Source organism: Seriola aureovittata, chromosome 7 (genome assembly GCF_021018895.1).
Source record: "Seriola aureovittata isolate HTS-2021-v1 ecotype China chromosome 7, ASM2101889v1, whole genome shotgun sequence".
Lineage (NCBI taxonomy): Eukaryota > Metazoa > Chordata > Actinopteri > Carangiformes > Carangidae > Seriola > Seriola aureovittata.
The window spans coordinates 15348973-15470868 of record NC_079370.1 but is presented as its reverse complement, the minus strand read 5'-3'; the positions used below and the strand labels follow the sequence as shown (position 1 = coordinate 15470868).

The window sequence follows — 121896 nt, the reverse complement described above, 5'->3', positions numbered from 1 at the left end:
CCAAGCAACCCGCAAAATTTCTGGGAGACGGAGCTCTTCTACATCTCTGCTGTGAAGCCATGGCCACCACAGGTTTGATTGATCTTTCCTTTTTTGTAGGCTTTTAAAGGGTGTAACATACAGAACATTAAATAGTTAAGCTATACAGATCGTCTGAGCTTGTTTGGTTAATATATGTGTCATAATTTAATTTAGATTAATTGAATGAATCGTTTTATTTCCATATTGTCTTTATGTAGTTAATTACACTGCAGTATTGTTGCTATTGTGCCAATAAGCCAATTTACTGCTGATGCATGCATCAATGTTAAAACAAAGGGAGTTCAGGAAACTCTTCCCTGGAATGAACAAATGAACAGTATTAAAGATATTTAAGTCTTGTTTCTGTGAAATGAAGCAATCATTGTTGCAGAGGGAAAACTGAGGAAAGAAATAAAAACTGCCAGCTCAGCCACTTGGGATTGAGGGTTCAGCAACATGCAAGCCGCATTATTGACATCCAGATATTCTAACAGTTTGGCACAGGCCGTAGTTGGCAACACACTTATATTTGGTAAATAAATTGGTATATTGTCTTAGTGTAGAAATCTTTAATAAAAGTGTTATCTTGCATTAAAAATTGATTAAACACAGCTGTCATTTCAGGTGACACTTTAAACTCTAACATCACCCTTCACCCTTTTTTTTTTTTTACTGTTTATGCTCCCTCCTTTACTGCTGTGAAGAGATCCCTGTATCCTGCTGCTGCTGGCTTGTAACCCACTTTTCTTGGTGCATCTTTTTCTGCTGAGCAAAGATGCTGCATTGAGCGCCTCGCAGTGGGGGGGAAAAAAATACTCCTGAGGAGTTGTGGAGCCAAGCCTGCAGATCTAGAGCGCTGCAAAGCTTGTCGTCAATTGTGCTGCAATATAAACACACCCTTCAAGTTAATCGCTGTCCTTTGTGCTGAACTGAACATCTTTATTTCTATTTGCTCTATAACTGATCAGACTCTTTTCTTTTGCAGAATCAATGTTTCCGGACCGAAGTGATTTTGATTATGGTAAGATTTACACCATTTACTAATCCCATTTATCAATGTTTAACATATTGCATATCGGTCTTTTGATTACAGCATGTTTAGCTTCTGTGGGCTTGTGTGGTAAAGTCCCATATGGTTTTGTCTTATTTAGATTATGACACATTGCGGACCACAGGGGTTATCCTTGCTGTTATTATGTTTGTCTCTGGCATTTTAATAGCCCTGAGTGAGTATAGACTTTCTTTTGAATATCCCTTCAATACAGAGGCTTTATCAAGTATACATAAGCAATTCTACCTTTCTAACTCATCTATCATTCCTCAAACAGGTAAAAAATTCACAAAATGTGTAAAATCCTCGTCCAAGTAAGACTTGTGCAAGGCTCAGTGGATGACCCGCCTGTGCATGCTGAATGAACTTGACTTGAAGGAGAAACCCAACCAGTGTGGAAAAATATCTTTTTTTCAGTATTGTTCTTTGACTAAAAACGAGTTTCCCACAGCTTTTCCTATCCCTGTCCTGGATGCCTCTTCTCTTAAACCCCCCTTCCCCCCCCTCCCTTTTCTGCATACACAACCCCAAACACACTTCCAACACATAAAAGAGTTTACACAGAACCATGCGTGACTAATCACATGTGGGTAGTGCTTTGATATTTTCTTAAACTCCGTGCTTGTTCTTGAAATGTATGCGTCACACTCCTCATGTGTTGGTAGTGAGTGGGCAGTGTATATTCTCAGCTAATCGCATGCCGCTTGTATGGCCAGACAAGAAGAAAGACAAGAGCTGCTGTTTGAACAGGACAAAAAAAAGTCTGCATATTGGTCTACAGTTATTTCTCAATTCACTCAGAACTCTGTGGCCTCAACTGTTTTTGAATCTTGAAATCCTGATAATGGATACACTTGATTAAATTCAACCCCAAGTAGAAGTTGTGGCCACAGTTTTCAAACTGCACAATCAGTAGTTGATAATCAGTCATCTTGATGAATTAAAATATATATATATATCTACTAATTTCCTTCCTCTATTTCTGTTTGCAGTTCCAGCTCATCTGGTACCCAAATACCAAAAACAGAGGGTAAGTTCACTTGACTGGAGGGAATTGTTTCAGGTCATTATTTTCTTAAAATGCAGTATTGTCATTTTTCTTTCTCTGATTCATGTCTTTTTCTTTTGCAGTTCCTCCTCAAACTGTATAGAAAATATAGTATATACTTGAAAGAGAGAGAGGAAGTCATCACGGGAGCCACGCCAACAAACACACACACGGACACACACCGGTTGTTTATGGCCATTCCTCTTATGGATAATATACCTCTGTTGGCTGGATGATCAATAAACAGGGTTTTCCATCACACCCTAACCTGGTTTTATTGAGTCTCCCACTGAATTCTGTAGAAAGTCCTTAGTGTGAAAAACATCTATCTTTAGATTCTCAGTATTGTGTGAGACAAAATAATAATTAAAGACATACATATAAAATAAATACTCCAACCATGAGACTTGATTAGGCACATTTAATAAGACAAATACAACAGTGGCTGTCTCTCTTCTTTACATTGTACTCTCGTAAAACAATAAAATGAAGAGCATGATTACATATAGACTTGACCATTTTGTATCAATCAACTGCATGCATTAATAAATTGTAACACTTGTCTTTTACCATTTTTTTTTTATTTCTGTTGGTATTTGCTTTATTGCCTTTTAAAGAAAAAAAAGCAATAAAAATCAGCATGACAACTTAACAAAGGAACCAATGGATAGAATTGACCGAACAGAATATCCTATAAAATAAAAATGCTAAAATGATGCAGCCACCATAATATCTTAATGAAAACAAGAAGACAATGTTAAGTAATATATCGCACTTTGAAAATGCTTCTACAAGTATGATGGATAAATCATTGTGTATTGAAGTGTGTTATATTATTAGCAGTTTGTGCTATTTTAAGTTAAGGCAAAGGTATTAAAAATGAAATGATCACCTGTAAAACCGAAACAATGAGGCCACTGTTTCAAATAAAGGTCTTGTCTATTCAACATGATTTTATTGCTTGAAATTATTCTTAAGTGGGTGACATGTAGAAGATATCATAATATTGTTTACTCATGAGACTGATTTCTTTTCTGCTTTACAGGAATTCACAAAATGTCCAATAACAGACATGACACAGATGTGAAAGACAATTCTAACCTTATTTATCATTCAAACTACAGTCAAAGGTAAACCTCATTTCACCTATGACTAAGGTTCATTGTCATGGCAGTAAAGGTTGGTGGTAATGGAGCATGAAAAATAAATACTCCTTCAGTGTGAGGGTACATAACTGCTGTAGAAATGGCAGGCTGGTGTATTTTCCATCCTGCTAATTTCTGTAGCCAGGTGTACTTGGGACTGTTCAGAAGGTGCCCTGAACATTAAAAACAATCAGATGGAACTTTAAATAAAGTGTTATTGTACTTTTGTACTTCATGACTCATGATTAAAATGTACAGTTAGTCAGACGATTTGTCAGCACACTTACTCATGTAATGTCTTTGTGATAAGAAAGCACATTCTTTGTTCATTCGGTTTCAAATACATAACAGTTTTACACAGTAAAGTTTCTTTTTCCATAAAGAAAATAGATACCAAAGGTTAAACACGTAAGTATGATGCATACAGACAGACAGTTAAATTATATGATTGATTATCCTTTGCGTTTTTTTTAACACACGCATTCTTAACATAAGCACACATGCTGACTGAAATCAAAACCATCACTCGGTGTATCAATATGATAACTTATCATGATGGGGGGTTTTGACAAGAGAGTCAGGGGGGTTTCAGGGACATTGTCCTGAGGTCCATACTGACGATTTCATAGAAATCAACATAAAACTGGGAGTGTAGCCTCAACAGAAAATTAATATTACTCCACCTTCCACAGCACCGCTTATACATTCTACTCTTTGAAGAGAACTAATGCTCTTCAATTATGTCCATTTATAAGATTTCATTTCAAAATGTTAAATACCCCATTTTGACAAAAATAAATACATAAATTAAAATTTTAACACTGTCTTTCAACAACAGCAGGAGCAATTTGTGCGAAGGCTCGATGGAGGATATCACATTTTGGAATTAAATGTTTCCCCTCCACATGAATACTTGAGCTCGAACGTAGAAAAATAAATAAAGCAGTTGATTTCTACAGACATGAAATCACAACTAATTTAAGCTTTACGCATTGAAGCATCATTTGTCTAATCCAATGTGAATTATATCTAGAGATTAATTTGCCAAACTAGTTTGTTAACAATATATAGGCCAGAGACTCCCAGAACCTGATAAGAATAAACTGGATATTCCCCTTCTCAACAGAGGAAACGTCTTAAAGACTCATTCCCTCCAAATGGGGATTACAAGTGATTTAATTCATTCCTGGTCCTGCAAGGACATGTTACGTCGTCGAGAGGAAGCGTTTCGTTTCTTCAGCATCAGCTTGAGCTAGAAATGGAAAGATGAATTAAGATGATAATGAATTAGTCTTGATAAAAACTGAAACAACAGGACTACACAGTGCGAAAGTGGCTGGCTGTTAAAATGATGGGCAGCTCACCTGCTCTCCCTGGAGACCGCTTTGCAGCAGGTGAGCTGGCTGGTCGTTCTCCAGGTTGCGGATACTGGGATCAGCACCCCTGCTCAGCAGCAGCCGCAGGATCTCCTCCTGGTGGGGGTTGCCATGGAGACCGGCTGCCATGTGTAAAGCTGTGTGGCCATGAGCCTATAGCAAAAGTTGGAAAATGCAGCATGACTCAGACTGTTTACAGTCATGTATGTATCCAGTATTTATTGGCACATACACATAAACACACAAACACATGCAGATATAAAATCCAGTTCTGAGTTTCATGTCAGTGTGGAACTCACTTTCATGTTGACAAAGTCTTTCATGTTGGGCAGGGGAATCCTCAGCAGATAACGCACCAGATCAATGTTCCCCTCCTTTACAGCCAAGTGCAGCACAGTCTTGTTACTTTTGATTTCCTGGAATAGGAGAATTGGAAGTGATAAAACATAACATAATGAAACCACAAGTCAAACCGAGATATAGTGTCAAAAAAGAAAGACAAGACAAAAGAGAGAGTGCAGGCTGTGGGGCGGGTTGAGGGCGGCTCCCACTATGACCTCATCATGGTTAGATAAAAACCTGGGCACTTCCCCTGTGACCTGTATATTCATTAAAAAGGTCAGTGTTTAGCATATTGGACTTTGATGCTTCTGTGATCTGCCCATCCTTTCATCTGTTCCTCTCTATGACGGCGAGACAACTCATGTGACATTCAGAAAAGGGAGAGTTGTGCCGTACCTGGCTGAGCAGGGTTGCCCCGGCATTGAGCAGCATATGCACACAGGAGAGCTTCTCTGCTGCTTTGGTTTGAAGGCTAACATCTGCCATCCCACTGGAAAGCAAAGCCTTCATGGTCACGCTGTGAGAAATGGCCGCACAGTGCAAAGGAGTCATACCTGAGGCAAAGAAGAAGAGGCATTTAACATTTCCAGCTATGTTAACACAACTTACCTGTTGGTTAACCATTAGTAACTAGTAAACCATCAAATTACCTTCAAAGTTGCGGGCCTCCAGGTTGACAGCAGGTCTGTTAGACAGAATTGCCTACAAAAAAAAAAGAACAAAAAGAAGTGTGTTGTTAAGGTCTGCACAATATAACTAAGTTTTCTAAGCTGCTGTGATGGTCATGTCAAAGTAAGTCAGTCCTACTGATACTTTACCTGCAGAACCCCAGGGAAGCCATAGTGGGCAGCCAGATGAAGGGCAGTTTGTCCTTTAACATCACAAGCATTGATGTCTGTTCCTAACGACAGCAGATCTTGTACAATCTCCGGCTGGTTTGCCGTCACTGCCACCAGCAAAGCAGTCTGCAAAAGCACATTTGTTATACAATTTTGTCCATCTGTGATAAATTAAAATAGATATAGACTTTTGCCAAAAAGAGCAATTTGCACACTTTGGAAGATGTGTGTTTTTTTTTCATACCTTTCCCTTGTGCTCTTTGGCATCAAGCCTCCCTAAACCCCTCAGTGTCTCTGCAGCAGCAAAGGCACATTCCCTGAGTCCCTTGGCAGTGTAGATGTGCAGGATGCTGACAGGACAAGAGCACATAATGAATTAGTTATAAATGAGGCTGGAAAATCGCAGTAATCCCCACAACCAATTTCACACTCGTCCCTACCACAGTTGAATTTGTTTCTTTTCCATTTTATCTGAGGTTCTAATCATCGAGCATGAGTGGCTGACTCATTGTCATTTACAAAAAAAAATCTTTCTAGGATAACCACACTGCGCATGTGGCTCTCACTTTTAGCTTACGACTGAAAATGAAACTCATACGGAAGTAAATAAATTGTGCGCTTACATAGGCGCATTCACACAACACAGTAATATCAGTGGTGGAGAAAATGTGTATTGTTCTGACTCCTCTTTCACAAAATATGCTGAATAGCTAAAGGTTCACAGTAGTGTGCGGTGTGTGTGTGTGTGTGTGTCTGTGCACTATCATTGTAATCTTTCAATCTATGATCTCAAAGAAGAATGAGAAGGCCCATAGTTGCCTTATTGTTCTTGTGTCTCACCAACAGATGCACTTAAACCCACATACTCACACACATGCATTCACTTGTAAGCACTCACGTGTCTCCGTCTTCATCCTGCCCGGTGGCTCTGGTGTAATCCATCCCGCTGAGCAGCATCCTGGCCTCTTCCAGTTTGTTGGCATCCATCGACGAACCAAAACTCAGCTGTGTGGCCTGACTGGGACCCAGAAGTGGCCAAGGTGAAGCCATACTTGGATCTGCGACTGTCATCGGGCACTCCTGCTAAAAAAAAAAAGGATGGAGGATATGATTTAGCCAACAACTCTAAAGTGCGATTATGCACTTACAGAAAGGTAAAAAATGTCCGTTGAAAGTCTGTAACAAAGGGAGTTCTCTTACATATGTCTGAGACAATGCATCTCCAAATACTGGGACCTGCTGCTGTGTGCCATATTCAGATGGCACTGGGAGGCTGTAAGCTGCATAGCTGGATCCTGGATGGCCGGTGTAGTAACTGAGCGTAGGCTCTGGTGCTGGGGTCCACTGCTCATAGCTCACTGCCATGTCTGAGTAGCTGCTTGATGCACCTAGGAGAGAGCAAACTGTTACTCATCACTGATGACTCATGCAGTAGTATTTATACTCTGTTCAGAATTATCTTATGATCAAGATCAAATAATTACAAGGACGAAGCTGGAGTTTCTGTTCTATATATAGCCATTTTAACACATAGTGCCTATAAGTTCTAGGTTTTTTTGAAAGTAATTGGACACTTGGCTGCTAAATGTTTCTTGGGCAGCTGTTCAAGCACAAAGTCAGTGTCTCAGAGTTGACTGAGAGTTGAGAACTGCCATTTAGAGTATGAGGTGGAGTTGTCTGTCAATATGCAAGTGTAGTGAAGAAGACAATAATGAGGCTCAAAAATCCATCAGGGAGAAGTTAACGTTAGTTGGTTTTCTAAAAATCAGCAGTTGGAGACCTGCTTCTAAAAAAGCAGGTTGTCCCAGGAAAACTAGAAAATGGCAAACGAGCTGGTGGACTGAAGCACAGGTCTTGTGAATGACCAGAAACATTTACATGGTACAGAAAAACGCCTTTATGACTGTACATTAAGTCAAGAGATCTGTACAGGATGTAGGTGGACATGTTTCTTAGAGAAGACTTCATGACCAGAGCCTCAGAGAGCATCACCACAAGATGCAAACCCCTCGCCTCCAAAACAGAAAGGTCAGACTGCAGTTCACAAAAACATACATAAAGAAGAAAAGAAAGAGTTCTGGAGCAAATGTCTATGGACAGAAAAAAACTAAAATCAACTTCTATCTAAATGGATGGATGTGATGGAGGAGAAAGAAACAGCTAATGACCAAAGCGACCACTTCATCTGTCAAACATGGTGCTGGTTCTGTGATGAATTCACTGCTGACAAAGCAGCAGAAGCAACAGGATGAATGAAAAGTATACAGAAGCATTCTGTGCCCAGAATCAGTCATCAATGCGTCAGAACTCAGTGAATCACATTTCATTACTCAGCAGGACAATGATCCTAAACATACGGCCAAAGCAACCGCATCTTTTCAGTGTGAAGAGGTGGAATATCTTCGAATGAGCAAGTCAGTCATCTGATCTCAACCTAACTGAGCTGCAGTCTACTTGCTGAAGACTGGACTAAAGACAGAGAGAGCCCGCAACAAGCAAGAGCTGAAGGCGGCTGCAGTGAAGCTCTGAGAGAGCATCTTCAGGGACGATACAAAGAGAATGACGACATCTATTGTTTGAAGACTTCAGGATTTTCCATAAAATATTAACAGTGATACTTTTGGTTTTCTTCACAGTTCTTTATATACTGATGTAGACCTATTCAAATCAAGACCATGAGATATTAATGTAATGTCTGTTATTTTATTTCAAACTAAATGTGCTGAAGCTCAGAGTCTGGTGGACATAAAATGTGTATCTCTGCAAATTCTTATAGAATTCTCACTACACATGTTGAGATAAATTTGTTGTTAGTTTTGGTCTTTTTATGTGAATTGTTCACAGTAAAAAAAAAAAAAAAAAAAAAATAGAATTTCACTAGACATATCCTTTAAGTGTTGTGCAAAAGCTGCCCAGGTCTTACCTGAACAGGTAAACAGTTCTGATGAGGACAACTGCTGGGGAAAAGAAACCAGAAGAAATCATAAACAATCACATCTTTATGATATAATATTTAGTAAGATACTGAGCCCCTCCGTGTGGTGGCTTACTGTAACGGTATTCGGAGGAACAGGACTTGTGCTCGCTGTAGAGGACGTCTCACGCCTTCGCTTCTCCTCCAAGAGTTTCTTCACTGTGGGCAGAGTGCAACACGGCTTCTCCTTTGGCGCTGAAAGAATGACATTTGGTCATGTATCTTGTTTGTATTTGATCAATATCTGTGATTATACATGAAACAATTGGGGCCTTTTTTTTATTATCCATTTATCTGCTGTACGTAAGAAAATAGACAGAAATGCTCATCACAATTTCCAAGAGCCCAAAGTGATGTCTTTAGATATCTTACATTTGAGAAGCTGGAACTAGAGAAAGTTTGGTGTTTTTGATTGAAAAACGAATAATCTATTTTACAAAAGTTGCTGATTCTTTTTCAGTTCAGTCATTCAGTTAATCTGTGAAAAGACTAATTGTTTCAGCTCCCTCATCCCATAACAAAATCACAAATTTGTTTGTCCAGTCAGAACAATAAAGCTATTCCCCAGAAAACTGATTATATGAAAAGACAAAAGCTTTTAATGATTTGTAGACAGGCTTGGAGCTTTCACAGCTCAGTGAGCTCTCTCTGTAGTACCATCATTTAGATTATGAATAGCCTCTTTGTGTCTCTGAGATTCTTATTTACTTTCACTGATATATGTATTTTCATCTCATCAAGAGGGGCTTTAAATGCTAGACTGCAAATGTTGGCTGAAAAGTGTGAGACCATAGCAACACAAAATATAAATCATGCTGCAAACTTCAAATCAAAATCAAAAGATTGATTTCATGTAATGCAGGTCTGAACTAATCCTTTTATTGTGATAGTAACACTACAGTTGCTATCAACTTGATGTTGCTGCCTGCTCAGTTTCTCCATGGTGGCATTTTTCTGCTCATCTTCAAACATCAATATCGAATCCATTATACTATGAGTTCACCCCCCCCCCCCACCCCTCATATGAAAGTATCATTTCCATTGAATAGGTAAAGGAAATGAGAAAAATAGGAAAAAAATATTACAAAACAGAATTCTGATGTTTCCAGTTGACATGATGTGACCACACAGGGCTGTTTCCTCAAAAACTTCACCCCACAGGTGAAAGATAAAGTGATATTTCCACCCTGTCTGTGGAACCGTAGTACAAAGATAAAGCTCTGACAACAACCTCCTCCATTAGGAACACAGATCTTGCATGTGGCAATGCAAACCAGACAGATTCATCAGAAAACCTTTAGCATGGGATTACCACTGCTTATTTTCTGTGACATCTTCCTGTCTCGCTCCGTTACGCTGACAGAAACGAAAACCACATCCTCCTGCCTCTGGTGTTTCATAGGCACGTCACACCAACACGTGTATTTGCCTTGTGCTTTCTATTGCACCTACATGTCTGGGAGGCAGAGCAGAAGAAGAGTGACATGTTCTCTTGTCACTTCTCTCTTTCGTTTTACTCTGTGAATGTTGAAAGGTGTGGTAAGCCACACAGGGACAATACAGCTCTGTTCACCAGAGCAAATACAAAGAGGGCGTAATTCTGAAAGAAAAAAAAAAATACAAATTCGAACAGTGAGAGAAAAATATGAGTTCATGGATGTGCCTGTTTAGATTTCTGGTGGTTAGTCTCTCTTCTCAAAAGCAATGATCTTACTCTCAGCTGAAAACCCTTGTGCCCCCACCACACAATAAATGTCAATTTGTCAGAGTAAATGACATCAGTGAGAACATTTACTGCCAGCAAGTTTCATTTTCAACTTGCTAAGGTGTTACTATATGTTACTCAATCCTGACTCATTTGATCTTTATGAAAAAGAAAAGCCACCTTTGGCCTTTTCGCAGATGATCTAATTCCGCAACATGTTACTTCACAATTGATATCAGACAGTAGCTGAGTAAATTGCCCGATGATAGAAGTTGCTCAACACTTTAACAGCTTGATCTGACACATCAGCTGAGCAAAATAGAGATCAGGAAATAGCTTTTAATCACTTGTCCAAGAGTAAGAGGACAACCCAGCCCACATGCACATAAATTATGGGTTTACACTAGCTGTCCCCACACTGCCTTGGGCTATTCTGTGCCATATTCAAATAGGGGTTGTGGAAACCCCTGGACATTGAGTCATGTGCGTGGGAGGCTGGGGATTCCGACAACCTTTCTCTTTTGGCTCAGTCCTCAGAGAAAGAAAGAAGCAGTGGAGAACCAGCTTCCTCATTTTGTGGTTTAACAGACCCAGCGCACACAACAGAATATGTAATAACTTGGGCCTGTGTCAAAGGAGGCATGAACAAAGAAAGTTAAGCGAAGCAAGTTGAGGTGTCACGTCACACAGCTTGCTTGTCTGGCATTATTCAAAAGGGGAAATGAAAACAAGCCTGAAGGGGTGGGGGTGTATCAGGGTTTCCCCAAGTGATATGTGACTCTTGGATTCACCCGAATTGTGCTTTCATTCAGTGAAAACCGAGAGAAGTACATGAACGCATCAGTAAAATGACTGAGTGGATAGTTCTTACACACTATCAGTGGAGCGGTTTTTAATCCAAGATATACAAGATATATACATGTGTTATGTGAAATAAATTATTTAAAACACATGAGGGAATTTCAGTCAGATTTAGGATCCAAAGTTCCAAACAAAGTCAAAATAAAAAATATTAAAAAATCAAATATGTTTCACATGAAGAAATGGGAGTGTAATGTAAATAAAATCTAAATCCAGGTTTTCATTATAATGCTGCCACTAAGATAAGTACCCATCAATGAATACAAGTTGAAAACAAGTACAGCTCTCTATATTGTCTTTAACTGCAGTACCTTAAAAAAGTATTAGTTTGAGCTGTCATCATTACCTTACTGTCACACCATTTAACATTAGACTATAAAGCTGGGCTCAATGAAAACATAAGATACCAGCGATAAGGCTTGTCTTCTGCCATAATTAACAAAATAAAAGCACACATACTCACATTTATCAAAGTGCATGTCAGAACCGGTTTTTGCTTTGAAGTCTTCAACAGGTCGTCCTCTGAGTCTCTAATCTGGTCAAAACGGGATAAACTGATTCACACAGCCGGAGGGATCAGTGGTGTTCTGTGACGTTCTGGTTGCTCGGAGTCTGTCTGGCTTGTTGTCTTACTTCTGCTGCTTGTACACACAGAGCACACGTTGTTCCTCATCACCGCCCCCAGCTGTGGTCCACGCCCTCAAGCAGAGGGGAAGCACACATCATGTCAAAGCAGGGTAATAGAATTAAACAGAATTGAACAGAAGGTGAGGAAGAAGAGAGATAAACAGCTATTAGAAAACAATTATTACAAGTATACAAATAAACACAGAAGCACACTGTGATTAGGGGCAGTGGAGGAAGAGGTATTCAGACAGTTTTAGTAAAAGTAGAAACACCACAATATAAAAATGTGTAATCACAAATAAAAGCCCTGCATTCTAAGTGTTATCCAATTAGAAGTAGAAAAACGTATTTAACCACTAAACATAAGTAAAAGTGCCTATTATGCAGACTTCTACTATAACATTGGATATTTCACTAATGCTGGTTGAAGTTGAAGTAATTATAACAAATTTCAATTAATTAATTGTTTGGTAGTTTAATATCAAGTAATGTAAATTTGATTGGATGATCTTGTGTTTTATGTGTTAAATATCATGTGAAGTATCATCATTTTAAACTTAATTGTACTTAAGTACATTGAGCTTCAGTGAGTCAGCATGCCATAAATGCTTTCAGTGGGTTGTAATATTAAGTGACATTAAATTAATTAATCTATTCAATACAGTTTCATATATCAGTATAGGTAATACAAAACAACAGTGGGGATAAGACTAAAACAACAACAGAATGATAAACATTGCAGCGTTAAAATAAAGTTAAAAACATTCGAAGGGCATTTACTTTATATTTATTTATTTACATATTTTCATTGAAAACTTTGATGTTAGCATTTTAGACTTATTAACTAATCATAATATTTTACATCATGCAAATCCTGTAGAAAACTTGAGGAGAGATACATGACTTGTTATTCCATAAATAACAATCAATATGAGAGTAAGAGCAAGTTCAGCTCCTGTGTTTTGATTTTTCTTTTTCTTTTTGTCTTTGTCTTTGTCTCTTTTGTCCTGTAGATTGTTTGTTTAATAAAGTGTAATTTCTTTTTAGTACCCAGTGTAGACAGTGCCTTACAGGAACGTATGTGTCATCTCAAAAACACCAAGACATCATATTGGAAGGAACACAGTGATAACTCTCTTTTTACCAAATGACTAACATTTTTGTGTGTCTTTGTTCCATAAACACTTTTTTTCATAAAACAGTATGGAGAGATGAAGAACAAAAGGGGGAGAATAATAGGCTAATGGCATAAAAAAACAGCTTTAAAGAACCAAAGACTAATGAATTAAAGGGTAAATGAAAGAACATTTGATCACCAAAAAAGAAATTACACTAAATATTACAGTATGTGAAAGGTGAAATAGTGTGATCTAAGATTTAATTATTCATTTATTTTGGTGAAAACCTTGACTCTGCTGGTCTCAGGTTCTCAGTTTCTTTTAAAGATGAAAACATAGACACTCAAAGCTGCTTGCTTGTTGGTCTTAGACCTGAACAAACAGCTGATAAATGGCAAGAGGACCATGGAAATCTAAAGAAAACAACTTAAGAGCATGACTAACATATACACATAAGTTGAATTTTAAATAACCAAATCTTTAAATCTTAAACCTCCTTTCTTTATAGAAGTTTTTTTGTATTCGCTGAAAGAAAAAGAAACAAATAAACTAGATAAAATAAAGTAATAAAGAAACAAAAGAAGAATCAAAGTGTCTGTGTGTCACAGTATGGGGATCAGGTTATGTACTGCATATGTATTGTATAGGACAAAACTGAACTATAGGATACTTGCTAGTTTCTATTCGTCCAAACCCATATATAGTTAAAGGTAAGAAATGGCTGCTTTTTAAAGAACTGAGATAGTTTCACTCTTGCTTTGAACTAGGGTTGTCACTATGTACCGGTGTTGACAACAACTGTGATATTTAAAAAATGAAATATTGATATTGTGTTAATAATAAATACATGATAATATCATGATGCCAGATGTTAACCCTTGTGGATGTTTTGTTAATCAGTTCATCTGGTTGCCCTTTCACTTTCCATGAAGTAGAATTGTTCTGTTTGTTTTGTGTTATGGTTACAAACCCTCCACCTCCCTACGCTCATATTTCAGCTTAATTCATTTGCCAAAAAAAAGAGACAAAACACGCAAATCAAAGATTAATTTGAGTAATGACATTATGATGATGATGATGATGATTATTATTACTAGTAGTAGTATTAGTAGTAGTTTATATACATGTCTATAATCTTGTTATTGTGAATTCTTGACCAGGATAATCATGAAGTGAAAATCTGATATAGGCCTTAACCCCTACTTTGAACACAAAACTCTCACTGAATACTTTGGTGAATTTATTCATTTATGTCGTGTGAACTAAGCGCAATTGGGACGGCGGAAATAACAGTATTCATTAAGCCTAATTTAATCAACACATGGCAGCATGTCACCTTCAACTACAAATATCTGATTGTTTGCCCAATGTGTAGCAGTTTAAATGGCTGCATGAGTTATGATAGGAGAATAAATAATATGAAATTCAACGTGTGTTATCAGTATCATTAAGGAGAAGTAGGCTTATGTATTTCCTATGGATGTTTTTATGTTTGTCTCTGCGTGGATGTTGAAGTGTTGAGGTTCTAAGGCATGGCCAATGCATGATTATGGTATCTATCTGTTATTAAAGACTATCTGACTATCTGTTAAAGTTGTCCCCAGTCTAGTCTGCATTATTTTGAATGAGACAGGACCTTGATGCCTTTTTGTCTGTAGGAAGTCAGTTTCATCCCGTAGAAAGAAGTGAACTTTGAAAAAGCAGGAATATTACAAGGAGCAATAGTTTGTGAATCCTGCATACTATTAAGAGATTTTCAGTTTCAAAGGAATCAGTTTGTGCTGTTGAATTGTGTCCGTAAAGAAGTGTCACAGCTCCCTCTGCTGTTGCAAAGAGTCAAAATCAATCTAAGTCAAAGGCAAGCCACTGCTGACCTAAAATGAAACTGCAGACAAACCACACTGATAATGTAAACTGTACAGTCTCTAAGTTAAACTCTGCAACTACCAGATAAATCATAAATACACAGGCTTGAGGACTCTCATGCTGTAAATTGGACAAGAAGACTGGCTAGTAGAGGGAATTCTGAGGACGAGCAATTATGAGCCAAAATGGTTGGTTGAAACTTTGTCCAATAAAAGCACAAATCCTTGTATGTCATTATGAGTGTATCTGTGTATCAAGTAGAACAGAAGTTTGCCGTTGATGGTACTTGGCCACTAAGAGTCAGCAGAGTCACAGTATTAGCAGGAGGGTAGCATTTCAACAACCCACACACTTTCTCACACATCTCTGACTGTAGGAGACTGTAGATGATCCATGAACCCTGTCTCAGTAAACAGGCCCTGAAGAAGATGCAGCTCATGTTCTCCACTGTGAGTTTCAACTTCGATATAAAGTTACTTGAGTTAGAGAACAAAGCCAGATATTTTTTGTACCTAGATGTGTTGGTATTTTAAACATATAGAAGTAAGTGGTTTATATATGTGTGGTTGTGTGCAGTGCTGAATATATGTATGTAACATTTTTTTCCATTGTCTTTTTCTAATGTTGTATGCCTGTGAATTGTATTATCTTTTTGTTATTTTGAAACTGCAGTGAAAAGTCCAAAACAAACTTCTTCACTTGGACATTAAAAGTGTATTCTTCTCTTTTGTACTATAATGTGTAACTTCTCTGTCACAGTTAAACCATCAGCAATCAGGCAGATAAACTCTGTGGTCACGAAATTGCCAACCCGTGTGGAGTTTGTACAAAAACAAATAGGTAGTGATTCATCTCATCAGAGGACGGAAGAAAATTTGACGTCAGCCCTCAAAAGTGAAAACTAATGGGAAACTAGAGTCACATCATCGTTTGGATTCCAGACAGCAGATCAGTCCGTGCAGAGCAGGTATGAGGATCTTAACTCTTAACTTTTAACCATTTAATGTCTGTAGTTTTAGATTGATTGATATATGGAAGATATACAACCAGAATAGGTTAGTATGACTGGGATTACAGAATTTGTCACATGAAATGCAGATGATTTATAACAAAGTTTTAATGTTTTAAGAGAAATCCTTCAACAATTTATTTTCTCTTTTCATCTTTTTGTCAAATGCCCACTCAGTAACTTGTTACTCATTGTGACACCAAAGTTGTGTATTCATTGCTGCAGATAAAAAAACATTGTCAGCCTTAACTGTCTCGAACTGACTCAGACTTTTCCCAGATAACTATCACAACGAAATCAAATATAATGAAATCTGAAGGATACGAGAGTCTAACATGTTGAGTGAATGCATTTCAACACTTTTGAAGGCTGTGAAACAAGACAAAGTTTGATCTTTTTTTGTCTTGCAGAAAGGACATAACTAAGTTAACAAACATGGCGCACAACAAGTTCTTTCTCTTTGTCCTATTTTTTCTTTGCAGTAAGTGTGATTTTAAAGCTTTCTTCACTTCTTTTTCAACACACACACAATAAGGTGGTCTTACACAGGAAAATGAAACCACAAACATTTTGCATGGCGGAAACTTAACTGACAGAGGTGTTGCTGCATGATATCAATAGCAAGTTTGAGCTGTGATGGAATCTTGTTTGTTTCTTTTCTTTTTCTATAAGATTTGACTGGGGCGCTCACAGGTATGCACAACAAAAAGAAGATGCACACACTCATAACTGTGAAATTCTGTTTTAATGAATGTTCTCATTTAGACAAAAAAAGCAACTTAAATACAAATCTATGGCCTACAACCACATCTGATCAGTCATTTTTTCCACTTGTGTCTTAGTTCACATCCTCTGTCTCTTTCATCCCACTCTTTTTTTTCTGTTTGACTGTTCGTTCACTGTCTTTCTGTGTGTGCCAGACACCAGTCCATCTTGCTACAGGATTGAGCCCGGGACAATAGCAGGCATCATCTGTGCAGATGTGTTGTTGACGCTGATCATTGTTATTGTCACTTATCGTTGTGCCAGCTTTCGGCGTCAAAAGATAGACAATGGTAAGACGGTGAGGCTGAAATGAGTCATGTTATTATAGTCTTCATATCTGAAAAGTAAATGCAGTAAAAATGCATTGGAGTTCATAAAACTTTATCAGGGTTCCTTGCCCGGTCTCCCAACGGTCTTTCAGACTTGCTCATGCCTTTCCTTCTCCTGTCTTATCATGATGTACAGCTTATATTTTGGAAGCTGTTGCTTCTTATGTTGATTGTGGTCTATATATGACTCTGCTGATCTCAACATTCTTTGTACATTTAGTGACTGTCTGTGTCTTTTCTCTTCTCTTCACAGCTCACAAAGTGTACATGAACGTCCGGGCTAACTGCAAGAGCTAATCTAACAATGGTGCAGTACATTGTGACATTGTGTCACATTTTTAGATCCTGCTCCAACATATATTACAAAATGCTGCAGAGTACTAATTGTTTTTATTCTGTTTTTATATATAAATGCAAGTGATGACCTTTAAATATGAATTTGCTTAGTTTATTACACATACAATAAACACATAATGCTTAATTTTACACTTATTAGACTATTACTACACTTTATTATATAGATGGCAATGGAGCTACAATAGTGTCCTGTAACTCTGTAAAGAATCTTTTACATTCAATCACAATGTGTACTTGTGCTCTTCGGCTATCTGCTAAAAAACAGATTTTATTATGATATTTAAGATAAACAATAATTATAATTAATTAAAAAACGTATCACACTGTTCAGTAGAAACATAACATGCGTGTGAATCAAATCCACCGTCCTTGTTACAAAAACAAACTGAATACTATTCATGTTGCCCTGTAACTAAACCACACAGCATCGACTGCAGTTTACTTTTGGTAGCAAAGTAAACTGCAGCAGGCCCTGAAGAATGTGTATATATATATATATATATATATATACTATAAAAAGCTTTATAGATATGAGTGATTTAAAAAAAATAGATAAATGAATAAAAGACAGAACTTTATGCTGTACTCAAGTGACATTTGTGCAGCGTGACTAACACAGGCAACCTGATTAGATTGAAGGCAGATGGTGTTAAGTCCCACTGTGTGTTGAGGTTATAGTGTGGTTAAACTGCTGTCTGCTCTTTCAGTCACAAACAACGAAAGCTAATTCAGTATCTCTGTATGATCTATCTGGTCTACATACTCTATTGGTGCAGGGTAGTCTGTCTACGCAGTGGAAACACCTGTAGAGATAACTACTGCAGAGTTTTTCAATAGGCCAATCATGGGGTTAATAGCTAAACTGTCCTTCCTACTCTCACAAAAATTTGGGACATTGCTGCAGAGAGATTGTGTATACAGAATTTCCCTTGAGTTCATAAATGCTTAGAGGTGTTTTAGAGAGACTGAGAGAGGTAGCTTTTGACATCACCATGGCATACTGTAAGTATACACCAGCATTTAGTTGAGACAGGTTTTATTCTTTTGTGAAAAGATTTTGTTTGTTTTTCAAAATTCTTCCTCTTCAGCTCCTATAATATGTGGACTTTCTTTGATGCACAGTGAAATTCAGCAACTGCACCTCACCTCACCAACCTTTTGCTAATTGATAGTAAGCAATTTATTTTTTCAACAGAACTGTCGCCTGGTGGCCTGTGTGTTTCAGACTCTGCTGTATGCTTGCAAGGTCCCTGCTTCAAGCCAAGCTAATTCTTTGTATATCAATTGTAAGGTATTTTTAAGAAGAACTTTTGAGGGACAAGGTTATGAAAAATGTGGCTGGCGAGTCAGTAATTAAGTTATTAATAAAAAAAAGTCAAAAGATAATAAATTTAAATAAGTCATTAACAAAAAATGTTTTGGTCACTCTTTATGATACAGCCCATGATGAACAGTGTAATGCTGTTGAAAGAATCACCTTACAGGTTCCTGATGATATCCATGTACAGCAGATGAAAACAAGACTATAGGGAGCAAGCGAGTAACCACTGGGCAGGAAAATAGAATTATTCTATATATTATTCTATATATTATTCTTATTCTTATTCTTATTCTTATTCTTATTCTTATTCTTATTCAGCATTTTGTAAATATAGACTCCCTAAAAGGTACAGAAGTGGGAAACAAAACTAAAATTTGGTGTTAACAGCATTTTTCTTATTATGTAATTAAGTGAGGGGAAGGGGCCACGCACTATATTACAGCTCACATACCTTATTCTTACTGTGTAATTAAAAGGATTAAAAAATGATAATTACTAGGTACTAGGTTCATTATCAAACATTCAGTATTAGCTATGTTTGACCTTGGTATGATTTATTTCTCATTTTCTCTAATATACCCAGTTGTCACTTCCTCATTTCCTGTGGTCTTATTATTTACCTACATTTAAATATCAGTCAAAACCAGTGAGCATTTCATTCATAAAACAAATTGACATTGTCAATCGCAGGCTGTATTGTGAAGTGTTATCATGTGTTCATTATAACTGTTATGAATGTGGACAATGGATTTTGAAGCCCAGCTCTTTTCCAGAAGGTCAGAGGTCAAACAACCTATTAAAGGAAAATTCCTAATGAATTAACAACAGAAAAAAGAAATACTAAGCATTCTGCTTAATTTTATAAACACCAGCTGAAGGGATTTTTCACAACCTGGTAACCCAGAAGTTGTTCTTATTCATGGTTTATAACCAATCTGTGAAGAACGAGGAAATATTTAATTGACCAATAATAAAGCCATTACTTACAACTCACACAGATTAATAGGCAATTTTTTAAATTATCATTGTTATTATGATTATGATTATGATTATGATTATGATTATGATTATGATTATGATTGTGATTGTGATTATGATTATAATGATGATGATTATTATTATTAATATTATTTAATATTATTGTGGCTGTTATATATTCATATATGGTTCTGTTTAATTAATGTATGTAATGTATTGGTTTACTTGGTATTTTCTATAAAATTTGTTTGCTTGTTTTCCCTTTGCTATATTAATAAACATTATTATTATCATTGCCATTTTTGTTGTTGTGTTTGAACATAATGAAACATGAAAGTCTCCAATGAAGGTGTGTTTTCATTTTGCTGACAGTACAGCATTATTATAGATAAACCTGTGGTTTACCAGTTGCTCAGAGACTAGGTAGCAGCGACAATGGCCAAAAGCTTGCACTACACCACAGGTCATGAGGAAATGCACTATCTGGAGTATGATCACTTGTGTTTCAGCAGAAACTGCAGTTGTAATGAAACTGACCTCACACAGCTCCTTATCTTGGCATCACTTGGACTAGTTCATTTGAAGTATCAGTACACTGTTTAAAAGTCAAAAAAGAAGCCCCGAATCTTAATGATCAAAAGTGACAAGCGTGGAAATTTTTCTGTTTGTATGTGACCAGCAACCCTCACATGAATGTGACATTACAGAGCAGAAACAAAAACAGCAGCTTCCTCTTCTCTCAGTGGACTCCCTCTTCCTCCTCCGAGTGCAGTCACAAGCTTACAAACCGTCACACCCCTGACCGTGCTGGTGGCGGATCATCTTGTTTATGTGCAGCGACACAGCCATTTGGAAAAAGATCAGAAGGACAGTGGCCATCAGCCTCTCTCTCACATTTCCTCCTCGACCTGAAACCAACATACAGAAGATGTCTGACGCTCTTTGTGTTGTGGGTTCGTTGTTTGGTGAGTGATGTGCTATATGTGATGTGGTGGTCTTTTGTGCTGGTCTTTTACCAGTGTACTAATTGATTGCACAATAGTAAATTATCGTAGGCACTCTCTCAGCTGTTTTTGTTATCATCTGAGGTTTTATCAACTCTTTGTCTTTCAGGATCTGCAGATGGACAGCAAGGTATCTAACTTTTCTAATTAAATCTCTCCAAGCTGTCTTTTGGTTTTGTGTTTCAATCCTATTTCTCCATTCTTTCACAGAGTGTGGTTCCTGTTACCTGATAAACATGGAGTCTGTAATCGCCATTATTGCTTCTGACATTATTTTGACCATCTTCATCACTATTTCTGTGTTCTGCTTTGCCACTCAACACAAGAGAAGGAAAGAATGGGATTCTCATGATGGTGACCACTCAAAATATCAGCATCCCTGCTTATTTGTGAGTATGCTGGGTGGTGATACAACACTAACTTGACATGTAAATGTTTTTATCAGGTAGAAGAAACTTGCCATCATCAGTATCAAAGAAAATGCCAACAGAGGTCACAGAATCTCCCTACCAGGTAAAGTAAAACTACATTATCAATGAAGCCTCAAAGACACTAAATGTGGAGATCACATTGTTTAGGGTGTTAATTATATATTATTTGTTTTTCCATGATGAATTGCTTTTACTGTTTTATAGGAGTTACATGGAGTCCAATCAGATGTGTACAGTGAGCTTCAGCACTTTAGGAAATGAAACAACTAAAGCTATAAAAATCCCAACAACGTCTCATCTGTATTTTCACAACACTCACACACTCCTCTATGCACATCTTGTTTTGCCACTTATACTTATGTGGAATTATAGGTAACAAGATGCTTTATAAATGTGTCTTTTACATGTAATATGTATATTTTATTCACTGAGTACTGTGTTATGCTGAATGTGATGTTCGCTGCATCACAATCTTGTTTTTTGTAAATCTTAAACTGTCTTAAAATGTGTATTTGTATTTATCTTATTATTATTAAACTACATTTTTTCAAAGCAAGGAAATGAAAAATATGCAGTTTTTACATTTTATTTTATTTTGTAGTTATATTTCAGAGGATTACTTATACATTTTCACATTACAATTAACATACAAAGACTTTCAGTACTAGATAAAAGCAACACATTTCTGTCCAGTCATCAAAAGTTGTTTGTGCCCATTTCTAATTTTATTTTTTTCACATTTCTCATACTACAGCTTTTGTACCAAACATCACGCAGTAGAGACTTATGCTATTTAATACAAAATTGTTGAAACCGCTTTGTTTCTCAAATCTCTCCACATGATCGCATAACTAAAATGACTATCTAAATAATCTAATCTAAATTTGGATCAAAAAGTCCCAGAAGCAGCGTTATGTGGAAGCAGTCTGTCTGCTTCCTATGAGTCAACAGATGCCAGCCCTTGACTCATTATGAGGAAGAAATGGAATCTAAAAAAAATGGCAGGAAAAACAATTATTCAATTATTATTCAACATTACATGCATAACATTTGAATAACAAAGCAAGATCTAGGAAGCAGTCTCGTCTTGTAATTAGACTAGGATGAAATGTAAGGAATTTAAATGTGGTAACAATATGTCATGGAGTTGTTTTCTAAATTGGGTTAGGTGGATAAAAATCCAAGCAGAAATCATTTGTCTAAATAAAATGCAGAGACCTTTATATGATCACCAGGAGGCTCGGCTCCTGGCTGGAACAGACAAGCTACTGGGGCTGTGTTCTGGGGGGGGCTAAAGCACATAAGAGAAAGTGGATCACAAAAAATGACAGGGCTTTCAGGAAAGTAATCAAACAATGTATTTACAATATTGACTAATGGAAGAAAAAAATATTCTACCGATTGGATAAGTTTCAGAGCTGATATACTCTCTGGTTTCTGTGGGAATATTAAGATCAATTGTTCAGCCTTTGATCGCTCTGGGTATAATTCTTGGAACAATGTATATTGTTTTGTATAATGTAGAATCTGGTCTTACCATCTGTATCTCTGGTGTTTCCTACTGCAGGCAGTCTGCCATTGTTGTCCTCCGCACTGTCCCAGTCTTGCATTTCTCTGCTTTGGCCTGGGGCCAACACACCAATCAACCCATTAACTCTCCTCACCTTTCCTTGGAGATTGGCACCTTGACTGGCACTGTCAATCACTTTGTCTCCGCTTAAACGGATAACTTGTTTTCCTGACAAATTTCCATCCTCCTGAGCAACCACCGTCATTCCTTCCTCACTGTCAAGATCAGTCGGTTCTCTGCTCCCGAGGTCCTGAACCAGTCTTCTGCTCACATCCACTGGCCCCACACTGTCTTTGCCCACTCCTTTTTTCCTCCCTGATGGTGTGTTATCATTCACCATAACTTCGGGAATCCAGATCTCATGACTTTCAAGGCCTTTGTCTGTATATGGGAAGAATAAAAGGCATAACATCTGCATCAATATATTGTCTGCATTGTTACAGACATTAACATCACTACGAGTTATAGCTCAGATTTAAGGTACTGCACCTCTGCATACACCACTATTTTTTATCAGATACTTCAGGTTCTGAAATATTAACAAAACTTTTAGTTCTATTTATAAGAAAATTAAGATTTTTTTTCTACATTTGCATGTAAAATAAAGCCCACACACCTGTAAACCCAATGGTGTCAAAACTCTCTGCAGACTTTGCATCTGACATATCTGTGAAAGAGTTTGCTGCTATTTAAAATGAAATCCCACTGATGAAAAACACATACATTGTATGTTTGAGATGCTTAAATGTATATATAACCAGTCCACTACTGTGCACTACCTTACACATTTCTTTCAACAGTATGAAAAAGTATGAAAATGTACCTTCAGAGTCTTTATCTGTCACAGGTTTACTTGTAGGGTTTCTATTTGCTGCAGACATGAGAAAATATGTGTTGATAATCACTGAGGTAGTTCTACATGGTCACAATCAGATACTGTCAAAAATGCTTGCTTCAGTTCACCCTGAAGATTAAGCTAGAAAATAAAGCAACACAAACACACACATACAATGTCTCAGTTCTGTTTTGTGACCTCACATCTCCATTCTTGGGGAACTAAAAGTAATTTGAGGATCTGGTGAGATAAGTTGTCACCTGTCACTGAACCAAATGTATCTCACTATGTTTGACTGATCCATTCTGAATCACAGACCTGTTGCATATGCAGGTGTGGTCATTGCGCCAAGTGCATCTATAACAGTAATGAAAAAAATATGAGATAAAGGTTCACAGTAATGATTTAAACAGTCATTTGTCAGATTTCAAACACCATCACAAGCACTATTTTGCATGTAAGAAAACATTAATTGACATTTAAAAATGACATAAATAATCTCACCATTCAGGAAGCTTATGAAATTTTCTCTTCGATCTTGAAAAGACAGAAAGACAGAAAAGGTGTGATTGCTACTGTCCTATTTAATAAATATTAAACATATACTATAAAAGCCGAGTAAGCTCAAAACAACATTTGATAATTTTTTCTTTCTGCAGATGGGTTTACCTCTGACTGGGGCTGTCAACACCACAGTTGCAAATGGAAGAAGCAGGAGACACCACACGATGCTGAAACAAATAAAATCACAATTCACTCAAGGTTTTGGTGAGAAATTCATGTTCATATCAAATTTATGGCGTTATGACATTTATAGCTCAGAAATAAAATATATTTCAATGACAGGTGATTGAAAAGACAAATATTTATATGACAAAATATTAAAACTTACAGCTTCATTGTTGACTGCAGGCTCCAGCGGTGTCTGCTGTTTGACAGCAAGAGAGCTGTTTGGCTTTTAAGTACTTCCACTTTATCCTGCTTTTTAACCTTGAATAGGTCTTGCCCTGGTTAATTACAGATTCTGACACTGTGTATCAAATTGAGATTTCATCAAAGGCTATTTCTGTGTGTTCAACAGTCTGTGTCTTGTAGGCAGAGGAGCAACAATTAGGCTAAAGGTCCTAATTAGTTTACAAAGATCTATTCATTATATCACTACAAGATGAAACTAAAATCTCTAAACGTTCAAACGCACAAAAAGAATTACGGTAGTCTGTCTCTCTACTATGTGCTGATTATAGGTGAGCGGTTACTTCAGGAAAATGCCTCTGGCTTTTTTTTCTGACTGAGGTAGCTTTTTAAATGATGCCACAGACCATGTATTGTTTTCTGTCACTATTACACCATTGTCCATTTAACCAGTGTGGCTCTATATTTTGCCTAAACAAAGACCTTTTAAAAAAACAGGCCCCACTGAACATCAGTGTATAGAAATGTCTCTGGGTAGAAATATCCTGAAATGAAGAGCACAACAATTTGAATTGCAGTCTCATGCGTGTCTCTGTAGAGTGAAAGGTCGGGCTGGGGACTGTTATTTTAGGTTAGCAGAGGAATTAATATGTTAAACCCTGACTCTTATAACTGATGTACTCCTACTATTAAAATTGAAATGATGTAGTCCTACTTATCATAAACATACTAAATCATATCCGGTGTCTGCAGGGCCTGTGATGGTCAAAAGAGCATGTTGCATGTAGAAATTAGCCGTGTGTTTGGGTTAGGATAATACAACGTTATCACACAAAACAGCTGTCTGAGCATACAGACAGATACAGACTGAAGTTTCTGTTTCAATCAGACCTGTTGGTGGCAGAGAGCGCTACGATCTCCCCTCCATGAAAAAGAAAAGGGAGAGCGCCCTCTGCGGGAAAGGCTGTTCGCACTAAGCTCTTGATCCCAAGCATCGCCATATTGACGTCCCAACAGCGCCGAGAGGTAATCGTGTTATTTAACCGTAAATCGTCGTAGGTTTGGAACAGCCGTTTAGTGTTTTACCTGTCAGGGAAAGCTGGGAACAAGTATCACAACAGCCGTGCCGTTCTGCTGCTCGACCACGGTGTTTGTAGGATGTTTTTTCAAGGCGTTGTCAGCCAGTTGCCTCGCCAGCCAGCAGCTATTCACTCCCCTAGCCTGTTAGCTTAGCACTTTTTTAGCTTTAGGAAATATATTTTTCGAAGATAGTTGTTTAGCTCTACGTTAGTAATGGTCGCTGGAATGGTGATTTGACTATTTTTACGCGGACTGTTCGTTTATTTCCGTTACAGGCCCATACTGTGGTCGAGAGCTAGTTGTGACTTTCCAACCGGCTTTTCCCTCTGCTGTTGCCGAGCTAATGCTAACTAGCTAGCAGCCAGCTGCCCGGTTCGCCTCATAGCTAGCTGTTAGCTCCACTGCACTTGTACAGGCCTTGGGCCACAGAAGGTTTCTGCGTACAGTCTTCTTTTCATTAAAGTATTAAGCGGGCAAATTGGGCATAACTGAACGAGTATCTTGTATCAGAGAGACCATTTGTCGATTAAATGCTTCTCATAAATGCAGTAATTTAATGCAGCCTTATTAGCTGTATTGGTTAGCGTACGTTGGCTCACATAGTTCACTCATGTTTGCTTAATTGAGAGCATTGATTTAATCAACCTACTTTCTGTCTCTTTTCAACAGGAGATACTGCCTTGGTGTAGCCCCCAGTGATGACTGTATTGAACCCTGTACCTCCTGATTAGACTGGTTGGATGCCCCCATTTAACATTCAGGTTTCTCCATTTCACAAGCCACCATATTTAGACACGCTAGCCACCAATAATTTAATTTTGTTTGAATTGTTTTTCGTTTAGTTATTATCTGTATTCACATATGCTGTTGTTTTACTTTTTACCGTACTGTTGCCGCCTTCTCGTAGCACGTGAGAAACATTTGCATTTTCTTTTGAAACACTCATATTCAGATGAACATCCTGAGAAAGAGTGGGAAAAACATTTTCAAGTGAAAACTTGTCTAAAGCTATGATTTTCATTTTTCGGTTTTACATATGGCGTTGAAACAATTTTAATGGATGGTCAGTAATTCGCTCTAAGTGTCTTTTTATTTTTGTGTGCCCATGTAGCTTTCTTACCATAAAGGCATCTCAACCACTCCTGTTCCAATTCATCTATCACCAACATCCTGGAGGGATACTCCCAGGTATTGTGTTATCTTATACCTGATTATATACACTATATCACCTATGGTTACCATAAGGATGCTCTGAAACATGATTAATTAGAATATAAAATACTTAAGTACTTATTAATATTTGTAATATCTTTGTCTTCTACTGTGAAATTAAGCTGCTGAAATTTCACTTTTCTCTTTGTTGTTTTTCTTGTCCTGTTATGTTTATAGGAGATTTAGAGAAGATCTTGTGTAGAATATGTCTGGCCCTGTTCCAAGCCGTTCTCGAGTTTACCCTGATGTAAACACACAGAGACCTCGGGAATACTGGGACTATGAGTCCCATGTTGTTGAATGGGGGTAAGGCAAAGGGGAATTGTTGGGGCTTTAGTTGTATTTGTTTTATTTTGCTTTGTTGGGTAAACCATGTCAGGATTGTTAACTGTTTTAATTTTTCCCTTTTTTTTTAGAAACCAAGATGACTATCAGCTAGTCAGAAAACTAGGGAGAGGAAAATATAGCGAAGTGTTTGAAGCCATAAACATCACAAACAATGAAAAGGTGGTCGTCAAAATACTGAAGGTATGGCGATAATCATTTGATTAGCCAGATAATTTGTGTTTTGCCAATGTTTTTTGGTAAAACTCAGTCTATTATTATACTATATTTTGTCACTACAATGGAGATTTTACGTACCTCACAAGACTGTCATTGTTCACAGCCGGTCAAGAAAAAGAAAATCAAGAGAGAAATAAAGATCTTGGAGAATCTGCGGGGTGGCCCAAATATCATCTCACTGTTAGATATCGTCAAGGATCCTGTGGTAATTTTGTTCTCCTTATTGCATTTTAACAATTCAGGACTTGTGTATAAATGCATAAACACGTACATTGTTTTTCTCTCTCTATCTTTTTAGTCACGAACCCCTGCTCTGGTCTTTGAACATGTGAACAACACAGACTTCAAGGTAAAGATCAGGGTTCTTTTGACTTGTAATTTAAGAGAAGCTAATACAAAGTTATTTTTATTCTGATGGCCCATACGTTCTTTGTTTTTACAGCAATTGTACCAAACCCTATCTGACTTTGACATACGGTTCTACATGTACGAAATCTTGAAGGTAAGAAACAGTTTTTGATACTTACACTTGATATTTACACTTTATTTTATAGTCCACATTGTTTCTTTTAATATTTGTCAGAGACATTATATCAAACTGTATTTAAATCAGTTGAACAGTCAGAGAATACTTTTAACATATATTTTCCTGGTATCCTGGTAGGCTCTGGATTACTGCCACAGTATGGGGATAATGCACAGAGATGTCAAGCCACACAATGTAATGATTGACCATGAACACAGGAAGGTATGATCTCAATTGGTGAAATTTTCTTCATGTCTTGTCTTTTCCCTTTGACAACAGGTAATTACATTTTCTAATATGTATTCACCTTTTTTTAACTTCCAGCTCCGTCTAATTGATTGGGGTTTGGCAGAATTCTACCACCCAAACCAAGAATACAACGTGAGAGTGGCATCCAGGTACTTCAAAGGACCTGAACTGCTGGTAGACTACCAGGTGAGGCTCTTTTATCCCTACATGTCTAGTCATGCCAGGGTTTTTACAGTCATGAAGTTAGTTAAAACCTTTTCACCTCTCTGTATTATTTGTAGATGTATGACTACAGCTTGGACATGTGGAGTTTGGGTTGCATGCTCGCCAGCATGATCTTCAGAAAGGAACCTTTCTTTCATGGTCATGACAACTACGATCAGGTATGCAGACTTTTTTTTAACACCTTGTACTACATAGTATTGTTGTTTTTACACAGTCAAACCACATTCTTCTGACACTAGACATTAGCAACACAGCAACTCTGCTAGGCCTCATGTGATATGTCTTTCTCAAAGTTGTCTCAACAGTTGTTGTGTGAGGGTAGGCATTTATTAACTTTTTGGCAGTTTAGTGTACTGAATGGAAAAGAAAATGAGTAAAAAAACAAATGTGAGACTGTAGTAGTGGACACAGTCATAACACATTTTACTCCCACGTTCCCTGCCTACACTAGGACATTGACCATACAGCATTCCAGTTGTTTCCATGGCTCATTTGGGCCTATGCAACAGTACTGTTGAATGGTTTCCATTGGTACACAATAACAGATGTTGATTTATTTTTCAGAAAATCATCCTGTACAACTTTCACACTGTGCTGAGTGATTGAACTCATAATTATTTCTATAGAAGTTAGAGATAGTTGTAGTTTATTACTGGTTTACACTGGATATAAAATTGTTTTGCTTCTTAAATGAAGGAAAGTTTACTGTAATCAGAACATCAAAATGAAACAAAATTGAGCTTTATCTTATGATGGATTTATAATGTTTATTTTGCAAAATAGTATAGGTCATTAAATGTGAGTTAACAGTTACAGAGCGAACCTCATTGGTTCAGTTAGCTTTGATTATTTAAAAAAAAAAAAAAAAAAAAACGTTTGCAAACTGTAAATGTACTATACAGATATTTAATGAAACATGCACACTGTTCATATCTGTTTTTAAACACAATAACCACTTTATTGACATCATGTATACATGTCATAAAAAATCCACTACCTAATTGATTATAAATATACTGCAATGGAATCCAGTCCACATTCCTCAGTATGCTTCACAGCCTTTAACAAATGCCTAACTCTATCTTTTAATTGTTGAATTATGTTTCTTCTACCTTGCAGCTTGTGCGGATTGCAAAAGTACTTGGCACCGAGGACCTGTACGACTACATTGACAAGTACAACATTGAATTGGATCCACGGTTCAATGACATTCTGGGAAGGTAAAACATTGCGGCTGTTTGACCTCAATACAGTATTAATATTTTTTCCTAATGAATACACTCAACACTTAATCCCTGGTTTGTTCTCTAGACACTCCCGCAAAAGGTGGGAGAGGTTTGTGCACAGTGAGAACCAGCACCTGGTCAGCACCGAGGCTCTAGACTTCTTGGACAAACTGCTGCGCTATGACCATCAAGCCCGCCTCACGGCCAGAGAGGCCATGGATCATCCCTACTTCTGTAAGATTGCATTTTTTTTTTTCTTCAAAAAAGCAGAATTTGTGCGCGCTACTTGTGGTGGCTTAATTTTGTCAACACATGTATTTGGTTTATGAGGTGCTCAAATCTGTCCGCAGATCCCATCGTTAAAGATCAGGGAAGGGGGGCCACTCCTGGGGGGATGGCTGCCAGCTCTACACCAGTCAGCTCCTCAAGTATGATGGCCGGTGAGTAATACTTCTTGGAATGAACAACCCTAATCAAAGAAATAGTCTATATTTGCAGATGCCATTTGTTTGGCTGCATATTAGAGGCATAACTTTCTTTGGAGCCAACAAATAGGCAGATTGCAACAGGGGCATCGGCAAATGGCAGCAAAGAAAGTTATATCTCTAAATTTAGATTGTGGTGACATGTAAATATGAGCATTTCCAAATGATAAATGAGCTCCCTGTCTCTTCTAGGCATCACCTCAATGTCCTCCTCACAGCCACTGGCTAACATTGCTGGATCACCTGTCATCTCTGCCCCCAACACTCTGGCCACACAAGTCCCTGCAGCCACTGGGGCCCAACCCTGAAGCCACTTCCTCACCTGTGTTTATGTGTGCTCATGGCCATGTCCTGCCTAGCTCTCACTGCGGCCCAGGGCCATGGCTCCCCTTTTTATGTTAAAAATAACAAAAGAAGAAGATTTAAATTGCTTTTCACATTCAGTTATATTTTGACACCTGGACTTGACAGAAATGTATTGTTGCACCTGTCAGGATTATTAGAATTAATTTGGGTGTGTTATTTGACAATGCCATTGTCTAGAAATTCTAATAAGATGTAGACATGAAGAGAATGGATAATAAAATTTATTTTGTATGTTCCAAATATACAGTCTTGCTTGAAACTGTTTGATGGGGATCCTGCTGTATTACACTGTGAACCTTACACGACTTCACAAAACAGAGTCAGGAGTCTGGTGTGCCCCAACTAACAGTGCTCGCTGGTTGCACACGATGTAATGTGCAGGAGTTGTTGGTGTTTTGAAGTTGTTAGATGCTATCATTCTTTAATTGGACTTTTGTAGATATTCTACAGTTACTGTCAGGTTGCATGCACCCAATGCTGAATATCACAGGGTCAATAGTTTGCCAATTTTATGTTACTTTCACTTCTGTATGTGTATGTATGTGTTCATGTTTGTTTTTTATGAAGTCTCTTACACATGATTTTGATTACATAGACAATTTTGTAACTTTTTGTTTTATGTTGGGAGGAGTCATCACCTACAAAAAACAACTTCAAAAATAAACAATTTAAACAGGGCTTTGCAGGCACTACATGTTATTGAGTATACCATCTGTTGACTGGTTGCATTGGCAGTTTATAAGTGAATTTAAAACAGAACAGCATAGTCAGATAATCCCACAGGATCATTTTCCTTTGATAAAATGAATGAATTTTGGCACCAAATGACTTACGGTGTGTTTAGAACAAAGTGGATTCCCCAAGTTTGTGTTCATACATTCACAGCCCTATTATTCTGGTCAGCTTGAACAAAGTGAATGTGTGACTAATATGTTTTTTTTCACTATTTGTACAGATGTGTGTAAGGGAGCATGTGGATGAAAATGCATATATCCTTAATCATTTTGGAGGCAAAAAGTGTAAATGTACATATTTCTAGATAGCTTGAAAAAAAAAAAATAAAAGCTGATTGTGTGAATGAGAAATGAACCACATTCAGAGCACACGTTTCTGTCAGTGTTGGTCAAAATGGGGGTAGCACATGTAGCCTGCACCCCAGGTCATTTCAGGTTCCAGTTAATTACAGTAAAATAAAAGGTGAGTTCATCACTCACATGTATGTGCTCTTTTGAAAATATGAAGGCCAATGCAAGGCAGGCAGTGTTCCCACTTGTAGTGGTTTGACAGAGGTTCAAACTATACACAAAAACGACTCCTGCCATTACATGTGCAAAGGGACCCACGGTGAAGATGTCAATCGTCAATTATGGTACAACCACTCACAGCATCTGATACACACTCATTCACAAGGACGGAACTGCTTGTACAGCTACTAGCCGACAACGACTGAACCTGCAGTGCAATAGAAAAACATCCATCCAACAACCCTCTGCTCACTACCGAGATCAGAATAAATCCATAACTTCCGTGCAGACAATTTAATTTGTGGCATTTCAGCTGTAACTTTTTTCCAGTTAGAGCGGCTCCAACCAATCGGGATCATGCTACATTCGGGTGCTTCTCAAATGTCGGAAATCAAAAACACGAAAAACTTGTCTCGCTTGTACGTGCGTTTAATAGGCCTATGAAATTAAATGTGCTTTGTTTTATCTTATTAATCAAGAGATGAGTAAACAAAGGCGTATATTGTCCTAGAGCTCCAAGAAGAAGAGGTTGAAATCAATCAAGTCCACTGCCGATGTTTACATTGCAAGATGTCGTTGTTCGTAATTAAAGTATTTGTATAAAGATACTAAGACTAGTCTTTTTGTTAATCAACAAAACAAACTTAAGTTGACATAATGTCCGATAGTCTTGAAGGCAGCATTAGTTGCGCCTGCTGTGGCACGCCTCAGCTGCAGGGCTCAGCCGGTTGTGCTGTTTGTAAAGTTTGCCATTTTCGCTTTCCAAATGGGAAAGTTAGGCTTCATCTCACTTGTAATAGCTGCCTTTTCGGCGCTGTTAGGAGAGAGGATTGTCAACTTAAGGTAGTACAGAAAGCAACGCCGTTTGTGTTTAAACAACGAGGCTATGTTTCAGCTTCTGTTTCCTCGTTTTTCTTTAGGAAAAATAAAAGTTCTGTTGTGGCCACCTGCCTCTAAGTGACTTCTGTGTTGAAAACGTTGCAGGAAAAGGACTCTCGCCTCTCGGGAGCTGGTCCAGAATCACCTCCCTAACTGTGTTGCACTTAAAAATTTGGGTGAGTAACGCCAAAACAAAATAAAACTGAAAAATGAACACGAGAGGACATTAGGATTAACTTCGCAACTGTGTGCTTGCAGATTATGGCTCGGAGGATATAACGATCCTTGGAGATGGACTTGCTTTCATCAGCGCTGTGAGTATTTGAGTTGAAGAGCTGCCAAACCTATGCTTCTAAGGTTAAACAAACTTGTAACAACGGTGCAACTAAGAATAAAAGTCCTGTCAATAAAACGTGTCCAGCTTGTCCAACTTGTTTTATGTTTCAGTCAGGGATTTTAATCAGTGGCTAACGCTGTTGTCATGTGAGAAAGAAAACTAACTCAACTCCAAATGAATCCCTCTGGTGGTCTTCAAAGATAAAAATAAATCCGTCTTGATCCTACTTAAAACCATGAACGTTCCATAAAGGTCAATAGCTTATGTGCTTTTCTCTTAAAATGGACTTGACCAGCTTGTCTTAAAATGCAGAAAAGATGTTATTTAGCTACTCTAGAGAAGAAAAACCCTCTTATACAAAGCTTATATGTATCCAATTCTGGGCTATGTACTGGTCCTTTACAATCCACTCTCCCTGATAATTTTTACTTAATGTATGGTGTCATTTTTTTTTGTGCAATATTTTTTATAGTCTGTTAATCTATTTCTAATATCTCAAGGGTCTCAAGTATCCTGGAATGCCATCCTCAGATGTGACGGGGAAGATCTTCTCCATTGATCTACAAGATTCTCGGATAAAACCAGTGGAGCTGCGCATGCCAAGAAACTTTGATCTGGAGTCATTCAACCCTCATGGCATCAGTGTATACACTGATCCAAGTGGTAAAAGCACTTATCACTTAAGTCACACAAGTCTGCCTGAAAGGGCAAAAACCCTAGTCTAGTGACTTTACTGTTTTCTCAATTTGATCCAGATTTAACATTTCTATTTCTCAACCGATCTGCATTGATAGCACAAAATAAAGTACATTTTGTGATGGAAAAATCAAATCTGACTGTATAACTGCTGAAGATGGTTTATATTTGGTGCTCAGTGTGTGTGTGTGTGTGTGTGTGTGTGTGTGTGTTTGTGTGTGTGTGTGTGTGTGTAGAGTATCTGGACATTTCCCTTTTTAATATGTCAGTGTTAAAAAAGCGAGTAGTGTTTACTTATTTTTTTACAATGCTTTCCTTGTTTCTCATCAGATGACACAATATATCTGTTTGTTGTCAATCATCCTCAACACAAAAGCCAAGTAGAGGTCTTCAGATTTGTTGAGGACGACCACTCCCTGGTGTATCTGAAAACTATAAAGCACGAACTTCTCTACAGGTAGTGTATGGTGACAAATTTAAACTGTACCTACTGTGAACTGCATTTGAGATTTACTGAGTACGGAGCTGTAGTCAGTCTGATAAAGTGTTTGCAAAACTATCCCATGTCCTAAGTTAACATGTTTATGCAAAACATATATATTGTAGTCAATAATAATTATTTTATGTCATTAAAATAATTTGTCATTTGTGGTTTTTCTTTCCAGTGTAAACGATATTGTCGCCGTGGGTGTGGATAGCTTCTATGCAACCAATGATCACTATTTTACCCATGAGATCGTTAAAAGTTTGGTGGAGCCTCTTCTCGCTCAGCCTTGGACTAATGTTGTGTACTACAGTCCCAAGGACGTGAAAATAGTCTCTGAGGGTTACTACTTTGCAAATGGCATCAATATCTCACCAGATAAAAGGTAGGAAGGATCAGCAGGGACATGCATAAGGTCATTCATGCTTCACATGTCTGAATTTCTTCATTGTACCATTGTCTTTCATTTACAGACATATATATGTGGCAGACCTATTTGACCACAATGTGCACGTGTTGGAGCGGAAAGAGGACAATACACTGGCCACTGTGAAGGTGAATGCAACAACATTTCAGTAATATTTTTATATAGAATTTGTTTTTCCATTGATCACTCAGTATGCTTCAACATCAATAATTAAACATATAACTTCTGGAATTATCCTATAACTATTATTTTTGAAGGGAAAAATCTTTATATTTCTAAAATTGTTCATAATTGTAACTTAGATTATGATATTTTTAAGACAATTTACATATAAATGCAGGTGATTCCAAAGGGTTTACTTACTTTTTCTTGCCACCGTAACTACAAAAACAGGTCATGCAAAAATTGCAGTTCAGGGTAATCAAGACACCATGATGACTGTATTATCATAACCTTGTCTATGACGTCTCACCAGTCTGTGGCTGTGGGTTCCCTCTGTGACAACATTGAAGTTGACCCTGAAACAGGTGACCTGTGGCTTGGCTGTCACCCTAATGGATGGAAAGCTTTCATGTTTGACCCCAAAGACCCACCTGGATCAGAGGTTTGTCCATTCACTTTTACCAGATAGTAAATTGTGAGAACCTTGACAAACATCACAAAAACAGACATAAAATATATTATGCTTTATGTGTTGGAATTTTCACACCAATATTGTCTTTACCCAAACACATGAGCTATCGTTTTAGACTTATTCATTTTGTTATAATTGTCTCTGTCTTGCGATTATGTTTTCTCCAGGTCATCCGCATCCAGAAGATTCATTCTGATCAGCCAGTGGTGACTCAGGTGTACGCGGACGACGGTCATGTGATCATGGGTTCCTCTGTAGCAGCTACCTATGGGGGGAAGTTGCTCATTGGCTCCGTGTTCCATAAAGCCTTGGTCTGTGATCTGAAGTAGGCAATGACTTTGTAAACTATGATTCTCAGTGAGCAGAAAAAAATAATGTTCAATAAAGAAAAAAGAAATCAAGATTTTGCTCTTTGTAAGGGTCTCAATCAGGCACGGCAATGGTGATTTGAACGATGATATACATAGATCTTGCAGCACTTGTGGCCTATGTGAAAAAGTGCAGTTTACCCCATTGAACTAAACAGGATGTGGTAATAGACCCTCAAGTCTCTCAGGTGGTGTAAGAGTATCCCTCAGGAGCTGGAGGAAGATAGATGCATAGTGTTAACTTGAATTCATAGGAATGAGTAATGAGCACCTTTGAAACTGGTTTAAGACATTGAATTGACTAGATACATGAACCACTGTGAAATAAATGCTTGAATAACTATATTTTCAATCAAACATAAATAGTTCATGTAGTTGCTTTGCTGTGTATCACAAAAAGAATATTTTTCACTGGTCACCTGAAAATGTGAACTTTTAGATTTTACATGTTCCATTTGCTATTTAAAAAAATGTCACATTTCTCTCTTGTATTTGAAAGGAATAAAACAGAGTCACGCTACAACTCTAGCTTGTCTTGTGCTGTGTTGGTGACAGCATACAAAATGACTGAATATGAGTGAGGATTTTTTATATGCAGCTTGACAAACAGTATACCAATACTTCCTCCAGTATTTCTTACATAACTCAAGTTACACAAGTCTTATCTTGTTTTTTTTATCAGAAACTCTGGACAGACAGAACTGTCTGTCCAGCCTCCTCCTTATTATTGTGTACCCACTATATTGTGTGGGTACACTGTATTCATATTGCACATAATGTCATATCTGACTTTTTGTACTTATATTTATATGTCAGTTGCTTTTAATGTTTTGTTCTTCTATAGCCCCAATTTTTTTTCCAAGGTGTGTTGACACAATCGCATGAGTGTGATTAAGATCCCTAAATAAATACTGACTTGACTTCTTAAAAAAGTAACCAAAAGAAAGATGCCCCACATCAGTTGCTGGGTGAGAGTTTTTCTTTGGGGTATTTATGATGTCAATCAGGAATAACACATCCAGATTTCCTGAAGTAATGAGGGTAAATCTAATTCTGCTCCTTGGTATAAACACTTTAGCTCCATCTTTGGTGCAGCTATGTAAATGCACTCTGAAAGAGTTCCTGTGTAACCTTTGACTTCTGAACATGGCTGCCATGAGGAAAGTGCTGCTTGCTGCTCTTGTTGCTGCTTTTGCTGCTTTCATTGGACACAGATTTCTTAAACTAAAGTAAGTATTTATTATTCTTAGAGATAAGATAGAGACCATATTTGGATGTAGAGGTTTAGTAAAACAGCTCCTCAATGTTCACATGTGCTGTTTTCTACACTAAGATCAGTACAGTAAAAGATCAAGTCTCAGCATGCATTAAGGCAATAATTTACAAGTTTACAAATATCCAAACACTGCAAATGATATAGCTATAAAATATGGTATAGCTTCTTGCGTTTTGTTTTCTTGTTAAATGTTTACTTTGCTCTGTAGGGAAATGACCCTTGCCTCCAGAGAAGTGGAAGTGAAACACCTCAAATGTCATTATTTAAATAATATTGGTAAGCATTCTTGGATTTATGTTCATGTCACGGTCTTCATTTAGGCATTTACATGGTCAATCATGTTCTGGAGAGTAAACATCTTTTTACACTGATGTCAATTATGTGTAAAGTGTGATCATAACTGAAGAGTTTGAAATCCAGGCAACTGACAGTAGGTCAAGTGTCATCAAATATTTGTCTTGCAATGTTAAGGTGGTAAGATTAAAGAACCAAAAAGGAGTTTCATTCTGTTTTGTTTTGTACAGAATATGGGGCAGAGGATATCACAATACTTAAAGATGGACTGGCCTTCTTGAGCACAGTATGTTATTAATATGACTGCATAGCCACAAATTGCATGAATCTGAATTAATGCATCAGTGTAATTTCATTTATGAATCCTCTATATTAGTTTTAAATTAGTTGTGATTACCAATTAGCTAACTTAAGTGTTTCTGTAATGATCTCAAGTCAAAATCACAGCTCTGTACCAGTGTCTTACTTTCAATGTTTTCCACTCAGGGGCTGAAGTATCCTGGATTGCCTTCATTCTCTGATGATCCAGGGAAAATGTACATTTTAGATCTGCTGCATCCAAAGCCTACTCCAGTGCAGCTACAAATCAAAGGAGAGCTGGACCTCAGCTCTTTCAACCCACATGGCATTAGCGTATACACTGATGAAACAGGTGACCTTCAAATCAGGTTCAACATCTCAACTATAGAAAAAAGAAAAAAAGGCTCTGTGCATAAAATGATTGCAATTATTGTGAAAATATAAAATACTAAAAGTACTAGACACCTTTCATTGGGCCTCGTGAATTGTAATGAATTTAATAAAGTGACAGCTACAGGTACAGCTAAATACTAAAACAACCAATTAAAAATAAGGCATAAACAAATAGAAGTGTAAGGAATGAACAATTATATATGATATAATAATAATAATAATAATAATAATATATGCAAAATATTCTGTTGCTTCATATAAAAATTCTGGACAAACAAACTGGCTTTTATTGCCTCCGGAAACAATGTATTTGTCACAGAGATTAAACCTGATCTCAAACGTAAAACCTCCCAAAACATCAAAAACCATCATTTTCTTTGACCTGTCATGTTAAACCATACATGCTGGTAACCAAGAGTGATGCCAAAATGACTGAAAAGATTAATGATTACAACTTTTAGCAACATGAAAATTTGCAACGGTGTGACAGTGAGACCAGAACATGGGTCAAACACAGACAGAAACTTTTTCATTTTAAGTTCTACCACGCTGTGAGGTGAGAAGGATGACAACGCACGTCACGTTACTCTTTCTTTGCAGATGGCTCTGTATACCTGTTTGTTGTCAATCACCCTCAGCACAAAAGCCAGGTTGAGATCTTCCGTTTTGTTACCGAGGACACACTTGTGTACCTAAAAACTATTACCCACCATCTACTCCACAGGTATGTCCTGTCCAATAAACCCTTAACAGTATTACAGAGTTTACATTTGACAACTTACATATGCTTTTTTAAAAATGATTATTCATCATGTCTTTCAGCGTGAATGACATTGTTGCAGTCGGAGTCGAGAGCTTCTATGCCACTAATGATCACTACTTTATCAATACTGCACTTAACTCTCTGACCGCCATCCTGGGTATGCCCTTGTGCAACGTGGTGTACTACAGTCCAGAGGAAGTTAGGGTGGCAGCCGATGGTATTATGTCCTCAAACGGCATCAACATATCACCTGACAAACGGTTACTATGAGTTCATTTCAACATTCACTAATGGTGTACATGTGCATATTTTTTAAACTGAATACTTCCACAGCGCTGTGTGTTCTAATGCACCAGAACTGCTTTTTTTCCCCTTACAGGTACATTTATGTTTCAGACATCATAGACCATGAGATAAATGTTTTTGAAAGGCAAGAAGGGGAACAACTAGTGTATATTAAGGTATTACTGTGTTTTCTTATTTTCTATCCTCAGAAAAAAAAAATTAAATTAAACAACTAGTTCAGCATTTTGGGAGGTAAGTCTTCTTGCAGAGCTAGATGCAAGATGTGCGCCACTCTCACATCCATTTATCACGCTATTTATCTTAGCTTAGTATAAAGACTTGAAACTAACCGGCACTTGCTTTAGCTTCATATTTTACATACTGATGCGAACATCAGTCTGAGCATCTAACTATTGGCAAGAAAGCAAATAAGTGTATACATCAAAATGCTGAACTACTACAACTTAATCCTAGACACAATATTTATACATGCTTTACCCTCATTTTGACAGAAACCGATTATCAAGCTTCATTTACTGTGTTCAATGTTTCCAACCAGTCTGTAGCTGTTGGGTCACTTTGTGATAACATCGAAGTGGACCACAAGACAGGTGACATCTGGCTGGGCTGTCATCCAAATGCCATGAAGCTGTCAACATTTGACCTCAAAGATCCACCTGGCTCTGAGGTTTGTGTTCATTATTTTAAAATTATAAAGCTTCATTATTGTTTGAATTTGCCTGACAATTTGCCTTGTCTTTTTGTCTCCCCCAGGTCATCCAGATCAAGAACATTCACTCAGAGCAGCCAGTGGTGAGCCGGGAGTACGTTGATAATGGCCATGTATTAATGGCCTCCAGTGTAGCAGCTCCCTATGAGGGAAAGTTGCTTATTGGCTCTGTTTTCCATAAAGCCCTGTGCTGCGATTTGAAATAATCTATGTATTCTATGTCTATGAGTGCTACTGTTATAGACTAGAAATGTTGTACCAAAAGATCTGGATGCATATGATTATCAAAAAAATAAATAAAATATTTTACCTGATATATACACTGGGTCATTTTGTGCAGCTCATAATTTAAAAGTTGCATAAAATAATAGAACGTTTAATAGTGCAGCCTTAATTTGCATAGTAGTAGTAGTATTTCCATGAAATGCAGTTTGTTCCCTTGATACAGAACAGTATTTAGGATGTTTTAATAGCCTACAAAACTCTAACACAGTCTGACTGGTTCCACTATTTTGGTTAAGGTGAGAGAAGTTTTAGAAAGGATGCTTTACCCATTTTCATCGTACTCCATTAAGAAATCTTCATTTACTTTGGATATTTTAAACCTAGTCCCCCCACCATCAGGATGCTTTGCACTTTGTTCCTCTGTAACATCTTTGGCAGGTGCAGTGAAGATGATACCATCTTTTTCTAAATCTAATGCATTACTGTCCTTGTTCTCTACATTTCCTGTCCTCGCACATTCTGCAGGTTCAAGGCCTCCTTTGCTTTCTTGTATTACAGAGCTCTCCTCCTCTTGATCACCTTTGTCCATGTCAGCCTTTGCAGTCATGAACACTTCGCTAATACTCATCATGCGTCTGTGACGTGGCGAGTGATCCAGGGTCAAGATGTCGCTACAACTCTTAGAGCGATTTATGTTGTCTGCAGGTTTTGTTTCTCTTGCTGTGATTCCAATCTCCTTGATGACAGTGCTGTAGTCTTCCTCCTTCTCAGACAGGAAGTTGAAGATGTTGATGACTGACTGCTTCACGTCTGGGTTGGACTTGTCTTCTACAGACGGGGGTTCCTCATCATGTCTGTGCCTGTGTCTCCTTTTCTTTAGCACCTTGTGAGCTGCCACTACCATGTGGACGTTCCAGCTGAAGAACAGAGACAGCCAGGCCAGGCCCATGTAGATCCATAACTCTGCAAATACTCTGTACAGTCTGGGGTATTCTATGTTTGGATTTACACCTGAAATGGGAGTAGATACACGCGCATGACTTTTATAACAAAGGACTTAACCAAACAAAAAATTCAGATGCACAAATAACCTCAGAAAAACATTAACCTTCGATTAACTGACTTACATTGTATGAATTAAACCTACCTGCCACATAATCTCCAAAACCAACCGTTGTAAGTGTGATGAAAGAGAAATAGATCCCTTCCAGGTAGCTCCATCCTTCGAGCGACATGAAGACAAATGGAGGGATCAGTAGGTGCAAGAACAGCCCCCATAACAGGAATAAGGCTGTACAGGTTAACTGCACCTTTTTCTGACAGAAGGGAGAAGAGAAACATACACAATAAAATCTTCATGTGATATTACAACTTCATGGAGCTGCCTTACAGTATTCAGATAAATACTAACTCCGCCGTTCAGTCATTTCTTACCACTGAAACACCTTTACGGATCAGAACCTGGGACAGTCGTTTGGCTCTGTCTCCAAAGAATGAACCCAGTTCGCTTATCCATACCAGACACAGGGGGATCCCACACAGACCATACAAGATGCAGAACACACGACCACCTATGGTCTTGGGAGCAACATTGCCATAACCTGTAGACGACAACAATATTTTCATAAACTTTTGTACAAAGTTAACCAATACGAATCAAATCTGGGTTGCCAGGTTGAAAGTAAAAACACTTTACATACAGGGGTATCATTCTCAAGTATTACACATTTTGTCTTTTTAACTTGCTTGGATATTCATTTTGCAAGACATCCAATGCACAGTTAATTTGCTTGCAAAGAATCTAGTTACAAATATAATAATTAGAAATTAACATTCACTGCACATTTGATGAGTTACCATTATAATCTATCAAGTGTGCAGTTATAGATGTTAAAGATGTTAGTATTTCATCATTCGAGATCATGGTTTTCTCAATTTCTATAGTACGATAACAATCATAATTATAATTAAAATGATTACATAAATCATAGATTACACATGATTACAAGACATTTGTTATTGTGAGACCTATAAGATTAAAAACAATGTAAATCATGTTGATTGAGTGTTATGTTTTATACTGATGTAAATTTAATCCATTATTAAACTCATCTGAAAATATTTCATTAGTGCAGAACTCATACAAACCTATAGTGGTGACAATGGTGGCAGCAAAGATGACAGAGTTCCCCCAGTCCCACGAGTTGCGATGTTTGTCCCCAGTGATGGTCACACCTTGACCTGCAGCCTCTGACACTATCTGTGGAAGACCATTTTAGCAGATAACATCTTAGAGACTTCATTTTTCATGTTAGTATGTTAGCAGAGTTTAAAATTAAGGCTCCTAAATGTGCCATTTAAGAAAATAAATACTTTTTTTCTAGCTATGAAACCAAAAATCGCACGCCACATCACATAGATGGGCATGGCAAGCAACAGGAAGTTGACCCTGTAAGGCATGAATTGAAGGACATGACACTGTAGCTAGTTTTCACCCATAGGTCATAAAATTGTCCTCAAGCATTTTTGTTTTACCTCAAATGTGTCCAATGAATCTTGGACTTCAACCATTTTTTAACCTCAATTTAATGTGTTCATCATTGTGGCAACTGTAACACTGTATGAATTGTGGATGGATTTTTAAACCTCAAGTATAGTATTGTATAGTAGGCCTATAGTATAGTAACAGAAATGAAAAAAAGTCAGGTCTGGACCTTACCCTGTAAAGTGCCATGAGATAATGATTTGGCGCTATACAAATAGCCTAAAATTGAACTGAATTGAACTGAACTGAATATAACTTAAACCATGCAATAGATATGCCTGCTGCTCCAATCTCCCAAATCTTACAAAAAAAAAAAAAGTTTTTGGGTGAGTTTAGGGTAGGCAAGTCTAAATCCACCTTGAAACCTTCTTCCCTCCTCAAATGGATAGGCAACATCTTACCTCATTTAGGCAATGTATGATGTGTATGACTGATATTTTCTTTTTGTTTTTTGTTTTTTTAAGACAAGAAATCTTACAGGGCGGAAATTCAAAAACTGTCCCCAATCACCCTTAACTCGTTCTACTTTTTCGTAACGATACTGATAGCAAACATATTGAATATAAATGATTTATTCTTCTATAAAAACCTCGTGCAGCCATTTAACCGTAACACACCTTATGCAAACGGTCGAATATTTGTGGTTAAGGTGACATGCACCTTCATGTAGGCTACAGCTCACCGCCATGTGTGGATTCAATCATGAATGCTTGAACTTTCTTGTGTTAGATAACAGATGCAGGCATCATATTTAAACAAATTAACATTTTAGTAGCTTAGCTTCACAGCGACCGGGGCCGCCTCAGATAGTTTCAATGGGTATTTTCTGTTCCTGACCAGGAAAAACAAGTTCTGAGGTGTCCTGGCGTTTAGCCCACAGGCGGGGAACTTCTCATCAACTCTCTCTCTCACTATATATGTGGCTCTAATATAGATCTGTGGTTAGACTGTAGTAATACAGTTTAATACAAAGCAACATCTGAACCGTTATTGAATTAATTACTTTTGATTTTATGAGAGTTTATGGGAGCACTTCGGTTGATCCATCTTAAGAGTTACACAGCAGGTTAATGAAAGTTTCCTCCTGTAGGATACACGGAAAACTCTCACAGCCATGGCGTTTGTCTCCCATACTATTAACATTAAGGGCAGATGGGTTCATACCTTCAGAATGTCATCCAGACCCTCTTTTGTTAAGCAGGTATACTTCTTCAAAACGATTTCCTTCTCTAGAATATATTGGTCTTTGGCGTTCATCCAGTTTGGCTCCTCAAGAATCTGGAATATTGCGGCCCCAATCGAGAGGTAGAAAATAATACATGAAGTTAAAAACGGACCTTTATCAGCCATATTAAAGTCATAACTTCAGACTTCAGCCTTAGGACGCAGAGTGGTTCATATTCCCTCAGAGGACTGGCGTTATTCTACCCGCTCTGCTTTCTTCCTGGTAAAACATATAAGTTGCCTCACTGCTCTCTGTGGGGACTGATAGGTACTAACTCATCTCTATTCATTACATGAGTCGCTGTAAAACTTCTTTTTTTTTTTTTTTTAAACCTTGCATCCTTTAATTACGTCGGTATTTAAACCAACGTTACATTTTGGATTAAACTATTAACATAAATTATGCCTTTATTATGATAAATACCAGTGGAAATAAAACAAAAACACTGCAGTTTCACAAAATTCGGTGGTAGAGTAACACTAATATCTTTAACTTAAATTAAACTACCAAACTAAAAGCACTCATTATGCAGAATGGCCCATTTGTTGTCAACGTTGAAGGATGTTTATTATTGGATTTTAATTATTGATGCATTAATGTGTACATCACTTTAACTTTGCAGCCAGACATCTTATGACTTTCTCCCTGGGGATCAATAAACCTATTAACCTATAACAATAGATCATGATATAAACGTTGATTATATTTTGTACTTAAGTTATCAAATAAAAGAAGTGGAGTTGAAAGAACAATATTTACCTGGAAGGTAGAGGAGTATCTATCTATCTATCTATCTATCTATCTATCTATCTATCTATCTATCTATCTATCTATCTATCTATCTATCTATCTATCCTCTCCATTTCTCTCATGATTGCAGAATAACTGTGTGACGCAGTAAGGGAAACATTCAATAGGGGGCAACAGTATAACTATTCGTGTACATTTGTGAACTGGTGTTTGTTGGTGATGACAGTTACTCTTATCTCTATGTGCGGACATCCAGAGGGTTGGAGTTAAGTGTGTAAAGTTAATCACACTGGGTGGATCCTGGCTGTTCTGCGTGATAATGGATGAGAGGGGTTGTCCACAGTGTGAGAATATTGTACATATGAAAACTGAATGGAAGTCTATCTATCTATCTATCTATCTATCTATCTATCTATCTATCTATCTATCTATCTATCTATCTATCTATCTATCTATCTATCTAACTATAATCAGCCTGTGAAAGATGTTATTGAATTGGAAAGTGTATGGGAGCTTGACCCAATACTACGGCTACTCTGCTGCTTCAGGTTTGAAAGTGCAATACTAAATTGCTGAAGTACACCTTTAAGGCCAGATATATTTGACTAACCTACTGGGACAGTGCCAACACTGGCCATTGGGTTTTAGGTAATACTGAAACAGATGTTCCAGCTGTAGCAGCTGCTGCTAGATTGAAGTCTACGGCACCCTCTGAGATTTCCCTCTTCTTTTTAAGGAGATATTGAAGGTCATCAAATGGAGCCATAGCAAGTACATTTGTGTGTGTCTTATACACTTGGAGCACTACTTTATTGAGGAGACACTAATGGGAAGTGATGGTAAGGTCATTGTGGATTTATAATGCATTCTACCACTTTTGTTGAGGGGACACAAAAATAAAGAGTGATGTGTTTAAAAGGAAGTAATAATTTGTCACATGGTTGCGTGACATCCCTTTTATTTCTAACCAACTAGGAACATGAAGTGACTGATCAGATATAGAGAGCAATTAGTATCAATTATTAATCCTTGGTTCATGTTCAGGTTCAGGAAGTAGTTGTTGCAGTAACAACTGTAAGAAATTAGTTTCTCTCTAGGGTTGCCCATGATCACAGAAATGCGTGTACTTTGATGCACATTGTTTCCTTAAAATAATAGACAGCAACCTCACACACAGCAGCGCCTCTTAGTGGATCCACCAGTGAAGACGTGTGCAGACCACACATGGCTATACATACAGGGGAGGTGGGATGGCTGTGTGACTTTGCTGATATCAGACTTGTTCGTAATGGCTCATGTGAAACTGGCAGAAAAGGTGGAAGCAGTTGAACTGAAGCTTAATGTTTGACCATACATTCCTCTAATGCCCAGGTCCTGATACTGACACGACTCATGTAAATATAGAGCCATGCAGCAGGAAAGCTGCACCTGTTTTGCATTGGGCACTATTCTCTTAACTTCTCCTTAGTCCCTGTCTGTTTTCAGGCAGTTTGGATTCTCCCACTAACGACCACTGCGCTGCAGGAAGTATACTGCACCTGATTCCCCTGTAATGGCAAACAGAAATGCCTTGCTTTGGTGCATCTTGCTTCCTCGGGGGACTACCAGTATCGTTACTTAAATAAAAGAAAGAGTAATCCATGTGATTTTGAAGTAATGCTCCCACCTCTGATCTCCACCCATCACTACTTAGTGCTTCGTCATTGTAGCTGCGTCACCGCCTCCCTCTCCCTCTGTGTGTGGAAACCTGATCGATAGTCTCCAAGTTGCTCTGAAGGGAAACACCGGAACTATGGCATCAAACTAAAGGTGGAGGAAACACACAGAGGAGACATCTGTCTGCTCAGGTATGACTCGCTTACTCTGACACTGTCATTGTCTTTATATCACACACCTTTTTTCCAGCGAGTTTTTTTCTTTCATTTCCCGTTTACACACGGCAGCAGTTCGTTTACAGTTCACTGCGCCGTATTTAGAGGGATTATGTCAAATACGACGAGGTCAGGGATGTTTGTGCTGTTAGCCTACATTGGAAATAAAAGACAGGACTCCTAACCTTCTGCAGTTTTTCGAGTACATGATAAAAACGGTCAGAAATGTCTGCAGAAGGTTTGTTGTAAGGTTGTTTTCTTCAGCACAGAGACTCTGGGCCCCAAACACTTCATAAACCAGATATACCTATGTAGGCAAATTACCCAAAACAAGACTTTCAAAGCCAAACAGCAGTCCTATATGAATTATGTTAGTTGTATAGCTCTGTTTATTATGCAGGTAACGAGTTAGAGCTCTAAAAGAAAACCAGTGGTAATATTAATTGACTTTACTGATTTGGGTCAACTATAACCTTGTTCCATTGTTTTCCCTTTTGCTTTTCTGTTCTCAAAAACATGCTAGCACCATATGCTATACTCTAACATAACTATTCATGTTAACGTTATGTGATTAATTAGTAGTTGTGTATGTGCTCAGGCCACCTTTTCATGACATACAGTGCAGCATAAGTAATTTGTTAATTTGTAATTTGTATGCCAAATAGCCAAATGTTCACCTGAATTCTGTTCATCTCCTTGAGTCCGTGTGCTGTCACCTGCTCAATTGAACTCTCTATTGTGTGTCTTGTTACATAGATAAAATAAGTATTTTACTGCACTGACACACTCTCTTTCTGTCTCTCTGTTTTCCTCTGACCTGGTCACACTGTCCGGGACTGACCATGCATTGTACAATGACCTTCTACATGCACATGACGTGAGTATCAAATACCATTTAAGCTGTATTAAAAAAAGCATTTGCGCTATTGTTGCAGTAATGATCCCACTGAACTGTTGCATTGCAAGGATTGTTTTGAGGGCATTGCACAGAGTGACAATTCTTCTTTTGTGCAAACTGGGCCCCTCTTCTTTGTAGACTCCATCTGTATCTTCTTCATGCATGTATTCAATGTAGTTGTGCCTGGTTAAAAAGTGTCTTCTATGATAATCCTTCATTTAACTGTGTGAAAAGATGACTGACATCCTTTTGAATGTTCGGGGTCAAACAGATTCAAAAAAGACATTGTGAAGGAATCCCAATGAGAGCTTGTAGCTGAATTTATGGTACACTGTTTTTTTTTTTTGACCTGCTGGTGCCCACATCAGACTAGTTTTGGGAGGGGTAATGTGACCGTGTCACCCTCAGGCATCTGGACGCAAACACATCTTTATCTCTCGTGAACACATGCTCCCAGCGTGCATTACAGCTCTATGTTAAGTTAGAGTAGGATTGGTGGGGATTCTGTCTCTCACGACAGATAATAAGCTTTCACCATGGAGTTTTTTTTTAAATTACATATATTTATATCCAGACTGGACTGTGTAATTGAAAAGTGTCAGTGTAGAGGAAACATTAAAAGTGTAATTGTGGTGCAGTCTTAAACATTTGTAAAGTATAGATATATAACCAGTTTTTACCTCAGTCCCACCACAGTGACTTTAGCTGTATGTGAAAAGTTAATTCTTCACCATCTCTCCACCAGGTGGCAGTGTAAACTAATAAAACGTGGCCTTTTACAGTAGCATCAGCTGATAAACCACAGTGCAGCATGTATTTAGGTGGCCTAGAATGTCGGCTACAATTTATTCAATGTGCTGTGAGCTCCAGGGCTTGGTTCAAAGTCTTTTCAAAAGTGCTTTAAGTCTCAGAAGAGATCCCAGTGTTTGCATATTCATGTAAGCATTCCATTTCCAATCTGTGTGACCACTTTGCATTGTTTGTGGATGCAAATGTTTATGACAGTTTTACTAGCTGCAAAAAAATATGAGGATTTTTTTAGGAAAATTGTCCCGTCCTATTCTTTTTGTAGCACAGGATGCATTTAATCTATGAAACATAATGTCCAGACTTTTCCCTTTATAAACATCATTCGTTGTAAATTAAAATCTCTAAGGTGTGAGAGAATTCAAACTTGGCCTAAAACCAGAAGTAGGGGCAGCATGTCTGCTGGCAGAAAAGGGCGGAAACATGGAACATTCCTGGTTCATAAATTCTTAATAACATAATGGTGCATTATGAATATTGATGCCCTGCTACCATCTATCCCATCAGTGGTCTTGAGAGCTCCAATTCTGAGCACAAATAAAAACCACTGCAACCATGCTGCCATTAATGCACTCAAAATTCATATTCAAAGCATTTTCAAAGCTGCACATGTTGTTTTATGTTAAGGAAAGGCGGCACGGTGTGTGTAATGCGTACCCAGATGCAGCACTGAAAGTCAAAGAGAGATGAATTTGATGGAAGTGGTATGGGACATTATGTAATCATTCAGCGATGGAGCCAGAGAGGATAAAAATGTTCCAAACAAACATAACCCCCATGCACTCATCTGGAGTAATGCACTGCACCATCGCATGTGCGTGTCTGCCCATGCTTTTGAACAAATGTGAAAGAGTGGCAGGGGAAACAGAAACTGTGCATCAGTGTTTTGGGCGTGTCTGCTGTGTGAGTGGGTCGTCTCAGAGTCTGTGGTTCCAGTCTGTCGCTGTCTCGAGGGACTGTGGGTCTGTGAGTGCCGCTCCTCTTCTCCTCCCCTCTCTTTTCTGTCTCTCCTCCCTCTCCTGGGTCCAGCTCAACACCTGCTCCTTGCAGTAGGCACAGGGCAGGGCAGGGGTTCCTAAGCAACTGGAGGCAACGCGAGTAGTTACATATAGTCTTTGTTTCTCTCCCTCGCTCTGCCTATGTCTTTTTGACTCTCTCAATCCATCTGAAAGTAAAAAGTCGGATTCTTCCTTTAAATGTGTTATGTTTCAGTCAATGTTTAACACCACCAGGCTGAGCAATGTTGTGCTGCTGATATGTCGTCACTTTGCTCTGCAGGTCAAAGTCTAAAGCAGAAAAAAGGCCATTATGAACTCTTACCATGTTTGAGAGATATTTTCTGTTTCCCTCTCATTTCATGTGGTGTCTCTCATTTTTATTGTTAACTGCTTTGGACTTTATAACAATCTAGATCATCGGATTTGTGGAGTAACCTTTATACTGGTAAGACTGCCTGACAAGAATAGCAGATAAATTGCCAAGAAATGACATGTGACACTGCTGTGCATGCCACATGAACTTGTCTCTGTGAGACAAAGGTGATGGTGCCTTACCCCGTGTGGTTTAGAGAATAATGAACCCCCTTTTACCCCCCCCCCCCCCCCCCCCCCCCCCCGTCTGTGAGCCGTATGGCCCTAATGGGGTCAGGCAGATGGGTGGGGACCATGCCTGGGTCCATAAAGACAGCTTGTATGTGTGTGTGTATGTGCACGTGATCATATGCACATGTGAATCTTTGAATTTCTAGAGTTCAATTAAGGTGGTCTGCTGTTGGACATGCCATTTTCAGCTGGTACTTGTGTCCTCGTGAATTTAAAACTGTGCCTCTGTCAGTATGCCGCCAATTGGCTCAGGGTTGTAGTCCTGACACCCTCATACTGTGCAGATGAATGCACCGCGTTGGTGCTTGAAAAGACTGGGCAAGACTCTCAAGAGTATTCCTGTTGCCTCTCTGTCTCCCGCCTCTTTCTGGACATTGTACTGTGTTAATGACTGTACTCTTTGGCATGCCTTCCTCCACGCCTGTTGGGAATTTTTGTAATGAGGCTTTGTGTATTGTTCCAACATAGTGATGAGTTGTGAATTAATGTAATATTTTCCTTGTCAGTAGAAGAAAATATACACAGATGTTGGTCAGAAGTCAGTAATTTATCTGCAGATTTTGACAGTTAATGGGATACTCCTGTGTTTTTCAGTCTTACATTACTGCTGCACTTTCATCTTAAATACATATTTCTATAACACAGAATTATATTTATAGGCGTGAACAGTTCTGATCAGCATTACATGAAGGCTGTGCCCTTCCCATCCACCTGGGCATGCGGTTGTGAGACATGCTGGTAGGTTCTCAGTTGGTCAACTCAAGTCCAAGCCTCAGTGTGAGACTCCACCCCTTTACGAGCATCGGACACGTTCAGCACAACAAAGCATGTGTGTCTCCGCAACATTGTTTCTCCTCTGAACGTGCGGAATATAAGATTTTGTCGGATTTTGGGCTGTTTGCTTTCCCATTGATGCTAATCCTAGAGTAGGTAAGCCAAATTTAAGATTTCTGTTCCTTGCGCGAAGGGGATGAGTTAGTGTTTATTTGTTTTGTTGTTCATTCGGCGCCATTTTCATACACAGATTGTTTAAATACCCTGGCACGTTGGTCCGATACAGCCCAATACTCTTTAACGGTTTAATTGAAAAAAAAAAAAAAGTTTGGAATTGAAGTCGTATTACGCTCTGTTACCATGCGACAGTTAAACAATGATTTGTTAAAGCAAAATTAAAATTGTATAGCCTATGTATTTCCCAATATAAAATAGCGGAGTAGCAGTATAACAACATCCCCGTGAATCAAAAGTGGCCCGTGTTAGCGGAGGCAGCGATGTGTTTTCGTCATGTGTTTCAGTTGTTTTTGTGAAAATGAATGGGCAGGCAAGTTATCACGCTGCTAAAAGAGGGTGCACAGTTTACACATATTGTATGTAAAAGTCACTTTTACAAAATAGTTTGTTTTTGTATCAAGAGTACACAGAGTAAGCGGTATTATTATTATTATTATTAATAATGATAATGATAATTGTTATTATTATGCAATGTCTAATAAAGTAAGGTAAAGATGATGACTATATGGGGAAAAAGTACATTTTTTCTCTTCAGCCTCAGTGCTTTCTGTCCAGCAATGGCTTATCTTCACATAAAGTACAGTATAGCTAACATTCAGTACAACAAAAAAAATCCTAAATTGAAATTATGAACTGTCAGGAGGTGATACTATTGTCATATTTCATTATCCTAAATCATACATATTGTTCCAGATGATGCATGTGTGTTTCCTTGTGTCAGCATGATATTCCCCGCTATTTCCAAGAATGTGTCAGCTGAGATTCACACATGTTTGTTGCTTTTTTTTTTGTGCAGTTTCAGAGATAGCTCTGCGTTTGGGTTTAATTTTCTGCTTGACATGACTTGCTTTTACCCCAAGAGGAGTGAATGGGTTAAAAATATCCATCTTTGCTGGAGGGCGACATATGTGAATATGTGTCTGTTCCTATGCGCGCACATGCCTGTACTACCCGTAACGCACTTAGGAGAAACTCATCCAATAAGCCTCATATCCATTGATGATACTAATGGATATTTATAGTCAGATAATCTTTTATGAAGCGCTGCAGATATGACGTAGGAAGGATGAGACAGAAGCGGCATTAATGCAGTTGGACTGGCAAGTGCTTGCACGAGCAACAGAAGTAAACATAGAGGTTAAAAAATGGCAGAGATAAGACCTGGGTGCTCTCCTGTACTGCTGAATCAGCAGTGTTGTGAACACAGAGCTGCTGAAGTGATGTTGAAGGGTGTTTTTGGCTCCGCTGTGTGAGAGTGAGGTCACCAAGGTCCCAGAAGAGCTTGCTGGTGTTAATCCTCTTTTGGGAGTTATGATGCATTCGAGCAGTTAGACTACTACTCTGTTGTGTGAGCATTACTAAATAGGCAACGGACTCCACAACAGATTCCTATGCTCTTTTCTTCATGAATGAGAGAATCTGTGAATTTGAATAATTTTAAGACTCAGCCAAAGAAATCAAACTTCCTATTCACACACATAATTCTGAGATCCAATTGCAGAATTATTTTAATTTCTATATCATAAATTGAGTAACAATATAGTACTCCACTTAGAACCTGAAGGAATAAATGAATGAGATCTGGATTTTGTGTGCATCCAACATAAGAAAAGGACACTTTTTTCATAATGTGCACTGGTGTACAGATAAGGGCTGTGGCTGAGGTGATGTTGGAAGTGGATTCAGAATTGCTTTCAGGGCCATCACAGTAAATCAATGAAGCTACTTCATTCTTTTCCCATGTTGGTTCATGTTACAGCATCAGGCTCAGAGACCATCTGTGTGTATTGATTATTTTAGCATTGGGTTTGGTATAGATTTACACAGAGAACGAGACTCAAATAAACCTAATGCTTTCTGGTTGAGTATCCCCCAGTTCACACAAGAGAGTTGGTGCCACGGATTATAGTGTTTCATTCAAAGTTTGATCACTTTTTTAATTCCATATACACATGTTTCTATAATCTTGAAAGGATGCAGTGGTATTTTAGAACATACGATCATTTAAAAAGAAGCGTGTGCTATAATGACTTCAGTGTTTGCCCATTTTGTATGTGTTTGTGATGTTGCTAGGCAGGTTTGTGTGTGTTAACTGAAAATATGAACAGCCACACATGTGTTAGTGTGTATGTTGGCATGTGTGTCTGTGTTTACTTAGAGAGGTTAATAGGAGCCACCATGTGGCCAGAGGACTGATATCTTGGCCTTCAGTTCATTTCTGTTGATTTTCAGCCAGGTAGGCGGGGCCCGCATAAAACCATGAATCAGCACAGCTGATTGCCTCTGTCCTTCTGCCAGCTCTTCTCCCTCTCCCACACACAGAGATGCACACAGACTGAGAGACATAGAGAGAGACAGAGAACCAGAGTGGAGGAGACAGTGAGATGGATAGTGTAGGCAGGTAGATAGATGGAGATAATCTTATTTGGTCACTTGGGGGCTGATTAACTCTAAACTCCTTCTAATTCCTTAAGCCTTCTCTCAGTACCCAGGAAACATGCTTTCTTTATGTCCTAGTATTCCTACAAGGTAAACTTATTGTCAAACTCGTGTTACTCATCAGTCAGTCACCAATATTAATTAGGAAGGGGCAGTGAATGGTCTCAAAATAAATGAAATCATTCTCTGTTGTCTTAAAAGCTAGCTTGTAAATGTAGTACTGTGTGTGTTTGTAGCCGTGCACACATGTTTGCACATGTGCATATGCATGTCGCGTGTAGTACACTGTGAACAGAAATAGATATGAGCTTGTCTGTACAGGATAACTAATGAGTCCCTGCATCCTGAGCACATGTAGCTATTTATATACTATAACCTCCTCCTTCTCCTCCTCCTCCTCTGCAAGCTCTTCCCCATTCAGCTCTCTTGTCTCATTTCATTACACACATATACACACACCAACACTCGCACAGCAGCACTGCAGCATCACTGGCAAGCCTTTGGTATCCAGACAAATTCCTGAAAATATCTTTTTAACCCCGATTACTTGGGGTAGTGAGGAGCTCCAATGAGTTTTGGTGTTAGTATTAATTAAGACAATGGGTTAGTTAATCAGTTCAAACGTTTTTTTAATGATTTTAATGAACACTATTAATAAATGCAGCTTCGACTGTTAGTGTTCCTTAAATTTAAGCAATAAAATATTAAATTTAATCAAAATGCAAGTCACTTAGTCCCTCTGAAGTCAATTTAAATGTGTTCTCATCCTCTTTCCCTTGAGTGAAATTCACCGAGTCAAATCAAAGCTCTTCAAATTTCAAATGATCTTCCTGTGGGAACATTAGATTCAATTAAAAGTCTTATAAATAAACTTTAAATCAGATCCTGATTCCACCCCAGCCCCAGCGTTTGCACCTGATCCAGCAGCTCTTCAGGAGCTCACTCTTGCTAGAGGGTGGCCTCCTTCATCTATAATTTAGCTCATTAGAGACACTAATTATGGAGTATTGGGGGCAGATTTTTAACAGTACAGCAATATTTCATCTAATTACCTCCACAGTGAAAAAGAAATATGCTTAGTATTATGAGAGATTGATGTTATATTGAGAGATCCTGTGGTGTAGCTGCCGCTGTCTCAATCAGTCATGATGCAGGATGGTCCTGCTCAGCTGGCTGATAGCAGAGATGTTAGATAGGCAACACAAAATGGAGTAGGCAGCAGACACAAGCTCAGCTGGTCCATTAGGAGCATGTCTGTTTCCTGACAATCAGAATTGAGATGACAGAGCATTAAAAGACCCAGAGGAGCCCGTGAGCATCGATGCATACCGGTGTGTGCATATGTGTGTGTGTGGTGACCTAGGGAACAGGCCTATGGGGGGTCTTGTGGGGGGAAGGGTAGGCAGGATTAGTAATAGTGTGCAGCACAGTTATTGGTCACTGGACACAAACAATGGGAGGGCTAAAGAGGATTTGGTCTGTGTGTGTACCCCCTCCTCCTCTCCTGCTGTCCTGCAGTGCCACCGGGAAGTGTATGGTATAGAGAGCCAGGCTGCACCCTTTTGGGCGGCCCTGTACATCTGGAAGATTGGCCTGCCTGTCTGTCTACCACATCCCCTCCCCCACTCTTTACAAGGCAGAGTAGGACTTGAACTACATATGGAAGAGAAAAGCACAGCGACATTAGTCACCAATTAGACGAGGCCTAGTCCAGACAGGATGCGTGTCCGTCTCATTAAAGTTAAGAAACCATTGTTATGTGAGCCACTGGAACTGATAAATCTCACTTGGGAGAGGTGTGTGTGTGTGTGTGATTGCATAATACCTGCACTGTCAGTTGTGTGATTTGTTCAGCTGGTTAGAAGTTTCTAAATATACCAGATTAGTCTTCTCACTGCCACACCATTGACTTAAAGTCGTGTTCCTCAAGCTCAGAGGCCCTTGTAGTGTGACTTTAAAGGCAGATACTGATATCGATATATGCAAGCTTGAAAAAAAAAAAAACATTAACAATATATCGGATGATTTTCATTTTCTAACAAATACACACCACACCAACAAACATTTTTCAAATCCAACATTACTAACGTGTAAATTAAAAGCAGCAATTCTGTTCTGCAATTCCTTCTTACTGATTTGCCAACATATGTGTCGAAATTGGTATATCAAAGTGAATGATATACTGGCCTAGATTATTAATCAGTCAGGCTCTATTTTCTAATTTTAAATATTGTAAATCATCTGGAAAATCTGTTGCATGCATAAAATAAGCAGGCAGGAAGTTTTGAAATTTTGACTAATCCAACAAGTTACATACACAACGAATTAAGATTCTTCACATCTATGCAAAAATTATTCCTATCATGCAATAAAGCAGTCCCGCTGATTGGTTTTCATCACTGCCCACAATGGCCAAATCCACCCAGAAATATTAATGACGAAGCTACATCCCTATAAACAGTATTGAGAAATCTCTGAGAGTTGACGCTTTATATCTTCTCACCCAGTCCTAGTTCTGTGTGTATGTAGATGCCTGAGATGACAAGGCATGCTTGGCGAGGACGATGCGGGCGGTGCTAATAGGCAGCTCCAGAGCAAAATGCCTCCTTTGTGTCAGTGAGATTTAATGAGTCTGTGATAGGCAGTGTTGTGAGCTTGCCCTCAGAACTCCATGTAGACACAGACACTCTTAAACAAGGAAGGCTATTGTGTGGTTAAGTGATGTCTGTGTATGTGTGAGTAAGTGTGTGTGTGTTTGAATTGGAATATAATCTGTCAGTGGCAGTTGGCTTCATGTTTTATGGAATGAGTCTCAGAGCAGGAGGCTAACAATACATTTAAACAGCAATGTAAATTACTTATTGTAGGAACTGCTTAAGGTAAATTGCTCTTGATTAGCGCATCAGCGGAAATGATAAAATACTAAGTGAGAATGATGAAGCAGATGACCCTGTTTGCATGATAAAAGATGATAGCTTCTATTGCATCATTGCTATGTATTGAGAAAAGTGATCAAAAAAGAGTTGTAACTAACTTATTTTCAGTATCAATTAATCTGATTAATCTGATATTGTTTTAATTAATAGATTTATTCTTTGAACTATAAAGTTGTAAAAGAAAATGCCTATCACAGTCCTCAAAATGCTTCTTTTGTCCAGCCAAAAGTCACAAAGTAAAAGAAAGTAATTTACACAATGATATTAAAGAGAAAAGGCAGGAAATTTAATGATATAGAACCAGTACGTTTTTGTTTTTGAACATGAACATTAGTGATTTAGTGACATTATAGTACATTTACCTGCCATTTCCTAAACACAGGCTGATAGTCCACTGCACCTAATCTTGTTTGTTGTGTTCCAAGTATAGCTGTGCTGTCACATTCTGTGAAGCACCGTGACCTTTCTCCATCTCTGACTCCCTTCTGTTCTCCTTCCCAGTGGCTACCATGACAACAGAGGCAAGTGCAGTGAGTGAGGCAGACACTGAGGGCAAGCAGAAGGCCAGCGGCGCCGAGCCCGAACCAGAACCAGAGAACAAACAGAAGCCAGAGGCGGCAGCGTCTGAGCCGGAGGGGGAGCAGTCGAGCAAGAGGGCCCAGGGGCAGGCCTCTGAGCCTGGGCCAGCTGACATAACTACCTCCCCTGAGGAGGAGCAGCTGAAGCCTCGTACCCGGACCTCTGCTGGCAAAGGCCTGTCTCGCCTCTTCTCATCTTTCCTCAAACGCCGCTCACAGTGCTCCGAGGGAGAGGGGTTTGAGGCAGAGAAAGCTAGGGAGGAAAAGGCAGACAAAGAGGAAAAATCTGACAAGGCGGAAGAGGAGATAGTGGAGGTGGTGAAAAGTGAAGAGAAGGAGGCTAAAGCGGAGGAGGAAAAACCTGAGGTGAAAGAAGTGCAAAAGAAAGAAGAAAAAGTAGAACAAAAGGAGGATAAAAAGAAAGAGGAAGAAAAAGTTGAGAAGAAGGGCAGTAAAAAGAAAAAGAAAGATGCCAAGAAGAAAGTAGAGGAGAAGAATGAGGACAAAGTGAAAAAGGACGAGGAAAAAAAGGAAGAGGAAAAAGTGAAAAAGAAAGAGGAGAAGAAAGAGGAGCAAAAAGAGGAGGAGAAAACACAGCATACTGTAGAAAAGAAGGAGGAAACATTGGAGAAGAAGAAAGAAGAGGAAGAAAAGAAGGAGACCACTGAGGTTAAAGAAAAGGGGGCAGAGGCTGGAAAGAAAGAGGAGGAAAAAGTAGATAAGAAGGTGGCAAAGAAAAAAGAAAAAGAAGAAAAGGTAAAGAAGAAGGAAGAGGAAAAAGCAAAGAGGAAAGCAGAGGAAGAAGAAAGGGCAAAGAAGAGAGAGGAGGAGAAAACAAAGAAGAAAGAAGAAGAAAAAGCTAAAGAGGCGGAAAAAGCAAAGAAGAAAGAGGAGGAGAAGGGCAAAAAGAAAGAGGAGGAGAAACCGAAAGAGGAGTCAATAAAGAAAGAAGACGAGAAGGTGAAAGAAGAGGCAAAGAAGAAAGAGAAGGAAAAGGAGGAAGAAAAGACAGAGGAAAAGCAAAAGAAGGAAGAGGAAAAGGGGAAGAAAAAAGAGAAGGGGAAGAACAAAGGAAAGAAGGAGGTGAAAGGGTCAAGTGAGGAGCAGGTGAAAGCACCGATCGCTGCTCCAGAGCCTGAGCTCAAAACTGAGCCAGATACTGAACAGGCTCCTGATCAGCACTCAATAAGCAGCTCAGAGACACAGGTGAGTGACTGACAAAAATTAGCCTTCACTGAATAGATCGGGATTTTGGAAAATATGATTATTTGCTTTCTTGCTGAGAGGTAAATGAGAGGGTTGAGACCACCCTAATGTAAACCTAAATTATTGTCAGATACTGCAGATACACATGAAAAATAGAGCTCTCCTGCATACAGATTCACACGGCAGATTGAATTGTAGTAGAGGAGCATGTGTTTTTCTTTTCTTTGTAATGAATTTTTAATGTTGTGGACAGCTTGCTCAGCGAAAGTAACTATGCTGGGTCGAGCTGAAAGCTTGGTCTCAAGCCAAAATGATCCATGCTGAGCTATTATCAACAGTAGTATAAATACTGTTTACTTAAGATCTGTAGTTGTTTTAATTATAGTGCTGTCATCATTTAAAACAAAAGTACATTGTGTCCTCCCACATTCTTCTCATCTGTATTTGACATACTTTGCAAATGTCTTGTGTTGACTCTACCAGCCAGCACAGGAGGAACACAAGGAAGAAGCTGCGATAAAGGAGGAGCCTGAAGTAGTGGAAGAAGTAAAGAAGGAGGACACAGAGGAAAAGGAGGAAGAACCAGCAGAAGAGGAGAAAGAAGTCAAAGGAGAGGAAAAGGCAGAGGAGGAGGTGAAGAAGGAGAAGCCTTCTAAAGAAAAGAAGACAGAGAAGAAGACAGAAGAGGCTAAAGGCTCCAAACGTCAGAAAACCATGCAATGCAAAGTTACCTTACTGGATGACACTCAGTTTGAGTGTGAGCTTGATGTAAGTGACAAATTACAGTATGTTCTCCTGTGTTTGCGTAATGGCTGCCTCTCCAGTTAATCATTAAATTGTTGAGGACTGAATAATACTGAATAATACATCTCACCCACTGTGTGGCTTTCTGCTTGTTGTGTCTCTCTTCATCATTTAGAAACATGCTAAAGGCCAGGAACTATTGACAAAGGTATTGGACCATGTCAACCTGCTGGAGAAAGATTACTTTGGCCTCGCTAACTGGGAAACCCCAACCAGCAAGGTAGGCTGTGTTTTCTCCTCTGGTTTTATATCAAGCACAACCAGGTATTTTACATGACACTGACAAGAAACTGGGTGTAAGCAGTTGATAATTTTTTTCCCTCATTTTCCACAGACATGGTTGGAACCCACAAAAGAGATCCGGAAACAGGTTTCAGGCGCTGTCTATGAGTTTACACTCAACGTGAAGTTCTACCCTCCTGATCCAGCTCAGCTTACCGAAGACCTCACCAGGTGAATGTCTTAGGTGTTAAAGGAATAGTTTGACATTTTGCAAAATCTGTTGATTCACTTTCTTGCTGAGATTCAGATGAGAAGATTGATACCACTCTCATGTCGGCTTGTGAAATATAAAGCTTGAGCCAACAGCTGGTTAGCTCAGCATTAAGAAATTGGCCTCTACAGCTCAGTAATGTTGTATCTTGTTTGTTTAATCCGTATCAAAGCTGAAATGTAAAAACAAAAAGTTGTGGATTTGTGGTTGTCTCTTGGCTGGCAACCTCGCAGGGATGACAAGACTTTGGGAAGTTACTGCCTCTGGCTGTTTTCACCAAGTAATAGTTACAGCATGTGGCCCTGTCACTTTTCATCTTTACATTTAATTTTTTTTTTGTAAAGATAAAGCAACTGACATATAACATGTTAGTGAGTCCGTTCCCTCCCGCTCTTTATGCTTAGCTAAGCTGGCCACTTGTTTGACTTTAGCTTTGTATTTGGCATGCAGACATGAGAGCTGTCTCGTCCTTCTTACTCTCAAGAAAGGGCATATTTCCAAAAATGTTGTTACTACAATGAAATGTTGTATTATCTCAGAATAAAGTATTTCTGTCATTCTTTCATAAGTTTTCTTATTTCTTCATTCACATCTCCTCCAGGTACTTTCTGTGTCTCCAGCTGAGGAAGGACATTATGCTTGGTGTTCTTCCCTGTTCCTTTGTCACACTATCCTTGCTGGGCTCCTACGCAGCCCAGTCAGAGCTTGGGGAGTATGACCCAGAAGTACATGGAACAGAATATGTTAAAGACCTCAATCTGGCACCTGGACAAACCAAAGAGCTGGAGGACAAAGTGATGGAGCTGCATCGCACATACAGGTAATCAAAAGGGATGGGCATTGATTGGCGCAATATAGCAATGGCAAATTAACACATGACTTTCATCAAGTTTGAGTAAGCACAATTCAACAGACAGAAACTGTTCAGGGCCTCTGCATCTTCAGTGCTTTGACAAGTCCTTCAAATAATCTTGACAGTAAAATATGTCCTGTAAAAGACTGCCCATCTGTGCTTCCAGGTCAATGAGTCCAGCCCAAGCAGACATGTTGTTTCTGGAAAATGCCAAGAAACTTGCCATGTATGGAGTTGACCTTCACCAAGCCAAGGTATGGTGTTTTTTTAATTATGATTTTTTTTTATTTTTATTTTTATTTTTTTTTATTAATCTTTAGTTTTTCATCTAAAGTCCTCTGTTCAAATATGTATTGACTTCCTTTCATTTTTAAATTGCATGTCAACATTTTGCTGCAGCATGCTTGTCTTACATAAGAAGCATCCAAATTTTAATTACAAAATTGATGTCAGCCTCCTTTCAGAAAAAATTAGAGATTAATAACATTTCGAACTCCATGACCTCAAACTCCATGGCCTCCTACTGTGAGAAAGTCTGCCCCCCAGTGACCGCTTACTGGAAGTGCGGGCTACTGGTGACGATGTGCAGTGATACAATGTCACATCTTTTTTTGTGTATGCAGGATCTGGATGGTGTTGACATTACACTTGGGGTTTGCTCCAGTGGTCTGATGGTTTACAAGGACAAGCTGAGGATCAACCGTTTCCCTTGGCCCAAAGTGCTTAAGATCTCTTACAAACGCAGCAGCTTCTTTATCAAGATCCGGCCATCAGAGGTAAATCTGAACTTAATTTTGACATTCTGTTTTTTTTTTTTGTTTTTTTTTATATATCTTGTCTTTCTACCTCATCCAGACTCCATCTTGCATCCACTGACATTCAGTCCTCAGTCTTAACCCCCTTATTTTACCCCCCTTGGAATGGTGTGAAGAATTTACTTCTACTAAATCCCTAAAGATTACTGTTGGATTTGCTCATGAACGGTCTTTCAAATTTGACAAGATTTAAAGTTCCCAACTCTGGTTTATTCATTATGTTTTCATGCTGCATGGCAGAATAATGTCTTCAACATAAGATCATTGTATTCCGCTTTGACCTTATATTTGTTTCTTCACCTACAGCAAGAGCAGTATGAAAGCACAATTGGCTTCAAACTGCCCAACTACAAAGCCTCAAAGAAGCTGTGGAAAGTTTGTGTTGAACACCATACCTTCTTCAGGTAAGAGCAGGTCGTTCTCGCCTCATTCTGAATGACACTACCCTGCCTGGCAACAGAGGTCATTCTCAGGTTCTGCCTATCCCCTAGATAATTGGCTAACAGGTCTCTGAAGCTTAATCCCTACACCGGCTCCGTGGCAGTGTAACCACAGAGGAAGCTACATACCCATGAATTTCCCGAAGGGGATAAATTAAGTATCTATCTATCTATCTAGTCCTGAGTTTAGAAGTAAACCCAAAAATTGTTGTCTTTTTAATAAGATCAAGGTCAAACTTGTTGCTAAGCTTTTTACACAACTATGCCAATTTGTAGGGAATGCAAAATCTTGTGATGTGATATTAATATAATTTGTATTTGCACCCCAGGTATGTGAGTCTGTCACTTTGATGAAATCGTCAGATTGATTAAATGTTGGGTGGATGAAAATGAAATTACTATAACTGTCCCTCAGGGTTTCGACAGTGGAGCCACCCTCATCACGTCGCTTCCTCGTCTTGGGCTCAAAGTTCCGGTACAGCGGGCGAACTCAGGCCCAGACCCGCCAGGCGAGCTCCATGATTGACCGCCCAGCACCTCGCTTCACACGCTCTGCGAGCAAGAGGTTGTCCCGTAACTTAGATGGAGGTATGTGTGTGAAGTGTGTGAACCACTCTTGGTTTCACTGTATATGCATCTCATAATAAACACAACCCTCTGACTTGTTTCACTGTTGCAGCTGGAGATGACACTCTCCAGTTTCTGCAACAGCTCTCAGCATCAACCAGATCTGAGGCTGATGATTGGTCATTGATGCTGGAATCTGACAAACCTCAGCCTTCATCTGAATTCCCAGGTACCAGGAACTGTGTGGAAGTGCGCCGCCACTTTTTGGCACATTTGCTGCATTTATTTTATTCTTGCTCACAAACATCCTTATCGCATCAATTAACATTCCCGTCCTTTCTGGATCATTTGCTTTCTTGCCCGTAAACCTTTGAAGACATTACCCCTCAGCTTTGGCACGAATGGTTTAGTTGTCAGGAAGGTGACCTAATCTGACATGCGGATGATGACACCCACCTTGTACTTTCCCTGGCATGATCCCAGGGTAATTTTGGTCACTGTGAACTCTACAGAAAAAAAAGAGTTTCCTCAAATGTTTAACTGCACAGAGGCATTTCCAGTCTTGAAGCTACTGTTCCTCTTTTTTTTTGGCATTTTCAGAAGTTGCTGCTTGATGTGTGTTGCACAACAACTACTTGCATTTGCTTCTGGCTTGTATCTTTATGTTCAACATCATAACTGACTGACTCACTCATTGCAACTCCAGTGGCTGTCATTAAAACAGGATAAAGTTGGAACTGTAAACGCTCAACATTTATGGCCAGTTTTTTTTTTTATCTGTTCTTGTTCTGAAGAATGAGAGGCATCTTTCATTCAGCTTTGTACTAACCATAGTCAAAAACACGCTTGAAGCACTGTGAAACATTCACAGCGGCCGTCATCTCCCAAGCAAAACATTACATAACTGCTATCACCTCGTCATCTCTTCACAGCCAGAGGGGAGTCCAAGCAGACTTTCACTCAGTCACGGGAGGAGGGCCAGTCTGTTCAGACGGTCACAGTGACCTGGCAGGACACTGAGACCGGGCAGAATGGCTCTCAAACCATCACCCAGACAGTCAGTCAGCCATGGCAGGAGCTGCCATCTGATGAGCAGCAGCAGTGGAGAAAGCAAGACGAGTGGTCTGCCCTGTTGTATCGCCATCCTCCTTTTCCCTTTATCCCACCCTTTGATTTCGTGAAACAGCCAGGTATCTTCACACATCTGCCACTATATGTATGCTGCATTATTCCCCAAAGCTTTCATATAAACCACACATGTAGCGCTGTTCTGCCTTTTATTTTCAGCTGTTTGCAATTTGAGATTTGGTAGTTTTTTTTCTCATTTGCTGTGAAAGTGCTGAGCATTGCTTCTCTGATTTTTGTCAGCTGAGCTCAGCTTGACAGAAATGAACTCTATGGACAGGCTCTTGCAACCACTGCTGAAACAGCAAGATGATTGGTTCTTGTACTTTGACCGAATCTTCACCCTGTCTTCGCTTGAGAGTGTTGAAAAACCATGTGAGTTTCTTTGTGTGGAAGTATGACAAACATTTATGGAATTCAAATGCAGTTAGTAAAATATGGTAACAGCCTGCATTATGAACCAATTTTTGGTTTGTTTCATGTGTCACCCCTGCTCCTCCCAGTCTCTCCCCTAGCTCAGCTCCAGCTCCAGGAGAAGGAAGAACAGGAACTGACCACAGAGGAGGTCATTGACAGGCTTCAGGAATCAGTGACCTTGGTAGACAAACTGATAGAGGCGGAGGTTTTGGAAAGGAGACTGAGGGAAGTGAAATATTTGGAGGAAAGGCTTCAAGAAATGGATGAGGTGGCAGAAAGACTTCAAGAAGTGATAGAGGATGAATTGGGGAAGGAGGAAGTAGACAAGTTAAGAGAAGAAGAAGAACAAGAATTGGAGAGGGAAAAACAAATGCACATGGAAGGTAGAACAGTAAGAGTGGGGAAGAAATCTGTGAGGATGATAGAAACAAAAGAGGAGGATGAAGTGGATGAACTGGAAGAGCAAATAAAGCAGGTGTTTTTAAAAGGCTTGTTGCCTGAGGAGGAAGAGGTTGAGGTGAAGCAGGAGAGTGAAAAAGAGGTGACAGCCGAGACTCTGTTAGATGATAGTTTGAGAGAGAAGCTACGCCAGATAGAAAAAGAATGGAAAAATGAGGTGGAGGAAAAGCTTGGCTCTCCAGACGTCGCTGGCACCACTTCTTTAATTACAGTTCAGAGGGCGGAGCGTAGGACTATGAAGAGAGTGACTATTGTAGATGAGAGAGGGCAACAACTGGGAGATGTAGACGACATGCAGGAACAGGCTGGTGTTATATCAGACGAGAGGTTAGAAAAACAAGAGTTGTGGCGTAAGACGGATCTACTGGTAGAGAGAACTCTGAGAGAGGTCACAAAGGAGCTTCAGGCTGAGGGTCAGTCTCAGGTGGAAGATAAAGATGTCTGGTTCATAGTTTTTGACCGGCCTCCATACAAAGCTGTTTCCAAACCACCAGGTACAGTATGTCATTGTGCAAACAGCTTTAGACCACTACTAATCTCTATAATATTTTAATATCACTGCAATTTCCCTTATTTTTTGGTCCATCTGTCCATAAAATCCTCTTTAGATTCAATAGACATCATCTGAAGTTAAAGGAGAATTCAACAGGCTGGTTCCTGTCTTATTGTGATGGCTCTTCACTTTTGCTTATAAATAGAATGGGACATTTATGAAAGGGCTGTCAGTGCTGGGTATAGGTTTGGGTTACATTCAGGTGAACCCAGTGTAGTGGAAGTAATGACAGTAAAGCTGACATAAAACATTTGGTTGATTATAGCTCAATAATAGATAGATCCTAATGGGGCAAAAGCGGGAAAATATGGATATCAAAGGCTCAGAAATGGCTACAGCCTTCATTTACTCAAGTATGCAGAGAGTTTAAACAATAAAACAAACATTACTAACATATTAACCAACTAGGTTTTTCTTCTTTTCTTGGTATTGTTATTGTGATAGCTGCTACAATGAGGTGCTTGAGATGTTTGACTTTGAATTTGCAGTATATACAGTATATATATATATATATATATATATATATATATATATATATATATATATACCTAGATGGTATAGTTGGTATAGTTTCTTGCAAGTCAGAATTCATATAAGCTTTTTATCACTGCAAGTTTGCTCCCACATTGAAAGACTCTATGTCTTTACTCTCATCATTAGTTACCACTGTGGAACATGCTCAAGTGGATAAAGGCGAGTATGTCATCTCAAAGCCTGAGATTACAACAGTTGAGGAGAAAACAGAGATTATAGTAGAAGAGAGAAAAATAAGAGAAGAGGAAGCCTGGCATGCACCAGAGATCCCGCCACCACAGGCCATCACAGAAAGAGATGATGGCTGGTTTGTGTTGCTGGATGTTGTTCCCGGAGAGACATCATATGTACCACCAGGTACTGCTAAAATCCCATTGCGCCTTACATTATGCTTTGTATTGTGCTTCCTATTTGTGTTAAAACTGTTTCTGTTCATATCAGTTATCTTGAAGGAACGAGACCAGATGGAGGCAGAAAGTGTTGTCTCTGTGGTTGGATCTGCAGTATATGAGGAGATTAGAGAAGTAGTTGTTGAAGAGAGAAAGATAATACACGAGGCACCAAGACATCCACAAGAAATCCTTCTACAGCCAGTGACGGACAGAGATGATGACTGGTTTGTGTTGCTGGATGTTGTTCCTAGAGAGACATCCTATGTACCACCAGGTATTGCTAAAATCCCCATGAGCCTTTATTATGCCTCACATTGTGCTTGCTACTTACGTTAAAACTGTTTCTGTTCGTATCAGTTATCTTGAAGGGACGAGACCAGGTGGATGCAGAAAGTTTTGTCTCTGTGATTGGAGCCCCAGCAGTTCAGGAGATTAGAGAAATAATTGTTGAAGAGAGAAAGATAATAGAAGAGGCACCAAGACGTCCACAAGAGATCCCACTACAGCCAGTGATGGATAGAGATGATGACTGGTTTGTGTTGCTGGATGTTGTTCCCAGAGAGACATCATATGTACCACCAGGTATTGCTGAAATCCCCTGCACTGGTTCGCAGCTTTATAAAAGCAAGCAATCATTCAGAGCTTTGCAGAGGTTATACTTATTCTTAAAAAAGAGAGTACTGTCTGAGGATTTTTATCTCTTTTGTCATAGTTGCTGTCGTGGAGCGTGTTCAAGTGTCACCAGAAGAATTTGTCTCTGTGATTCAAGTAGCAACCACTGAGCAGAGGGAAAAAAAAGTGGAGGTTGTAGTTGAAGACGCAGAAATAAAACAAAGGCTGAGTGAAAAGCGAGAAGTTGCATTGCCACAGGCTGTGAGAGAAATAGAAGATGACTGGTTTATGCTATTGGATCGTCCCGTTAGAGAACCATCATTTGTGCCACCAGGTATTGCCAACTTTCTCTTATGCTCCTCCTCAGTCCCTCCTTATGGACTTAAATGCTCAATTTGTCACCTCTTTGGCTTAAGTGTCTCACAGTGCTCCTTCATTCTCTTTGTCATTAGTTACCATGGCCGAGTATGTTCAGGTTTATCGTGAAGAAGGCTTTTCTGCTGTGCCTGAAACAATAGCTGTGCAGTCCAAGAAGGAGGTTGTAGTTGAAGTGACTGTGGTGCAGGAGGAAGAAAAGAAGCTTCCCATGCAAATTATTCCAGAGATGAAAATATCCCAGCCTGTGAGAGAGAGGGATGACGACTGGTTTCTGCTGCTGGATGTTGTTCCCAGAGAAACTTCATATGTGGCTCCAGGTACACACAGCCTTCAAATGCTTTTCTTTTCACACATATTGCACCAAAGGAGACTTACAAATGAACGGCACATCAAGCTACCGGATGATTCACGTTAACTTGCATGGATGAACTTTTACTGAAGGGAGGCTCCAAAAAGCGCATGGATGCTAGCTAACCTGAATCACCTGGTAGTGCGATTCCACAGTCCCATAACAACCCCATCCCCTCGCTTTTTTTCCCGACACAATCTCATGCATGGCCTCACTGGAATCCAATTGACTGAGAATCCCTGAAGCTATCCAGAAATGATTTCTGTTTTACAGTTATAAGGCTTCTGTCAGATTCTCTGTGGCTGGAGCAAAAGTTTAAATTCTGTTTGTTTTCAGTCTCTCTGACAGTGCCCAGCCAAATTTATCCAAGTGTTGAACGTCAAACGGAAGTGAAAAGCATAGAGAGGAAGTCGCAACAGATTGCTCTTGACCAGATTAGACCACAGCCTTCCCATCCACTACCAGAGAGAGATGATGACTGGTTTGTGTTGTTTGATGCTATTCGTGAAGAAGCAGTCATACTACCATCAGGTATTCACTTAATGTATTTTTGCACCCCGTCACTGTGAAACATTATATTTTATGACATTTACTCTGCAAATTGTTGCATTTCAGCAGCTTCTAACTAGCTTCTAAACATTGTGCAGTGGTTTACTAGGGTTACTCAGTTCCTTTGACTCTGTCTGTTTGTACCAGTTGCCCCTGTTGAAATAATTCGGGATATGAGGAAGACGTTTGAGGTTGAGGTGACAAGCACAGAGACTAGAACATGGAAGAAGACGATAATTGGTGTGGACAGAAGGCAAGATGAGACACGTTTTTCTGAAATGAGACAAATCCAAATTGCACCTCCGTCAGAGAGAGAAGGAGGTGATGACTGGTTCATCTTGTTCGACATCATCCGAGAAAAGCCTGTTATCACACGATCAGGTACCTCATGTTGCCAAAGCATCTGCATACACTGTGCTAAAAGGCCAGACCTAACTCCATCAAAAAATACACAATTATATAAATTTGCATCTGATTTATTTATCTTTATGTAAAGAAAATGGTGGATATGGTGGAAAATAATTGGTTTATTCTTGTATATTTGTAATGTAAATGATTTAGTTTGTATGCATACAAACATGTCTATTTTAGTATGTTTTGCAATGCACAGTTATTCTTTGACATTTGATCTGCCCTCTTATGAGTGCACCTGCTGTGTCTCAACACTATAGGTAGCCATTTCATTTGTAATTTGCAGTAAGCACAGTACAGTACAGTTCAGTAAATCATTTGTACTTTATTTCGACAACAATACCTGATTGTATTTTTGTATTAGTTGCTGTCCCTCAACGTATCCAGTTCCCACCAGAGGTCAGAGTTCCAACTGCCATGGATAAAACAAGGATTGCTATTTCCGAAACAAGACCACTGTTTGAGAAACGGATCCTGGAGGAAAGACGTCCACTTACACACACACATGTCAATGATGATTGGTTTGTTCTACTAGATGTTGGCCTCAAAGAGTCAGGTATTTTTATTTGACCTGTTTTGATTTGTAGTTTTGCGGATGAACAGCTCACACATGGTCGCGCTTTCTTTGCTCCATGAAACGCTTATTAACATTCACAGCCTGCTTACAGGACGCACGGTCCACAGTTGGCAGTGCACATTCACTGTTATTCAAGGACCTCTAACCGTGCTATGTTTTGCAGAGTGAAGAAATAATGTCTTCTTAATCTCAGCATTTCACCAGTTCACCTTCATTGAGCTTTTTAGCTCTTTGCAGCCTAACATCATCTGCCTTTGCATCCATCATTGGATCATAACAAGAACTAAACTGTGCTTTTGCTCTTTGTGAACATTCGCTTCTGGCCCGCCTCTGGTTCTGAAAACGTGCTTGTCCTTTATAAAAGGGAGTCAACGAAGAATTTAAGGTACAGTATACCCCTGCAGTGTGCGCATGTACCTCATCATAGAGGCTTGAGAGTGTAAGTATGATGTGGATCTTTGCATAGATGCGCTATTGTGTGTTTCTGTATTTGTATGTTTGTACCTGTTTCAATGTGCATTGTACTCTCTGAGAGGATTTGATCATGTTGAATGTGAATAGAATCTTATCTTAAATCAATATTAATAATAATCCCTTTGTAACACATTGTGCTAAAACATATTTCGATTTATTCACATTTCCATTTGGTCTCTATTGTGTCCAGTGGTGAGCACACAAAGGGGCACCCGTCCTGTCAGTGCTCCGGTCTTCTCCCAGGCTGCTCTGGCTGAAGCAGGAATCCCCATGGCCCCTTTCGACCAGCCCCAGACCTCCACTCCAATCAAGACCATCCGCCAGGAGGAAAGAAAGCTGGAAGTCACGGTAGAAGCTGTGGAGCCCTCAAAGATCGAGGCTGCGTCTGAAGTCAAGGTATTCAATTTATGTGATCACTGTTTTTCACGTTGGTGATGTCATTTTAGCAGAAGTCTTAAAGTTTATTTGTAGGATAAAAAGTTAGCATCACATGCTGTATGTATGTAAACCATGTATGTCTAACAGGACACTGGTGGCAGTGAGAGATGAACAAATTATTTATGATGTGTCCTCATAGGTACTATGATTGTAAATAATACTTTAAGAACTTTTTTTATTGTAGATACTTGTTAGTCTTAAATAATGAAAGATGCTAGCAAGCAGAGATTGCTCTCTGTGTTTGAGTGTGAACTGTGTCTCTCTTGCTGCTGTAGCCAGCAGTGTGGAGGGACCAGGGAGCAATAGACTCTTCACTGCTATCTACCATCAATGGGGACATCCAGGTTAGTGTCAGACACTGGCCTCTTGCATGTCATCCCATAGAAGATATGTTTCCACTATGGCTGATGTCTTGAGTGTTACAGCCAACAAAAGCAGGGAATCTTAACATGTGTTCCTTTCTCCTCCCTGGGGTAGCACGGGTCTGAGGTGACAAGCACGGAGGTGGTGCGAATGCGAAAGGTCAGATTTTGAGCCACGTATATGTTTCCGTAGCCATTTCTCCACCTCCATTCTGATGATATCAAGCTTCTCATCCAAAAGACTAATTTCACCCTCTTCTCATGTTGTGCTTCCATACGGCTAGGTCTTAAATGAAAACCACATCAGGTTCGATTCACGTACAATATATTTAAAGAGGTAGAAAAATGCACAAATAGATAGAATATGTTAACAGTGAGTAACCGTAACTTTAATATGAAGAGATCATGCTTGTCTAAAAGTATGTTTTACACATATAAACTGTTTAAAAGTTAAGAAGGCATTCATTTCTTCTCATTGCTTGTTGTTGTCGTAAACCCTGGAATGTACACATGCATGATTATAGCTTAAATGCACTTTACTAAAAAGGGGCATGATAAATGGTGTTTTATCACATTTCTGTCTTTCCACCATTCTTTATTTCTTTGCTCATTATAAAAAGTTTCATCTTAAATCAGTCCTCTAGAACCTTAAGTTCTTTGCTTTGTAAGTACATTACAGTTTGGCCCCTATGGCCACTTGTCCCCAAACAGTTTTGCATGCAGGCTCCTCACAACTCCTCTTGTCTGTTGTATTAACACTTTAGTAAACTTCATTGTATGCATGTCCGAGGTATGGCAGTTTGATGCCAGCTTACAGAGAAACTGAAACAAACCCACACTTTTTTGTTCTTTTCATTTTTCACAGAAAAGAGCTAAGAAAATTGAGGATGACTCAATTTATATCAGACATAGCCTTTTAATGTTGGAGGTTTGTATCCCTTCTGGAGATGCCAGTCTTTGGCTGTATTTTCTTGCTCTTTGGCACACTGGCTGCTATTTTGATATCACGCTTGCATGTGGCATGATTCACACTTTTTGCATCAGCTGTTAATGATTGGCTGTAGATTACATGATAAATGTGTGTAGATGTGTGGCAACGTAATTCTAATCCGGTTGTATCAGGAGAGTGCTGTTGAGTTTACAACAATTAAGTATTGGGATATGGTCAGGATTCTTACGCTTGCATAATCTTGTTAAGGATGCTGTACTCCTTAGCGTCCTTAAACTGTCCCCAATGACTAGCCCTGGGATGTGGTCGATTATCGAAGGTCTAATCACAGACAGCGAGAGCTTTACTAAGTTTTAGTTTCTCAAGCCAGGATTCACAAGCTGCTCCATTTGTATATATCATTTTTTCCCCAGATCATCAGTATTCTCCTGTTCCTGCTTCTGCTTTTTGTACCTCCATCTCACTTTCTAACTTGCCAGTAATGCATTGCAGTTTCTCAGCAATTATGCAAATGAAATCTTTTGACCATAGAAATGAAAATCAAAATAATTATACATTTTTGCTGTTATGTATGAAAGGAATGATGCTTGGAGAAACAATTATCATTAAGTTGCTCTTAAGTACCACAATAAGTCATGATTGATAGCTAACAAAGACTTCTGGTCATGAACTAGAACAACCGTCTGCAGTATGTTTGGTGGGATTGCTGTCAATATCTAGCAGTGGTCCATAAAGATCAACTTAATGATAAATGTTGCCAAATCCGTAATGCTACTGTTGCTTTTGTTCATTTGTGTTAAATGAACAGGTTTCCATTTATACCGAGGCTTCATCTCTGACAACTTGTACCATGTCTGCTACCCTCACCTTTCCTGCTCGTTGATTTGCAGCCTGTTTTCACGATGTGTTTCACTGCAAGCCTAATGCTATGAAATAGACCCTTAATGTGCTGTGTTGTGTAGTTAATAGCTTCTACCCAACCAGAACACCAAGTATTAATCGACTTTGATACATCATAGCACGGCCTCCTCTGAACCTCTCCTTTAATCAACTGAGAGACTTAATTTACATTTTGAAAAGGAGCCGCTGATAATCTAAATAACTCCACATAATATGATCATCTAGATTAATTGGCCCTTTTAATTTATGTTTCTTTAGAATCACTAAGTAACCTTGCTTCTGCTTATTTATTTAATCAGTAATAAGTCAACAGAAATTGTACAGAAGAAACAGAAACGATATGTAATCTGACTCTTTTTTTCCCTTTTTCTTTATTCTCTCCCGTTTGTTAATCTCTCCCTCTCTCCCAACTACGAACATATCCTTCATCTCTTTCCCTCCCCATCCAACTTTCACTACCTAACCTCACAACATCCCTTTGTTGTTTCCTTGCTCCACTTGTCTCTCTGTCAAATTTCCTGTCCTATCCTCTTCCTACACCCCACTGCCCTCTCCTCCATGTAGGAGTTCAATAAGCCTCAGGAGGACCTGCTCAGGCATCATGCCAGTATCAGTAAGCTGAAGAAGAACTTCATGGAAGCCGTCCCTGAGCCCAGGCCCAGTGAGTGGGACAAGCGCCTGTCCACACACTCTCCGTTCCGCACCCTGGGTATCAATGGTCAGCCTCTGCCCAGTGCGGATGGGGTAAGTCCTTCACAAAAAAAAACCCCAGCTGCCAAATACTCTATTTTAGCTGGAGTCTGTCAGTTCGGGAATTGAAGGAAATTGTGCAAATATATACATTTTCAACTGTTTAAGATTATCAGTTCCTGAACTGACCTGGTTGAAGTTGCATAAGTTTTCCATGGTTCTGCGTCTTCAGAGATGATTGTACTTGATTGGAAAACATCACTGCACTAATGTGAGCATTGTGCATGGATTTGTAATGGGATAGAAGAACCTGAAATTCTAGCTAACATCTTATCATGTTGGAGTAATTTTTAGGTTTTTGTAATTTTAATCATTGAACATTAAGATTCTATTCTTTTTTTTACATGATGAATATATTCAATCAAAAGACACTGATACAGACAAGATCAGGCTCTTCTAGTTGTCATTCTTGGTTCCCTGATGGAGAATAATGGATTATGTGTGCATGTACAGACCTATTCAAGAGAGTAGCATGTGGTATGTAACACATGCATGTGAATGAAGAATGCAGTCTGACTTGTTGAATAGGGTCTGTACTTTTGTTCTTTCACAGACTGATGTGGATGAGGCAGTTTGAGTCACGTTTAATACTCTGAGCGCTCACTTTAGTTCATCTTACCTGAAGTGAAGGACTCTGAACCCTGACACGTCGGTGTTGCATGACTGACAGACCGGACTTGTACTGCATGACTCAGAGATGACCACTCTCTTGAAAATTTGCATGTTCTGACACTGAACAGAATTTACTTTTCCCCCTCTCCTCTGTCCTTCCTTCATTGTTGACCTTTCTTTCTGCATTTAATACTTTTTACTTTGCACACTTTCTTTTCAAGCTGCTTTCACCTTTTGTTTTGGCTGCTGCTTTCTCCAAGCCTTGGTTGTTTTTCCATGAAGAGACAAGGCCTCATTCACAGTTGTATCAGCAGTTTTCCCTCCACTCTCCCTATAGTAAATGGTAATAAGGATTCCATTATGAATGTAATGTAATTGTACTATTACTGGCATTAATAGTTGTATTGCAGTTAAAATAATTACATGAAAGCTTTTATGAGGACCAGAAACACAACACCAATCTAGTTGAGCTGTTTTTACATGAATAAAAAAGTGTAATCTATTGAGGTTCATTTTGTTAGCGAGACATTCATTCAAGTGCATTATCATTGCTTGGACATAAACCACTTTATTACTTGGAGATTAATCCCCCCCCAAGGGTATCATATTGTCAGGATGCATTAGAGTTGCGATGAAATCAAAGTAAAGCAAACCTGACAATTTACAGCCTGCAGTGAGGAAATGAATCAGAGCAAACATACAGTGTTTGATGGAAGCTGTTGAGAATATGGCAATGGTCAAATATTGTCTGCCTAGTGGAGAAGACAGACAAACATTGTTTATTCTCAGTCTGTTGTTCTGCTTAACTTTCAATGAGTAAATGTGAATTATAGAACTAAGACTAAGACTCCTACTGTGAGGAAGGTAAATAATATTACAGGCAGCAGCAGAATTGGTCCCACTAGAGCTAATTGGCTAAAATGGTGGAGGTAATTAATATACACTGCAGTTGGTTGTATAGATACTACAGGCTTATGTTTTTCAGACACATCACCACACAGGGCATCTGCACCAATTTAACATCCTCAGATGAGATGCCTGTGCTCATTGTGGCTAGACTGATTCAGTTGAATGTAGCCTCTCTCAAAAACTATAAAATACTTTGATCATTACAAGTGTGGATGACTTTCTGTCTTTTCAGTCTGAAGTGGAATGTAGGACATGGAAATAAATCTTTAAAAAATGCATGTTAAAATGCATGTGCCGATAACATTTCCATGCTCTGGGCAGCAAACGTTGCTATTAAATCACATTTCTGTTAAAATAAACACTTCTGTTATTGTTGTTAGCTCATGAATTTTTTATTCTAAAAAAACTATTATTGCCCAGCTCTGGCTTTTACACTGTCGGTCATTGCAGACATTTCAAAATTCCTCCCTCTCATCTCTCTTCCCTCCTCCTCCTCCTCCTCCTCCTCCCCCCTCCCTCAGTTTGTCATCCGCCTACCACGCGGCCCCCTGCTAGACTTCTACTCCAAACGCAGCTGAGGGGCCGTCTCGACCCTGCGGAAACCCCACACAGGTGTGAGTGTGAGCCGTGGAGACCGCACCTAGTCCATCTACCCATCAACCTCTAGCTTTCTCTTCTCCTCCTCCTCCTCCTTCCTTCGCCTCCTCTGCAACATCACTGTAGCATTTTTCATCTCTCATCCTCTACTCCACTTGAGAAGCTTTTTTTTTTCTGGCCTCTGAGGAAAAAGACTTTCATTCCTTCTATTTCCCACTGCAGCACAATTCCCATGGTTTCTCCAGTCAGAAACAGACTCCAAAGACTGATAAGGACTGAAATGACAATCAACCCACGACCCTTTTGCATTTTCCGTGAAATTGTTTGGATTTTAAAGATACAAACCAATCAACCAGTATGACCTAAGAACTGACTTTTATCTGTTTTTTTTAATGTGTGACCATATCACTTTGAGCCTGCTTTTTTTTTTACACATTTCTAGGTGCATTTATATTGTCAGTTGTCTTAGGATATTATATTGAGATGAGCTGATCACTGTGATGTTTTTGGGACATATATATACACCTTTTTCCAGAACACACATGAAATAAGCACGAGAAAATATGAATCAAAGACTTGGATTTTACTCTGGTTACTTAGTCTTTGTCACAGTATAGTGTTTCCTGTGATAGGAGACCTTGAGGCAGCTTAATTGTAATACTTATTAACCTCTTTATCCTTCACCAGTGTTTTGCGAGGCAGGATGTAGCAACTTCAAGAGATTTCTTGTTGCATGACTTTTTGACAATCAACTTTGACCAGAGAATAAAAGGCATTCCTTATACAGTACAAATGACTAGTGTAGATTTTGTCATTTAAAGTTTCAGATTCTCTTTGAGTTCAGGTATATTGTGTGTAAGTCCATGGCTCTACTGATAGTGTATGTCATTTTTGTCATCACTCCCTCTTGAATGACGATTTAAACAAAAGGAAAATCCATTTCATTCTGACACACATTAAATTATATTCCCTGATGAAATATACAGTACGCAACTAAACCTGTATTCAGTATCCATTTTATTTGGTCACCTACTGTAGCATGTGTCGTGTGGAAAAGGGTGGATTTGGCCATTGTGATGCCTGCAATATGTTTTCTTAAGCTGTAGCACTAAAACAGTGTTGATTAGACCACCACCGTTTTCCTGTACATGTGTAGTGCCTCACAAAATGGATACTGTGTGTACATCATCTTTAGAGAGTTGCATATTTTTTAACTTGCATGCATACATGTTTATAATCTTTGTTAATTTGGCTTGTTATGCCAGCCATGTCAGTAGGAAATACTTCACCTACCCATGATCACATAGTGACTATGTTTTGTCTTTTTTAGAGTGTGTGCATTAGTTCCCTAAGCAATGGTTCAGAGACAAAGGCTACACATGAGGAAACCAGCAGCAGTTTGGGCTTGTCAGGCACACCCTGGCCCACTGCGTGCCACAAGAGTGAGACTGATAGTGTCGAAGCCCACGGTGGTCCTACTGAGGAAGAGTCATGTGATCAAGACGGGGTTGTAGTTTTTGAGACCTCCTTGGTGCCCATCGTAGAGGTGGAGATGGCGCAGTTGCCTCCCTCCCTCGAACCCCACTGTAAGGCTTTAGATGAGACCCAGGAGGAAGAAGGATCATATCCCGGTGTGTCGGAGTGCTCTAGGAGGATAGTCGGATCTTCCCCAGCCTCCTATTTCAGGAGCGATGGTCCACAGGTCATACGCTGCTTCCAGGTAGCCTGCTGACTCCCTCAGGGTGATGCTGATTCTGTCTCTGCTTGGCCTCTGTATCATTTCAAGCCTGCCACACTTGCTCACTCCTTTGCAGCAACATTAAATTAACGTCAAATCTGTAAAGGGAGTAGTGCGGTGTGAATTATGCTTGCCATAGTTAAATGTATCAGATTGCTGCAGATGTGTTGCACAGTGGTGTGCTAAGTTCTCAACTATGGTGATGGGTCGTTTTAACACTAGCACATTCTTCTCTGCCACAAAATGTTTCTGAGGTATTGACTTTACTTTCATCATCTTTCCAACCCACTTATGACTTCATATTTTCTGTTTCTGTTTCTATTCTGTAATAGTTGGTGGTGGGAAGGGGATTAACAAGGTTGTTGCTTCCAAAAATCTTAATGGAAACAAATTTGGTGAGAAGAAAGGGCTGTTGCGGTGAAAATCGATCCACACAGCAAAGGCTCAGAAGGGAATGCATGGGGGTCAAATAAAATGGTTGCCGTGAGATTCGAAGTGTCTGGTTAAACAGCCACTCATGGGGCTATGCTCCCATCCACAGCCCCCTCTGGTGCAGACCCAGACAGTCACCATCACAGCTGTCTCCAACTCCTTACCCACTGGCATCTCCACCACAGAAGTCCCTATCGTGCCGACCAAGACCTTCACCTATGAGTCTTCAAAGGTAGGAGCTCCAGCACCTGCTCAGCCCAGATCTGTCTCAGCTTTATTGCATGGATAGCCACACAAGCTGACTATATGCAGGTCTGGGAGGACCAGGCCAGGGGCTCCAAAAAGAGCATGAGGCAGCACAGCCCCTTCCCTGGCTTGAAGCTCAGGGTCACAAAATGTAAAACCATTATTCAGTCTACCTTTCCTTTGATGTTTTTCTCAGGTGACAGTTGATGGGACAGACGAGGACAAAGATGGCACAACTGTGTCCAGCTCCAAGACTGTTACCTCAGAGACCACGAGTGGCACCACAGTCACCACCACTACCACTCACATCTCAAAGGTCAGCAGGACAAATCTTGCTCTTGCCTTTTCAGTTTTATATTTTATTTTATTTGGCACTCAGTTGTATTTTTTCTTCCCTCTACCAGGTAGTGAAAAGTGGATCTTCAGAGACTCGTGTGGAGAAGAGGATTGTCATAACTGCAGACTCTGACATTGACCAAGATAAGGTATAAACGTCTACCCATGACACAAAACACTACTGGAAAAAAATATATACTGGACAAAATATACAAGCTAAGTATATAGATCTCAATGTTCTCATCGAACTCTTGGCAAGGAAGTGTATTTCCCAAATTGGCTAACTATTCCAGTAAGAACCATTTAATGAAGATGATGATAATAACTGATTCAAGCAAATACAATTACACATAATGTCTTTCTTGCAGGAAAAACATGGCGGAGCATCAGCATTGTAACTGAATCATCACCTTCGTTTATTTCCTTGACTCTACACCTCCGACATCAACTTCATCAGAGTGCAGCAATCAACACACACTGACCAGCTCTATCTACACACACACGTATCCAAAAAGAAATATCTCATAAATCAGCACCTACAATTATCGATGAACTGAGTAGATAAATGTTAGGAGATCTTCATTTTATTTTTTTTATTTTTTCAGTTGAGCTGTTCGTTGTAGGTAGAGGAGGGCTGCACAGATCTCAAGTTTTGATTAAATGCTTATCTCATTCTGGTGTTTGAAAAGCTTAGCGGATACATTTTTATTGGTTAAAAAACAGCATTTTCAGTTGAGTGATCTCAGTTATGTTTGCTTTTGAATGCTTTTATTTTCCTAGTGGTTTTTACATTGTTAATTTTATACAAATGCACTGTTTCCATTCTAGTTTAGACACCATTATCAGCATTTATTCCCTTGGTGCTGCTAGGGGAACGTTAAGACTACATTCAAGGGAACGCTTATTTTTGTTATTGTTTACTTGTCTATTTAATTCAGGAGAGACATTTTTTTTTAATGTAATGACATACCTCACATCAATATGTGAACAAAGATATTCTGTGCTCAAATTTGGAGTTTGTTTGGCTTTGTTCACTGCTCAGGTACAAAAACAAAAAACCTAAAATCTTTTCTTCCCCAACCAGCCAAGAACCGGTAGCCTACACATTATTGTAAAGTTTGAATTAAAAATTGATCTATTTTGAAATATTTCTCTATTTTATAGAATTAATGCTTTTATAGTATTTGTACAAATTGAGGTTTTTAAGTTATTCATATCCACCTGCTCATGAAATTGTAGGTTACCATTGTGCTGTGAACTGAATTTCGAGGTCTCTCTTTTAGACCTCCTTACCTGTCTTGCCTGACACCCTGAATCATTCTTATTCGTTTCCTCTTGTAGTCCACCAAGTTTATCAAACTTTTCTCAATTTACATATGACAATGGAGTGCTTCCTTCAGCCCTATGTTTTATTCAGTAGAATAGAAGCCATAATTGCTTTGAATATATTTGGTTGATAAGAAACGTCTTACAAGCTTTGGTCTGTTTATCTCAGGTTTTGATATTCTTTTTAAGACTACAGACCTCCATATGATTGTATGAGGAATGTCCATATATGTATATCCATCCTACTTTAAATGTACGTTTATGTTCAGCCAAGTGAGGTTGATTAATGTAAAAGCTCGTCTGTCACAGTAACCACTCGTGTAAGAGGTGAAGGCAGCTGTCCGAGTATATGTGGCTTTTCTCTCATAGGAGCACAAGTTGTCTTTTTTACATGTTCTACTATACAGTAATTTATTTGTAAAGTAGGGAATGTTTCATGTGATTTGATGTACTGTGATGTTTCAACACAAGCTGGTTTCCAGGCTTCCACTAAAGATGTCACAATGTTAAATATTGCATTCATTATCAACCAAGTTTGTAAAGCCTTTTTACCATATAGTCTAAGTAGATTGCTTTCTCACTTGCTGTTTATCCCTGTACCTTTCCATAGAGAAGAAAATACTTAAAATATATGATCCCCTTTTAGATAGCATGTTTGTTAGCAAACTCTTTAACCCAAAAAGAAGCCATTGGTATTTTAGCTACATGGATGACAACAGCAAACTCCCCTGGAAGAAAACGTAGAATTCCACATGAAGAAAAATAGGTTTTAGACAATGGAAAATATTGTTGCTTTGTGACTTATCCCTGTCTTTTTATGAAAAAATAAAATATGCATTATTTTGCATTTTGGTGCGCAGTGTATATGTGAAGCATACACGAATGAGATTTTCATAAGAAATAAATATTTAATGCCATTCACTTGTTTCATAGTGGATGTTGCCGCATGTTCAATCAACACCAAACGCTCGAGGGGAAAAAAGTGGCTAGATTGTAATACCATAATGTAAACAAGATGAAACCTCAAATACGCAATTATCAGGAAAATATTGTTACAGTTGCCTAAACAGTCAAGCACAAACATAACCACTGAATTCAAATGAAACAGATCAGTGTAAAAATAAAAACTTAAATTGAGAATAGTTCCATTTTAAAGATGAGCTCTTTCTTTCTGCCTCTAATTTCGTATTAACCATTTCTTGGAAATAGCACCCAATCACATTTATGAATATTGCTGTTTTCAAATAAAATCCATCACCTTAACACAATAAAATCTTGTGCACATTCCAACATTTGTTCTGCAGCACAAGTTAATATGATTTGATGCAATTTAGTGTTAACTTTAAGTCAAGTATTGATTGACCATATCACTTATAAGGCAAATCTGTCAGCAGCTGGTGGCAAGATTTCCTGTTACATTCAATCACCTGCAATTGAGCCACAACACAAACTAGCCTTCATTAAAGCCATGTTTCTGTTTTAGAGAAACAACCCTAAAATATGAAACGATCAATTGACATCAATTAAGGATCAATCAAGCGACTGAGCTTTTGGGAATAATAACATGTTCAATACAGAAAAAACTAACTTTCTCCACTGTAACATTGTTTCACTAAATGAGCAATAATGGTTGAATCTGGAGAACTGTACAGGCATTTATTGGGAATATATAATCCATCGCTTCAAATAAGTAGTAAACGACAAAGTCTTTGAGTCCAGCGTCTTTGTCAAAGCGGGGTTCTAGCGAATTGTCTTGACTGGACTCTTGAAACTTGATGCAGCCTGAAGTTGAAGTTGATAAGCCATTGGATGAATCTTGAAACCATATAGCCTAAACAAGAAAAAAAAATATGATTACGTCCTGGATACAAAGAAATTTCTTTTCAATCCCCTGAGGTCAGAGACTGGGAAATGATTGAAATTTCTTATACTCATGCCAGTACAATAACCTTATTCTAAAATTATGATTTAGATGAGTAAATAACTTATTCAAGAAAGAGTAAAATCTGAGCAGGTGTCAAATCCCAACTTTTTTTGTACTTGGCAGTTTTATCAAGACGAACAAACCTTGGCACAAACTGGTTGGCTGGTCGCTTTGGACGATACTCTGGGTGCACCATGAACAGCATGTGGGGGAACCCTGTGCCAAAATAGGCTCCATCTGTGTGGTGGTGTCTTGAAGATTTAGGGGTATAAACATCCATGCACTTTGGGCAATAAAGCTTCACCATTGCTTCCCCTGGGATGTCTGACAAACCTACACCAGACAGGAGATAAATGGTGAGGGATTTGTCTTCATAGCCACTTACAAAGTCACAGGTGCAGCACGGTTCTTGTGTTAAATGTGGAGTTTAAGAAAAGTCAGACTTACCAATAGGAAGCATTGGCTGATTCTCACAATAGACTCTGGGGCAATAGCCAAAATCCCCTTGTTGATACTTTTCCAACTACAGAAAACAACAAATTTGGAAATCACTGCTGATTCTTGTCATAGGGCATGTAAGAATTTGAAGTTATTAAGTAAAAGCTTACCATCTGTGCAATGCCTCTGTTTGTGAGGATGTAACGTGCATGTATAAGCCCGTAGAGCATTTCTGCTGCCTGCTCTATCAAGTCACTCTGGTTCGGGTTATCTTCAAGCTCCTCATCTGTCAATTCAAAGCAACACAGGCAGCTAAAATCACTGTCACTGCTTTACCTCATTTCACACGGCTAATTCCTTGACAGTCTCACCTGGCTCCAGGTCGAGAATCATGTCCAGGGCCTGGCGATAGTGAGGAACCTGCTCATTTAAACCTGTCAGGTTAAATTTGTCTTGTATGTAATCCTCATCAACCTGTAACACAGCAGTAGAAGACAACAAATGGCAATTAATTGCATTAATTACTGTTGCAACAGCAGATTGCCACAGCACACTGATGTGGCAGCATTATGTAAGAGTTTAACAGGATTACTTAGATGCTACCAGTGAAAAAGGCAAGGAGTTAAAATTAGAGTTGGAGTGTGTGACACACTGATGCCAACACTAACAACACTATTCCTAGTATTTTTATTTCAAGTTTTTTTCCTTTCACACGTCTCCCTTGGGTACTTTATGAGTGAGCAGATTTCATGTGCTTCAGTGGAACAAATTAGCTGCAACAGGCAACTCTGAACTATAAGTGTCAAAGTAAGACCACCAAAGTGACACATGATTACGAACTAAAAGAAAACATTACTTCTATGAAACTTAGTTGCCATATCCAGGTATGTGTTAGACATTATAAGAGTGAGATGTACTGTTAGAAAGGAAGAGTAAGCCCAAGCAAGAATATTTGTCATTTCAGCCACAAAGATACAGCTGAAATGAACCATTGTTTCCCCTGGACCAAGCAAAAAAATCAAAATGCATAAAAACAATAAAAGCCCATGGGTGCATCAAAAAACCTGTCTTCAACAAAATATGTTAGTTTTAACTGAAAGTGCACAGAGCTTAGATAAACTAACATATAGTATACACTCATAGGGCTGCAACTAACAATTAGTTTTTCATTTTTTGCTGATTATTTTCTTGATCAACCACTTCATCATTTGGTGTATAAAATGTAAGAAAATCATGAAAAACTGTCTCCACAATTCTCCAAAACATCCAAAAAGTATGTATGCAAATGTTTGCAAATGACATATTTTGTTTTCTTTTTTTTGAAGTGGAAAAAAGTAAATACAACCCCTTCAAACAGACATTAAAAAAAAAAAAAAAAAAGTTTAAATGTTGATACATTGTCTCTTTATCTTTCATGAACTTAACTTGAAATATAATGCGCTGAGTAGTCAGTACGTTTTATTATAGCCAGCAAAGAACATTTCTGTTCTTGAATTAGGAATTTCCACCTACTTTTCACTGTACATAACTTAAAGTTCTGAGATATTTTTAGGCAATCTTGTCTAATGTTATGTTAACCCACCGGTTTTCAATGATGTTCCAAGTCAAGTGATTGTGCACAATCTTCTACGTGCAACTATATACAGTTTACTATCATGCAATGTAGAGAAACGCAGTAAATCCTCCTATATGAGAAGTTGTACCCAGCAAATGTTCGACATTTCTAAACTGATGCTAGATTATCAAAATTGCTTGTCAATAAACCTCCAATCCAGTGACTAATTGCTGCATCTCCATACACAATAAAAACCTATGTAATGTTCAAATGTAAAAATAGGTTTGTGTTGGCGGAGGTGGCTGCAAGGCGTTCAGCGGTTTGACTGCATGTGGAAGAGGCTGTTGCAAGAATCCCCTTTAATCCCAGTTTAAGAAAGAAATAATCCTGGACACTAACCTCACAGAAGAACTCATTCCCTCTCAGTCCACAGAACCAAGATATCCAGGACACCTCCTCTGAGCTGCTCATCCTCCTGACAAACCAAAACAGAGGACCAGGATTAATTTTACAGGCTCACTGGTTGGATAAAAGCTAAGCACCGGCAGCTCAAATTCTTGCGATGTAGACTTCATAAACACAGATATAACACGTTTTCACATAATAGATGCAACAAGCTTAAACAGTTTTTTCTGGGACATTTAACAAACATGTGATTGTATTGTCTATAATCTTCAATTTGCCTTTTGAGTTTGCGTCTCTAACCTGCTACCTACGTTAGCCCTTGATTTAAACGCTAGCTTGGTAGCAATCGTTGGTTAGCGCTAACACGTCTAACGTATAGTGGGGAGATTATTTATTGTAACGGCAACATGTATTCAGAAGAACTGTCTTTGCATATTTATAACAGTTTGCAGAAAGTCACTTTTACTCACCTTTTTTTTTTAAATTCGTTAACACATTAACTTGCGGGCTTTGCTGGTTTGTCCTTGCTTCCTGGATGACAAATACGTTTTCCGGTCATCCGGATTTTTCAAAATAAAGTTACTCATGACGCATATTTCATAGGCAACAGTAATGTAAGGAAATGTAGCAATGTTGATTCATATATACCCATTTTAGAAAGATACGATTTTCTATTCGCTGTATAATGGATTTTCCAACAAAGCTACAACAGTATAGAATTTCTGATTGTTTTATTATGTTGATGTTTTGTGTGTGTTCAAATTTGAACTTGTGAAATGTTTTCACCTGTATTCACCTATACATAAAACATCACAAAGCTATGTTTTGTATTTAACTAAGCAGCATGACATAACATTAGACCACGGTACAATAGCATTTACAAAGAAGTTAGTTGCCTATAATGTGGGAAATCTGTACTGCAGTCATAATCACAAAGGGCCGATGCACAAACATTTTATGCAGATTCCAGTGTTTAATAAAAATTACACTTTTTACAATAAGTTTTTTTTCCTTCTGACATGAATTTGGAAGCACTTAGATGATTTTTAAATCTGAAAAAAGTCATAATGACATTCAGTCCAATTTAGGATGGAGAGCACTTTCAGGGCAGGTCTGAAAAGGTTTTGCGACTAGGTGGTCCAGCATCTTTCTGCTCCTGTTCCTTTCCCATGCCTTCAAACATCAAGATCCTTTAATGAAGAAAATTACATGTCAGCTGCTATACAAGACATTAGTGTAAACTTTAGACAGATTTGGACAATATCTTTACTTAAAGTACTTCTCACATTAAACCAATTTTTTTTATCAACAATTTTTTTTGCTATCAAACTTGTAATTTAATCATACAGATTTAGGCTTAAGGCCATCAACTAACCAGTAACTTCATACAAATTTATGAATTCTCAAAATTTTGCATCTACTATTTGTTTTTGTTTTTTTTTTTTTTTTTTTTTTTTACAATTTGGGGACTTAATCTCCTGTTAACCCTAATCCTCCTGTGACTCAACTTTAAGTCTCCATCCACTCTTTTTTTATTACCCAGTATTTCATACTCACAGTTTTAGTATTGCATTTCTTTTTCCCAGCATCATATTCAGGAAGTCATTGTAGCTGATAGTGTCTTTTGATGTTCCTCCAACCACCTCTGACATCATCTTTTTCAGCTCTAAGTGAGTCTTGGCCAATCCAAGTTTCTCCAGCATTCGTTTTAACCCCATTATATCTATAAAAATGATAATTCACAGACAGCAAATAAAAAAAGGTCCTCATATCTATAACCTGTGAAGACATCTTTGTTGTGAGTCATTGCTGAAAGCAGCAGTTGCTCAATGTAACAAAAAATATTTCAGGGCTGTAAGACTGGTGCAGTTTTACCTATTTCTCCTTTGTCATTCAGATCAAACTCCATGTACTTTTCTGTAATACAAACAAATATAGTCTCATTCTGAAATGTATGACACTACGGTAAATTAATAAAACAATTCACTTAATGAATGATCACCCTTTAATACTTACTTTTAAACATTTCAAGTTTTGAGGCAAGGTCTTCCTCTTCTGCATATTGGGGATCTGAGAGAAAAGCCTAGAGGAGTGATAAATACATGATAAAAAAATGTATTATACATATTATTATTAGTATCACACTGGTGTCATGTTTTTGTGTTCCAGCCCCTGTCTGTAGCAAACACATATCTCTAATGTAACCTGATGACTTTGCCTAAAGATATCAATTATCAGTTCAACACACCTCATTGATAGAGCTCAGCTTATCTTCCTGCTGAGACTTGAGAAAACCATATGCTTTCCCGCCTGTAAGAAACCAACACCCAATTCACTGAAGTCTTACAAATTATCCATTAAAATACATACAGAAAATATTCTTAACTACACTGATTAAATTGGCTGTAAGACTAGTAAAATGACAAATGGAGACATAGCCGAAAAAAGTCAAACTAACCTTGAAGACTGTCCATTTCTTTGCACAGTGCTGAGAGACTGTGACAAATGCACTGAGAGTGTGAAAAGTTACGATGGCGTTTCTATAAATCGAGCCAGAAGAGGAAGTGGTGTCAAAGTTTCAGTTTGTATTAGTGAAGTTCCTACATAGAATTTAAGGTTGTAACAAATAGAGGTAAACAGGAGGATGCAAAACATAACATTCACAGTTAGTCTGACTGTGTAATGGTCAGGATGGGCTTATTCAAATGTATAACTACGCTCTCACACAGTATATGTGCTCAACAATAAGTTGAAATTTCAATTAAAGAAGGAAGAATGATACAGCAAGTTGTTGAAGTTTTTTTGCAAACAGAAGGAAATACACATTACACTGCAGAAATGTTTAGCTTATGAGGCATGTTTGGAGAACATTGTAAAGTTTTTATTAGTCTGGAAAGTTTCACTGAGGGTGCAGTTCTCTTTTTCAGGAACATTCCATCTGCACTCATGCATTTACACACATTCACACCTGAAAGCAGCCCAGTACAAGCAGTCAGATCTGCTGACCACTGTGCAGCTCCACTGGAATAATTTTGGTTTAAATGCATTAATGCTACTCTATAACTTTCACTGCTCACATTTAAACACGAGTGAGCCCAGGAGATAAGTTGACAAAAACATGTGCTCTTATTGAACATGATGTAATTTTTTATCGTGCTAGCCTACATGGTGGTACCATTAGCCACATAAATACATAAACAGAAAAAAACCTAAGGTTTGACTGTTAATTTCCAGATGAGAAGTTAGTATTTCTGTTGATAGTCATATCAAAATGCAGAGGTCATAGGTCACTGGATAATCAGAGTGAATCAGTAAATATCATAAATGTATATTTCCCACTCATGTATCAAACTCATGGGGACACAAGACAGATGTCTCGACTGAAACATTTCAGCTCATTAATGTTTACACATTTGAATTTTTATGTGTATTGCCTTTTTTAATGTGAATCTGTTGTGTGTGAATATGTAAAGTATTTATGTTTGTGATAAGTGCGTCACTGCTCCTCACTCTGCTCCTCAGTTCCCCTCAGCACCTGTCTCCAGTCCTACTCACTTCTCCCAGGCCATGTTTTTCCCCTTCATTTCCCAAGACCTGCCATTCTCCATTTGTCCACTAGATGTCCCCAGACATTCTTTTTGTCTTCATATCCACCAGTTGATGCCATCAACCAAACAGTTTATTAATATATAATATCTGAACTTACATTCAGGAATGCCCACACACAAAGGTAATATATGGACATGTATTCAATTTCCATATATGAAATATAGGTACGTATGAAGTTAAATCATATATGTATTTAAAGTATAGCCTATATATGTAAAAATGACATATGATACCTTCTCAAAATTGGAACAATATCATATACTAATGACATATATGTCTAGCTAATATAAGTATATGTATTTTAGAATGTCTGTTTATATTAGAGACATATTTGACATAAATATATATCCATCCCAAAGCTAGTCAGTATATGTTCATATTATATATGTTTAAATATAAAAGATAGGCATGTATAATAATATATGACACATATGGTAACATCATTCTTGATATAGGGACATACTGTATATGTTATATATATGTCATAAGTCATATTATAAAAAGGCATAAAAAGTCATAGTATAGTAAGTCATTAGTCTCTCCTGATTAGTTTCCCTAGTGTTTCAGTTTTGTTCCTGGGTTTTGCCTCCATTTTGGATTTTGAGTTCTGTAAGTAGTCAGTTTTTTGTTATTAAAAGACCTTTTCCCACCAACCCCCTTTTCGTGGTCTGCGTTTGGGTTCAGTTTTTCCCTCAAACGACGGTAGAGAAAAGCAGGAGCAAAACATAAGCAAAAACAGAAAATCCAAACACACCAGAAACATAGGAGCAAGAGCCATGAAAATGAGACCAACTGACACAGACAAAGGGGAACACAGAGATTAAATAGACACAAGGGAGACAAGGGTGATTGGACACAGGTGAAACACATTAGGGCAGGGCAGACAATCAACAAGGAGGGAAACAGGACAAAGACAGGAAGTCAAAATACCAAGAGACACACAAGGAAACTAACTACAAAATAAAACAGGAAACGACCAAACTCAAACATAATTTGTCCGTCATTGCAACCCATGACCGTAAGGCATGAAAATTTGATAGTACAGTAAGGCATAAAAACGTCATAATATAGTAAGGCATAAAAACATCATAGTATACGGTATAAAAATTCATAGTACAATAAGGCATAAAAGGTCATAATAAAATAAGGTATAAAAACGTCATAGTATATATCATAAAAAGTCATAAAAATGTCATAGTATGTAGTAAGGCATAAAAAGTAAAAAACAAAACAAAAAAAACAACCAAAAACGTAATATAGTACGGCATGAAATGTCATAAAAATGTCAGAGTATAGTAAGGCATAAAACGTCATATAGTGAGGCATGAAAAAAAGGCTATAGTATAATAAGGCATAGAAAGCAATGCCGGATTTAGATAGCGGCGACATGGGCATCCGCCCATGTTGTCGGGGGCACTCGTAAAAAAAAAAGGAAATGTTACATTTGTACATGTCACTGTAAATCAGAGCAGGCGCCCTTTCTAGTTTGTGCAGCTTGTGATGAGAATGTCTCCTCTTAGAGGTGGTGGTAGATGGGGAGGGGACGGGCGGAATCTAGCGCACTTCGAACTCCTTACAGAACTAATGCAATTAGTAAAATTAGTCACATCAGGAAAAACTACTAAATCAACCGCAATTCATTCATAATACTGAAAATCGTTAATAATCATTTGTGTGTGTTTTAAGGTGCATTCGCATCTTTTCAGCTTCGTGCTTAGCCTACAAAACGTTACAGTGTGAATTCTACGCAAGGCATGAGGCCCCTTGGTTTCCTCCTCTGTCAGCCTAGCCACACCTGCTGCAGGTGAGTCACGTTCACAGTCTAAGAGTCGCTCAGCGCTGAAGCTGGTTCACACGGGAAGGACAACGACTTTCCAACTGGAGGCACGGGATCAAACCTGAGTTCGGATGACCTAAGGTACATCAAACAGGTGTATGTGTGTATGTGTATGTGTATATGTGTGAAAAAACAAACCTAACAACTAAAACCAACCAAAAAAAAACCTAACAAACTGCACTGTAAAACAAATAACAAACAATAAAAACTTCAAACAAAAAGGACAAAAACTTCAAAGTTCACAAAAAGCGCTTCGATTTCTCGTGCGGCCGTCCACGATTTCCACCGAGGAGCCATAAGGATTACAGTTACAGTAAAGGTAAGCCCTGGGGTCCAGCTAGCTAAGCAGAGCTAGCTACTATACTATGACGATTTTATGACTTTTTATGCCATATAATGATGTTTTTATGACTTTTTATATCTGACCATACACAGACATTTTTCTGCATTCTTAGGTGGTGTTCATGTACCGTGACGTTTACTATATTATGACATTTTGATGACATTTTTATGCCTTACTATACTATGAAGTTTTCATGCCATTTTATGCCTCACTATACAATGACGTTTTTATGACTTACTATAATATGATGTTTTTATGCCGTACTATAGTACGACTTTTTATGCCTTCTTATTGTATAACGTTTTTTCCCCTTTTTGCATCACTATACTATGTGGTATGACGTTTTTATGACTTTTCATGTCTTACAATACCATGAAGTTTTTTTTGCATTTTTATGCCCTACAATACTATGATGCAATTATGCCTCTCTATACTATAATTTCTTTATGCGTTGTTGTATGTTGTGGAATGATGGAGCAATGGATAAAACAGGCACCTCATACTGAGAAGATTGTAGTATCGAATCCCAGGCCTTGCTCCTTTCTGTGTGAAGTTTGCGTTGTCTCCCATAATCCAAAGACATTGAATTAATTGGTAATTCTAATGCTATGACTTCTTCATGCCTTACTATACTTTGATGTTTTTTTATGTTTTTATGCCTTACTATACTATGACGTTTTTTGATGTTTTTATGCCTTACTATACTATGACGTTTTTTGATGTTTTTATGCCTTACTATACGATGACATTTTATGGTATTTTTAAGCCTTACTAAACTATGAAATTTTTTGACATTTTAATACCTTACTATACTATGACATGTTTTGACGTTTTTATGCCTTACTATACTGTAACGTTTTGTGACGTTTTTATGCTTTAATATACTATGATGTTTATATGCATTTTTATGCTTTAATATTCTTTGACCCTTTAGGCCATTTGTAGGTCTCAGTATACTATGACGTTTTTTGACGTTTTTCTACCTTACTATACAATGACATTTTATGCCATTTTACGCCTTACTATACTATAACATTTTTTGCATTTCTATGCCTTACTATACATGACATTTCATGCCATTTTTATGCCTTACTATACTATGACATTTCATGCCATTTTTATGCCTTACTATAATATTACATTTTTTGTCGTGTTCATGACTTACTATATTGACATTTTATGCCATTTTTATGCCCTACTATACTATGTTGTTTTTTGACATTTTTACTGCTTACTATACTATGACGGTATATTGCATTTTTATGACGTACTATACTAAGACATTATATTGCCTTTTTATGCCTTACTATACTATGACGTTTTTTTTGCATTTTTATGCCTGACTATACTATGACATACTATGACTATACTATGACGTTTTTTGATGTTTTTATGCTTTATTATACTATGACAATTTTTGATTAGTTTATGACATACTATGACTATACTATGACATTTTTTTTTACGTTTCTATGAAATAATACGACATTTTATGCCATTTTCATGCCTTACTATACTCTGACGTTTTTTGATATTTTTATGGCTTACTATAGTATGATATTTTATGCCACTTTCATGCCTTATTATACTATGATGTTTTTTGATGTTTTTATGCCTTACTATTCTATGACATTTGTGATGAGTTTATGCATTACTGTACCATGATGTCTTTATGGATTGTTTTACTATGACAGGCAGATGTGGTGGAATGATGGAGCAATGGTTAGAAAAAAGATACCTCTAAGTGAGAAGGTTGTGGGTTCGATTCCCGGGCTTACCTCCTTTCTGTGTGAAGTCCGCATGATCTCCCGTAATCCAAAAACAAGCACTTTGAATTAATTAATGACTCTAAAGCCGCACTATGCTATGCCTTACTATACAATGACGATGTATTGAATTTTTATGCCTTTCTATAATATGACACTTTATGCCATTTTCATGCCTTACTATACTATGTTGTTTTTTGACATTTTTACTGCTTACTATACTATGATGTTATATTGCATTTTTATGACGTACTATACTAAGACATTATATTGCCTTTTTATGCCTTACTATACTATGACATTTAATGCCATTTTTATGCCTTACTAAACCAAGACACTTTTTGCATTTTTATGCCTTTCTATAATAGGACAATTTATGCCATTTTCATGCCTTACTATAATATGTTGTTTTTTGACATTTTTATTGCTTACTATACTATGAAGTTATATTGCATTTTTATGCCTTTCTATAATAGGACAATTTATGCCATTTTCATGCCTTACTATACTATGTTGTTTTTTGACATTTTAACTGCTTACTATGACGTTATATTGCATTTTTATGCCGTACTATACTATGACATTTTATGACATTTTTATGCCTTACTGTACTATGATATTTTTTTGTCATTTTTATGACTTACTATACTATGATGTTATATTGCCTTTTTATGCCTTACTATACTATGACTTTTCTCGATGTTTTTATTCCTTATTTTACAAAAATGTTTTTTGACATTTTTATGTCTTACTATACTATGACGTTTCTTGATGTTTTTATGCCTTATTATACTATGACATTTTTGGAAGTTTTTATGCCTTAATATACTATGACTTTATATTGTATTTTTATGCTTTACTATACTATGACATTTTAAACCATTTTTATGCCTTACTATGCTATGATGTTTTTTGATGTTTTTATGCCTTACTATAGTATGATGTTATACTGGATTTTTATGCCTTACCATACTATGATATCTTATGCCATTTTTATGCCTTATGATACTGTGACATTTTTTTTAAACATTTTTATGCCTTACTATACTATGACATTTCTGATGATTTTGTTCATTACCATAATATGACGTTTTTATGACCTTTTATGTCTTAATATACCCAATGTTTTTTTGATGTTTTATGCCATACTATACTATGACGTTTTATCACATTTTTATGGCTTACTTTACTATGTCATTTTATTCCTTATCATACTATGACCTTTTTATGACCTTTTATGCCTTAATATGACATGATGTTTTTTTGACATTTTATGCCATACTATATTATGACGTTTTTTGCCATTTTTTTGCCATAATATACTATGAGTTTTTTTGGAATTTTTATGCTTTAATATACTATGTTGTTTAATTCCTAACCATACTATGAGGTTTTTATGATCCTTTATGCCTTAATATACGATGATGTTTTTTTGACGTTTTATGCCATATGTATGACGTTTTTATGATGATTTTATTCCTCACTGTACCATGATGTCATTATGCCTCACTATACTATGATATATCTATATCTTTTTTTTCTGTTGCACAGTGGTATGATGGAATCATGTAGTAGTGGTTTGAAGAGATGCCTCATAGCAGGAAGGTTGTGAGTTCGATTCTCAGTACTCCCGAGGTTTCTGTGTGAAGTTTGAATGATATTCTGTAACCCACAGACAAGCACTTTGAATGAATGAGGGACTTGAAAGCAGCACTACACCTGTCTTACAATATAATGATGTTATGTTGCATTTTTATGGCTATGACATATTATGCCATTTTTATGCCTTACCATACTATGATGTTTTTTCACATTTTTATGCCATATTATACTAAGACGTTTTTTCACATTTTTATGCCATATTATACTATGACGTTTTTTCAAATTTTTATGCTTTAATATACTATGTCATTTAATTCCTAACCATACTATGAGGTTTTTATGACCTTTTATTCCTTAATATACTATGATGTTTTTTTGACATTTTATGCCATACTATACTATGACGTTTTTTCACATTTTTACGCCATACTATAATATGAAGTTTTTTGGAATTTTTATGCTTTAATATACTATTTCGTTTAATTCCTAACCATATTATGAGGTTTTTATGATCTTTTATGCCTTACTATACTATGATGTTTTTTCACATTTTTAACGCCATACTATACTATGACATTTTTTGGAATTTTTATGCTTTAATATACTATGTTGTTTAATTCCTAACCATATTATGAGGTTTTTATAACCTTTTATGCGTTAATATACTATGATGTTTTTTTGACATTTTATGCCATACTATATATGACGTTTTTTCAGATTTTTATGCCATAATATATTATGACGTTTTTTGGCAATTTTGTGCCTTTCTATAATATATCGTTTTATTCCTTACCATACTAAGACATTTTTATGGCCTTTCATGGCTTAATATACTATGATTTTTTTTTTGACATTTCATGCCATACTATACTATGAGGTTTTTTGGAATTTTTATGATTTAATATACTATGTCGTTTAATTCCTTACCATACTATGAGGTTTTTTTGACGTTTTATGCCATACGTATGACGTTTTTATGATGATTTTATTCCCCACTGTACCATGATGTCTTTATGCCTCACTATACTATGATATATCTATATGTTGTTTTTTCCGTTGCACACTGGTATCATGGAGTAGTGGTTAGAAGAGATGCCTCATAGTGGAGAGGTTGTGAGTTCGATTCCCAGTATTCCTGGGGTTTCTGTGTGAAGTTTGAATGATATTCTGTAACCCACAGACAAGCACTTTGTATGAATGACGGACTTGAAAGCAACACTACGCTATGCCTTACAATATGATGATGTTATATTGCATTTTTATGGCTATGACATTTTATGCCATTTTTTTGCCTTACAATACTATGATGTTTTTTCACATTTTTACGCCATATTATACTAAGACGTTTTTTCACATTTTTATGCTTTAATATACTCTTTCGTTTAACTCCTAACCATATTATGAGGTTTTTATGACCTGTTATGCGTTAATATACTATGATGTTTTTTTGACATTTTATGCCATACTATACTATGACGTTTTTTGGAATTTTTATGCTTTAATATACTCTTTCATTTAACTCCTAACCATATTATGAGGTTTTTATGACCTTTTATGCCTTAATATACTATGATGTTTTTTTGACATTTTTATGCTTTAATATACTATGATGTTTTTTTGACATTTTACGCCATACTATACTATGATGTTTTTTCACATTTTTACGCCATACTATACTATGACGTTTTTTGGAATTTTTATGCTTTAATATACTCTTTCGTTTAACTCCTAACCATATTATGAGGTTTTTATGACCTGTTATGCGTTAATATACTATGATGTTTTTTTGACATTTTATGCCATACTATACTATGACGTTTTTTGGAATTTTTATGCTTTAATATACTCTTTCGTTTAACTCCTAACCATATTATGAGGTTTTTATGACCTTTTATGCCTTAATATACTATGATGTTTTTTTGACATTTTATGCTTTAATATACTATGATGTTTTTTTGACATTTTATGCCATACTATACTATGATGTTTTTTCACATTTTTACGGCATACTATACTATGACGTTTTTTGGAATTTTTATGCTTTAATATACTATTTCGTTTAATTCCTAACCATACTATGAGGTTTTTATGACCTTTTATGCTTTAATATACTATGATGTTTTTTTGACATTTTATGCCATACTATACTATGACGTCTTTTCAGATTTTTATGCCATAATATATTATGACGTTTTTTGGTAATTTTATGCCTTTTTATAATATATCGTTTTATTCCTAACCATACTATGAGGTTTTTATTACCTTTTATGCCTTAATATACTATGATGTTTTTTTGACATTTTATGCTTTAATATACTATGATGTTTTCTTGACATTTTATGCCATACTATACTATGATGTTTTTTCACATTTTTACGCCATACTATACTATGACGTTTTTTGGAATTTTTATGCTTTAATATACTATTTCGTTTAATTCCTAACCATACTGTGAGGTTTTTATGACCTTTTATGCCTTAATATACCTTGATGTTTTTTTGACATTTTATGCCATGCTATACTATGACGTTTTTTCACATTTTTACGCCATACTATACTATGACGTTTTTTCACATTTATATGCTTTAATATACTATTTCGTTTAATTCCTAACCATATTATGAGGTTTTTATGACCTTTTATGGCTTAATATACTATGATGCTTTTTTGACATTTTATGCCATACGATACTACGATGTTTTTTGCCATTTTTTTTGCCATAATATATTATGAAGTTTTTTGGCAATTTTATGCCTTTCTATAATATATCGTTTTATTCCTTACCATACTATAACATTTTTATGGCCTTTCATGGCTTAATATACCATGATGTTTTTTTGACATTTTATGCCATACTATACTTTGACGTTTTTTGCCATTTTTTTGCCATGAAATACTATGAGCTTTTTTGGAATTTTTATGCTTTAATATACTATGTCGTTTAATTCCTAACCATACTATGAGGTTTTTATGACCTTTTCTGCCTTAATATACTATGATGTTTTTTTGACATTTTATGCCATGCTATACTATGAAGTTTTTTCACATTTTTACACCATATTATACTATGACGTTTTTTCACATTTTTATGCTTTAATGTACTCTTTCATTTAACTCCTAACCATATTATGAGGTTTTTATGACCTGTTATGCGTTAATATACTATGAAGTTTTTTTGACATTTTATGCCATACTATACTATGACGTTTTTTGGAATTTTTATGCTTTAATATACTCTTTCGTTTAACTCCTAACCATGTTATGAGGTTTTTATGACCTTTTATGCGTTAATATACTATGATGTTTTTTTTGACATTTTATGCCATACTATACTATGATGTTTTTTGCCATTTTTTTGCCATAACATACTATGAGCTTTTTTGGAATTTTTATGCTTTAATATACTATGTCGTTTAATTCCTAACCATACTATGAGGTTTTTATGACCTTTTCTGCCTTAATATACTATGATGTTTTTTTGACATTTTATGCCATGCTATGCCATGCTATACTATGACGTTTTTTCACATTTTTAAACCATATTATACTATGACGTTTTTTCACATTTTTATGCTTTAATATACTATATCGTTTAACTCCTAACCATATTATGAGGTTTTTATGACCTTTTATGCGTTAATATACTATGATGTTTTTTTGACATTTTATGCCATACTATACTATGACGTTTTTTGAATTTTTATGCTTTAATATACTCTTTCGTTTAACTCCTAACCATATTATGAGGTTTTTATGACCTTTTATGCATTAATATACTATGATGTTTTTTTGACATTTTATGCCATACTATACTATGACGTTTTTTGGAATTTTTTTGCCATGATATACTATGAGGTTTTTTGGAATTTTTATGCTTTAATATACTATATCGTTTAATTGCTAATCATACTATGAGGTTTTTATGACCTTTTATGCCTTAATATACTATGATGTTTTTTTGACATTTTATGCCATACTATACTATGATGTTTTTTGCCATTTTTTTGCCATAACATACTATGACGTTTTTTGGAATTTTTATGCTTTAATATACTATGTCGTTTAATTCCTAACCATACTATGAGATTTTTATGACCTTTTATGCTTCAATATACTATGATGTTTTTTGACGTTTTATGCCATACGTATGACGTTTTTATGATGATTTTATTCCTCACTGTACCATGATGTCTTTATGCCTCAATATACTATGATATATCTATATGTTGTTTTTTCTGTTGCACACTGGTATCATGGAGTAGTGGATAGAAGAGATGCCTCATAGTGGAAAGGTTGTGAGTTCGATTCCCAGTATTCCCGGGGTTTCTGTGTGAAGTTTGAATGATATTCTGTAACCCACAGACAAGCGCTTTGAATGAATGAGGGACTTGAAAACAGCACTACGCTATGCCTTACAATATAATGATTTTTATGGCTATGACATTTTATGCCTTACTAGACTATGATGTTTTTTCACATTTTTACGCCATATTATACTATGACGTTTTTTGGAATTTTTATGCTTTAATATACTCTTTCGTTTAATTCCTAACCATACTATGAGGTTTTTATGACCTTTTATGCCTTAATATACTATGATGTTTTTTTTGACATTTTATGCTTTAATATACTATGATGTTTTTTTGACATTTTATGCCATACTATACTATGATGTTTTTTCACATTTTTACGCCACACTATACTATGACGTTTTTTGGAATTTTTATGCTTTAATATACTATTTCGTTTAATTCCTAACCATACTATGATGTTTTTTTGACATTTTATGCTTTAATATACTATGATGTTTTCTTGACATTTTATGCCATACTATACTATGATGTTTTTTCACATTTTTACGCCATACTATACTATGACGTTTTTTGGAATTTTTATGCTTTAATATACTATTTCGTTTAATTCCTAACCATATTATGAGGTTTTTATGACCTTTTATGGCTTAATATACCATGATGCTTTTTTGACATTTTATGCCATACTATACTATGACGTCTTTTCAGATTTTTATGCCATAATATATTATGACGTTTTTTGGCAATTTTATGCCTTTCGATAATATATCGTTTTATTCCTAACCATACTATGAGGTTTTTATGACCTTTTATGCCTTAATATACTATGATGTTTTTTTGACATTTTATGCCATACTATACTATGATGTTTTTTCACATTTTTACGCCATACTATACTATGACGTTTTTTGGAATTTTTATGCTTTAATATACTATTTCGTTTAATTCCTAACCATATTATGAGGTTTTTATGACCTTTTATGGCTTAATATACCATGATGCTTTTTTGACATTTTATGCCATACTATACTATGACGTCTTTTCAGATTTTTATGCCATAATATATTATGACGTTTTTTGGCAATTTTATGCCTTTCGATAATATATCGTTTTATTCCTAACCATTCTATGAGGTTTTTATGACCTTTTATGCCTTAATATACTATGATGTTTTTTTGACATTTTATGCTTTAATATACTATGATGTTTTCTTGACATTTTATGCCATACTATACTATGATGTTTTTTCACATTTTTACGCCATACTATACTATGACGTTTTTTGGAATTTTTATGCTTTAATATACTATTTCGTTTAATTCCTAACCATACTATGAGGTTTTTATGACCTTTTATGCTTTAATATCCTATGATGTTTTTTTGACATTTTATGCCATACTATACTATGACGTTTTTTCACATTTTTACGGCATACTATACTATGACGTTTTTTGGAATTTTTATGCTTTAATATACTATTTCGTTTAATTCCTAACCATACGTGAGGTTTTTTAGACCTTTTATGCCTTAATATACCTTGATGTTTTTTTGACATTTTATGCCATGCTATACTATGACGTTTTTTCACATTTTTACGCCATACTATACTATGACGTTTTTTCACATTTTTACACCATATTATACTATGACGTTTTTTCACATTTTTATGCCATATTATACTATGACGTTTTTTGGAATTTTTATGCTTTAATATACTATGTTATTTAATTCCTTACCATACTATGAGGTTTTTATGATCTTTTATGCGTTAATATACTATGATGTTTTTTTGACATTTTATGCCATACTATACCATGATGTTTTTTGCCATTTTTTTGCCATAACATACTATTAAGCTTTTTGGAATTTTTATGCTTTAATATACTATGTTGTTTAATTCCTAACCATATTATGAGGTTTTTATGACCTTTTATGCCTTAATATACTATGATGTTTTTTTGACATTTTATGCCATGCTATACTATGACGTTTTTTCACATTTTTACGCCATATTATACTATGACGTTTTTGGAATTTTTATGCTTTAATATACTATTTCGTTTAATTCCTAACCATATTATGAGGTTTTTATGACCTTTTATGCCTTAATATACTATGATGTTTTTTTGACATTTTATGCTATACTATACTATGACGTCTTTTCAGATTTTTATGCCATAATATATTATGACGTTTTTTGGCAATTTTATGCCTTTCTATAATATATCGTTTTATTCCTAACCATATTATGAGGTTTTTATGACCTTTTATGCCTTAATATACTATGATGTTTTTTTGACATTTTATGCCATACTATACTATGACGTCTTTTCAGATTTTTATGCCATAATATATTATGACGTTTTTTGGCAATTTTATGCCTTTCTATAATATATCGTTTTATTCCTTTCCATACTATAACATTTTTATGGCCTTTCATGGCTTAATATACCATGATGTTTTTTTGACATTTTATGCCATACTATACTTTGACGTTTTTTGCCATTTTTTTGCCATGAAATACTATGAGGTTTTTCTGGAATTTTTATGCTTTAATATACTATGTCGTTTAATTCCTAACCATACTATGAGGTTTTTATGACCTTTTCTGCCTTAATATACTATGATGTTTTTTTGACATTTTATGCCATGCTATACTATGATGTTTTTTCACATTTTTACACCATATTATACTATGACGTTTTTTCACATTTTTATGCTTTAATATACTATTTCATTTAACTCCTAACCATATTATGAGGTTTTTATGACCTGTTATGCGTTAATATACTATAAGGTTTTTTTGACATTTTATGCCATACTATACTATGACGTTTTTTGGAATTTTTATGCTTTAATATACTCTTTCATTTAACTCCTAACCATATTATGAGGTTTTTATGACCTTTTATGCGTTAATATACTATGATGTTTTTTTTGACATTTTATGCCATACTATACTATGATGTTTTTTGCCATTTTTTTGCCATAACATACTATGAGCTTTTTTGGAATTTTTATGCTTTAATATACTATGTCGTTTAATTCCTAACCATACTATGAGGTTTTTATGACCTTTTCTGCCTTAATATACTATGATGTTTTTTTGACATTTTATGCCATGCTATGCCATGCTATACTATGACGTTTTTTCACATTTTTAAACCATATTATACTATGACGTTTTTTCACATTTTTATGCTTTAATATACTATATCGTTTAACTCCTAACCATATTATGAGGTTTTTATGACCTTTTATGCGTTAATATACTATGATGTTTTTTTGACATTTTATGCCATACTATACTATGACGTTTTTTGGAATTTTTATGCTTTAATATACTCTTTCGTTTAACTCCTAACCATATTATGAGGTTTTTATGACCTTTTATGCATTAATATACTATGATGTTTTTTTGACATTTTATGCCATACTATACTATGACGTTTTTTGGAATTTTTTTGCCATGATATACTATGAGGTTTTTTGGAATTTTTATGCTTTAATATACTATATCGTTTAATTGCTAATCATACTATGAGGTTTTTATGACCTTTTATGCCTTAATATACTATGATGTTTTTTTGACATTTTATGCCATACTATACTATGATGTTTTTTGCCATTTTTTTGCCATAACATACTATGACGTTTTTTGGAATTTTTATGCTTTAATATACTATGTCGTTTAATTCCTAACCATACTATGAGATTTTTATGACCTTTTATGCTTCAATATACTATGATATTTTTTGACGTTTTATGCCATACGTATGACGTTTTTATGATGATTTTATTCCTCACTGTACCATGATGTCTTTATGCCTCAATATACTATGATATATCTATATGTTGTTTTTTCTGTTGCACACTGGTATCATGGAGTAGTGGATAGAAGAGATGCCTCATAGTGGAAAGGTTGTGAGTTCGATTCCCAGTATTCCCGGGGTTTCTGTGTGAAGTTTGAATGATATTCTGTAACCCACAGACAAGCGCTTTGAATGAATGAGGGACTTGAAAACAGCACTACGCTATGCCTTACAATATAATGTTTTTATATTGCATTTTTATGGCTATGACATTTTATGCCTTACTAGACTATGATGTTTTTTCACATTTTTACGCCATATTATACTATGACGTTTTTTGGAATTTTTATGCTTTAATATACTCTTTCGTTTAATTCCTAACCATACTATGAGGTTTTTATGACCTTTTATGCCTTAATATACTATGATGTTTTTTTTGACATTTTATGCTTTAATATACTATGATGTTTTTTTGACATTTTATGCCATACTATACTATGATGTTTTTTCACATTTTTACGCCACACTATACTATGACGTTTTTTGGAATTTTTATGCTTTAATATACTATTTCGTTTAATTCCTAACCATACTATGATGTTTTTTTTGACATTTTATGCTTTAATATACTATGATGTTTTCTTGACATTTTATGCCATACTATACTATGATGTTTTTTCACATTTTTACGCCATACTATACTATGACGTTTTTTGGAATTTTTATGCTTTAATATACTATTTCGTTTAATTCCTAACCATATTATGAGGTTTTTATGACCTTTTATGGCTTAATATACCATGATGCTTTTTTGACATTTTATGCCATATGACGTCTTTTCAGATTTTTATGCCATAATATATTATGACGTTTTTTGGCAATTTTATGCCTTTCGATAATATATCGTTTTATTCCTAACCATACTATGAGGTTTTTATGACCTTTTATGCCTTAATATACTATGATGTTTTTTTGACATTTTATGCCATACTATACTATGATATTTTTTCACATTTTTACGCCATACTATACTATGACGTTTTTTGGAATTTTTATGCTTTAATATACTATTTCGTTTAATTCCTAACCATATTATGAGGTTTTTATGACCTTTTATGGCTTAATATACCATGATGCTTTTTTGACATTTTATGCCATACTATACTATGACGTCTTTTCAGATTTTTATGCCATAATATATTATGACGTTTTTTGGCAATTTTATGCCTTTCGATAATATATCGTTTTATTCCTAACCATACTATGAGGTTTTTATGACCTTTTATGCCTTAATATACTATGATGTTTTTTTTGACATTTTATGCTTTAATATACTATGATGTTTTTTTGACATTTTATGCCATACTATACTATGATGTTTTTTCACATTTTTACGCCATACTATACTATGACGTTTTTTGGAATTTTTATGCTTTAATATACTATTTCGTTTAATTCCTAACCATATTATGAGGTTTTTATGACCTTTTATGGCTTAATATACCATGATGCTTTTTTGACATTTTATGCCATACTATACTATGACGTCTTTTCAGATTTTTATGCCATAATATATTATGACGTTTTTTGGCAATTTTATGCCTTTCGATAATATATCGTTTTATTCCTAACCATACTATGAGGTTTTTATGACCTTTTATGCCTTAATATACTATGATGTTTTTTTGACATTTTATGCTTTAATATACTATGATGTTTTCTTGACATTTTATGCCATACTATACTATGATGTTTTTTCACATTTTTACGCCATACTATACTATGACGTTTTTGGGAATTTTTATGCTTTAATATACTATTTCGTTTAATTCCTAACCATACTATGAGGTTTTTATGACCTTTTATGCTTTAATATACTATGATGTTTTTTTGACATTTTATGCCATACTATACTATGACGTTTTTTCACATTTTTACGGCATACTATACTATGACGTTTTTTGGAATTTTTATGCTTTAATATACTATTTCGTCTAATTCCTAACCATACGTGAGGTTTTTTAGACCTTTTATGCCTTAATATACCTTGATGTTTTTTTGACATTTTATGCCATGCTATACTATGACGTTTTTTCACATTTTTACGCCATACTATACTATGACGTTTTTTCACATTTTTACACCATATTATACTATGACGTTTTTTCACATTTTTACGCCATACTATACTATGACGTTTTTTGGAATTTTTATGCTTTAATATACTATGTTGTTTAATTCCTTACCATACTATGAGGTTTTTATGATCTTTTATGCGTTAATATACTATGATGTTTTTTTGACATTTTATGCCAAACTATACCATGATGTTTTTTGCCATTTTTTTGCCATAACATACTATTAAGCTTTTTGGAATTTTTATGCTTTAATATACTATGTTGTTTAATTCCTAACCATATTATGAGGTTTTTATGACCTTTTATGCCTTAATATACTATGATGTTTTTTTGACATTTTATGCCATGCTATACTATGACGTTTTTTCACATTTTTACGCCATATTATACTATGACGTTTTTGGAATTTTTATGCTTTAATATACTATTTCGTTTAATTCCTAACCATATTATGAGGTTTTTATGACCTTTTATGCCTTAATATACTATGATGTTTTTTTTGACATTTTATGCTATACTATACTATGACGTCTTTTCAGATTTTTATGCCATAATATATTATGACGTTTTTTGGCAATTTTATGCCTTTCTATAATATATCGTTTTATTCCTAACCATACTATGAGGTTTTTATGACCTTTTATGCCTTAATATACTATGATGTTTTTTTGACATTTTATGCTATACTATACTATGACGTTTTTTCAGATTATTGTGTCATGATGTATTATGAAGTTTTTGGGCAATTTTATGCCTTTCTATAATATATCGTTTTATTCCTTACCATACTATGACATTTTTATGGCAGTTCATGGCTTAATATACCATGATGTTTTTTTGACATTTTATGCCATACTATACTATGACGTTTTTTGCCATGATATACTTTGAGGTTTTTTGGAATTTTTATGCTTTAATATACTATGTCGTTTAATTGCTAACCATACTATGAGGTTTTTATGACCTTTTATGCCTTAATATACTATGATGTTTTTTTTGACATTTTATACCATACTATACTTTGATTTTTTCTTTACATTTTATGCCATACTATACTATGACGTTTTTTCACATTTTTATGGTTTAATATACTATTTCGTTTAATTCCTAACCATATTATGATTTTTTATGACCTTTTATGCTTTAATATACTATGATGTTTTTTTGACATTTTATGCCATACTATACTATGACGTTTTTTCAGATTTTTGTGCCATAATATATTTTGACGTTTTTTGGCAATTTTATGCCTTTCTATAATATATCGTTTTATTCCTTACCACACTATGACATTTTTATGGCCTTTCGTGGCTTAATATACTATGATTTTTTTTTTGACATTTTATGCCATAATATAATTTGATGTTTTTTGCCATTTTTTTGCCATAACCTACTATGAGTTTTTTTGGAATTTTTATGCTTTAATATACTATGTCGTTTAATTCCTAACCATACTATGAGGTTTTTATGACCTTTTATGTTTCAATATACTATGATGTTTTTTTGACATTTTATGCCATACTATACTGTGACGTTTTCTGACATTTTTTTGCCTTACTATACTATTACGTTTTTTTTTTTTTATATTTTCATGCCTTATTATATTAAAATCTTTTGTGCCTTACTATACTATGATGTTTTTTGACATTTTTTTGCATTACTACATATGACATTTGATTCCATTTTCATGCTTTACTATGTTAAGACGTTTTTGACATTTTTTGACGTTTTCTGACGTTTTTTGACGTTTTTTAATGTTTTTTAAGCCATTTTTTGTCATTATATGAGCCATAAAAACGTCATAAAAACGTCATAGCATAGTAAGGCATTAAAAGCCATAAAAAATTGCATCAACCCATCCTTGTGTCTGCGTTTGGGTCCAACCTGCTTCTGCTCCTATCAGCAGTGTCACCAATCTCTCCTCTTTCAGACTCTAGAGTCCTTCCAGTAGGGAAAGTAGCACCCGGTACACCCATTAAACTGAGGTGGACATAACATTAGGACAAGAATGACCCCACTTTTCCTCCTGGGCAATGCTGAAAGGAGGTAATTCTTGGTCTCTAAAACGGTTGAAATGACAATAATCACACATTGGCTATTCAGACTGCAAGTGGCAGTCACAGTGTTTTGCACAGATGTAATTACATATATGGTCAAACTCAGAGTTGTTTTAACAAAGTTCATGTTCTTTTATATTTGATATTATTACCAGCAACAAATGGCGTTATACAAATTTCCTTTATGAACTTAGTGATGTTATCATGGGCACAACACTTCTAATTACTGCAATGAAATGTATAGAAGTTGTATAGAAGCTTGTTTTACATCATTGCAGTTTAATGAAATTTTCATGCAGCTGCTTGTTCTCTTGTTGTTAATCAGGTACACTTACGTAGTCTGTTGATCGGTATGAGAATGTGAGTCATACATCTTCGGATGGTGCGCACTATGTTTCTCTCATTAGTGCCACGGGTGCTCAGCTCCGAGGCACTCCTCTACAGCTAGAATAGCTGAGAGGAGTGCCTCGGGGCGGTGCCTCTATTAATATTCTGTTTCGGGTTTATTATTCTTCCGTCAAATTTCGGCGCGTAACTCGTCCCGCAGCTTTGAGAAAACCCCGGTAATATATACATCAAAACGTGCGTTGATCCCGAAAGGGGTGCTATGACTTTTGGTGTTAAAATTCCAATTTTTCCCAAAGTTATTCCCAAAAAACTGGGAATAAATAATGCATTAGAAATGCATTGGAATTTTCTTTAGAAACCCACCTTTTTTCTACAAAATTGCACCTTTTTTCTGAGTCACCCAGCTCTCTCATACCTGCACGTAGAAATGTGATTCAAACTATAAAACGGAGGAAAACTTCTGTTCTCTCAAAAAGACAGGAACTGTTTTTACATAACATGTAAACTTTTCAAACTGTGAGCACTCAAAGGAGGAGTGCAAATCACTTTTTCTTCAAAGTTAGAGTGAAAGCGTCAGTTGGCTAGAGTGCGTGAAGCAGTAAAAAATAACCTTTATTTTTATTTTTAACTCGAGCTCGCGGCCAAACCGTAAAAAGGAGACAAATAATTATTTCTGAAAATGTAGACATAGTTGTTGGGATTCATAAAATGTAACTTTGACAGGCAGGGTTTGCACAAAATTTAAAGGGGGGTGCCGAGTCCGGCAGCAATACCTGTCTCACTCTCATTGACACCTAATGTAATCGTCTTTTTTTTTCAAAAGAATCTCACTCTGTCTTCGCACTGAGCTTACTGACTCATTTTAAGGAATATCTGAATAAAATAGAGACTGTAGAAACTTCTGGCTTCAGTGTCTGGCACGGTCTTTTCAATTTATGAAAAGAAGTAACGGTTTTCTCATAATTTGCAGTTGTTTGAAGCCATGTAGAAGCCAAATTCTGGGCAGATTTTCACATTGCCATGGCAACAGCAGCTCCTGACCTGTGTGCGTGCGTGCATGCGCCTAGCAACCAGATAACCAACTCTCCAAGCTCCGCTAGCTTTACATTAGCCGCATGTTAGGTCTTAAATTACATTTAGTTAGGTCTTAAATATGTAAGTCTATTTACTGCTTCCTTCGTTGCTTTTTTTTTTGTTTTGTTAAAAGAGTGAATGAAGTTGTGACGGTCTCCGCTGAGACAGAGGAGAGGAGAAGCTACTAGCCCTCTCTCGCTGTCACTTCTAGTCGCGTTGCTCTCCTCCCCAGTAATGTTAAATTTAGCACAGAAAAAAACATAATAGTGGTAATTTAAAATTATGGGATTTATTAACCCTCAGGACAGAGGGACCCTCTGTCCTTTTTTGGACATTTTCTTCACTTTTCTTTTTTGATTTGCTGATCATTTTGGCTGTGTTACAGCTGAAGGTATGGATTTCTGCAAGAAAGTGTCTTTTTTTTTACATATTTTTAAAATCTAATGTCAGTTACTGTTACAGGTCTATTATACACTGGTAACACATTTTGTACCCTCTGGGGTTCCTCGCGTCCAAAAAAGGACACACAAAGAAAATGCTATAAAATCATCATATATCAATATTTTTTTCTGCTTTTTTTGCATAAATATCTTAAACCACTTCAGTTCTGCTCAAACCTACCAAATGTTTGTTAGTTTCCAGGATTTTAACCCTTTAAATGCCAGTTTGAAGACATGTTGCCTCTTGTTTTATTAAAAAAAAACAAGACAGAATATGAGATATTTCCCACATAATACATGATGGAGGGATGTGACATTGTTTTATATCAGAGTCTTTTATATCAAGACATTTCTCAAAACCAGAGTATGATCAGGGTGACTTTTGAACACTGGAAATAAATCATGTACTCATCCCGGCAGTAGCCCCCGTGGCACTCAAAATTTCCCTGGAATTTTCTAGTTACCTTTTATGGTCCAGCCACCATGACACCTGATTTTCCCTGTGAAATTTTACCTGCTTACATTTATGCATTATGTAAAAATGTGACATCTACTAAACTATAGAGTGTTTGAGTTTGTCTTGAAAAGAAGAATAACTTATCACCCAGTTGTCAAGGTTTTGAGGGGTTGTCAGGGTTTGAGGGATAAGTAGGCGTGGAACTAAAATGCAGCCAACACAGAAAGGTTTATTAAACAAAAGAACTTAAAAAACAAGCACGGGGAACCACAAGGAACAGCAGGCCAAAACACGAGAAACACAGGGGATGTCAACAGGCAACATGAACAGACTAAGGACAAACCGGACATGAACAGCTTGGGTACGAACCAGACATGAACAGGCAACGTGACCAGATGATGACAAACCCAGAGATAAACAGAGACAACAATGACAAACCGACCCAGACAAAGGGGAGCACAAAGACTATATAGACAAGGGAGGCAAGGGTGATTGAACACAGGTGAAACACATTAGGGTGGGGCAGACAATCACCACACAGAAACAGGACCAAGACAGGAAGCAAAAACACTGACACACAAGGAAACCAAATTACAAAATAAAACAGGAAGTGAGAAAAGTCCAAACAAAACTAACAAAAAGTGTCTGCCATAGCAAACCATGACACCAGTTTGTATTAATAGATCAATTATCTGTCATTTTAAATGAACTGGAGTCATATTTACAATTAAATCTTTCAAGACAATCTTTTATCCAAGTTGAATTCGTATCTGCAGGATGGTGATTGATCATAGATACTCACTGTTTTAGAAAACAAATTGTTAGTTTATTGATGGTGGTTAAATGATTTAATCAAAGTTAAAATGGAGACAAAAACACACACTTCTCTTTAGCACTAGTTTACAGCTTGCAATAAATCATAGAAACTGTCAGTGGTGGTGGATGCCTCTCTGTTAGATTGTGTTTGCTGTTGTAGTCCCTCCGCATTTACATCCTCAATTACATCATAAACATGAGTCTGTGAAGAAAAATTGGAGAAGAAAACGATATTTATTTCATTAGGATATATCAGAATTAAAAAATGTTTCAGCACCATTATCTTTTTGTGTGTTAAGTATTTCCTCTTACCATTCCAATACTTGACTGTTCATTTGCTGCAAACAGAGATATCATCAGCCATTCAGGTAACATTTCACTTTCATCATCATTTCATCATGATAGCTGTAGTTCGGATGTGAGGTTCCTTAACCAGAATTAGTACCTGCATCCCTGTTGTGCTTTCTCTTCGTGCACATGTAGAGTCCTCCAGCAGCTGCACACATCAGGAGGCTGAGAGGAAGGGCTAACCATGCAGGTGTTTGCAAAGCTGGGGACATTGAATTATAATCATTTTCCCCCAGTTTCAGAAACAAGGGTGCATTTTTGTCTCGTGTGGGTTTTATTCAGGAGAACAACTACAGCATGATGCATACTTACAGTTAACAGAGCGCCACTTCTTTGCTGCCATCACAGCACCCTCTCTTTGCACAACACAGGTTATTTCTTCCGATCTCATTGAACATACTGGGAGAACTAGTTTGCTTTTAAGAGTGTTGTTGTCATTCAAATTGCTCTGCCAGCTATTTTGGCTACTTCCAGACCAAGTTAAATTGAAGTCTTTGTCACATTGTTCAGTGCAGGTAAGCACACAAGTCAAGGTGAGGTTTTCTCCTCCTGGCCCACACTGTGGAGTAACTGCAAAGACAAACACAGGAATAAATAATGTTTTAATAGCAGGTGCAAAGTTAATGTGGCACAATTTATGTTCTGGCTCTGGCTTCTGGAGTTTGAACACTCACCATCGAGGGTGTGCAGTCTGATTTTGTTTAACACTTTTTTCTGCTCAGTGGACTCTGAACACTGGTAGTCCCCAGCATTCAGAGCACTCACTTTCCTAATGAACAGTGATGAGTCTTCATTAACAGGAAACGCCTCTGATTGGCCCTTTTTGTGTGAGGTACCATCTGATAGTGGTTTTCCACCCGCAGCCCACTCCGCGCTGCCTCTTACACCAAGAGAGGAAGCGTTGCTACAGGAGAGTGACACTGACTCACCCACTGCAGCAAACACTTCCTCTACGCCATCTGGGGCAAAGGGAGCACTGGTTACACTTTGTACATATTAAACCACACATCTCTCTTTAGGGCTGAGCACATTTTACTACCTGTTATTGTTGTCGTATAACTGACGGTGGCTTTAACCACATCATTCTGAGATAGTTGGCATTTCCATTTTCTGAGATGATCTGTCAGTTTTTTATTGATAATCAGTTTAGAGAAGCATTCAGTGGGGTTTTCAAAGCGAAATCTATTTCCATTTATCGGTGTATTATCATCAGTACTCCACTTGATATGTATCCCTGTGTTGTGACAGTGGAAGAGTCCTTTATATGTATTGAGGAAACAGTGAAGTTCTATTGTGCCCTCCGCAGCAGCTAAGCTCTCAGCAACTGGTGAATGAAAAAAAAAACACCACGTGACTGCTGTGATATTGCTATTAACTTGTTCAAGAATTTTTTTTGAGGTAACAGGACAATTTACTTACGTTCAAGAATCTGAAGTGAAACACTTGAGTTGAGTGCTCCACTGCCACAAGTGTAAAGTCGTGCATCATTGCGTACAGGGCGATTAATCTCCAGAGAGCAGTCCTTCAGCAGGCCGTGCCGGGGGACGTCTGGAGCTGTCACTTGTCCAGCCTTCACCACCTCAGTAACTGAACCAAACTCGCCAGTCATGTTCCAGTTGATAGAGGAGCAGGATCTAACGGAGGGGATGCCACATGGCAAAGTAATACTGTCTCTGGGTAAGGCAAACATCACCAAATGATCTGTTGAAGAAGATGATAAAGAAGCATTTAATTTCCCAAGTCAGTAGTTCTCAAAAAAACTAATTTACCTTTGCCAGAGCAATGTTTAGAACTATAATATCAATATATATATATATATAATATCAATAAAAGTATGGGAAATTGGTGACCCTAGACCCATTTATAAATACAGCTGAAATTTTCACTTTTTTGTTCAAGTTTCAAGTATTTTGTACTGCACCATTTCAGTTTAAATCATTGAATCTTTTAAAATACATCATTCAGTACATGAGTACTCTTAAGTTATATTCTTAAACAAATATACGACAGATTAACAAGAGACGTAACATAATTACCAGATGACTGAGCTCCAGCTGTTGCCCCTGTAAGAGAAAGGAGACAGAGTCCTAGCAAAGAAAAATAAATCATCCTTCTCTCAGAAGGTCTCCTCTTGCAGATTTTCTTGCTTATTGCTAAATCCCCTGATAGCAGAAGTTTTCAGAAACACATTTCAGGAAATGACATTGAGGCAACTCATTTTTCATTCAAGACCAGCCCCTGAAAGGAACCCGTGTTCATGCAATTCTATAGCCAATATATAAATTCATGTGTCGTGCTCTGTCATTGTGTTTTTCATGAAATATTTTTCCTGTGTGTCACACGTTCAAGCAAATAGAATTTTGTTGTATCAATGTTATCTATCAGCAGATGATGGTGAAAATACAAATACTTTTACAAGACCTGCCTCCTAGTCAGTGATGAGGAGTAAAAACATAATATTTTCCACTGAGAGGAATTTATCACTTTTGGTAGCATGTTCAGTGTTTGTCCACTGGGTGGTGCTGTCAGACTCTATGACAGATATTCTTCTCCGCATGAATCCTGCTCACTCTGTTGGCTCCTCAGTTTCAGTTTCCTTTCTGGAGAAAATCTGATCACCCACTTCACCATTATTGTAATTTCCTCTCTCCACCATTATTAATATGTATATAATTTTATAATTAACACAGATACTAATAATGCAGTTTGTTTTGCCTAATCAAAGTGAAATACATGCCTGGGTTTAGACATGTTATCTAACAATGATCAAATAAATAATGCACCCATTAACAGGTCATTTTAATAAGGATATCCAACAACTGCATACAAACAGAAGGAGTATTGATATTAATTATACATGTGAAGGTTCTATGATTATAGTTATATGTTTAAGTTTAACAAATCATTCATTTGCACACTAACTTTGAAGCAGCAAGTAAGCAGTACACCTTCTGCACTTCAGGGATTAGTCACAGGTCTTGGATGTGCTATAACTGTGTAGGACTTGACCTTGAGCACAACACTAGCAACTCCTCTCAGGTCGGGCGGAGCGGCCTTGCCCTCAGGAAGGATGAACTGGAAATCTCTTAACAAATAGGCAGTGAACAGAAAGAGCTCCATTTTGGCAACAGACTCCCCCAGGCAGAGCCGAGCACCTCCTCCAAAAGGGATCAGGGCACGGGTGGAGCCTCCTCCTCCGTCCAGAAAACGCTCTGAAGGGGAGAGACAGAGAGAGAGATATTAGCAACTTTATTTGAAGTCTGCTGAGCCAAGTGAAAGGAATGCACTTCGCCCATCAGTCAGAGCAGTACCTGGTCTGAAGCTGTACGGGTCAGTCCAAACTGCAGGATCATGGTGAGCTCCAAAAAGATTAGGAATGATGACTGTGTTCCTAGGGATGAAGTAACCTGCAATACTAAATATATGTGGGGATTATACATTTGCCATAATGCAAAGTGAAAAATGGCTAAAATGTTACATGTCCCAAGAAAGATAATGTCAGCAGAACAACACAAAATTAGTGTACGTGCAAATGTGTGGCCTTTGTGTTTACCTTCTCACTGACAAAGACTTAACTAGAAATCTGGTGCATTTCAGGTTAATGTAAAGCCTCACCTCAAGTGAAATACATTGGTATAACAACATACTTACATACTGCACAGGGTAATGATTGCAACATTTTACTGAGGTTCCCAGGCTGTCGGTAATCTATTCCATTGCTTTAAGGTAGAAGTTTGCATCAAAGTAGTGCCAAATATGTAATATTTCACTATTTTAAAGTTTAAAATCTGGGAGAAATGTGGGGATGTGCCAGATTTAGTGTATCAACCTGTACAAATGCTTGGAGCCTTAACAATAAAAGCCTCTAACTAATAGAAATTAAAAAAGTATCTTATGAAAATTATGAAAAATGTTTTCAATCACACGACACTCTTTTTGGGTGTGATATTTTTTGCACTTTTTTCCCCCCGTAGCTTAGCTGACCTGCTGTCTCTGATGGCTCTGTGTGGCACCGCCAACGGAGCAACTGGCCTGAGTCGGAGCACCTCACTGATCAAAGAGCACAAGACGGGAAGCCTGTGTCTGTCACTGTACTTGGGGTATCGTCCCTCTAGCACTGTGCACAACTCTTCATGCACCCTGGTCTGCACCTGAAGATGAATATAAGAGAGGACAGATATAATGAGATCAACTTCAGGCTGTGTAAATGTCATGTTTTAAGGTATTGTTGGATAAATGTGCCCTACCTCTGGTCTGTGCAAAAGGAAAGCCACAGTCCAGTTCAGCCAAGCTGCAGTGGTCTCTGTTCCCCCAATGAGAAGATCCACAGTGGCCATGTGGACATGAGTTTCTGTAAGGAGCTGGAGACAGGAGAAGGATAACATACAGACGCCTCCAAATCCAACTCATACTCTGCTTCCAGAACATTTCAAACTGATCTTCCCTGCTATTCACTGTTAAATGACCTTACCACTCCATGTTCTGTGTTGTGATGTTTGTCAAGACCCTGGAGGAGGGATCCTGTGATTACGTCCTCATTTTTTTTGTCTTGCGACTGCACAGATAACAAAGCGACAGCTGATAAAAATGAACAAAGCAGAGCTGGGATTTGCCAACTATTCTGAATACATATTCAAAGAGTGTTGTCTAATCTACTGTTATCTAATCACTAAGCCACACCAAACATTTTTCTTACCAATGAGCTGATCTGAACTAATTACACCTCTCTATTAGATGTTTTTCAAACCAATGACATGTTATTTGACTTTTGTTTTTACGAACCTTGTAATTGTTGAGATGTTGTTTTATGATTTCATCTCTCCTGGCCACCTCTTTCAGGAGACGGGAAAACACAGGATTTGGTAATTTCTTTGAGAGAACAGATGCCACAATGTGTGAAAATCCAAATCTAAAGGTTATTGACAGTCAGTATTCTGTGATCTAAAGTCAGGTTGGTTAATATTTACTGACCCTGAGCAGTGGGAAGGAGTCCAGAGCAGAAATCCAAGAGGAGCCCCACAGAGCAACAATCTCATTTAAACAGCAGTGCAGCTGCTGCAGCTCTGAAGAACTCTTGTCATACTAGGAAACACAGAGATTTGTGTTTTTAATATGTCCTGCCACTGAAATGCACTGTTCAGTAACTAAATAGCACATTATGAATGCACCTATGTAATAGAAGCTGCTAAAAAAAAAGGCAACATAAACACTGGAATTCCCCAGGTCCCTGCATAAACACTGCTCTGCCGCAATCACAACTGTTCATTGCTGAAAAGCAGATTTTGTTATAAACCACTACTCTTTTTATTTACCCAGAGGCACAAATTGAACCGTGAGAGGAAAGGTACTTACTTCCTTTCCAAAAGCCAAAGTGGTGATGACATTACTGGCTGCCACTGTGAAATCCTCTGAGAGATCTACAGCACTGTCTTTATAGTCCATCAAAACCTAAACAATGAAGAAAGCAAGCTTTATCTTTTTTATGTAACCACTTTTATGTGACCCCGACATTCGATTTGCAGTCTGGATCTCTGCTATCTCATTATCTCTATTTTTTTTAGATAGATACTGGTGTACAATCTGTTCCTTCTGCCATCTGTACCTTTCGCAGATGCAGGGCCTGTCTCTCAATCACATCATGCAAAGATTTCTGGCAGCAACGCTGCAAAGCACTGTGGACGAAGCGACGATGTGCCCTCCACTCCTCATTATAGTCCCCCAGAGAGATGGATAGCCCTCCCCCAGACACAGTATCACCTGATACACGTCAGTAGAGGTTATAAGGACATAAAATAACATATCAATAATTGTTTAGGTTTAAATTTAAGTTGTTTACCTGTGTATGAAATTGGTCTCCCAGCAAAGTCAGACCATTTCTTCACCAGTGCTTCTCTTATAACTTCACTACTATTAAGTACCACCATGGCTGGAAAAAACACAAAACGGGGTATTGTAATCTCACTGTCCACAACATTTTCCTAAGTGTTGATTTGCTTGTTTTTATGTGAGCCTTTGATACAGTAAAATAAAAAATAAAAACAAGAAGTCTAAAATGGGATGATTACTTGTGTTTCCACATTTCAGCTGATAAATATTTCCATAGCGTTTTGCCAGATTGGTCAAGTGAATTGGCAGATGATCATGTGTCAGCTCCATCATGTTGCCTATGAGGAAGAGGCGAGGAGGACCTGGGAGGGAGGGAGATGAGGAGCAGGGAAGGTACTGATAGAGATAATTCAGGAGTCCAGATTGAGCTCCTAGATCGAGTTAGAAGAAATAGAGAGGATGGTTACAAATTATATGAACCCATTTGACCAAAAATGAAGATCTGTGATCAAGTGTTCTAGTTATCCATGTATGGAATAACTGTCTCATTCATTAATCATTACATTTTTATGAAACTGAAATACAACCAGCATGGTCAAATATACATATGAAGACAACAAATACATATTTACCTGTAGACTTGCTTCTCTTGTGATCTGCCTGTACAGCTCTGCCTCTCCGGTCAGAAATGTAGGTCAGCACCGTGAACAGCACAACAACTAGAAATACTGCTCCAACACTGATCACTGATATTTCTATTGCCATTTTGTGGCTCCTTGCTGGTGTCCCACTTCAGAAAGCTGGTCATCGCACTGCTTGTCCCATTTATAGTCATCTGAACAGTCTCTTATCATGTCAGCTTGTTGGTGTTTTTCCTAAAATCAAGGACATCTAAATATTTTGGGTCAAGTTTTCTGATTATGAGATGACTGCAACACCTGATAAACCTGAGAGCCTGATAAACATGGCTGGGACTTGCTGAAGGGCAAGACAACACATCACAGTTGACATAGGCAGTCATACTGACATTTGTTTATCTTGTAGAAAGAGTGCGGGGGAATTACACAAAGAAAACAACAACACTTGAGACCCACATTAGCCACATTTATTACAATGGAGTGAGACAGTGCATATTTAATTACAGTAGTAGTGGGGTGACATACCATGGCATGGCGGTGCACAAGAAGGTATTAGAGTCAAAACAAAGCTTTGTTGAAATGGACGGGTCAGGCAGAACAGTAGAACAGTATACAAAAAGTTGCAATTAAAAACCTTTCTCCACTCTTTTGGTATATTACCTCAAAAAAAAAAAAAAAACAGCTTGAAAAAAATCTTACACATTGAATCAAATGTACTGATAGCTGTCATAGCTATCAAAACCACTGCAATTTCATTTGAAAAGTGACATGCAGAAACTGTGAGAACCACCCTCCTCTGGATTCCCCGAGCTCTAATTCTGTGTCAGATATAAGGTTTTACGGATGGAGAGCCCATGAAGGTTGATGTACTCTTAACCATGAGTTGCAGGGGAGAACCTGGATGGTCTGAACTTCATCTCAGTGAAGGGAATGGAGGAGTCTTTACCTTTCCAGTCGATCCAGACTATTCCCTGTTTCAGAGCAAGAGAGAAAAAAATTATGCTATTTGGTCAGTGTGTCGTATCACAAAAGATAAAAACTGTGTAAAATTCATTAGAGACCAGTCATACCTGATTATTACTGTTGATGCCATAAAGACCATTGAGGTTGGTCTTGTAGCAATTCTTGTACCACCAGCCTCCCATGTAGGCCCTGGCACAGTGGAGCCCAAGAGGATCTGGGTCCTTGTCCCGGCTTGAGAATGGGCGCCCATTATGGTACTTCATAGAGTCACCTTACAGGGAAATACAGCAAAATTACAGTATGAATTGTCAGGCATTTACTGTATAATAAAGTCTATACTGCACATGTTCAGGAAAGTTCAACGTCTATACAGTTTTCACCTGCAGTTCCTGTGTAGCCGGACACTGTAAGAGTATAGTGCCTCTCCTCTGTATCGATGGAGAAGTTGGCGTAGTGAGCGTAAGCTGTGTCATTTCCAGATCGCATGTCCACTCTCAGACTCACAGGGCCGACACTGGTCAGGTTGTGAAGAAGTTCATTTCCTAATGTAGGTGACGTGAAAAAGCACGTAGATTAGGCTGATTTACTGAATATCATTATGATACAGATATGATAGTAATAAGTGTTTGTTCCCAACTGTACCGAGCCAGAACTCTTCACTCAGGTTTCCAAAGCCAGCGCTGTATTCATTCCAGGTTCTGTAGAAATCTGTCTTTCCATTCATCCTCCTCTGGAACACCTAGAAACACACACCAGATTGTTGTCTACTTTCTAAACCCATTCTGCCATGTCTTAATTGCAACGTTTCACTCAATTAACCGCAGTTTGTCTCACCGTCCAGCCGCCTCCATCAGTCTCCATGTCACAGTAGACTCTGACCGCTTGTCCTTCTTTTCCTTGTGGGTAGATGTCCACCTCTCCTGACTGCAGAGCTCCATTCAGCAGCTCCTGAGAGCACTCAGTAGGGAAAGGGAATCGTAGTTTACCTAAAGAATGGAAAAAATAATTAGTTGGATGATTAATCAATGAATATTAATGGGGCAAATAACCATGCAGGGGCTGCATTACTTTACATCCATTACCTGTGATGAATTCTGTGGTGACAACAGATGTGTAGTGTCCATCTCTCTCTCCTTGTACCAGAACTATATAGCGTGACATGGGTAACAGCCCTGTCAGCTTATACTCTGTGATGGTTGAGTCCAGGATCACCTCCTAATGTATATGCAGAAACACACCCAAAGTTAATTGTTTCGACAGTCCTGTAAAAGTTGTGTGTTTGTATTGTTTGTACCAGCAATGGAGGAATATTTTTCACCTTTGTCTCTTCTCCTGCCACCTGATAGATTATTCTGTAGCTGTGATACACAACAGTGGACGTTTTCCACATTATCATCGCAGAGCGAGTTCCCACCTCGTTGGCTTTAACCACTGAGGGACACAAAAAGCATTTAGTTCACACACTTTACACACCAAATTCTGTAGACCTTAGTGAGTAAACAGCACCGATCTAACTTTATTTTTCCAATTTTTACTCACCGTTAGCGGTAGTGAATGTAGTTGAGATGGCCATACTCTGGAGACTGTCCTTCTGGCTCAGGACCTTGACTGTGTACAAGGTGCCTCTCTGCAGACCTCTCAGCTGGTGCTCCACTGAGTTCCCAGACACCATCACTGTCACTGTCACATTAGGAGCTGTGGTAAGAGGGAGAATTAATAATGCTTAGTGTAGTCATTAGCGTTTTGTCATAGGTCATTAGACTAATGTTGCCACACTCACTCTTAGAGGACTCATAGCTGATGATGAAGCGGTCTACTTTCCCCAGACTGGGAGTCCATTGCAGCAGAGCTCTGGTGTCTGTCACATTGACAACTTGAAGATGTGCTGGAGGGGCGGGAACTGCAGCCAAGAGACAATAGCATGTTTATTGCTGTTTACACATGCAATAACAACCAAAAAGTATTTGTACATAACAGTGAGCTTATCTAACTGTGTACCTGTGGTGATAATGGACACGAGGGCGTCACTCTGGGCTCTGCCATGTGTGGTAGTTACAGAGATAATGTAGGAGGACCCAGCAGACAATTTGGAAACAGCCATGTAAGACCGCTGAGAGTCCGCGACCACAAAGCGGCTCTCCCCTAGCAGGATACATCATAAAAATCAAAATTAGACACTTAACACTCCTAATAAAAGAATGACAATGGCTGACATTAAACCAGGGAATTATGACCTGCAGTTTATAGGTAGCCTTTGACAGACCTGTGACAATGTTGGTATATGTGACCCTGAAGCCTGTGAATGTGGTCTTTGGTTTGGACCAGGAAACAGTGAGAGAGGACTCTGTTACATTGCTGAAAACCATCTCTGTGGCTGGCTCAGGACCTAGTGAGAGAAAATAAGGTGATTGTATTTCACATTTTTGGGCAGATCGTATAAATGAATCCCTGTACTGTTCCTGGTAGTATTGGAGGAATTAGGTATAAATGATGAATGTGGTACATCTTTAATTACCTGTAACTGCAGTTACTCTGTGAATTTTTGATCTTCTCTGAGCACCAGCACCATATATGTGCAGGACATAGCGCGTGTTAGCCCGAAGGTTACTGAATTCCACAGAACGTACACTGCCAGGGACCACCATGGAGATCCTCTTGGTCTCAGCTTTACCTTTTGATCCGACAACTTTACCAGAGGAGACAGTTGCGTCAGTGCTTTCAGTCTGTACCAGGACCTCAGCTGGGTTCTTAGCTGCAGGGATCTTGTCTCCTTCAATAACTTCCTCTTCAAACTCCTCGTGGTCGTCTTCATCTCCCTCTGCTCTTGGCTCTCTTCTGATCACAGTGAAATTCTTGAACATGCCTTGTGGTGCTGACCATGTGACGGTGAAGCTATAGGAGGAAATGTTCACAACCTTCACAGAACCTAATCCGGATCCACCCATCCCCCTGCTCATCCCAGAGCCATGGACACTTGTTTTGTTCTGCAGAGCTCGAGCCTCGTCTGATGTTGAAGTTGTGGTTGAATTCACTACATACTGACTCCTCTGTGTAACTTTCCCTTTTACAGCTTCAGTGTTTCTGTTGTCAACAGATTGCACAATTATAGTATCTCCTTTGACTGTCTTAATGCGCTTATGTCCAGATGATTGAGTAACATTCTTCTCAGCCAGTGTGGATTGCTCCACGGTCTCCTTTCCTGTTCTGGTTTTGTTTGTTCCCATGCCCTTGGACAGAATGGTCACGATTTTAGCTGTGCCATTAGATTTCTTCACGTTACCATGGGTTACATTGGTATGAGGCTCATCTTTCAGTTGGTCAGATTTAGGATACATTTTACTGGCAGTTCCTTCTTTAACAAGCTTGAGGTCGGTTTTTTGGATAACCTTTTTAGAGGCCAGTATTGTTGTTTTGCCTTTGCGAGCCTCTTCTTGCTTTTTTCCCTCATGTTTCAGGAGAACTTGAGCAACTGTTGGGCGACTGGTCTTTGTGGCACTTGAGGAACCTTTTATGGTTATTTTCTTGACAGAAACGTCTTGTTTTGCTTGGGTTTTAACGAGACCTGGTTTAGCATTAGTGGACACTCTGGCTTTGCTGTCATACTCTTTGGCTTCAGTTTCCTTCTTCTGTTCTTTTTTCTGCAGGGTCACTATCTCCACTGTCTCCTTGGTCTTGCCTTTGGCAGCTTCTGAAATTTCAGAGTAGAGTTTGAGATCAAAGAATGACTGAAATATTAGTCAAAAGGCAAATAAAAAATAATATTCATCCAAATAACAGTGCAGACTCACTTACTTTTATTACACTCGTTTCCTTGGGCACACTTACTGCAGTCTGGACCCATGAACCCCTGATGGCAGACGCATTTCCCCTTCTCACATTCCCCGTTGCCATTACAGTCATCTTTACAATTTGCAGAACATGGACCTTGGCAGCCAGAAATACAACCAGAATTATTAATTCCACCTCTTAATTAACTGTGTCAAATACAGTAACCTGGTGAATGTGACTGAATCATACATTTCTCTTTTAGGAGGGACATCTCTTTTTCCAGTCGGGCCACTCGTCCTTTCAGTGCAGTCATCTCAGCCTCACATTCCCCTTTGCAGCCACCAGGCAACAAGCTGATCTTATGCGTCATCACCAGAGGAGCGCCAGGCTTCAGCTTCAGCTCCTGCTCCTTGGCTTTGCTTGAGTCACAGCCGTCACTGATCACCACTTTGATTGGTTGTGAAGGTGCAGGCTTTTCTTTTGTGATGGTGGTGGTGGGAGCCTTGATAACAGCAGTCCGATTGGCAGAGGGAGTGACCTTATCTTTGTCGGCAGCAGAACCACTTACTGTAGCGGCCTTTGCTGGTGTTGATAGAGGAGTTTGAACTGCATTGGGGGCAGGTTTGTCTTTGGAGTTTTTCACATCACTGGTGGAGGGAGGTTTAGCTACAACAGTCTGATTGACGGAGGCTGTGGGCTTGTTTTTGGTGGTTTTGGAACCACTGGCAGGAGAAGATTTTGTGGATGTTGACTGAACATTTTGAACTACGGTAGGGACAGGCTTGTCTTTGGCGATCTTCCCATCACTGGTTGAAGGAGATTTCATTGAAACAGTTTGATTGACTGAAGGTTGCACTTTATCTTTGGGGGTTTTAGCACTGCTAGCTGAAGCAGGCTTTGTGGATGTTGACTGAACATTGTGAGCTCCAGTGGGGGCAGGCTTCTCTTTACTAGCCTTCACTTCACTGGCTGAAGGAGATTTAGCTAAAACTGTTTGATTGACTGAGACTGTGTGCTTGTCTTTGTTGGTGATGGTGCCACTGGCTGTAGCAGCCTTTACTGCTGCCGACGGAGTGGTTTGAATTACTGCTGGGCTGGCCTTGCTTTTGGTGGTCACTGTAGCATTGACTATTGGAGGTTTTTGGTTGGTGGCTAGAGTGGGTAAAACTGTCTGATTGACTGTGTTTGGCTTTAAGGTGGGGCGAACGGTCTGTTTGGCAAGAGTAGAAGTGGTTTTTGGTTTTGAAGGGGTGAAAACGGCATTGGGTTTGGTCGCGTCGCTTCCTGTGGAGTCTCTCTTCTCATTGGTCGTGGTTTGAAAGGAGGGAAATGGGGTGAGAAGGAGGAGAAGTCCTAGAGTAAACAGCATTTTGAGCCAGCAGCAGCAGCAGCCAGCGATGGTATTGCCTTTGGAGGATCTGTATGTATGTTACTGTAAAATTATGAACTCCTTCCTCTATATTTCTGTGACCACTTGTAAAGGAGAATTTGCCAGGTCTCTCCTAGAAATGACAAAATGAAAGAGCTGAATTATGACTTAGTTCAATGCAGGAAATTTTATGCCAAAACAATTTAGACCTTTTTTATACCCCAAGAAGGGCTTTGCTGAGCATACATAATCCTTTTTCAGCACTGGTTAGTTTAACATTCACACAGTTCCCATTCACAGTTATATGCTCCCCTGCTCCCATTTAACTGCCTACTAAAAAGCCACACTTGGAGAAATTCCAGGTTTTGTGCCTTGCTCAAAAGTGACCTGACAAGGAACAGCCTTATCATATACATCATATATGTCATATATGTTTCTTTTATATTAGCTTAGCTAACTCAATTTTACCTGAGTATCAATGAAAGATATTGGGAAAAATTGAGTAAACAAACAGTATCACTTCACTGACACAGTTTTAAATTCCACAAACTAAACAAAACTTTCATGAGAAATAAAAAAAATAAATAAAAGTTTTTAAACTGTATATGGTGGTACACTAATAAAAGCGAAGAACAAACATTAAGTTGAAAAGTTGCAGCAGTGTTCCAATCAGCCATAATAGTTAATTCAGTTGCTTGCCAAACCAAGTAACGTCTAAATTAGCTGATTCGGAACAGGAAGGAAGAAGGTGACTTGAGCGGGAAATCCAGAGAGTCTGTTGGAGAGACTATGCAGAGTGGTAACAGAGCGTCACTGTATAGAACTGTGGGACACTGTATGTCTTTCACTATACAGAAGGTTACATAATCCGCTGCACTCACTACTCATAAAACCACTAAGGGGACTATGTCCAGCCTTGGCCTTAAATCTGTAGAAAATCAAATAAATCATGCAGCAGGTAAACATTCAGATGCTTTGCTACACTGCAAGCCACTTTTTAAACATTGCATTGAAGTTCATGGATTGATTGACTACGTGGCTGCAGTATTAACAAAATGAATGGGGACTCCTACAGCATTAGTTGTCATAGAATGAAAGGTAAAAATTTTCGTAATTATATCAACGTGTGTCCACTAAAAAATACATGTCATCAGTATTAAAGTGTCTTTCTGCAGCTAAAATACAATATTTAACAAGAGCACAAAATTTTATCAGTCACAACCTTGAAAATATATTCTGCTATCCTCTATAAAGGCAGTGTGATTTAAAGGGATTCAGACATCAAAGTAGAATATTCAGTGGAGTCCATTCATTCAAATGACTGCAGTTACCACTCTGAGATCATGATAAATAAAAAATTTAATGGAAAAGTAAATTACTTACCAGAGCAATGAATTTGTTCTTGGCTTTATCTCTGTCTTTGTGCTGCTCCCTCCATCTGATTGGAAAAGCTCACATAGACTTGCTGGATATGACCAGGGAGGAAAGAGGTGAGAGAAAGGACCACCACTAGAAAGGAGGAGAGTGATAAAGTCCGCTCCTACTTAAGGACCCCCCCTCTTCCACGCCTAGTGGTCCCACTCTCTACACCACCATGGAAAATATTTGTATTGGACTTACAAAAAGAGTGACATTTTTATACAGATTTGTGTATATATGATATTGAAGTTGTATAATATGATCAACTACTCTCTTGTATTCTGTTAGATATAACAAAACTGGTAGATTTAACAAAACAAACGATCCAAGGTCATGTGTTTTGGTTTAAAAGATAAAAATAAAAAATAAAAATCTGTTTGAGAAATTACAGATTCAAACCAGTCTCAAACCATACAGTACACTGTAGGAAATTAGGGAGTTTTTGTGGCACGCAAAAATAGCCTGCATGTTTCAGCTTTTCATGGCTCATTTCAGTGTCTGCTGTATGTAACTTGACTTATTCCAGACATTACTAACACCTAGACACAGTCTTTGACTGAATAAAGCCCTGGTTCGAGAATCATGATTCAGCTGGAATATATAGCATAACACTGC

At 37.6% G+C, this 121896-nt stretch overlaps 13 protein-coding genes across 31 annotated transcripts; 5 read left to right on the top strand and 8 right to left on the bottom strand.

Moving 5' to 3' along the window:
- Positions 1-2354: 2354 nt before the first annotated feature.
- LOC130172409 (NF-kappa-B inhibitor delta) lies at positions 2355-11977 on the bottom strand. Of its 4 annotated transcripts, none has more exons than XM_056381134.1 (12): positions 11826-11977; positions 8873-8991; positions 8746-8779; positions 7023-7210; positions 6721-6905; positions 6067-6172; positions 5802-5948; positions 5634-5685; positions 5380-5537; positions 4941-5057; positions 4630-4794; positions 2355-4517 (listed from the first exon to the last, which is right to left on the bottom strand). In XM_056381134.1, the coding sequence occupies exons 1-12, from the start codon at positions 11839-11841 to the stop codon at positions 4446-4448; spliced, it is 1359 nt and encodes a 452-aa protein (XP_056237109.1). In that variant the 5' UTR covers positions 11842-11977; the 3' UTR covers positions 2355-4445. The 4 variants fall into 4 exon arrangements, with proteins under 4 accessions (XP_056237109.1, XP_056237110.1, XP_056237112.1 ...); XM_056381135.1 differs by having other exon boundaries at positions 6721-6902; XM_056381137.1 differs by having other exon boundaries at positions 8746-8776.
- An 8523-nt stretch (positions 11978-20500) lies between these two features.
- tyrobp (transmembrane immune signaling adaptor TYROBP) lies at positions 20501-21714 on the top strand. The gene is made up of 5 exons (XM_056381363.1): positions 20501-20697; positions 20846-20866; positions 20947-21090; positions 21182-21249; positions 21372-21714. The coding sequence occupies exons 1-5, from the start codon at positions 20562-20564 to the stop codon at positions 21426-21428; spliced, it is 426 nt and encodes a 141-aa protein (XP_056237338.1). The 5' UTR covers positions 20501-20561; the 3' UTR covers positions 21429-21714.
- A 25-nt stretch (positions 21715-21739) lies between these two features.
- Positions 21740-25792, bottom strand: LOC130172559 (uncharacterized). 3 transcript variants are annotated; one of them, XM_056381361.1, is made up of 11 exons: positions 25571-25792; positions 24465-24579; positions 24242-24303; positions 24077-24109; positions 23891-23929; positions 23561-23608; positions 23354-23404; positions 22705-23118; positions 22566-22604; positions 22386-22458; positions 21740-22156 (listed from the first exon to the last, which is right to left on the bottom strand). In XM_056381361.1, the coding sequence occupies exons 2-10, from the start codon at positions 24470-24472 to the stop codon at positions 22433-22435; spliced, it is 720 nt and encodes a 239-aa protein (XP_056237336.1). In that variant the 5' UTR covers positions 24473-24579; positions 25571-25792; the 3' UTR covers positions 21740-22156; positions 22386-22432. The 3 variants fall into 3 exon arrangements, with proteins under 3 accessions (XP_056237336.1, XP_056237335.1, XP_056237337.1); XM_056381360.1 differs by lacking the exons at positions 21740-22156; positions 22386-22458 and having other exon boundaries at positions 22465-22604; XM_056381362.1 differs by lacking the exons at positions 21740-22156; positions 22386-22458; positions 23354-23404 and having other exon boundaries at positions 22465-22604.
- LOC130172558 (casein kinase II subunit alpha-like) lies at positions 25373-31095 on the top strand. Its single transcript, XM_056381359.1, has 15 exons — positions 25373-25510; positions 26234-26325; positions 26676-26752; positions 26954-27082; positions 27193-27304; positions 27444-27545; positions 27639-27689; positions 27783-27842; positions 28005-28088; positions 28191-28301; positions 28397-28498; positions 29460-29560; positions 29652-29800; positions 29917-30006; positions 30244-31095. Exons 4-15 carry the CDS (start codon positions 26982-26984, stop codon positions 30357-30359), a joined length of 1179 nt encoding a protein of 392 aa, XP_056237334.1. The 5' UTR covers positions 25373-25510; positions 26234-26325; positions 26676-26752; positions 26954-26981; the 3' UTR covers positions 30360-31095.
- A 1264-nt stretch (positions 31096-32359) lies between these two features.
- LOC130172667 (serum paraoxonase/arylesterase 2-like) lies at positions 32360-35521 on the top strand. Its single transcript, XM_056381529.1, has 9 exons — positions 32360-32504; positions 32646-32716; positions 32799-32854; positions 33378-33540; positions 33904-34030; positions 34239-34442; positions 34531-34612; positions 34960-35088; positions 35286-35521. Exons 1-9 carry the CDS (start codon positions 32428-32430, stop codon positions 35445-35447), a joined length of 1071 nt encoding a protein of 356 aa, XP_056237504.1. The 5' UTR covers positions 32360-32427; the 3' UTR covers positions 35448-35521.
- A 1080-nt stretch (positions 35522-36601) lies between these two features.
- On the top strand, positions 36602-39841 carry LOC130172668 (serum paraoxonase/arylesterase 2-like). Its single transcript, XM_056381530.1, has 9 exons — positions 36602-36715; positions 36971-37038; positions 37287-37342; positions 37543-37708; positions 38350-38473; positions 38572-38772; positions 38892-38973; positions 39357-39485; positions 39572-39841. Exons 1-9 carry the CDS (start codon positions 36633-36635, stop codon positions 39731-39733), a joined length of 1071 nt encoding a protein of 356 aa, XP_056237505.1. The 5' UTR covers positions 36602-36632; the 3' UTR covers positions 39734-39841.
- Positions 39842-39939: 98 nt separating this feature from the next.
- On the bottom strand, positions 39940-43773 carry LOC130172666 (potassium channel subfamily K member 5-like). Its single transcript, XM_056381528.1, has 5 exons — positions 43462-43773; positions 41901-42012; positions 41187-41353; positions 40900-41068; positions 39940-40763 (listed from the first exon to the last, which is right to left on the bottom strand). The coding sequence occupies exons 1-5, from the start codon at positions 43645-43647 to the stop codon at positions 40075-40077; spliced, it is 1323 nt and encodes a 440-aa protein (XP_056237503.1). The 5' UTR covers positions 43648-43773; the 3' UTR covers positions 39940-40074.
- Positions 43774-46863: 3090 nt separating this feature from the next.
- LOC130172493 (titin-like) lies at positions 46864-78863 on the top strand. Of its 13 annotated transcripts, none has more exons than XM_056381255.1 (32): positions 46864-47020; positions 56337-57619; positions 58103-58387; positions 58539-58643; positions 58758-58876; positions 59518-59736; positions 59936-60023; positions 60393-60545; positions 60891-60988; positions 61440-61612; positions 61704-61820; positions 62524-62781; positions 62960-63091; positions 63220-64086; positions 64806-65036; positions 65121-65345; positions 65429-65653; positions 65784-66017; positions 66136-66378; positions 66747-66941; positions 67107-67340; positions 67735-67926; positions 68612-68817; positions 69135-69203; positions 69337-69381; positions 70087-70149; positions 71635-71814; positions 75269-75658; positions 76218-76340; positions 76551-76670; positions 76759-76839; positions 77059-78863. In XM_056381255.1, the coding sequence occupies exons 2-32, from the start codon at positions 56345-56347 to the stop codon at positions 77086-77088; spliced, it is 6975 nt and encodes a 2324-aa protein (XP_056237230.1). In that variant the 5' UTR covers positions 46864-47020; positions 56337-56344; the 3' UTR covers positions 77089-78863. The 13 variants fall into 13 exon arrangements, with proteins under 13 accessions (XP_056237230.1, XP_056237229.1, XP_056237227.1 ...); XM_056381254.1 differs by lacking the exon at positions 46864-47020 and adding an exon at positions 50235-50379; XM_056381252.1 differs by lacking the exon at positions 46864-47020 and adding an exon at positions 50251-50375.
- A 41-nt stretch (positions 78864-78904) lies between these two features.
- LOC130172495 (casein kinase II subunit beta) lies at positions 78905-82923 on the bottom strand. Its single transcript, XM_056381266.1, has 7 exons — positions 82809-82923; positions 82333-82408; positions 80750-80852; positions 80549-80664; positions 80388-80463; positions 80084-80273; positions 78905-79847 (listed from the first exon to the last, which is right to left on the bottom strand). Exons 2-7 carry the CDS (start codon positions 82402-82404, stop codon positions 79757-79759), a joined length of 648 nt encoding a protein of 215 aa, XP_056237241.1. The 5' UTR covers positions 82405-82408; positions 82809-82923; the 3' UTR covers positions 78905-79756.
- A 129-nt stretch (positions 82924-83052) lies between these two features.
- LOC130172496 (allograft inflammatory factor 1-like) lies at positions 83053-84897 on the bottom strand. The gene is made up of 6 exons (XM_056381267.1): positions 84797-84897; positions 84587-84648; positions 84355-84421; positions 84214-84255; positions 83896-84061; positions 83053-83528 (listed from the first exon to the last, which is right to left on the bottom strand). The coding sequence occupies exons 1-6, from the start codon at positions 84810-84812 to the stop codon at positions 83441-83443; spliced, it is 441 nt and encodes a 146-aa protein (XP_056237242.1). The 5' UTR covers positions 84813-84897; the 3' UTR covers positions 83053-83440.
- Positions 84898-105907: 21010 nt separating this feature from the next.
- On the bottom strand, positions 105908-109713 carry LOC130172445 (uncharacterized). 2 transcript variants are annotated; one of them, XM_056381190.1, is made up of 8 exons: positions 109335-109713; positions 108718-108999; positions 108338-108622; positions 107973-108257; positions 107611-107868; positions 107396-107500; positions 107263-107288; positions 105908-107152 (listed from the first exon to the last, which is right to left on the bottom strand). In XM_056381190.1, the coding sequence occupies exons 1-8, from the start codon at positions 109405-109407 to the stop codon at positions 107030-107032; spliced, it is 1437 nt and encodes a 478-aa protein (XP_056237165.1). In that variant the 5' UTR covers positions 109408-109713; the 3' UTR covers positions 105908-107029. The 2 variants fall into 2 exon arrangements, with proteins under 2 accessions (XP_056237165.1, XP_056237166.1); XM_056381191.1 differs by lacking the exon at positions 108338-108622 and having other exon boundaries at positions 109335-109712.
- Positions 109714-110089: 376 nt separating this feature from the next.
- On the bottom strand, positions 110090-113889 carry LOC130172468 (steroid 21-hydroxylase). The gene is made up of 12 exons (XM_056381223.1): positions 113757-113889; positions 113364-113555; positions 113135-113224; positions 112901-113055; positions 112651-112746; positions 112270-112380; positions 112081-112167; positions 111770-111853; positions 111546-111659; positions 111283-111449; positions 110610-110713; positions 110090-110510 (listed from the first exon to the last, which is right to left on the bottom strand). The coding sequence occupies exons 1-12, from the start codon at positions 113887-113889 to the stop codon at positions 110257-110259; spliced, it is 1587 nt and encodes a 528-aa protein (XP_056237198.1). The 3' UTR covers positions 110090-110256.
- Positions 113890-114267: 378 nt separating this feature from the next.
- Positions 114268-118863, bottom strand: tnxba (tenascin XBa). Its single transcript, XM_056380528.1, has 14 exons — positions 118743-118863; positions 118518-118649; positions 117241-118413; positions 116989-117111; positions 116724-116867; positions 116506-116625; positions 116265-116420; positions 116044-116156; positions 115808-115940; positions 115560-115711; positions 115368-115464; positions 115106-115267; positions 114833-114996; positions 114268-114733 (listed from the first exon to the last, which is right to left on the bottom strand). Exons 1-14 carry the CDS (start codon positions 118861-118863, stop codon positions 114635-114637), a joined length of 2889 nt encoding a protein of 962 aa, XP_056236503.1. The 3' UTR covers positions 114268-114634.
- Positions 118864-121896: the final 3033 nt, after the last annotated feature.

Bases quoted from the DNA above. Each gene is read 5' to 3' on its own strand.
- LOC130172493 (XM_056381252.1), top strand. The intron at 60,989-61,439 runs GTAAGAGCAGGT...ACTGTCCCTCAG, and splicing joins GAACACCATACCTTCTTCAG to GGTTTCGACAGTGGAGCCAC. The intron at 67,341-67,734 runs GTACCTCATGTT...TTTTTGTATTAG, and splicing joins GCCTGTTATCACACGATCAG to TTGCTGTCCCTCAACGTATC.
- LOC130172495 (XM_056381266.1), bottom strand. From the start codon at position 82,404: ATGAGCAGCTCAGAGGAGGTGTCCTGGATATCTTGGTTCTGTGGACTG. The intron at 80,274-80,387 runs GTAAGTCTGACT...TGTCTGGTGTAG, and splicing joins TCAGCCAATGCTTCCTATTG to GTTTGTCAGACATCCCAGGG. The intron at 79,848-80,083 runs GTTTGTTCGTCT...TTTCTTGTTTAG, and splicing joins GCCAACCAGTTTGTGCCAAG to GCTATATGGTTTCAAGATTC.
- LOC130172666 (XM_056381528.1), bottom strand. From the start codon at position 43,647: ATGGCTGATAAAGGTCCGTTTTTAACTTCATGTATTATTTTCTACCTC. The intron at 41,069-41,186 runs GTAAGAAATGAC...CCCTTCTGTCAG, and splicing joins TCCGTAAAGGTGTTTCAGTG to AAAAAGGTGCAGTTAACCTG. The intron at 40,764-40,899 runs GTAGGTTTAATT...CTCCCATTTCAG, and splicing joins TTTTGGAGATTATGTGGCAG to GTGTAAATCCAAACATAGAA.
- tyrobp (XM_056381363.1), top strand. From the start codon at position 20,562: ATGTGCAGCGACACAGCCATTTGGAAAAAGATCAGAAGGACAGTGGCC. The intron at 20,698-20,845 runs GTGAGTGATGTG...TTTGTCTTTCAG, and splicing joins TGTTGTGGGTTCGTTGTTTG to GATCTGCAGATGGACAGCAA. The intron at 21,091-21,181 runs GTGACCACTCAA...TGTTTTTATCAG, and splicing joins AGAATGGGATTCTCATGATG to GTAGAAGAAACTTGCCATCA.
- LOC130172409 (XM_056381134.1), bottom strand. The intron at 5,686-5,801 runs GTAAAGTATCAG...TTTTTTTTGTAG, and splicing joins GCTTCCCTGGGGTTCTGCAG to GCAATTCTGTCTAACAGACC. The intron at 4,518-4,629 runs GTGAGCTGCCCA...TTCCATTTCTAG, and splicing joins GCGGTCTCCAGGGAGAGCAG to CTCAAGCTGATGCTGAAGAA.
- LOC130172445 (XM_056381190.1), bottom strand. From the start codon at position 109,407: ATGATTTATTTTTCTTTGCTAGGACTCTGTCTCCTTTCTCTTACAGGG. The intron at 109,000-109,334 runs GTAATTATGTTA...CTTCTTCAACAG, and splicing joins AGCTGGAGCTCAGTCATCTG to ATCATTTGGTGATGTTTGCC. The intron at 107,153-107,262 runs GTAAGAGGAAAT...TTTTCTTCACAG, and splicing joins AACAGTCAAGTATTGGAATG to ACTCATGTTTATGATGTAAT.
- LOC130172496 (XM_056381267.1), bottom strand. The intron at 84,256-84,354 runs GTAAGTATTAAA...TTTGTATTACAG, and splicing joins AAAACTTGAAATGTTTAAAA to AAAAGTACATGGAGTTTGAT. The intron at 84,062-84,213 runs GTAAAACTGCAC...TCATTTTTATAG, and splicing joins GAATGACAAAGGAGAAATAG to ATATAATGGGGTTAAAACGA.
- tnxba (XM_056380528.1), bottom strand. From the start codon at position 118,863: ATGACGCATAAGATCAGCTTGTTGCCTGGTGGCTGCAAAGGGGAATGT. The intron at 115,712-115,807 runs GTAATGGATGTA...TCCATTCTTTAG, and splicing joins CACCACAGAATTCATCACAG to GTAAACTACGATTCCCTTTC. The intron at 114,734-114,832 runs GTATGACTGGTC...GCTCTGAAACAG, and splicing joins GCATCAACAGTAATAATCAG to GGAATAGTCTGGATCGACTG.
- LOC130172559 (XM_056381360.1), bottom strand. The intron at 23,930-24,076 runs GTGAGATTATTT...TTACTGTTATAG, and splicing joins TTTCATAAGCTTCCTGAATG to ATGCACTTGGCGCAATGACC. The intron at 23,119-23,353 runs GTGTGTGGGCTT...TCCCATATACAG, and splicing joins TGACACCATTGGGTTTACAG to ACAAAGGCCTTGAAAGTCAT.
- LOC130172468 (XM_056381223.1), bottom strand. From the start codon at position 113,889: ATGGCAATAGAAATATCAGTGATCAGTGTTGGAGCAGTATTTCTAGTT. The intron at 113,556-113,756 runs GTAAATATGTAT...AACTCGATCTAG, and splicing joins CAAGAGAAGCAAGTCTACAG to GAGCTCAATCTGGACTCCTG. The intron at 110,511-110,609 runs GTACTGCTCTGA...TCTCCCCTTCAG, and splicing joins CCCGTACAGCTTCAGACCAG to AGCGTTTTCTGGACGGAGGA.
- LOC130172667 (XM_056381529.1), top strand. From the start codon at position 32,428: ATGGGAAAGTTAGGCTTCATCTCACTTGTAATAGCTGCCTTTTCGGCG. The intron at 34,443-34,530 runs GTAGGAAGGATC...TTTCATTTACAG, and splicing joins AATATCTCACCAGATAAAAG to ACATATATATGTGGCAGACC. The intron at 34,613-34,959 runs GTGAATGCAACA...ACGTCTCACCAG, and splicing joins ATACACTGGCCACTGTGAAG to TCTGTGGCTGTGGGTTCCCT.
- LOC130172668 (XM_056381530.1), top strand. From the start codon at position 36,633: ATGGCTGCCATGAGGAAAGTGCTGCTTGCTGCTCTTGTTGCTGCTTTT. The intron at 38,773-38,891 runs GTTACTATGAGT...TTCCCCTTACAG, and splicing joins AACATATCACCTGACAAACG to GTACATTTATGTTTCAGACA. The intron at 38,974-39,356 runs GTATTACTGTGT...GTTTCCAACCAG, and splicing joins AACAACTAGTGTATATTAAG to TCTGTAGCTGTTGGGTCACT.
- LOC130172558 (XM_056381359.1), top strand. From the start codon at position 26,982: ATGTCTGGCCCTGTTCCAAGCCGTTCTCGAGTTTACCCTGATGTAAAC. The intron at 27,083-27,192 runs GTAAGGCAAAGG...CTTTTTTTTTAG, and splicing joins TCCCATGTTGTTGAATGGGG to AAACCAAGATGACTATCAGC. The intron at 27,546-27,638 runs GTAATTTTGTTC...CTATCTTTTTAG, and splicing joins ATATCGTCAAGGATCCTGTG to TCACGAACCCCTGCTCTGGT.